Source organism: Ochotona princeps, chromosome 12, assembly GCF_030435755.1.
Source record: "Ochotona princeps isolate mOchPri1 chromosome 12, mOchPri1.hap1, whole genome shotgun sequence".
Lineage (NCBI taxonomy): Eukaryota > Metazoa > Chordata > Mammalia > Lagomorpha > Ochotonidae > Ochotona > Ochotona princeps.
This window is the reverse complement of record NC_080843.1, coordinates 57,018,871-57,163,049: the sequence shown is the minus strand read 5'-3', so window position 1 is coordinate 57,163,049 and position 144,179 is coordinate 57,018,871. Positions and strand designations below refer to the sequence as shown.

The 144,179-nt window shown below is 39.0% G+C and overlaps 1 long non-coding RNA gene across 1 annotated transcript; it reads left to right on the top strand.

Moving 5' to 3' along the window:
* Positions 1–74,318: 74,318 nt before the first annotated feature.
* On the top strand, positions 74,319–113,944 carry LOC131481557 (uncharacterized). The gene is made up of 3 exons (XR_009246384.1): positions 74,319–74,489; positions 108,098–108,294; positions 113,828–113,944. It is a non-coding gene; the product is annotated as an uncharacterized LOC131481557 (long non-coding RNA).
* Positions 113,945–144,179: the final 30,235 nt, after the last annotated feature.

Here is a 144,179-nt window from a genome sequence, read left to right as displayed (position 1 = left end):
GCAGCTGAGACATGAACTGGTGCCTAAATGGGACCCTGACATATGCAAATGATGATTTAGCCACTAGGCTATTGCACCGGTTCCTAAAATGTTTTTATTTATAAATTGATGTATTATATTTGTTCCTATTTCTGGGATAAAGCATTATAATTTCACAATCATAAAAAGTATAGCGATCAAATTAATAGCATAATTAGCATTTTTTAGTAAGACAAAAGATTTACTCGATCTGAAGATAAGCCATAGTTATATTTAGCATTTCTAACTGCTTAAATATTATGCTTTCTAAGTGTTGGGAACTTTCAACTCATTCCCCCCAGCTATTTGGAAATTGTAATACATAGTAAATATACAATAATTACAGTTACAATATGATTATAATACAGGGTTTCCTTGCTAACCAGTAAAACATTTGAGCTACTTCAAAGTCTATACTTGGGCTCTCGTTACCCATTCTCTTTTCATTCCCTCTTGCCACTCCCCCTCGCTTCTAGTGACATCTCTTTTGCTTCTGTGCAATCAACATTTTTTTTCAGCATGAATGGGTCAAGTGGTATTTGTCTCTCTAGCTTATTGTACTTAACATAATGCCCACTAGTTCTTTTTTTCTTTTTGACTTATTTTGTGATACAGTTCCATAGGCACAGGAATTCCCCCTCCCGCCTCAATTTCCCTCTGCCCACTGATTTCCTCTGTATTATTACAATAGTGTAGTCCTTCATAAACAGTTGTAAATCCGTCATTCTGCTAAGTGCTTTATGACATTGTAGCTATAGACAATAGCACAGAGCCTAGCATCCTATTGTCATTATATATTTGACAGTTTCACTGGGAAGCCTCCTTTTGTTTGGAGGTACAAGTGCATATTGCAATGTGTCTTCACTTCTCAATATAATAGTCTCTATTATATAATTCTGGTAGAAGACTATATGTACATGCATGTTTACCTTGAGGTCCATTGATGTTGTGTATGAAGGTTGCCTTATATCAGAGAGAACATATGGTATTTGTAATTTTGGAATTGCTTATTTCACTGAGCATAATGGTCTCTAGTTGGGACTGTTTGATTGCAAATGGTAGAATTTCATTCCTTTTAATGGCTCAGTAGTATTCCAAAGAGTAAATGTACCACAGTTTCTTCATCCATTCCTCTTTTGATGGGAATCTAGGTTGTTTCCATGTAATCATTATTGTGGATTGTGCTGTTGTAAATATAGTATTGCAGGTCCAGTTCTATTCATGTTAACACAAACAGTAGGATTTAATCATTTGTTACAAAGGAATAATACTCCATTTTGCATATATACTTCATTTTGTTTTGTCCATTCATGGATTGATAATTGGAATCAGTTTATCTCATTTCTTGGCTTTTTTATTTTTTAAGTACTTGGGTTTTTTTTTTTAACTAAATTTTTTTAACTGGGAAGACATATTTACAGAGAGATAGAGATACAAAGAGAAAGGTGTTCCATCTGCTGGTTCACTGCCAAAGTTACCTAATGACTGGAGGTGGGCCAATCCAAAACCAGGAGCCAGGAGCTTGCTCCAGCTCTCCCATGTGAATACAGGATCCCAAGGTTTTGGGCCATCCTCCACTGCTTTCCAGGGCACAAGCAGAGAGCTGGATGGGAAGTGGAGTAGCCAGAACTCAAACCCACCTTTATATGGGATCCCAGTGCATGCTAGATGGCAATTTTACCACTGAGTCATCATGTCAGATTTATTTCCTAGCTGTTGTGAATCATACTGCAACAAACAAGGAGTTCAGATGTGCCTTTGATAAACATTTTTGCTTCCTTTTGCTTTACATGTAGTAGTGAGATTACAGAATTTTCATTTTTTAATTTTTATGTTTAATTTTTGAACTTTATGTTACAATTCCATAGGGACTGCAACCCTGCCCGAGTCCCACCCCCTGAACTATTTTCCCCATGTTGTTGCAATAGTATAATCCTTCATAAGGAGTCATGATTCCATCAGTCTGTTATTTAAGTGTGCCTTGACATTACTGGTACAATGTCAGACAGACAGTCCAACATCCCAATCGTCTACACATTTCCAACAGTTTCATTGGGAGTCCTTCTTTGATTTGGAAGCAGGGAGGCATATTGCATTATATCTCCACATCTGGATATGGTAGTGTCATTTAATCCATCACTATACATTCCCTTAAATGAGAAGTCATAAAATAAGGTCAACAACCAGCATGAATTAGAAGAAGAACAACAACAGCAACAAAATTGCAGTTGGACAGCTATCTTGGCCCATGGGATGCCTCTGATCCTAGAATTCTATGTTGGACGTGTTATATATACATACATGCATATATGTATATATATACATGCATATATATTATATATGTGTGTTATATATATGTTATATATACATATATATGTGTGTGTGTGTATATATATATATATATTTAAGAACATACTATTATTTGCCAAAAATGGTTGTGCTTACATTCTCTGTGACAATGTATGAGGGGACATTTTCTCATCATTTTCTCCAGTACTGGTCATTTTTTATCTTTTGGATAATAGACATGCTAACCAGAGAGAAATGACACCGTGGTCTTGATTTGTAGACACTAATAATTAGTAATGTTGAGCATGTTTTCCTGTGGTTGGTCACTTGTCGGTGACTGCTCATACTGATTGTTCTTTTTGAAATGGTTTATCTGTGGAGTTGTTTGCATTTCTTATGTGTTCCAGAATTTATTCCTTGTCAGATGAGCAGTTTTCAAAAAATATTCTCCCATTCTGTGGGCCATCTTTTGTGTGTGTTGATTGTTTGCTTTGAGATGAAGAAGCTTCCTAGTCTGCAATAATCCCATTTGTCTATTTGGGCTTTGTTGCTTGTGTTTTTGGAGACTTATCCAGAATAACTTTGCTTGTGATTGTATCTTAATGTCTTCCCTATGGTTTTTTTTTTTTTTTTTGGAATAATTTCAGCATTCTGGGACTTCACTGTAGGCCATGGATCAACTCATTCACCTGTGCAATTTCATTATTCTTTGGAATATTTCATGGACTGCACTTAATGAATTGGTAGCATATCATATCTAATGGAAATGAATAGTCTTTTGAATCTTTATCTTATTAAATCTATCCTATTACACAGTTGGCATATATAATAAATGCTAAATATTTATTGTAATAAGATGTATTCAATTTTCTGTTCCCAACATTCCTTGTGTATGCCTTAAATAACATCATATCATTATATAATTGTTTACACATGTTTATTCCCTATTGACTAAACAGTTTTTTCAGATAGGGAATTTGTTCTCTGAGGGCAAAGCAAAAGCTTGAAATCTCTAGTGCCAAGTAAGAATGGCCCGTCCTCTCATTCTATTATTATGTAGTAAGTGTCTACCATGTGCCTGTGCTAGGATAATTGTTGGGCATTCAGTAATGGAATGTGGTTGACATGTCTCTTTCCTGATTGGGCAACTATGCTGACGTCTGCATGAAGACACAGCAGTTTGCTAATACACTTGGGGTTGCATGTAAATCAACCAGGTTTCCCTATGGGGACAACATTGTAGTGCAGTAGATTAAAACTGCCTTGTGAGACTGCAGCAGACTCAAATTGTTCAAATTCCAGCTGCTCCAATTTCAGTCTATCTCCCTGTTGTTACACCTGGGAAAACTGCAGAAAATGACTCGATATCAGGGCCTTCAGTAGACTCTTGACTTCTGACTCTGGCCAGTGCCACCCTCTTGGGAGTACAACAGATCTGTTTCTCTTTCTCTCTCTCTCTCTTTCTCTCTCTCTCTGCCACTCTTTCAAAATAAGCAAATAAATCTTAAAACAAGAAAAGAGAGAAAGAGGAAAAAAACCAGTGGCTTTGAAGCAGAAAACTGAAGGTGTGTAACTTAGAAAATAGTTGTAGAGAAATATTCCAAACAGAGGAAAAAATAAAAATCAAAGGTGGCTGCAGTTAGAAACAGTTCTTTGAATTGTTAGGCCTGCAATTGCCTGGGGAACATCACAGGCACTTTATGAAACACACACTGGTGGCAAAGATAGTTGTTTTTATATTGGGCAATTGCGTTATTAAATATATTGCAAGCTCAGCCATTTAGATGCATGCTCCACGGCTTAGGCTTCACCTCATAGAAGCCCTGGCTTTCCGTGCAGCCTTTCAAGATGCCTTTGAAGGACACACCCCCTCCCAGCACATCCCAAAGCAGAGCCTTTGGGAACACAACAAAGACATCCTCTGGGGTCTCTTTAGGATTTCACTTTGCTTATCTGTTACTCCAGACATCAAACACGTTTTGCTTTCTCAGAAGCTGCTTATTCAAATGCTGTTTAGGCAAGGATTTGAACTAATAATCCAATTTTAAAATTATGATATAATAGGATGCCCAGAATTAAGGAAATTGTAGAACACAGCATGTTTTTGGAGTCTAGTCAAAGGAATCTGGGTTTTCCTCCTGGCCCTGCCCTTCACATCTGGGTAACCTCAGCGGGAGCTGTCTTTGTTAGGCAGGGATAGCAACACTGACCCAGAGGCCTGTTGTCAGGATTAAGTGAGATTACCTGGTTCATGTTACCTAGCGCACCTGAGCCTGGCTGGCTTCATCAGCAAGCGATGGTTAGCAGTCAGGGATGTCCTTGGAAGCCTCAGGGATACTCTGTTTTCTGTTGTACTTTGTTTCTTTAAAAAAAAAAAAAACAGCTTTGGAGCATAATTCTTCGCAGTACAAATTTCACTCATTTTAAGCTTTAATTCACTGGATTTAAAAATTATATTCGGTGTTATATGACTTATCCAGGACACCCACATGGGTGGAAGTGTCCCAGGCACTTGGGTCATCCTCTGCTGTTTCTCCCTGGGTCATTGGCAGAGAGCTGGTTCTAAAGTAGAACAGCCAATATTTGTGATGCCAACATCACAGGTGTTGGTATTACCTATTATGCCACAATGTTGGCTCCCAGAACGTTAATTCTTTATATATGTTACAACTCTTCTTAATTTTCCCTGTTACATTTTATTGATACAGTAAAATTACCTCTCTGTTTACTGACATGCCTGTGGTTTGGAGTTATTTAGTGATAAGTATTACCAGAAATGCCCGGTGGGTTCTTTCCTCAGCTTAGTATAGAAATAAAAAGCCGGGAATCTGTTGCAAACAGATAAGTTTATTTGTGAAGGGACCAGGTGAGCAGGGAAGAGAGAGGAAGGGGAAAGCCCCTCCGAAGAGCCGGGAGGTGGGGTGCCTCTCGAAAGAGGAGGGAGAGAGAGACACCAAAGGTTTGAGGAAGGGTCTTGGGATTTTATGCCTTCCCTGACCCCTCCTTGTTGGGCGGGGTACCTGCAGGTAAGATGTTTCCCATTGGTGGTCTCTTAGTTAATTAGAAAATGGGTGGGCAATGCTGGTGCCGCCCATCTGAAGATGTGGCCAAGACCTCAGAAGACCTGGATGGTCTCAGTCCCTCCTCTTGAAATCCCACATCCTACTTCTGTAGGGGTAAGGGGCAACGATGTCCTCTGGCTACTTCCTGCTGAATCGGGTCGTTGTTTGGGTAAGGGGCCCCAAGAGGTGTGGGATTCACAGAGAGATGGTCTGGGTCATCCAAGCTGCTGTGGCTGAGGTTGGTCGTCATAGAAGTTTGCATGTTCCAGGCCACTTGGAGTCTGAAGACTCCTAACGGGAGAACAAACACAAGACAAGTTAGTAAACAAGTTGCCGCATTGAGAGCCTTGGGTGGCGAGATGGGTGGAGCACATGGGAAGCACTTATCTGTTAGGTGCCTTTTTGGAAAGCAGCTTTAGATCCTCCAGTGCATCCCAGGTTGGTTCTGCAAAATCTGGTTGACAGGGGATGCTGACCTTAGACCATAGTCAATATCTACCCCAGGAGGGAAAACAACCTGGTACATCAGGGGCTGAGAGTAAGCCTACAAGGACCTTCATCAATATATCTCATCCCCAATAAAGGGGTCAGTTTCTCTGGAATAACAAGGATGGAGTGCTAGAAGTGGAGATATCCCCAAGTACAAGCCTATGGCCAGAGACGTCTCAGTCACTTTAAATGGATCTCGGCCCAGGAGAGAAGGGCAAGGCAGAAAATCGAGCACCTGTGTCCAGCAAGAAATTGGCCTTTTGAGAGCTCACCATCAGGGAGACCCGAAGCTCCTCAGTATGAACCCAGGTGGTGGAAGCCTAGATAGAAGTCCCTGGGACCCGTCACAGGGGGTCCTGGTCAGCAGACCCCTGCTCCCTCCGGAGCTGGGGACAGCCCATTTTCCAGTGATCCCCTTTGCAGATGGGACATGGTCCCGGAGGAGACTCCTGGCCTGTGGTTCGAGGGCACTCCCTCTGAAAATGGCCTGGCTTCCCATAGTTGTAGCGACACCTTGAGGTCCTTTTCTCTGAGTTGGATGCACTGATAGCGGCCAGCATTTCACTGTGGCGCCTGTCTTTCTGCCTTTCCTTCTCTAAGTCTTGGTTATAATAAACAGCATTGGCTGCCTGGATCAACTGGTCCAAGGAGGACTTATCAGGGTCTGCCATAAGCTTTTGAAGCTTTCTCCTGATATCTGGGGCAGATTGCACAAGGAACTTGTCCTTGAGGATCGCTCCACCCTCCGCTGTATCTGGGTCTAAGTTGGTGAACTTCACAACTGCCTCCTTGAGGCGTTCTAGAAAGGTCATTGGTGGCTCATTCTCTCCCTGATGAACAGTGGTGAGCTGGCTATAGTTCAAAGGCTTAATCTTTGCCCTTCTTAATCCCTCCAGAATACAATAAATGAAGTGATTTCGTTCCCACTAGTGTCTTTCATCCTGTGTGTCCCAATTGGGATTCTTTGTAGGAATTGCCTCTGCTCCAATGGGGATGTTTGCCTTGTCTCTGATACTTTTCCCCTGAGCTGCATAATAGCCATTTGCAGCCTCAAGAGCCTTTTCCAGCACCCTCTCTTTCTCTAAGGCAGTCAGAGTGTTGTCTAACATTAACATTACATCCTTCCAAGCTAAGTCATATACTGACTGGAGTCGTTCAAAGGTTTGTACATATTGATCAGGGTTGTCGGTGTAACTGCCCAAATCACTTTTTATTTCCTTGAGTTCTCCAAGCAAGAAAGGCTTATAACCAATCTGTATCCCAAATTCTCCTACCCCCACAGCTTGAAGAGGAAGCATGGCTTCTCCCTTCTCTCTAGGATAAAGCCTAGGAGCCTTTTCCTTTGATGCCTGCGGATAAGGGGGACGGGGCTCCTCTGGATCAGATAAGCAGAGACTAGGTCCCTGTGGAGGAGGGGCTGAGGGAATCACTTCAGGTGATTCCTTCAATAAGGGAGGAGACTCTTTATTCACTTGCAAATTATCTTCTTCCTTTGAATCTGAAATGGCCAACTCCCCAGTTGTCTGACTTAGGTTTTTTCTTATTCTGCCATCCTTAAGGTGATCCCGGAGGTGGAGAAACATTCAAATATAGGCGATTTCTACCCACCTTCCCCAATGTCTACAATAATTGTCCAATTCTGAAATAGTATGGTAATTAAGACTCCCTGTGGGAGGCCAAGTTTCACCATTAGCAAGGGAATATTTGGGCCAAGCCTTCATGCAGAAAAAGATCAAATCCTTCTTGCTCACAATCCGCGAGCCAAATATGTCCCAATTTTTAAGGACACAACCAAGAGGTGTCCGGGGGTCCACTCACGAATTTTGAGATCCCATCTGAACAACAAAGAGACAATGAACAGACTAGAGAGGGAGGCTTGCCCCCCTTCTCCCTTGTCTAGCCTATGCCCAAAGTGTATGTCAGAGCTGGAGGCAAGTCCAGTCTGACCCTGTGCGCAGTCATTACAGGAGTGGTCCTGCTGTCTGCTGGGACAGGATCCACGAGCTTGGGGACTACCACTATTACCCCTGCCTCGCCCCACCTGTCCGTGCCCATTGCCATTGTCTCATACCCTGTGCGCAGTCATTACAGGAGTGGCCCTGCTGTCCGCCGGGACAGGATCCACGAGCTTGGGGACTACCACTATTACCCCTGCCTCGCCCCACCTGCCCGTGACTATCTCATCTTCCTTGGAGGCTCCGTAACCTTTGGTAACCATTTCTCCACCGTGATCCTTTTCCTGAAAATCTAAAGTGGCCCCTGGAGTTGAGGGACATGACTACTAATGTATATTGCTTGATCTTTCTTCTCAGCCTGATCAAAATAAAAGCCCACAGAAATGTGCGTGATCTCAATATGGCTGAAAGTTGGCAAGACATGGAGCCTGCCTTAAAATGGGCTTACCCCAAAACAAACTGGGAAGCGGCAAGTTTCTCAAATTACCTTGAACTAGCTCTAGCTGATTTCGGAAATTTTCCCAATCTCAAAAGGAGGCAGATAAGAATCACAATAGAAATGCAAACAGAACTTTGGTCCTAAATTCCTCAACAGCATTCTCCAAGCCTGCCCCTCCCTTTTCTATGGCTGGTTGTGGCTTCAAAGGTGATAAGATTACTACCTGGCTCAGGTTCCCTGGATTCCTCAAAGACTCCTGTGGCTATTGGAGCTTCTAAGGGAAGAATCTCCTAGCAGCGCAGCTCCAAATGCGCTCTCCTATTCTAAGGCTGTTTGGGTTTCAGAAGCTGCTTGGGTGATAGAATGGAGACGGGGGACAGAGCAAAGGGACTGGCCTTTTCTCAACTCATCTGGGGGAGTATAGAGGGGTCGTCCAAAGCTCCGCACGAGTCACTTTAAGGGATCAACCCAAGTCGCACACTCGTGGGGGGTGGCCAGGAGTCTCACCCCTCCTCCACCAAGGAGAGACCAGCCCGAAATGTGGCTGGGAGCATGGCACTAGGGTACCACTAGGGTACCCATTCCAGCGGTCGGCATTCAGAATCCACCTGGGGAGTTTCTAGTCACGCAGAAGTGTCGCCTCTGCCAGAGACTGTCAGTCCTCCTCCAGGTTTCCTCCAAACACACGCACCCACGGCCTTGTTCCCGAAAGGAAATGGAAGGTGATAGGAAAGGGCAAAGAGGTGGTTAGGGTTTAGAGCCTCTGAAGGCCTAAACAGCCGCCCTTCCTTACACCACCCCCCTAATAATACAATCTCTCTGAAGGTTCGACCATAGCTAGGCGTGGCCAGGGATCCTTCATGTTCTGCAGAGCCATGGGGTGCCAAGGGTCACTTCCATGGGTGCAGTCCCACTTGAGGGAACGCATACAGACCTTATGAAGTCTTCTCTCGGTTGAGTTGGGCCATGTGGCTCCCGTTTAAGTCTCTTTTTTTCATGCCCCACGTTGGGCGCCAGGGAAAATATGTTACCAGAAATGCCCGGTGGGTTCTTTCCTCAGCTTAGTATAGAAATAAAAAGCCGGGAATCTGTTGCAAACAGATAAGTTTATTTGTGAAGGGACCAGGTGAGCAGGGAAGAGAGAGGAAGGGGAAAGCCCCTCCGAAGAGCCGGGAGGTGGGGTGCCTCTCGAAAGAGGAGGGAGAGAGAGACACCAAAGGTTTGAGGAAGGGTCTTGGGATTTTATGCCTTCCCTGACCCCTCCTTGTTGGGCGGGGTACCTGCAGGTAAGATGTTCCCCATTGGTGGTCTCTTAGTTAATTAGAAAATGGGTGGGCAATGCTGGTGCCGCCCATCTGAAGGTGTGGCCAAGACCTCAGAAGACCTGGATGGTCTCAATAAGTGCTTTTAAAGAGCAAGTCTTCTGAAGGTTTTCTTCACATTTCTTCTCAGGTACAATAAGGAGGTCACTCATAATATTTTAAAATACTATTAAGAAATATTAAAATAGCTCTCATTATTCTGTGCAACTGCCGTTCTGTAATTAATGGTGGTAGTTGTTCAAATAAACAAATCATAGAAAATAAAAACAATAGAAAATTTGGCAATGAGCATGTGTAAGAAACTATGATTTTGTTGTAGGGTTTTTCAACCCTGAATACTGCAGCAATCTCAATTCTTGTCTCGCAGGAAAGAAGAATTTTCATGCGGACACAGTTTAGTTTTAAAGTAAGATTTATTAGAAAAGCTGAGAAAGGAGACTCCCGTCCTTGTGACAGGAGGGGGTTCTGAGAAAGAAAAACCCTTACCACCTGCCATAGTGGCCGGAGGAAAAGTAAAAAGACAAACCCTAGTCCCCTGCCATAGTGGCAGTAGGAAAAGCTAAAAGAGAAGACCCGTATTAATGGTGAGGAAAGCATCTTTCAAAGGTTCCCCTCAAAGATGTTTCTCCATAAACATAGAAAATTCCTGGTTTCCATGGTACCTGGCCTTGGGACAAAAGGCCAGAAAGGTGTCACTGGCCAACTTCCTTGGTCCCTTTCTAATGATAAAGAGGCCAGTCTGAAGCCCTCCCCCTTGGGAATGGCTGGAGACAGAATTGGGCAGAGGCTTCAGGTGGGGAATAGATATGTTAATGTCAACTTTGTCTCCTGGAGAAGCATTCCTGATAAGTTAAGATATGTACTTGTCTTGGCAGAGTGCTCTGGTGAATCCAAGACATAGTGGGGAAAATACCCCTTTATATTTGAGAAAAAATGACTTGGGGACCCAGAAAACCCCAACTGCCTACTACCCAGTCTAACTCCTCTCACATTTTCTTATTTAAGTATTTGTAGAGAGACAGTCACTGTGATAATCTTGAATATGTTCCTAGAAACTATTTGGAAAAATAAAATGACAGACAATAATAGACTTTGGAATTAAGCATGAGAACTCCATTTAACCAGATCCTGGTTCAAATCCAGAAGCAGTTACTAGTTGTGGGATGTGAAAGTAATGCTTCAATTGCTTGGGCCATAACATCCTCCTCCGTAAAATAAAGGCTCCCCTCTCCCAGGGCAGAAAATTAACGTATGATATAAATGTACCCATTAGTACAGTGCTTTGTGTATAGTGAGAGTTCAGTAAATGACTACTTAAAGTATAGTGAGCTATACACTCCCCGGGAATTGGTCAAGAAAGTATTGTATTAAGTTTAAGCATACATTTGTTACTTCCTATTAAAAAAGTATAAATGGGAAGGAAGATATTCCTTTCATCTTTAAGAAGTAAACAAAAAATATCTCTTCTGACTTTAGCATGGCTGTCATTACAGTACTAAATAAAAATAAACACTGGTGCATATTTGCTGTAGTATGGACTTAAAAATGTGGCACTGTAATATGATTTTGATCCTCATATATTAGGAGAAAAACTGAGGAAAAGTGAAGAAATAGCAGGCCTTGCTAGAAGAAAAACTCCTATATATATCCCAAAGGCTTCTGTATACTTAGGGTTATTAACACAGCTGGTAACTGAGGTTGAAAAATCCCAGGACAACCAAGAGAAGCTAGAAATCTTTACTGGGAGCTGACTGTCATCTTTCTTCGTGGATCTCAGTGTAGCTGATGCATTATTGGGGACAAGGATATTAACAAGAAAACCAGTGGATCCAGAGGAAATAAGGTGGATCCTTAAACCACTTGGTCATTTGTAGGGTTGACCTAAGATGGTTGGAGGTAATTGCTAAAACAAACCAACCAATTTAGGGATGGCATTGTAAATACATGGAGAATGAAAAATGAGATAGACCTATGATTAGAGACCTTAAAACTGGCTGCTGTACGCCTCCTGATTGATCTTTATAGCACAGTAAAATCTGCACATACTTCAGTCTTACCTGCCACCTCCCTCTCCAAGGTGCACCTTTGAAGCCACAAACATTTCCAAGCAAATAGAGAAAGTTCCATTCCATTGTATCAATGGTATTTGAGATTCCTTATTTTCCTACTGCTTAGAGTAGGTCTGTCCCTGAAGGCTAGTGAAGTCTGATTTCCCAACGACCTGAAGCACCCTATGTGGACACTGGTGCAATTCTCACTGCTCTATTACTTAGCCCAACCCTGAAAGTGGCTTTGAAACAAAGGGCAAGAAACTAAACAATACTTAGACACAAACAAACAAACAAAAAACATATATAAAGCTGAGGAGGGACTGTGCTTGCCGATCTGAGCTCCAAAGGGTTCAACTGAAACTCTAGAAAGACAAATGTATGTTTATCACACACATATCCATTTATTTCTTTTATAAGCATCATGCCTGACTATGAATGATCTGGTGTTAGATTCTCTGTGCAATAGTTTATGAAGACTTAGATATAACCTGCATTCCCAGTGATTTTCTGGTCAAGGTCAGGGGTTGGCATACTATGCATACAGTTGTAATCTTACCTGCTGTGTTTGTCAATAAAGCTAAAAAGGAAGACAGACTTGCCCATTTATGTATTTATCATTTGTGGCTAATATCTTGCTACAGTGACAAGGTGGCATAGTTGTCACAGCTTTGGCATGACCCCCAAAACCTAAAATGTCTACCCTTTGGTCCTTTACCTAAAAAAATATTGCTTCGGATGTAGAAAGCAAGTTGAATGGTTAAAGAAATCGTGATGATCGAGCATGTAGTCTGGTGGTTAAGATGCCGGTTACACCCACATCCCACATCAGAGTGACTGGTTTATAACCATGATCATTTTCTTATTCTAGCATACTATTCATGCCTCCCTAGGAGGCAGCAATGATGGATCAAGTGATTGTGTTCCTGCCATCTGTGCAGGATATTTGACTTGCATTTCTGGTTCCTGCCTTCGGGCAGGTCTTATGCTGTATTTGAAGTTATTTGGGGAATAACCTATATATGGAAATTCTGTCTGTTTCTTTCTTTGTCTATTGAACTCTTGTGTGATTAAAACAACAGCAATTAAAAAATATGATACACAATGTAATGTTATTCAGGCTTAAAAAGTGGAATATTCTTCCATTTACATAACATGCATAAGCATTGAGGGCATTAAGCAAGTGAAATAGAGAAATACTACATAAATTCATTTATGTGTAGACCCTCAGAAATTCAAATTTGTACACAGAGTGTGGAATGGTAGTTACTAGGGCATGAGGGAGTTAGGGAAACAAGATTTTTATTAAAAAAAAAAAGTCATTTGTAAGACTTATAAGTCCTGGGGCTGTAGTATATAGCATGGTGGTTATTGGTAATATCACAATGCAAATTGAAATTTTATAAGAAAGTAGATTTTGAATGTTCTCACCAAAGAAACAACCAGAATTAAAAAAAAATGGTAACTACGTGAGATGATAAATGTTTTGAGCTGCTGAATTTAGCAATGGTTTCACAGTTTATAGTCCCATGTTGTTTAATGATGGGAATTTGTTCTGTGGAATGTGTTGCTAGGTGATTTTGTCACTGTTTGAGCATCATAGGGTGTACTTAAAAAAATAAAGTGTCTGTGATGATACTAAGCAAGATAATTTTATGGTACATCTGTAATATATGTGATCTATTAATATCTACACCACTGTTGTGGATCACATGAATATACTCACAAACACACATGTAATATAATCTCCATGCTGTTTATCGAACGGTTACAATTTTGTCAATTATCTTTGCACAAAACCATAGAAAAAAAGTTCTTGACTTGCTGATTTCTGTTCCTAAGCAAGCCATATAAGGAAAATTCCACTCCTCATATCCCTTCACTCAATGACAAGGCATAGCTTCAAGTGAGAGTGGAATGACAAATGGCGATATGACAATTGAGGCACAGATTCTATGACACGAATGCAAGATGAACGGCACCTCACCAAACATCCCCTAAAGTCCAAGTGCTGTGAGGTCTCAGAGTGCCTTTTATACCCTGCAGCTCTTTAGAGATTCAGAAGGAGCTGTGGGGCAGATGTTTCCTGCAGATGTTAAGTTGATGCTTAGGTAACCTGTATCGCATATTGGAATGTTGAGGTTCAAGTCCTCTCCAATCCAATTCTGCATCAGTTTCCTGTTAATGCACACCTGGGTGATGGCTGCAATAATTGAGTATTAACCACCTCCTTCAGAGAGCCAGCATTCAGAGCTTCTGGCTTTGACCTGACCCAGTGATAAGTCTAAAAACTTGTCCCTCTCTTTCTGTATTTGTAAAATAAAATGAAAAGAGATCCTTTTTTTAAGGAATTATGAAGCTGCTTGTTGGGGGGATGACTTTCATGGTCCTTCTTGGAACAAACATAGTGGGACCGATTTGCATTGATGGTGGCTGGCTTCTTAAATCCAAGGAAGGGTATTAGATTGGATGGGCCGGTGTAGAAGTACAACATAATAGCAGGTGATATTCTCTTGGCATGCCAAACATGGCAAACATATGCTCACTCAGTTAATCTTCTGAACACCATGAAGTGGGAGAGTATAATTATCACTCTCATATCACAGAGTAACTGTGAAGCACAGAGAAGTTAAATAACATGTTCAAATTTCACAGCAGTGAAGTGACAAGGCTGATCTTTAATGCAGTAGGGTAAGGATCATCAGGTTACTTAATATTCCAGTCCACCCTCTCAAAATAAAGCAGGGAGAAGAGGAGACAGCAGCAGCCATCTCCCTGCTTGTGGCTCAGGAAAACACTGGAAGGTGGCCCAAAGCCTTGGAACCCTGCACCTGCATGGGAGACCTGGAGGATGCCCCTGGCTTTGGATCGGCTCAGCTCTGGCTGTTGTGGCCACTTGGGGAGTAAACCAGTGGATAGAAGATGTTTCTCTCTGTATCTCCTTCTCTGTATATCTGTATTTCCAGTAAAAATATAATGAATGCATCTTAAAAAAAAATAAATAAATAAATAAAGGGATTGAGGCAGGAATCAGAAGTTGCCCAGCAAAGACGAAGTCTAGGAAGAGATGCCTTCACCAGTGAGTTCTACCAATCATGAACCCCAGTCTTACCTCTTCCAAAAAATACAAGAAAAGGGAATACTTCCTGGCTCCCTGCATACCAGCATTACTTAGATACTAGAGCTATTAAAAATATATTACCTGTCATGTGGAAAAATGGAAGCCTGCTTAAAGGTACAGAAGGTGGTTTGGTGGTTCCTCAAAATGTTATAAAAATAAAAATTATCCTGTAACCCAGCAGTTCCTCTCCTAGATTATATGAGAGGGTTTCAAAAGTTCATGGAAATATGGAATTGAAAGATACTGTTAGGTTTCCATGAAATGTTTAAAGCCCACTCATTTACCCCGAAGCTTAGCTGGTAACAGTGCCATCCAGGCAATTAGGAGCCTGCTGTGTGCTGGGCACTATTCCTCATCTTCCCCTGATGTCCTGGGTAGGTAGAGGAAGGCAGGACTGAGTGACTGTCTCATGATCACCCATCTAAGACAGACTGACTTCTGAGTGATCTGGCATGCAAAACATTGCTCCACTAACTGTAAGGACCAACAGCAGGCCATGGTGACCGCCAGATGGAAGGTGAAGAGGAAGGAATTACAAAGGGGTGCCAGGACTCTGTCATCTGCATGAAAATGCTTCTTTTCATGATGGTGGTGATGTTTTGTGGGCATATATGTACATCAAAGCTTAACAGACTGTAAACCAAACACATGTAGCTTATCATTGCAGAGTTTTACTTCAGTAAAGTTGTTTTAAAAATGAACAAAAGATTTGACACTTCAACAGAAAAGACATACCGATGGAAAACAGACGTATGAAGACAGCCAACACCTTGTCATCAGCAAACTGCAAATAAAACTAGCATTGAGCTCGACTGCATGCCTGTAAAATGTGTCTCAAACACAAAACCTCACAAACCAACTGCTGAAGAGAAAGAGGAAGAATCCTCTCCTGGTGCTGGTGGGATGGCAGGCAGGATGGAGGATGGCTTGATGGCTATTTAAAGAGCTAAACAGGGTTTCACCAAAGGGTCTGGAAATAATGACCTCATAGACATGTTTAGTGTAGAGTGCCTTGAAGTTGTTAAAAAAGATACTAATACATAGGTCTGAGAAAAATGATGAACAAAATGTGGTAAGAAGTACTCTACTGAGAGCACCCTCCAGCCAGCTTCCCATTGTGCTGGAATGGGTTGTGAATATCAGAAATATCGGGAGTTATTTCCTGGTGAAAATAAAAGTTTTTTTTTTAGACAGTACTATCCATGTCCCTAAAGTTTCAACTTTTCAAAAGAGGCCAATGTTGTGGGAGTCAATTCTCCTACTATGATAACTCTCACATACGTTGCTGGCCAGTCCATGCTGCAGTAGTGATGGCAGTTCATCAGTCATAAACACTTCCATAGTGCTTCTGGTATGTCTGGCATTTGCTAAATGCTCCCCACATGTTTGCATGCACTCTTCGCACAGTGCTGTCAGGAGAGCAGTTCTGGTACCATCGTCTTACTGATGATGCTGTAATAAACATAGCAGAGCTGACAGCACCCACCCAGCCAGCCTGCAGTGGGACAAAGGATAGTGACTGCATGGCTAAAATACTCATGACTTGGTACTTCTGTAAATAAACCATGAGATGGGCCTGTTGGGATTATTCACCTACAAGATTCTTACACCCACTTACCGAGAACCTATATCGACAGACTTGGAAAGCAATTTTTTTAAAAAGATTTTTTTTTTTTAATTGGAAAGCCAGATTTACAGAGAGAAGGAGAAACAGAGAGGAAGATCTTTTATTTGCTGGTTCACCCTCCACATGGCCACAACGGCTGGAGCTGAGCTGGTCCAAAGCCAAGAGCTAGATCTCAAGGTGATTTTCCCAGGCTGCAAGCAGGGAGCTGGAAGGGAAGTGGAGGTCCCAGCAGATATCGTGTGCATTTGTGGTCCAGGCACATGCAAGGCAAGGACCTTAGCCACTAGGCTACCAGGCCAGGCCCATTAGCAAGCAATTTTCAGACAAGCACCAGTGGTTTCAGGTATAATGGATCCAAAGACTAATAAGACAGCCTCTCTGGTGTGGAAGTCAGTATTAGCTGCCTATTCTGTTGGGTTGATTTCTCTAGAAAAGCAGGAGGGGGCAATATATGCTCTCCGAGAGCCTATGACAAGAGCACTGCTCCAGCTGACGGAGAGATTTCCATGGATGAATGGGTGATGTTTGCTTGCCACTTGAATGATGACTGCTAGTCAGCCATATGCAGTATTTGGGTTAAAATGAAGATTCTGGAGGTGGGAAAGGGAGATGTGATGCCCAGATGGGGCAATGAAGGCCCTGCTGCTGTCATACAGTCCAGTTTTTCTCCCTAGGAATACTTATTTGGTCAAAGGTCTCCATAAAGACTAACAAACATTCCAGTCACATCGCCTTAAAAATGCCTTTTATCCTCAAGTGGGTACTTGGTTCTTGGCAAACACCATCCTCCTTTCCCTGCACATTTCCATGTTCCCTGTGGGCCCTAAGCCCAAGCTCACTGACCTGCGACCTGCTCATCACCCGTTTGGCTGGGGTCCACTTAGTGATGGTTCTCACCAGAGAGCTCCTATTGACTATGGAGCACATGGTGTTTGCAGTGACACCACGTATACAGTGGCCATCTGTCAGAATGCATGCAACAGGATAGTTGGGACAGCAGAAGCCTGTGGGATCCTGTTGACAAGAGGCTCCAGGAACGAGCAGGTGGAAGGCCTCTTACCCAGTGCGCACTCTTGCCCCCAGTAAGTCCTTGGATATGCTTTCATGCTTCCCTGATACATGGCGAACATCTGTGCTCTTGTTAGTCAGTTATCCAAGATCGAACTAGTGTTTTTCAATATCTCACATCAGTAGTGCTTTGATCCAGATTCATTGTTAGCTCTTCTGGAATTCCCTGACACGGGTTGCACATCAAACCTGATCATTGTAACCAATGTCTGAGCTGAACTATGTTTGAAGTGTTGCTTTGCTGAATGTATATAAAGGGGAGCCCTGAAAATAAACTTTGTCAGTTGCCCAAGAAAAAAAATAAATAAAGCAGGGAAAAGAGGAGACAGTGTTTTATCCAAGAAAGGTAAGACTCAGTAGTGAGAATGATAAATTGAAATGTAAATAATAATCAAAAGCAGAGAAGTAAAGTGATTAATTTTACATTTGTAATTCATAGCTATAACGACTAACACTTCCAACAAATGGTCATCTTCAACATTCTATTCCAGTTCTATGGAGATATCAAAATTGCTCATTGCCATGAGCCAGAATTCAGGGGCTTTGAGTGAGTTCCATGTAGGAAAGGCCTAGTTTCTGTGCTATGTACCTACAGGTACACATAATTTGGGCTTATTGTTTGCACTAATTATGTCTTTTACTAAATTGAATGTGTTCACTGTGTATTATATTATTGATCGGTTTGCTTGTATATCATACCAGACCTTAAATAGCTGGTATAAAAGGTGAACCCTCAATTACTGAATACCTCTTCCCTGTTCTCTTGCTTTGCATCTCTATTCACATTCTTAATGCCAAGTTCACAAGCTACCTGCCCCTGGTCAGACTACTGCAGGACAGATCAATTGCATATCATTCCAAGAACAACACAGGCTGCATATCAACAAATACCACATTAAAATGGTGAGCCCGTAATGTGTGGGAGTGAACTGAAGCCTATTTGAAATGGCTTAGCTAGCTTAAAAATGCGATGGTGGCTCTTGATAGAGGTTCATGTCTCCTACCTTTGTTTTGATTTTATGGTTATTTCTAAAATTTTACTTTGTACACTGTTTTTAAAGACAAAATGTAAAATCTTTTGCCTTTACTCGTTCTAAAAATAGTAAGATTTCTTTTTATTATTTACTTTTAGGATCTCAAACATCAAACAAAACAGATTTAAAGAAGGGCTATTGTTAACAATACATACACTGCCTTTATTCTGATGAAATAAGAAAAAGTACTATGACAGTCAGCAAAACTTTTGACATATCTATTTTCCTAACCACAGCAGGAAATGTATTTTTTTAAAAAATTAGTTATCTATAATGTGAAAGTTCTGACATGAAAATACATTTCTGATTTCATATTACATGTAGACTAAAAATGAATTTTTTAGCAGATGGTCGATGAATTCTCACTTTAATGGAATAATTGTGCATTAACACGAAAAGGGAATGTGTTTTACACTTTGTAGAAATGAGTACATCACTTTAGGTATTTCCCAAATATTTCAAGCACAATTTTCATGTAATGACCTTTAAAAATATTTTTTCTATTGTATATCATTTTTACTCATTAGAGAAAATTTTAAAGCTGCAGCAAAATAAAATTGCCCATAATATATCAACATAAATGGATGCCATTAACATTTTAGCAGGTGAATATGCTTATTATATTTTATACATTGAAACTCATTATACCTGTTCAATTCAACATTTTCTGACCCTTTCCTCGTGTTATAGTCATTGGATAATTGAATTGCAATTCATGAGTAGCACTGGAAGTAACAATGTAAGTCATTTTCATGCAAGTCTGTTTCCCTTCTCCTGTTAATTTCCTTAGAATTGAGTACTGGAAAGAATTCCTGAGTCAGAAAGATTATATATGTGAAGGTACTTCATATGGCTTGATAAATACCCTTCTGGCATATTTGTGATCATTTAATGTTTCTATTTCATGTTTTTCAATCTGAGATCATTTAATAAATATAGTTTTGTTTTCCATCTTCCATTACTGAAACTGATGAATACTGTCACAGTTGTATATTTTTGTTTTTTTAGTTTGCAGTTAAGTGAGTTGTCAATTTATGATCTTAAGTAAATAATTTTCTTCTTGGAGCTCCATGTGCTTTCTTAGTAGTCATGTGCATATCTGTGGAAGGTATTGATAACAACAAAATGATTCTCTTTTGGGCACAAAGTAGGCATGAGTATTCAAATCTGTCTCCTTAATGTGATATCTGCCTTACTTTATTCCTTTAGTTTTTTTTTTTTTTTTCAGGGTGGGGGAATGGTCACTATCATTTGGCATCATCTACCATGTCTTTATTATTAGCAATGTTACACATGTCGTTTAGCATTCCATTTACTCATAGACTGTTCTTCACTGGTAGTATGTGATTTTGGCCAAAGTAGAGTTGAGCTCCTTCAGTTTATCTTGGCTTGAGCCGTAGGACTGAGGTTCTATCCATGGCTTCCCCAGTCATGGTTTAAGGACATGTTGGATTTCAGTAAGTCCACAGGACAGCAGCATTGTGAGTAGATCTGTGGAGAGTATATTTTAAGAGTTGAGTGGCTGAAGGGCCGAAAACAGAGGAACATAAGCACTGGTTGACTTCTGTTGGTGGAAGTAGAGTTGAAATCAGATGAGGCAGTAGATTCTGTTGCCATGTGGATGATGATTGGTATCATTTGAGCTGGTGGTTCTCAGCCACTATTGTGTGTCAGCATCATGCCAAGGTGTTGTCAGATACAGGTGCTGCTCCCACCGTAGAGTCTGATTCTGATTCTGATGTGGAACACATGATGGCAATGCTTCTGGTCTGATAATCACATTTTGGGGTGTACTGATCTAAGCGTAAAGGTGAGTTTCATGATGTCATAACCTCATATCACGAGATACAAAAATTCTGAATCATGATAACTGGTATACTTCAGGAGACCAAACTTACGCAGAGTGTGGGAGCTCAGCAGAAATCTTGTGCTGGTTCTAATGGTAACATCTCCATGTGAACAGCTGCTTTCAAAGTTGGGTTGAACAACAGGTGTGTGACTCTATGCACAAGATCCCTGAATTCTGGTATTGGAAATAAGTGTTTCTTTGTGTTTGATATTCTTCCTGAACATAGAAAGTCTTTTATTCCCCTGAGAAGATGTCATCCCTAATTCAAAGATCAATTTTGTCATAAGTGGCTTCTCTCTTTTTTAAAGAAATTATTTTTTATTACACTTTAATTATAAATGAAGACAACTTCTGTACATGTAATCTGCGAGATGATGACTAAAACGATATATTGCCTTTTTTAAATGACAATTTTCTCAACACTTTCTTAATAAAACATTTGTTTTTCTTTGATTTGTGATGCTTTTTCTTGCATTGCATAAATATGTGGATTGATATTCTGATACTATTTTAATGCCTTTATATGCTATCTATTTCATTCTACAAATTCTTACTATGTTCCAAGCACTAAGAGATATCAGAATTAGTAAAGCAGTCTTGGGTAAAATAAACAGGAGTATTGCCTGCATGTAATTTACTGCAAATGGAGGATTTCTTATGACAAATATCTGGGAACAGAAGTGTTTCAGATTTTTGACTTTTTTGGATTTCAGAATATATATATTTACATTATTAAATATAGCTTCGGAACGAATCACTAGTCTAAATAAAACATTTACTTATGTTTCATATATAACGTGTGTGCATGTATACATCATTAGATAAAGGTTGGGAAATCCCTAGTCTAAATAAAACATGTATTTGTATTTCATCTACAACACACATATGTGTGTTTCATATGCAATACACATATGTATACACATATGTATTTGCATATATATCTTTAAGGCAGTTTTACAATATTGTAAACAATTTCTGCATGAAAAAGAAGATTTTTTAAAAAAATGATGAGTATGCTTATTTGAAAGGCTGAGTTACACAGATAGAGGGAGGAACAGAGATCTTCCATCCTCTGGTTCACTCCCCAAAAGGCTATAATGGCTGGGGCTGCGCCAGGTAGACGGCAACAGCCAAGAGCCAGGAGCTTTCAGTTCTGTCACGTGGGTGTAGGGCCCAAACACCTGAGTCAGCTTCTGCTGCTTTCCCAGGCTGTCAGCAATGAACTGGGTGGCAAGTGGAGCTGCTGAGTTTCTACCTGTTATCCATAAGGGATAGCAGCATCACAGGGAGTCGCATTACTCATTTTGCTGCCTTACATGCCCCCAAACAAGTTTTTTTGTATGGAATTTTTTGCTTTACACTTTATGTTGGCATTCCAAAAGTTTCAGATTTTGGAGCATTTTGGGTTTTTGGATTAGGGAAACTCAACCTGTATCTGAATAATATATGCTGTTGTTGATCCTTCCATTTTTGCTGCATATCATCCTGGTAAATAAAGAGCATATGCAAAAAATTCATTTGTGCTGAAGAAGTGTCCTTCTCATTGTCATGCAGGCTGTTTTTGTAGTCACTGCCCATTTAACTTTCTAAACCTATGTTGGGATAATTATGTTAAGGATTCATGACAGGGAAAAAAGCCTTTTGGACTTTTATAGACATTGCCACTTGGCACATTTTAGCTTGAAAGAACTTGTGTCATCTTCTGACAAAAAAGTTCATTTATTTGAAAGGCATGTTGGAAAACACAGGAAGAGCCATATCTTCCATTTATTGTTTCATTTCACAAGTGTCTACACCAGCTAGGGATAGGCCAAAGCCAGGAGTCTGGAACAAACCTACTTATACCTACATAGGTGTCAGAAAATCAACCACATAAAGCATCACCTGTTGCCTCCTGGACTTACCTTCGCAGGAAGCTGAATTTGAAGTGGAAGAGTATTCAATCCCAGGCAGTCCGCTATGTGATGGCTTAACCCCCCAGTGACATAATACCTACCCCAGGAATGGTTAACTTCTATAATATTCTTTCCCCAAAAAACATTGTTATTGTTATCTTCCCCTGTTTGTTAGGATTGTGTTTCATATTTCCTTGTGTTATAAAATTCTTGCAAATAACATTTTGTTTTAATTTGGCTAATTAAAAAAAGTATTTTAGATGATCAGGGTGGGGAGGATCGAGTGTCAGGGAAAAGTGGGTGTCTTCATTGCTTCCAAACTCTCCATTTCTTCTTCCTGCCTCTGGGGGGAGATGGAACAAAGAGGGAGAAGCCACAACAAGCCTCTAAACTGCCCCAGTACCCAGGGATGGAGAACAGCCACTCAGTATTGACCTGGGGTCCTGGAGATGTGGTACATGCTCCGAGGATTCTGCCTAGGTGACTTTGATAGTTCTGAAATGTTGATCTTGCAGATCCAAGGATGAGGGAACACTTTCAATGTCTATTGGCGGACACAGTTGACCTTAGAGTCTCCATTTGCTCAGATATTTGCTGTCGTCATTGGGCTAGAGTAGTTGTCCTCTTTGCTCTGTTCTCCTTATTCTGCTATGCTATCAGATGTCCTCTCTGCAGATCCCAATGTGCTACCATATTCTCTGTGTGGATCTGGCCCAGCTGTCCAGTACTCCATCTTTTCCACTGAGGAAGACCAATTCTCATAGTTGGACCCAAGGATCTAGGAAAGGCAAATTTAACTGCCCCCCCTCCCCCAGATCCTCTACCCTTTGGGCTCAAGGACCTAGCACCCACTGCATAGAGGGAGCAAAGGACCAAGACCATGTAACCTGGGCTCGGCCAGAACCCCTGCCTAGTGGGTGATTCAGCCTGATTCGGTACGACCTGCACCCAGTTCCAGTTTCAACTGCAGTGTGAACTGGCTGGTGTTACAGTCTGATCTGGCCTGTCCTGCATTCTGTCCTGATTCTCAGAGCTGCTGGTGGATATGACCTGGTCCAGCCTGGCCCACCCCCCAGACCTGACCCTTATGTATGCTGGCTGGTACTGTAGCCCAACATGGTTTGGACTGCTCCTTGCCTTGGTTCTTCTGCTCATATAGGGACTGCATCCTAACAAAGGAGTTCCCCAAGCTCCTCTATTAGGCCTCCTCCCAGGGATAGATCTTGCATACACAAGTGGGTCCTTGGCCCAGGTTGACTTTGTCTACCTGTTGTTCTGGCAAGAACTTTGTCCTTGCCTAACCGGCACATACACAATCTAGTTCTTACTGTTGGTTATTGCAGCCCAGCTACACCTGGTCCACACCCAGACACAGCCCTCCTGTGGTTCAGCGGAAGCTGAGACCCAGCCCCACCCATTCTACACCCTCCCTGGCTCTCATGAATATCAGTGAGGGCTGGAGTCTAGCCCAGTATGGTGCTGCCCAGACCCAGTAGCCACCAGGTGAGGGAGACCTTAGCCATGTCCAGCCCAGCCTCTGCCCCCATTCTGTCTCTCGCGCTCACCAAGGTTAATCCCAAACCAGCTGGGTGTCCCCTTAGCTTTCCAACAAGGCCTGTTCTCAGCTACAGATCTTGTGCATGCCAACAGAGATTGCTGTTCCATGTGGGTAAGCTCACATACTCCCCACAGATTCTCTCCCCAGATTTGATTCATTCACAGGTGGTTAGTGTGATGGACCGGCCTCACATTACCATTCCTTGTTCTGATTCTCACTGGTGGATTTGGTGATCTAGTCCTGCAAGTACTGTATGGAAGACCCTCAGAAGTCATTCCTTACCTGGACATGAACATCCCTCTGATCCCTGTTCATACCCACCTGTGCCATCACCCAAACCAAATATAATCCACATCCCCAAATCCTCAGAGTATGCCACTGGGCCACCCTAGGGCTTTGCCCAGTGCAATTGGGGTCCTGCCCACCCGGCTTGGTTTTAAGCTAAACAGCTGGCCACAGACATGCCTGTACCTGGAGGAAGAATTTGGCTAATTTTATAAAATGTACTTTATCAATGACTCAAAAGATTCTAAGAAGCCTCAGAACTGAAGCTACAGAGAAAGTGTAAGCATAGAGGCAGTCAAATGCACAATCAAGTGAATAGAAAAATAATTTCACTACCACAAAAAGTTAGGAAATTATTGTATAATTTAGATAATCATGTCAGTTAACAAGCTCTGAGGGCCCAGCATGGTAGCCTAGTGGCTGGTGTTCTCACCTTGCATGTACTGGTATCCCATATGGGCACTGGTCCATTTTCCAGATTTTCAACTTCCCATCCAACTTCCTGATTGTGGCCTGGGAAAGTAGTAGAGGATGGCCCAAGGCCTTGGCACCCTGCACCTGTGCAGGGACCCGAAAGAAGGTCCTGGCTTCTGGCTTTGGTTCAGCTCAGCTCTGGCCATCGCAGCCATGTGGGGAATGGCCCAGTGGATGGAAGACCTTTGCTTCTGTATCTTGTTCTCTTTGTAACTCTGCCTTTCCAATTTAAATAAATAAATCTAGTTTAAAGAAATATCTGTTTCTTCCCCCAAAATTTGCATTGTCATATCATTTTCAGATGGTGAGGGCACCACTTCCCCAGCAATGATTGGCTGTTTCTACATATGTTTACAAACATTTGTGTTGACATATAGAATGACGGTTTAATTAAACAATATGCCTATAGACTGTATGCCTAATGGCACATGTAGATGATGTCTGATAGGCCTCTTTTGTCAAAATGTTTCAACAAATAATAAACATGATTTTGTTCTCTTCACCCTTTGAAAAATCCAAGATACTGCTGTTCTCCTTTGAGTTACAGATGGTGACATCACAGAAGCTACAAGCCAGCTCATCAGCCTCTGTGATGCCTATGGCAGACAGTGCATTCTTCGACAAATAGGTGGTTGTTTTGAGCTTGGTAATACCAAGATGATAATAGAGGCTATAGACTTCAAGAGCAATTTCAGTGTTAGAGATCAGAAAGCGCTGGGTGATCTGGTGAACAAAGACTGTGCAATCAACACATTTTATTTGTGCTTCAGTGGCTGGGAATGAGCTCTTATTGTGTTGAACAACTGTGGTTGTTGCATAGAAAACATTGTATCCCAAGACCTTAACTATTGATATAGTGATTTTTTTTATTATCAGGGCTTTTATAGCCATAGTCATTTTTGGATAAGATGCTCATCTTCTTTAACTGTGATGTTCAAAGCAACCTGGTCTAGGTGAATGGAATTCTGACCATTTATAATTGGGTCAAATGCTCACCTTTTCCCCTCTGGTATAATAAAAAGATAGTGAATCAATGAAATCATAGAATATAATAACGTAGAAAGAATTTTGTTGATGGGGATACTTTTTCAAATGATGACATAAAATTTGAAAGCAAGGGAGGGGTGTGTGTGTGTGTTTTCTAATAAGAATCACAGATTTGCTTGGACAAAAAACAATTCCTCAGGGGTCAGATGCATGGGAAGGGAGAATAAAATGTTTACTTAATCTTTTCATGAAGAGTAGAGGAAAGGTGAATTATTTTAAGTATCTCCATTATTAGAATTTAGTGTTTTACATTTTCCTTTAGATAGCTACACTAAAGTACAAGAACAATGCCATTTAGTCTGTAAACTAACAAGACATTTTAAGCATGGGGAAGAGTGACCGTGAAAGAGGTGAGCTGATTAAAGGGACACTAAAAAGTGAAGGGAAAACAAGAAAGGAAATAAAAGGAATGATGCCAAGAGATAAAATATTTAAGCAAAAATCATACCAACAGAGGAGAGACCATGAAATAAACAGAATAATGAGGGCAGAGGAGGGCCAGGAGACAGCAGGAAGTAAACCTGGGAAATGGAGAGTGCTTGCTGAACTCTGAGATGACCATATGTCCTGGCTTGGGTTCCTCTGCTGTTTGCTTGGCCGTCAGACACAAGTGTCACCAGATCCTCTGACAACCCAACTGCTCTCACTTCTCTGTACAGCTGGTGCTGCTTGGGCCTCACTGCTAAGCTGGATAAGCAATGTTGGTCCTGCACTGACAAGAGAGCCATTACTCTGCCCCTTTGCCCAGCTCTGCCTTTGGGTTCTGTTTGTCATAACCCACTCTGTCTTTTCCCTATGCTAGGGCACTTGCTGTTTTTGTTACTTTTTTGTTTGGTTGTAAATTTAAGATGTTGCCTTTTTTTCTGCAAGCAAGCTTTCTGGCTCATGGCCATCCTTGCTTTACCCAATAATCTCCTGCTGTCTCATCTGCCTACCAGCCAGGGAGACTGAATTCCACCCTCCCTGATAGCCTGTCCACGTGGCAACATGGCTGCTAAAGTTGTCCTCAAAGACTAGTTGAGTCCTTGCATTTTGGATATTTTGGTTATCCTCCTTGGTAGGATGATGTGTTATGTAGCTTTCATTGATTGCAAGAAAATTCCTGAAGCAGGCTACTTTATAAAGGACTCTTCCTTATTTGAAAGGAAGAGTTGTAGAGAAGGAGAGTCAGAGAGAGAAGATTGATTTGTCTCTAATCTGCCGGGTCATTCTCCCAAACAGGGACAGCAACCAAAGTTCAGGTACTTTTTTTGGGTTTCCTACATGTGTGCTGGATCCCAGACACTTGGGCTATCTTCTGTTGATTTCTCAAGTGCAAGAAGCTAGATTGTAAGTGGAGCAGCCAGGACATGAACCAGTGTCCATATGTAATATCAATGTTGTAGGTTGCACTAGAAGGCTAGCCTAACTTTAAAAATATTTTTAAGCATTGACTGTTGTTCAAAGTATTGTTTCTTTTTTTTTTTTGTAAAGATTTATTCATTTTTTTATTACAGTCAGATATACAGAGAGGAGGAAAGACAGAGAGGAAGATCTTCCGTCCGATGATTCACTCCCCAAGTGAGCCGCAATGGCCGGTGCGCGCCGATCCTAAGCTGGGAACCAGGAACCCCCTCAGGGTCTCCCACGCGGGTGCAGTGTCCCAATGCATTGGACCGTCTTCAACTGCTTTCCCAGGCCACAAGCAGGGAGCTGGATGGGAAGTGGAGCTGCTGGGATTAGAACCGGCGCCCAAATGGGATCCCGGGGCTTTCAAGGCGAGGACTTTAGCCGCTAGGCCAAGCCGCCGGGCCCAAAGTATTGTTTCTTTTCATTTTATTTGAGAGAGAGAGAGAGAGAGAGAGAGAGAGAATGGTGTCTAATGTCCACAATAACCAGAACCGTTTCAGACTAGGATGAGGCCAGAAGTCTGAAACTCCAGTTAGGTCTCCCACATGTGTGGTAGGACCCAAGTTTTTGAGCCATGATCTGTTGCTTCCTAGGGTGCGTATAATTAGGAAGCAGAGTTGGACATAGAGAAACCAGGACTTGCAGAACTCTGATATGGATTATAGACATCCAAAGTGTGGGCATGGAGATTCCCCCTTCCATACCCCATTCCCTCCTCCACTGTTTTCCCCTGTACTACTATATAATTACAATAATATAGTCCTTCAGCAGTAGTCAGAAGTCCAACATTCTGCTGCCTAAGTGTTTCATGGCATTGTAGGTATAGACAATGGTAGAAAATCTAATACCATATTGTCAATATATATTTAACAGTTTCATTAATAATCCTCCTTTTATTCAGAAGTAGAGATGCACATATTCACTTTATGTTAGTCTCCATTATACAGTTCATCTATGAGAATATATGTATATACATGTTTACCTGTGAACCTATTTGTTTTGTATTTTTCATGAAGGTTACTTTATATCATAAAGAACATATAATATCTGTTCTTGGGGATTGGCTTGTATCACTGAGCCTAATGGTCGTGAGTTAGGACCATTTTGTGGCAAAAGATAGAATTTCATTCTTTTTAAGAGTATGGAGACATCCAATTTGATTAGGCATCTTTTAGCCTTTGTATTTAAATTTGCAAATAAATTAGAATGGTTTTTATTTCTTTTTTTTAATTTATTTTATTGTATTGTTGTTGACAATCTTTACATAGTTAATTACGGTTAAAAAAAAAGGTTCAGGGGGTATAGGGAAGTGGGTAATACTATTATGTCCATATTGTTTCCATCATGTATCTGAGGTAAGGGGGGATATTGAGGGAGAAGCCCCACCCGGTTTCCCGCCCACCCCAAGTCCCGGATGTGGGGCATGTTCTGAGATATTTGCTCAAGTGGTTTTAATAGTTCTCCAGTTATGAATTGCTGCCAGTTTTACTCGATGAGGTCGTCCACTGATTGATATGGTCCATCATAAAGTCTCCGTTTGCCCCATATTTCGCTGCCAACATATAGCTGAGATGAATGATTGACCTGTTCAGTCTTCTGTCTTTTCTTGGTTAGGGTTCTGAGTCTGGTGTTTCGATTGGGGAAATCCCGAGAGAAACTTTGAGGTATTCCCAGACCAGATTCTTGTATGTTCTAGGAAGCACAGGGCCCGGCACAGTCCATCACCCCGATCAGCTGGTGGTTTCAATTGCTGTGTTGGTTCTGTTTTCAGTCCCGAGTTGCACTGGAACCAATGGGTGTTGCAGTCCAGTCTGGTTCTGCCCAGCACATACTCGGCCCTTACATCAACCAGTGGGAGCTGCAGCCTAGTCGGGGCGACCCACAATAACCCCCATCAGGCCCGCCCCCTACCCTGATTTGCCAGTATGTGTAGCAGTAGACCAGTCTGTCCCCCATCCCATTTGGCTCTTGTACTTGTCAATGGGTATTAAAGCTTAGTTCCATCTAACCAACTCAACCATCCAGCCCTCACAGATGTTGTTGAGTGCCTCTCTGTCTAGCCACCCCAGCCCCCGTCTAAGTTTTCATGCCCTCCCGCGGGAGTAGTGACCCGGGAAGGGGAAACCCACTTTTTCCCTCCCAGGTCTCTCTCAGTCCCAGTTTATGCACTCTTTCGGTGGTTCTGTAGTTTGACTTGACAGAATTAGTCCCCAGTGCCAGCTTCTGCCAGCTGATGCTACGGCTAAGCCCAAACATCCCTCACCCACTCTAATTTATGCTTGCACCTGCAGGAATAATCAGCCTAGCCTGGCTTTTCCCTGATCTAGTCCACATGCAGCGCACAGGTGTTGCAGCCTTGCTTAGTCTGGTCTGTCCCCATCCCAGCCCACGCTCTCCAGCGGGAGTAGGTGTCTGGCGAGGGGACCAGCCCCTTAATCCCCCTGCCAGCTCTGCCCCTCCCTTCCTGGATCTCACATGTGCTGGTTGGGTGCTGCAGTCAAATCTGGCATTCTATAATGTGTACTGCTTTTGTCACAACCAAACCTGGCTCATCCCACACTCTGTTCTGGTGTTCGGATTTGCCAGTGGATGACATGAACTGATTCAGCCTGGTCTGCCCCTGACCCATGCCGAATGTGTGCCAGTGGGAAACTTTCCATGGCCTATTCTGGGCTGTTAACCTTCATGCTTCTTGCTCTTACCTGCAGGGACTGTGTCCTGCCAGAGGAGTTGCCCAGGCTCCTCCATCAGAACCCTTCCCAATGCCAGATTTTGCGCATACCAGGGGGTCCTTGAGCCATCCCTACTCAGTTCACCTCCTGTCCTAGCAGGAACAGTGGCTTTTCCTGGCTGGCTTTCACCCCATTCTCGTTCTTGTTGTTGGATGTTTCAGCCCAGCCATGGCTCATCCATACCCACATACAGCGCACACATGGCTCAGTAGGGGATTGAGACCCAGCCTAGTCAGTCCCACATCTACCCTGGTTCTCCATGACGCCAGATGGTGTTGGGATCTGAACTGGCCTGGTGCATCCAATCCCAGCCCACACTAGTGCCTCGGGAGACTACAACTGTTTCCTAGATAGAATGCAGCCCCCATTCCAGCACATGCGCCACTTGGTGGGAACCTCAACCCAGTTCGGGTGTCCCCTTATCTCTCCAATTGGGCCTGTTCCTAGCTGTGAATCACGCACCTGCCCGTGGTTGCTCTGAGGACCAGTAGGTGCAAGAGCCTAGCTCGGTATGACCTGTGTTCCATGCTGGTTTCTAGTTTTGCTTGTAGGCTAAGGTTTGCTCAGTCCTGCCCAGTACATTCCGTTCCATTACCAATTTACACATTTTGGAGCTACTATGCCCTGCTTGTCCGACCCCCAGATCTGGACCACGTGTTCACCAGCGAGAGCTATGACTCGCCAAGGGAGTTTCCCAAGTTCTTCCTCTTGATCCACTCCTAGACCCAGTTCACATACATGCCATTGGGTTTTAGGCCAGTGCCCGGCGTACTCTGGCCTTCCATTTGTCCTTGTATGAGCTGGTGAATGTTGCAGCCCGTCCCACGCCAGACCCTATTCAGAATGCACTTTCGGGTGCTGCTGCCTTGCCCAGTCCAGACTGTTGCGGGTCCCTTTACCTGTGATTGATGGCAGGCTCCTTGGTCACACCTAGCTTAGTCCATAACCACCCAAACTTTTAGGTTTACCAGTGGGGCTAAACTTTCTACAGGGTGTGGCACACACATCCTGCACAGAATCTATCCTAGGATAAGGTTCTAGAGTGCTAGTTAATATTATGGCCCTGCCTAATGTGACCAGTCTCCTAAACCATCATCATGTCAGGCAAAACAATATCCTGCCAGACAAGCCCTGAGCCTTATCTTTTGCATGATAGGTGTTCACAGCTCAGCATTGTTAAGTGATTAGAAGTTCTTCAAAGGAAAAGTTACTGGCATTGGGAATCTTTAGGATTGACTCAGATCCCGGAAACAGTGGGATCAGCCTGGAGCTGCCTAAGCAGCGATTCGGACAATCAATACCCCAGAGCTCCCCGGCCGGGTGGCCAGCAGGCACAGCCTGGCGCCCAATGGCGCCTGGGCCCAGCTCATCATGAGCACATGATGGCTGGGATCGGGATCCGAGCAAGACACTCCTTCCTGCAGCCCCCAGCAGCCTCCCGACTGCCGAAGTTTAAACCCACAGGCCCAAGGTCGCGCCACACCCCAATCCCGTCCACCGCCCAATGAGGGCGGTGGGTGGGCCCCGGACCCACCCAGACCCGGAGACTCCCCACCTCGGTGTACTCACCCCAAAAGGAAGTAGTCCCTGAATCCAGGTAGGCCCAGGCCCAGCTCATCATGAGCACATGGTGGCTGGGGTCAGGATCCGAGCAAGACGCTCCTTTCTGCAGCCCCCAGCAGCCTCCTGCTAGAATGGTTTTTAATTATAAAATTTCATAGGGGCCAATATTGTCTTTCATTTGGTTTTATTTTAAAAATTTTGTGAGTTACAATGTGATACTTTAGTACATGTTTACAGTTTTAAATAATCAAATCAGGTTGGTGATTATTCCATATGGATAATCATTTAACTTCTCACCTTTACTGAGAAAGCATTTGTTCCCACTGTACTTCAGTAGCAATTTTGTCACAAATAAAGGGGTTGTATGTGTGGTGTCTACTCCTGGCTTTCCTAATCTGTTCTGATGGTTCATTCATGTATCCATGAACCAACGCTAAAATTTCTGGATAAAGATAAGTTTATAATAGATCATAGTATCTGGTAGTTTATGTTGGTTAGCAATGTTTCTACTTCTAGATATTCTTTATTTTAATACATAATCTGATCAATAGATTTTGTGTAAAGTATAGAACACAATTACAGTTTTTTAAGAAAATAACTTTATGATGCTTTGATGGGAAATGTTTAATTTATATTTATTGAGGACAAATTAACATATTTGTAAAATAAATGTTGCATTTTATAAACTTGAATGTAGCCCATTTTCAAACCCCAACGTTTCTTATCCCAAAAATATCTTATTCTTTTTCATGTATATGTTTAATTGCACATCTTTTGTTAAACTAATTCTGAGGTAATATAAGTATTATGATGCTCTAATAAGTGATGGTATTGTTTTCCATTTAAATTGGTTATTTTTTAGCTGTTAGTTATTTTTCAAAGGCTTGTTTGTACTTTGCTTTTGTAAATTGACCTTGTATCTAATTAGCAGTGCTAAATTCATATATTAAGTAGGTTGACTACTAAATCCTTTATTTTTCATTTGCATAATCATACCATCTGAAAATAATGAGGGTTTAATTTTTTCTGCATAATTTACATATGTGTTGTTTCCTTCTTGTTATTACACTGTATAGGATGTCCTGTGCAACACTGAATAAAAGTAGTGGCTGTGGATACCCTTACTTAACTCCAAGTCTCATGGGATAAGCAATCCCTGTTTTTCTATTTTGAAAATGAGACAGATATTTTTTAGCACATGAGTTCTAGAAATTAACAAACTAAAAGTGCCTGGAATTAGCTATTTTTAAATGCAATGTAATGTATCTTGTTTAAGTTCAAGGATCAGGACTTTTTAATTACAAACCTGTTAAAATAGCACTTTAGAATGGAATTGATCCTACTATTGTCCAACTCGTTTTCACATTCTTGTACATGTAAAACATACACGCATACATGCACTCTCTCTCTCTCCCTTAAGTTCATGCATTCTTTTTTTAATGTAAGATGTTGAGCAGAAATTTCCCTGGGTACTGAAGAGACAGTGTGGGAAGATGCCTTAAGTTTGACAGTTCATGATGAGTGCTGGCTATCCCCAGCTTAACCATGTGGGTGTCAGCTCTGCATTTCCAAAAGACCAAACCCTACCTGTTAGCCATAGACTCTCTTAAGGAAAACAAGTTGCCTTACTTTTTGGGATGAGTCTCATCCAATCAGTTGAAGACCTGAGCAGAATAAAAGGGCTGACACTGCCCTAGTAAGAGAGAATTTGTTCTGCCTGATAGTCATCAAAACAGGACAATAGCTTTTCTTTGTCTTCGGACTCAAAACAAAGCCTGGGCTTTGTGTGGGTCTCCAGCTTGCTCAGTGTATATTTTATGACTTTCCCACCTTCCTATCCATGTTTGTGATCATGTTCCTTTCAATAAAGTGCACACACACACGTACACACACATCATACTGTCTCTCTCTATTGGTGTATTTTTCTGGGGAAACAATATAGTGAACTTCCCATTCCATTATAGAGAATGTTAAAAATTCATTAAGAGTTGAAATTTTATAAAATTAATAATTTTAATGCTTCATCAGAGACATCTTAGGTAAAGATGACTTTTAAAACTTTGCACTGCGACTGTGCAGCAATGTAGGATGAAATATGTACTAAGACAATTTGACGCATCTGACTGAGGCACCAGAAACTTGATACTGCAAGTATAAATATCAATAAGATAAAAAGCAAAATTACATGTTAGCATGATTATATAAATGTTTTCAACTTTATGAATCTCTGAGAGAATCATGGAGAACGTTTATGCCTCTTTAAACCATATTTAGAAAACCAGTGTTATTTTTTTTAATGTTTTTTCTACCAAGATTTCTAAGCTTGGAATTTGATAATTCAGAATTTTCCCTGGTCATGTATCCTCACAGTATGAGAGAAGCCAACTGCAGTTATCAGAGAAAGGTGGCCAACACAGCAGCCAGCTGAGCTGAAAGAAGAGAGGTCTGACCCCATCCTTTTCATTCCTGGATCTAAACTTGCATGAAGAGAAATCTGTATTTCCTGCTTAATAGAACTAATACCTGCCTCTCTTTCTCTCCCATTTTGTCTTTATTTAAACCATAGTTGACTTTTCTTTCCTCTGCACATATCCTTGTTTTCCCCTCTCAGGATGAGCTCTTCCAGGGATCCCACCCACAAGCCTATTCCTCCTTTCACCTCTTACTCAGAGGTCTTCACCAGGAGCACTCTCATTCAGCTCATCCAAAGTCTACACATGGCTTCCAAAGCTCTTGAAGGCTTCCCAGATTTCTCTAATTCACTCTTGTTATTCACTTTTTCTGAAATCTGTCAAGATTATGGGTAGCAATTATTATGATTATTTTACAAATATGCGCATTTATCTTTGTACTTCACTGGATAAACTACAATTTTTTGCTGCAAGAATTTTTACTTTTGCACTCTGGGGACAAATGTCTTTCTTCAACTAAACAGAGTAAGCTATCTACAGGCAGGCATTCTGAAATGAAGAAAAGGTTTAGGTCAAAAGATCTACTAGTAGAACTACTGGCAATGTTGCTATGGTTTCAAACAGATAAAGGTGTTTGTTATAATCAGGAGCTAACAAATTGAGGCATTAAGTATAATAAAAAGCCAGAAAAATTGAGGTTAGCAACAGATACTGTTTAAAAAGTGACTTATATGTGATAGACAATGGCTTAAATCCTTCACATAATTTATCTTTAATCTCCATAGTAACTGTAAAGGGTAGACATTATTACTAATATCTTACAGATAAAAAATTTGATTCAAACAGGTTAAATGACTGCTCCAAGTTAGTCTAATTTATATGTAGTCAGCCAAGCTTCACAAAGTCATAGGGTTTAAACCATGCAATTGTTCCATTGGCACCTGCTGTAAACATCCATAAGAATAACATTAGATTTGATTGAAGGTTCATTTGTTGAATTTCTACTAGTATGAAGCACTATCGTTGGTGCCACAGGAGATTACGAAATTAGAAAGGAGCTCACAGTGTAACCCAGTGGTGTTCCTTGTTTATGTCTGGAGAACAGTTTTCTCAGCAAGCTGTCAGCCGTCTTGAACACATATAATGCACAATCCTCATTAAAATACAGACACCATCTTCCCTGGAACAGAAGGGAATGGGATGTGCCCTGAGGATTTATCTTTATTGAAAACTCATCTGCAAGCAGTTCTCTTTAAATCCTTTCCCAAAGTGGCTTAAAGATTACTGATAATAGAAGCATTCACAGAGAAATAATAAGGAAGCTCCCATTATGTGTGGTGAGAATAGAAAGTTTGAAATCTAAACTAGGAATTTTTATGCATAGATTTTTAAAAAAACATGTATTTATTTAAAAGGCAGTGACAATGAGAAACACACACATGCACGCACACACATCATCCATCTGCTCTCTTAGCCCATAAATGACCTCAGCATACAAGGGTAGACTGGCTTGAAGCCAACAGCCTGGAACTCCATCTAGATTTCCCAAAAAGGTAGCAAAAACTTGAGTAATTGAGCCACCATTGCCTGCTTTCCATCAATCAGCAGAGATCCAAATAGGAAGGAGCACAGCCAGGACCTGAATAGGAACTCCAACATGGGATATGGTACTCTAAGCAGCAGTTCAATTCAGTGCACTAGAGCATCTGGAATTTCAAATATGGTCTGATTAATTCTGTTCTAAGCTATATCTGAATCTGAAGTTTTCACATAAGTACTATAGAATACCTGTCTCACAGGACTGTTGAATTCATTAGATAAAGGGGAATAAAAGACATTGTGTACACATAGAGATGATGCAAAGTAGATACTCCACTACCTTCCCTGTGATTTACAAATCACCTTTTCAATAGCATAGAAATAAGTGTCCATGACTTTCTCATAGTTGAAATGGAGATTATGGGTCTTTGTTCCAGACTACAATAAAAATTCAAGAACAGCTTATGATATGCCTTTGGTTGAGAACTGCAGGGGTTTTCAGCCATAGACAACCCACCCAATAATGTGGTGTGGTGACACCATACTCAATAGAGAAGTACTGGAGGCAGTTATGGTGAACTTGTCCATGTATTAGCAATCAAGCACAAGCTTATATAGGGCGGGTCCAGGGAAACAAGCCTCAGGGTAGCAACAATATTTCTATTGGGTATGAGCATATATTACATATTGTGAGGCTAGCCAATCACATACTTTGCTAGGTGGCACTGTGTATCCCACCACAACTTATGTAGCCCACCCGCATCCTGGAGTTGTTTATTATGAGACTATCACATTGCCACAAGATGGGTATGGGCAGGAATAGACGGGGAGGAGGTGACCAAATTACTGGAAAGTACCCAAATTACCAGAAGAGGTTGAGGGGGAAGGAAATATGCAGAGGGCTCCGGCCTCCTGCCAACTGCATGGGTCCGCAGGGGTCTCAAGGCATCATCGAGACAGGAGAAGGCTCTCAACTAAGGGAGATTTGTTGTCTCTAGACATGCACCAAAACCATGTTCCCACTGCCCCTCACATAGGCCAAGTAACCTGGCACTGGCTCACCTGCATCAACCCACTTAAAAAAAATCACTCGAGGCAAGATTCTATCCTTTCCTGAAGTAACTTGTTGTTCAAATTATTTGTTTTCCTTTTTTCCCCACTATCATTGTATCTTAATAATTACCAGCCTTTTAAAAAATATTTATTTTTACTGGAAAGTCAGATTTACAGAGAGGTGAGACAGAAAGATCTTCCATCTGTTGGTTCACTCCCCGAGTGCCCACAATGACCATAGCTGAGCTGATCAGAAGCCAGGAGCCTCTTTCAGGTCTCCCACGCAGGTACAGGGTCCCAAAGCCTCAGGCCATCATCGGCTACCCCTTCCCAGGCAACAAGTAGGGAGCTGGATGGAAACTGGAGCAACTGAGCCACGAACCAGTGCTTATACACTGGATCCCGGCACACGAAAAGGGGAGGACTTTAGTTACCACACCAGGCCCTAACTTCCAGCCTTTGAGTCCATATTGGTCCTCAGAAGCTCTGTAAACTTTAAATTTCTGTCTGAAGAGGAGACATATACTTGAATCTCTGAATTCTCTCTTGTGAGAAAAAAAAAAGGTCATGAAATTTTGATTCTATAGAGCTGGACACTCTATATATGATTATATAGAGTATTGGAAGTTATCAGTTTACTCTGAAAACAAGGCAAACATTAAAAAGAACTGCAGCGAGGTTCAGACATTTCATGCAACAGTGAAGATGATGTTTGATATGCCTACGTCCCACGGATTCAGCTTACTGCTATTGGATACCCTGGGCAGCTGGAGATAATGGATTAAGTACTTGTGTCACAGTCCCTCATATAGATGATCTAGATTGAGCCCTGGGTGCCTAGGTTTGCATGGCCCAGGTTTGGTTGTTGCAGATGTTTAGAAAATGAAACAGCAGATGGGAGAACTTTTATATATTTGTCCATCTCTTTTGAGGTAGTAAAACAAAAGATTTGGTGATACTTTTATTTAAAATTTTTACAATTGGAGCTCAAGGTTTATAATCCTTATATAATTTTTAGAAAATAATCATTTAAGAATAAATAGATGTTCCTTTTTGAGCTATATGAGGGAACATTTTAGTGTGAATTACTAGAATCCCTAGTATTTATATGTTGAGGCTAGATTTTTGACAAAATAAAAGTTTTACTTGTTTAATTATGTATTGGTTCATTTATTTATATTAGAAATTAGATCTCCTTGAAAGAAAGCTTGATAAATGAAGAAGAATCCACTCATTTCCCCTGAAAGCATTTTGATAGTGACAATTTTGTGATTGAAACTGTGACTGCTGGGTGAAGGATGTGGTAGATAGGTTAAGCCATTGCCATGACGTCAGTATCCCAAAGGGCAGAAGTTCATTCACCCTGTGCTCCATTTCTGATGCAGTTTCCTGCCAATGCAACAGGGATAAAGCAGGGGTTACCAAGTACTTATGCTTCAGTGACCATGGGAGATCCAGATGGAGTTCCTGACTCGTGGCTTTGACCTGACCTAGCCCTGGCCTTAGTGGCCATTTTGGTCAGGAACTAGCAGACAGAGAACCTTGCTCTCTTGGTTTCTCTCTCTCTCTCCCTAAAAAAAAAAAAAAATTAACTTCATTGCTGTTGTTGATTTTGTTTTACGGTTTCTCATTTAAGGGAATGTATACTAACTGTGCAATAGAGACTTTCATATCCAGATGTGAAGATAGAATGCAGTATGCATTTCTACTTCCAAATCAAAGATGGACTCCCAATTAAACTGTTGGATGTATCTTGACAATAGGATACTGTACTTTCTGCCATTATCCATACTTACAATGCCATAATACACTTTAACAGCAGAGTGATGGGCTTATGACTGCTTATGAAGGATTATACTAATCCAGTAATATGGGGGAAATCAGTTGTGGGGAGGGAATTCTGGGGAGGTGGTAAGGCAATTCCCAGACGTATTTTAGTAAACAGTCTTGTTAGTAAAAATAGAGGATATATGTATTATATAAAGTTATTTGAGGTCAAAATTATTAGTTTCATAAATGTAACTAGGGAAGAGAGTCACAGTTCACAAACGTATAGTTTCTTCATTTCAGGAATGTGAAAAAATGACAAGTGATGGTCATTGAGTTTATGCTGCAGGCCCCAGAAGAAAGTATACTTCTTAGCTTGTGTTTATTACTTTGATTTGAGCTTAATCAAGTTACTATTTGCAAAATTTGAGAACAGGGCTAATTTACCTCTACTTTTAGTTCCTTTCTGCCAATTCTAGCACAACACCACAGCTTAGGTAGCTTAAAAACTAAGCATTTATGCCTGGGGGCTATTGAACTGGAAATTCATAAACCAGGTGCCAGCAGACAATGTATCTGCTGATGGCTGGCTTGCTGACCTACAGACACCAATCCTCTGGTTGTATCCTCACATAACAGGAAGCAGGCAAAGCTCTGGTCTCCTAATCTCCCTAATCGGGAACTAAAACCATTCATGAGAGCTCCATTCTTGGAAACTGAACATCATCAAACAATTTAAAGTCCTTGTAACTCACAGGGTTATGGAGAGAGGTTATGTGAGGAATAGCCAAGACCCATGGTTGGCATCCATTCTCTTGGATGGGATGAGACACCCAGAGGAAGTGTAATGCTTGTATTTAAAAGCAGATGACAGCAAGCAATGGCTTTTGCTATGAACTTGAATGCTTTCATCACCCTGAAATTTGTGTGTTGAAGTCTGAATCACTTTAAATTGTTTGATGATGTTCAGTTTCTCCTCAAATGTCTAGTAATGATCTTGGAAGAAATCACTGAGCTACTAAGACAAATAAAGCATGGAGTTAATGAAATAGAGTGAGAAAAGTAAAATGAAAGCTTCTTTTTCAGAAGCAAGGTAAAGAAAGATTGATGTGCGGAAATCCTACAAATGAATCAAGTTTAAGGAGAGTTGCAGGAGATAAAAATGATGAAGATTTTTTACAAAGGTTTAATAACTCTGCTCAATAAAATCATATCCTTGGATAATTATAAAAATGTTACTAGTAGGGATTTGAAGAGAAATAGTAGAATTGCTAAACAAATGGCAGCTATCCGCCAGGGTATAGAAGAATAGACTTGCATTGTACCTAACGGAAAATAATGAGAGGAAAGTACACCTTTTACTGCTTGACTGTAAACATAATCCTAGTTTTCCTATCTTCTAACCAGTCCTTAACCTGTCTCATAGAAACACTGGTTTTGCTCAACGTAATGATAATCCGGTAAGCTTTTTGAATGTTAAAATTAGCTGGCTAGTTGAAATGCAAGAGAATAAACTGACCTGAAACATGAATGCACTTTCAATAATAGTTTAAAATATACTATTTGATTAGCATGGGTTTTCTTCAGAAAATGGGCTGAGTAGTCAAATAATTTCATGGCAAATAGCTCAAACAAAGGTAATCTTGCACTTCCAGCCACTCAACGCATTTCAGAGGCGCAGTGAGTTCCCATGCACTGCTTCTCCTGTACCCAGCATCCCCTAAATGCATTTCTGGTATCATCTCATTTCAATTTGATAAGGGCTATAATCTACAAATGCTGGTTTATCATGAGTCTCCAAGAAACAAACTTCGACATTTCTGAAACAGAAAAAAAAAAAAACGTAAAGCTTAACAATTGCATCATTCATTGATTATCTACTGTTTCTCCTCTTCTTGCTTTATCTGTTGCCTTGCAATTCTTTAGACGAATACAAACTTTTCTGCTACTGGGTCAAAAAACACCCTATACTGAATGTCTTTTTGAAAATTCACACAGATGAAACAGGAATCAGAAAGGACTGAAGTAGATTTCCATTTCTTGCACTGGGGTTAATTAAAAATATATTAGAAATGTTAAAGCATAAAAATGAGAACATCAGATTTGAAATTAGTGGCCTGATTTCTCAGAAGAGAAGGTTAAAGGCCCCAGTTTTACTTTAATCTCAGAAATCAAACACAGCAGTGATCTCTGGGCCCAACTGTTAGTGTAAGACACCGCGTGAGGGCAGCTTGAAAATATAGATGATCAAAACAAACTTCATTTTCTCAGGAATAATGAAATCCCACATAACAAATTTCCCTAAATTTGCCTGAAGTGAAAACACGCTGTAGCATACATAAAGACATTCCATCACACCGAAATGTATTTCAGATACCCAGACTTTATTTGGCTGAATTACTTCATGTAGTTCAAAAATTTTGTGTCTTACAGGGTCTTCTGCATCAAAACCACACATAAAAGGGAGTGTGGAAGTTATTTAAAGTGAGTTGACGTCTCAGCAGCTTTACTCTTCATAGTAGCATGACCCTGGGCCAAACAATAACGTCCATTGGGTCAATTTCTTTATTTCTGTATTGAAAACATAAGCTTTGACTTAATTTTCCACTGGTAAGTTCTGACAACAAAATGAAAACATTTGGAATGTAGGATTAAATTGTAAAGCTCTATTCATATGTAAATTTATATTAGGATATCAGCTTGAGCAACTCCTGTTTCCCTAGACTGTGACTGTGTGCAGATCTGTGTAGATAATTTGTCAATCTAACATCTCTCTTAAGATTCATTTATCTATTAAAGAGACCTTTTTTTTTCCTAGATTGTTTTCTGTTTTCTTGTCAAAGATTAGGTATTTGTTCATGTTTGGGTTCTTTTCTGGATTTCCTATTCTACTCCATTGATCTACTTCTCTGTTTTTGCACCAGTACCAGGATGTTTCGATAACTACCACCCTATAAGGTGGGTTCTTATTCTTCAATATAGTTCTGGCTATTCATGGATTTTTCTGTTTCCAGATTAACCTTTGTATCATTGTTTTCCAGTTCTGTGAAGAATGTTTTTGGTATTTTGATTGGAATCTCATTTAATATATAGTGCTTTTGGTAATATGAACATTTTGATGATGTTGACTCTAGCCCACGCAGGAGCATGGTATGTTTCTCCATTTTTGAAATCTTTTTCTATTTCTTGTCTTAACACTTTGTAGTTTTCCTCATATAGATCTTCCACATTCTTTGTTAGGTTTATTCCCAGGTATTCCATTTTCTGCTCTGTTTTTTGAAGTGTACTGTGCTAGTTAATTCTTCTTCAGCCTTGGGGTTGTTTGCGTACACTATGGCTGTTGTTTTAATTTATCTTTTACCCTGTGACTTTGCCAAATTCTCATGTAAGTTGTAACAGTGTCTTTATTGAGTCTCTTGGTTCTCCTATGTATAGAATCATGTCATCTGCAAACTAGATAATTTGACTTCCCTTTTTCCCATCTGCATTCCTTTGATTTCTTTTTCTTGTCCAACAGCATTTGTGAGTACTTCCAGTACTATGTTAAATAGCAGCTGTGATAGTAGACATCCTTGTGTGGTACCAGATCTTAGTGGGAAGGCTTCTAATCTTTCCCTGTTCAATATGATGTTGGCTTTGGGTTTTCCATATATTGCTTTGATTATGTTGTGGATTGTTCCTTCTATGCCTACCTTATTTATTGTTTTTAGCATGAAGTGGTTTGGATTTTGTCAAAAGCTTTTCTGCATCTGTTGAAATTATCATATGATTCTTGTTCTTTAGTTTTTTTGATGTGATGTATCACATTCATAGATTCATGAATGTTGAACCATCCCTTGCATGCCTGGGATGAATCTCACTTGGTCAGGATGAATGATCTGTCTGTTGTGTTTTTGTATTCTGTTAGATAATAGATGGTGTTGGGACAGTTGGTTAATAGCCTGTAGAAATAAGAAGCAAACCTCACACTTGTCACCACATGCAAAGATCAAATCTAAATGGCTAAAAGATCTAAACCTACACCCAGAAACCATCAAGCTTTTGGAAGTAAAAGTTGGACATACTCTGCAAGATATAGGTGTAGGCACTGACTTCCTAGAAAAATCATCAAAAGCAAAAGAAGTCAAGACTAAAATGAACAAATGGGACTACATTAGGCTAAGAAGCTTCTGCATAGCAAAGGGAACAACAAAGTAAAAACACAGCAAACAGAATGGGAAAAGATCTTTTCACATTACATAGGAGACAAAGAACCAATTTTCAGAATATACAAAGAACTCCAGAATAACAAAACCATCAACACAAACAAGCCAGTCAAGAAATGGACACAGAAAATGGGCAGACATTTTACAAAGGAACAAATTCAAATGGCAAACAGACACATGAAAAAATGTTTAAGCTCTCTTGTAATAAGGGAAATTCAAATAAAAGCAACACTGAGGTTCCACTTAATGCCAGAAAACTACCAACAATACCTGCTGGAGAGGTTGCATGGGCAAAGGAACCCTACTCCACTTCTATTGGGGATGCAGGGTGGTGCAACCACAATGGAAGTCAGTATGGAGAACACTTAGGCAATTGAAAATCCACATACCATATGACCCAGCAATACCACTCCTAGGAATATATCCAAAAGACTTGTTACATGAGAAAGCAACATGAACCCCAATATTCATTGCAACACAATCAACAATCAACAATTGTAAGAACATGGAAACAGCTTAAATCTCCATTAACCCATAACTGGATAAAAAAAATCTGTGGTTTGTCTACACTACGAATTACTCCTTGGCTATTAAAAAAAAATGAAGTACAATATTTTGTGGCCAAATGGGCCAAACTAGAGAACATTATGCTAAGGGAAATGAGCCAGTTCCAAAAAGTCAGATATCATATGTTTGACTTCATATTATCAAGTCAAATCTAGGGATATTACATATGAATTTTACTTTATGTCACTTCATACTTACCTCTTCTTTCTGTAACAAGATCTTGTGATGTAATTGATTAACCAACCATCCATAAGAGGGTGATTGTTTATAGTATCCTACATGGTTGAGAGACACTCCAGCGGCAGTGTGATGGACTTGAGAAAATTCACGAAAGACGTTCATGGTGCGACTGCAGTGGAGAACAGAAGGCAGGGGAGGGAACTTGGGGGAGACCCCAGTGCCACCTAAACTATATCAAAAAACAATAGAAAAAGATTCATCTATTTTATTTATCATTATCATCATCATCTACCTAATCTGTTTTCATCATCATTATCTCTAATGCAATCTTTCAGTTATTTATATCTGCCAATCAACTTATCTATCTAAAGTTGTGCTATTTGAGGATTGCTTTATGTATCATAGCTGCTTAGTAGGTTTAGGAATATGTGAAAATTTGCACATAATCACATTCTTCTTAATATTCCAATGTTTCCATAAGACTATGTTAAAAATTATGGTGGAAAGCCAAAGTGAATAATTTATTTCCATCAATTTTTCCCAGAACCCCTTTGGATTATTAAAAATACATTTCTGTTCTTTATTATATAAAGTACAAGTCATGCCAGAAAGGAAAAACGATAATTGGATTATTTAGGGCTTGTGTTTTATAATGTCACCTAATTTAATAGTAAAACAGGTACTGTCATGGCATTGGAAAATATAACATTAAATGGATTCATTTAGAGTGTGGAACATGTGATCGGTGTGCATTTTCCTCTGCTTGTACCTATTGATTATTCCACTGATGTATACTGCAAAGGGCAGCATTGGGTTTGAAGAAACGTGGGAGAACAAGGCTTGAGTCTGCTGTCCTAAAGGATCTGGCTCAAGGATTTTGGCCTTTAAAAACCAAATGTATGAACGTGAGAAATGAAAACTCTGAGCTCACTTGGACACACATGTCATGCTGTGATTGCTTGGCCTTAGCACAATCAACACAAACCCACTGTGTTAATGGGAGCAAATATCTCTTAGGTCAAGTGTAAAGGTGCCTTACACACAGTAGATGGTGGAGAGTAAGTCATTCTGTAAAAGAAAAGGCCACCCCTTGAGACCTGGACTTCCTCTGTTACACAGCCTGGCTGTGTGGAGGCTGTTCTGCCTGCCTCCTTCCTTGTGCAGGTAGGTCTTCAGTGTGTATTACAGTATTACGCTTGGTTGTAAGTATAAGGGATGCAATGAAGAACTAAGCAGATGTTGTCCTTGTTTTCGCAAATCTTATATTCTAGTAGAGATGAGAGTTAAAAAGAACCCACACTAAAAATTATATTCCAAATTATTATATATGTCAAGGGGACTAATTGGCTTAGAGAACAAACAGCACATTGGATAGAGTGATCAAAGTGAATTTTCTGATGAAGTGAGACTGTAGGTAAGATACAGAAGTAGGTTTTAGAGTACATATGAATAAGAAGAGATTTTGTCTGAACGAGTGTGGTGTTACACAATGCTGGCAATGAGATGGAAAAAGGGCACATCTTGTGTAAGGTTACAGAAAGGATCTTTAAAGTATAGATACAAATTTACACTTGATTTAGACTCTACATCCATGCACTAGAAAACGCAAAGAGGAAACTTATGGAAGTATTCTCACCTTACACCTTATCTTGTAGTTCAGTGGAGCTCTGCAAACTGACGTGGATGTGTTTCAGCCTTTTCACAATTGGCATGGTTATAATACAGCAAACCAGATGAATATTAGCACTGAGAATTTATATTTTACCAGACATAGTTTGAGCACTTTGTAAAACAATGTACAGACAGAAAGTAAGGAAGTTTTTCAGATTGAGGAAGAGCAGGGAATGATAAGAACTTTGAAAAAGTCCTGATAGATTAGAACATGTGTCTTCTATGCATTATAATGTTAATCCTAACTTTCTTTAGAGGGTCCATGAACTCCTTCTGCCCCCTTCTCCTCCTCACACTCAAATCTCACCTTCTGTCCATGATGTTTCACAAGGCTGATATTGCAGAAGGCCACCAGGACCTTGCTGGCATCATTCTGATTAGATACCATTTATTCGTTATTGCTTACTAAATAGTTTGTCACCTCTGTTAATTTTAAAGAGCTATTATAAAGATTATTTTCTGTGTTAAAATGGCAGTAAGTAGAAAGCCTTAAGACTCGATGTCTCTGGATGTGCTTAAACGTCTTCTTGCCCTGGAGGAAGAAGTCAGGGGCTCAGACTGCCAAGAAAACTTTAGTAAACACTTCTGATCTGCTTCACTGTCATTATTTGTCTGCTTTCCCTGAACTCTCCCATTTCAGTCCTCTCCTACCCTGCTGCCTTAGCTCTGCTAAAATGCAGTCATATACAAGTAGTCTTTTGTTCACACACTGGATATATTCTCATGCCTGCAGAATAGAGGAGAATCTCTGCATGGGGGCATTCCAGACTCTGCTCAAACTGTTACTACCCTCCTGCTAATCCTTTCCATGAGGTCTGTATGGCTCGACTTTTTTTTAATCTAGCAAAGATTTAATGTTCTTGCCTCTTCTTCATTCCTTTGCCATTGGTCCCTGGCTGTCTTCAGACTAACACACATTTCATTCTTCCTATAAAAACCATCTCAGTGGCCTTGCTCCTTCTTTTCAGGTGTCATGACAACTTCTTTACATCTAGAGCATTTATCCCAGGTGCAGGTGTATCATTTTTTAGCCACATTGATTTCAATGCCCTCCACCACTCAGTAGACTATAGAATTATACCTTACTCATTTCCTAACAGCCTGTCGCACCTCTTTTTTCTTGCCCTCCCAGATCATGGATGTGTATTTATATATGTATTACCTGTACACAGATAGTTTTCTTTCTTTTTTCACTTTCTTTTCTATTCTTTTTTCAAAAAGTAAATTTATCAGACTTTCCTGTCGATAATTATCTTTGCAGCTTTCACTAATTCTGAAATTAGAATGTGAACTAGCCTGTGCAGTGTATAAAAGGATAATAAAGGTGGTCATTTGGTCAAGAGATTAAGTACTGCCTAGCACACTCAAGTGCCAAATTGGAGTTTTCGAATTCAAATGCCAGATCTGCTCCCAATTCTAGCTTTACAACATTTACCCACAGTTTCTGTTGTTTTTCAACTGAGGCTACCTGCAAACAAACAGGCAGTCATTGAGAGAGAGAACTTGATCAGAGTATGCGCTCTTCAGGACTGCTGCTGCGCTGAGTGGTTGCCTGACCTTGGGCACAATGCATAGGATCAAGTGCTCTGTGTCTTCAAGGGATGAGTGAGGAGTTCAGTCAAGGTCCAGCTTCTCTTCAATTTAACTTGAACCATCTGATCTTGTCCATGTAAGAAGTTCAGTGTAATTTTTAAAAATATGCTTTATTAGGTCAGTGAATTCTTCTCCTACAGAGAGTAGGCACACTCAGCGTAAGACTTTTGACCACTTTGGGTCAATATCAAAGCTGTTCTAAGAATCCGCTTCTATAAATTAACCCTGGAAAAATTTGTAGAGAGCAAGTGACACCTTAGTAGTTCTGCGACATTCCCCTTCTCTCACTGTCTTGGTTTAGGTATCTACTCTTCCTTCGGGCACCTAATCAGACTGATCACCTGCAACATGCCACTTGATGAAAGCCTCCATTCCTGGATGTCCAGGTGACCTTGAGCATGCAAATACGGTCATGGTTGCTTGTCTTAAATGTCAGTGATCATTCGTGCTTTCAGAACCGTGAATAAGTAGCTACTCATGATTTGATCCCTTGCCCCTATCTCCCAGCCACTTTTATATTCTCTTCTTAATGCAAGCCCTAAATCATTAATAATTCCACTTCAACTTAGGGTAGTCAGATAAAATCCAGAGCACCCAATTAAACTTGAATTTCAGATAAATTACCCACCGAGAGTGCTTTAGTATAAGTATGTTCCAAATTGAACGGAATATTCTTACAGAAAAGCACTCTTGGAGGTTATCTGAAATTAAAATTTAACTTGACATTGTAATTTTAATTTGCTGTTCTGGCAATGGTAGTTATCACAGTGTGGTCTCAGTGACCCCTACCATTTCCCATAACTGTCATCCCTTACATGAATCTGTTTTCTTACCTCCCCTCTTCCTCCTACTTCAGGTGTATGCATCATTTAGGACTTCTCCCATCTCCTCTGATAAGACTCCTTCATGTCCCAATTTAATTGAGATGCTTCTGTGTGACCTCAATTTACATCTAATCATTATTAAAATCCACTGTAATGATTTCTTTATGTATGATTAACTAAACATTTATTGAAGATAGATCCCTGGACTGTTTTTTTTAATCTATTTCTAAGGCTAATATGCATAGCAAGTAAATAAAAGCTCTCCAGTAATGTCTGTTTGATGAGCCAAATGATGTCATTTTACCGATTTTCTAAAGCACACATAGGAAAGCATGTGTATAGAGCCATTAGGTTTTCAGGGTACAAAATAGCATACTAGACATTGAGACTGCTAAGTGTTTTACAGATGCTATTCAAAGGGCATATCTGGGAGCTACTGTTAGGATGTACATGGAAGACATCCCAAGAATTACAGTCAGATGACTGTGGTCAACAGAGATTGAGAATATAGAGATGTTACACCAGGGACAAGAATCGTTTAGAAGCTTGCCTTCTCTGTGTCACCACCAAAGAATATTATTTGACACTAAATAAAATATTGATTACCTAGCAGTTAAATAAAGAGTATACCATGATTTTTTTTTTCTTTTAGGAATTTAAACAGAAAAAAGGGAATGGGTCAGCTGACCACAACTGTCCTTACATAACACTGTCCTTTGATCCAATGAGTCATGACCATGGCTTTGGAATGCCCTGGGAAACTTCTGCTGGGCGTATGTGGGAATGGTGTATACAGTATGGGCAGTAAGAGCATTCAAAATCAGGGAACAACTCTTCTGTTTTTGTTTTAGGATCTTCTTCCCAAACATTCTTTTTCAATGTATGTGTTTATTTGTCTGAAATTCTGAGAGATAGGCAGAGAGAACAACAGATAAGACAGAGCTCCTATTCACTGGTTGAATTCTTTTTGAAATTTTTAAAAATTATTTTATGATTCAGTTCCATAGGCTCAACTTCCTATTGTCAAGATATATTGAATAGCTTCACTGGGAGTCCATCTTCACTGGCTGACTTCTTAGCTACCCACAATAGCTGGGAAGGTAGGAGGAGGAAACCAAGAGCTGGAAACTCCACTCATGTCTCTTCCATGGGTGACAGGGCCCAAAATTTGAGTCATCCATTGAACATTAGCAAGAAAATGGAATCAAGAGCAGAGGCAGGATTCAAATACAAGTTCTCGGACATAGGATAGCTATGATATGAGATCCTGGGATCTCAGTTCATGGTGTAATTTTCCTCCCAGTTTTCTGTTCTATTCTCTCACTTTTCACTCTATCCCTGTGTCATGCTTTTCAGGTGAGTGATATTTGTCTTTGTAAATATTTAGTAATATGTAAGTCAGTTAAGAGACTGAAAAATATTCACAGAACCATGATACTCTTCTAGGAATTATCCTAACGGAATAAAAAGAGACCAGAGATTTATGTCCAATGGTACTCATTACACAATTGTTATAATAATACTGAAGTATTTATACAGTACACTCATTAGAATGTTTTGTAGACAAAGTTAATAATGTAGAAAAATTCTTGTATTTGTAGTATGAAGATAATAATAAAAGTGAAGCTGCTGTCTTACCCACTATTATAATGGATAATGTTGGAATCCAGTGTAGGTGCTTCTCCACTTCTGATCTAGCTCCCTGCTAATGACCTGAGAGAAGCAACAGAGATGGTCCAAGGTCCAATAGTTTGGACTCGTGCCATCCATGTAGGAGACTCAAACAAAGCTCCTGGGCACTGACTTCAACCTGGCTAAGCTCTGGCTGTGTGGTCACATGGGAAGTGAACCAGTGGTTAGAAGAGCTCTTTCTCTCTGCCTGTCCCTGTAAGTCTAACTTTCAAACAAATAATAAGGGAATAAATAATCTTTCTAAAAAAGAAACATAATAATAAAGTCATCTAAATTCCATATATACACATATGTATTTGTATGCACATATATGGAAATCTATATGTGTATGTGGAATACAATCTAACATTAGGAGAGTTAGGCTAGGAGAGTTAGGATTGCTGTTAGAGTTAAGTTATTCATTGTTAGATGATATCGTCTGAAAAATCTTCTGAACTTCAGGTTGTCATAAAATAACTGTATTTGTTTTATACCAGTTTGGGGGAGGTTGTATGATGGATCATATATTAAATGTTTATTACATCCCACTATGCAGTAGGAATTTAGTAGTACTAACATATGAATAAGCAAAAAACTAAAACATTATTTCAGTAATATATGTATAAAATATTAGCACAAGCTATTATTAGGGAGTTACATTGTAAAATTTTCAATGCATTAAGATTTATTTGTTTTTTATTTATATGAAAGAAATAAAATTGAGATATTTCATCCTCTTTTGATGGGCATCTAGGTTGTTTCCATTGTCTTTGCTATTGTGGATTGTGCTGCTGTGAATATAGGACTGCAGATCCCTATCTCATGCAGATTTCATTTCCTTTGGTTATATTTGCAGGAGTGGGCTAGCTGGGTCATAATGGCAGTTAAATTTTCAGCTCTCTTAGCATGTTCCATACTGACTTCCATACTGGTTGTACTAGCCTAGACTTCCACTAACAGTGAAGGAGTATCACTTTCTCCCCACATCCACACCAGCGTGTGGTATTAGTAGAGTTCTGAATGTAGGTCAATCTCAGTGGAGTTAGGTGGAATCTCAATGTGGCTTTTATTTGTATTTCCCTGATAGGGAATCTGAGTATTTTTTCATATGTCTATTAGCATATGAGTGCCTGTTCATTTTCTTTGCCCATTTCTTCACAGGTTGTTTGTTTTTGCTGTCATTGAGTTTCTGAAGCTCTTTGTAAATCCTGGATGTTAGTCTCCTATTGGGTTTTGTTGTGTTCAAAGATTTTCTTCCATTTTATTTGTTGCTTCTTCATGTTGATGATTATCTCCGTTGCTGTACAGAAGCATATCAGCTTTATGTAGTGTCATTTGTTTATTCTAGATTTGACTACTGTATCATGAAGAGTGCTCCCTAAGTTTTTCTCTAATAGTTTGATGGTTTCTGGGTGCAGATTTAGGTGCTTGATCATTTAGAGTTGAGTTTTGTAGAAGGTGAAAGGTAGGCATCTTGCTTCTGACCTCTACCCACTGCTATCCAATCATCCCAACAGCATTTGCTGAAGAGATCAGTCTTTTCCCATGGATTGTTTTCAGTTGTCTTGTCAAAGGTTAGTTGGCTGTGCATGTGTGGGTTCCCTTCTGGGTTTTCTAATCTGTTCCATTTATCTTCTCTGTTTCTGTAGCAGTACCAGATTGTTTTGATGACCACTGCTCTCTAGTATGTCTTGACATCTGGAATTGTGATTCCTCCAGCTTCATTTTTATTTTTCAGGATAGCTTTGGCTACTTGTAGTCTCTGTGTTTTCAGATGAACTTTTGTATCGCCTTTTCAATTTCTGAGAAAAAAATATTGTTGGGATTTTAATGGGATCATATTGAATCTGTGTATTATTTTTGGTATTACTGATATTTTGATGGTGTTGATCCTGCTGACCCAGGAACATGGTGATTTTATCTTTTAATGTATTCTTCTATTTCTTTTTTTGATTTTTTATAATTTTGATCATAGAGGTCTTCCATAGCTTTGTTAGATTAATCCCAAGGTATTTGAGATTCTTCTCTGCTTTAAAAGAGATTGTATTTACAATTTCTTTTTCAGCTATGGAGTTATTTGTGTATACTAGTGGCATTGATTTATGTTCATTAATTTTGTATCCTACTACTCTGCCAAAATCTCTTATGAATTACAAGTCTCTTGATTGAATTATTTTGTTCTCCCATGTAGAGAATCATGTCATTTATGAACAGGTATGATTTCTCAGTTCCAATCTGAATTTGTTTACCTTGCTTTTCTTGCCTATTAACTCTGCAAGTACTTACAATAATATATTGAGTATCAGTGATGAAAGTGGATATTCTTGTCTAGTTTCAGTTCTTAGTGGGGAAAAGCTTACAGTCATTTTCCACTAAATATGATGCTGGCATTGGGTTTTTCGTATATTACTTTGATTATATTATGAAATGTTCTTTCTATGCCTGTCTTGCTTAAGCTTTTTAGCATGAAGTGGTTTGGATTTTATCAAATGCTTGCTCTGCATCTACTAAGATGATTATACGGCTTTTATTTTTCAGTCTTTTGATGTGGTGAATCACATTTATTGATTTGCAAATGTTAAAACATCTCTGAATGCCAGAGATAAATCCAACCTGGTGTGGCTCAATGATTTGCTTCATGTACGTTTGGATCGTATTGGCTAGTATTTTGTTGAAGATCTTTGCATCTGTGTTCATCAGGAAAACTGGTCTGTAGTTCCCTTTTTCTGTTGCATCCTTATCTGGCTTTGGTGGTAAGGTTACATTGGCTTCATAGGAATTGTTTGGAAGAGTTGCCATCCTTTCAATTGTTTGCAATAGCTTGTGGAGGTTGGGGTAAGTTTTTCTTGACACATTTGGTAAAATTCTGCAGTAAAGCCCATCTGGTGCAGGGCTTTCCTTTGTAGGGAGTGATTTTAATTACTGATTCAATTTTAGTCCTTGCTATATGTCTGTTAGAGTATTAATTGCTTCATAATTTAATTTTGGTACACATAAGTGTCCAAAAATCTATCCATTTCTTCCAGGTCTTCTGATTTGTTGTCTTATAGTTGTGATGATTCCTAGTAGTTCTATATAAGTCCAAAGTATCTGTTGTTATATTTCCTTTTTCATCTCTGATCTTATGGTTTTGTAACTTCTCTCTTCTTCTTCTTCTTTTTTTAATAGTTGGGCTGGTGGGGCATTTATTTTGTTGATTTTTCTCAAAGAACCAAATCTTTGACTTATTGATGTTATGTATTGCTACTTTGGTCTCTATTTAGTTTATTACCTCCCTTCTTTTGGTTATTTCTTTTGTTCCTGCTAATCTTGGGATTGTTTTGCTGCTGTTTTTCTACCTCCTACAAATGCATGATTAGCTCATTTACATAGTGGTTTTCTAATTTTTTAACATAAGCATTGATTTAGATTATCTTTCCTCTTAACACTGCCTTGATCATGTCCCATCAATTTTGACATGTTGTGTTGATGCTTTCATTTGTTTCAATTTTTAAAATTTCTCTTTTGATTTCCTCTCTAACCCATTGCTCATGAAGTAGCATATTATATTATTGAGTGTCAAGGTTTTTGCATGTTTTCTGAGGTATTCTGGCCTATTGTTCTCCAGTTTCACTCCATAATAACCTGAGAAGATGTATGGTATAATTTTGATTTTTAAAAAATTTTCTGAAGCTTTTTTTATGATTAATAAAATGATCAGTTCTGATCAAAGTTTGATGTACTGATGAGAAAAAATGTATTCTCTGTAGGATGAAAGCTTCAGTAGATATCAATCAAGACCTTTGGCTCTAGTGTCTACCTGAGCTCTGTTGTTTACTTGATGAGTTTCTGTCTGGTTAATCTATCCATTTATGTTAATGAGGTATTAAGGTCACCTACTATTATTGTTTAGGAGTCTGTTTCTCAATTTAAATCCATGAATACATGTTCACATAGCCAGGTGTTCTGGCAGTTGGTGTACATCCATTTATTATGGTGATTTCTTCTTGTTGAATGGATTCTTTGATATTCTTGTTGCATAGATTCTTTGTTATGTGGTGTCTTTCTTCATATAATTTTTTCACAGCAAAGTGATATTTTTTCATATTTTTTACATCATTTTTCACATCACATTTTTTTTCACACCGAAGATTATATAATCTGATACAAGAATTGCTTTACTTGCTAATTTTTCCTTTCCGTTATCCTGGAAAATATGTTTCAGTCCTTTCAGTTTTAGTTACTGCTTATCTTTGTTAGTGAGATGTGTTTTCTCTAAGCAGCAGAGAGATGAGTTTTGATTTTTGAACTAGTTTGCTAATCTATAACATTTGATTGATGCGTTTAAGCCATTTGCATTTAGGGTGAATATCAATAGGTGGTAATTTGATCCTGTCATTTTAGCAATGGGTTGTTCATTTATTGATTTAGTCTTCTGTTGTCTTTTAACTGGGATGCTTTCCATATTTGCCCTTAGTTTTGGTGGGTGGTTTTCCTTTTCTCTGTCCAGAGAACAAGTTTAAGCATCATTTGTAGGGAAGCTCTATAAGAGAATTCTTTGAATTCTTTGAGCTTTTTTTTTTTTTTTTTTTTTTTACTGTGGAAGAATTTTTTTTTTTTTTCAAAGACAAAGGAAAGCTTTGCTGGGTACTTTATTCTCGGCTGAGTTTTTTTTTTTTTTTTTTTTTTTTTAGGGTCTGGAGCGTGTCACTTTATTCTCTTCCGGCCTATAGAGTTTTTCTCTGAGAGTTAATTGATTTTTTTTTCACATGCATGTTTATGTATATTTTCCTTATGTTCGACTGAAGAGCGATTGATTATCATGAGTTCTGTTGAAGATCACTTTTGGTCAAGCCTGTACCCTTCCTGTATGTTGTTTCTCAATACTTTCTTCCTATTGGGGAAGTTTTCATTTATTATTTCATTGAATGCATATTCAAATCCAGCTCCTCTTTCTGAACCTTCAGGAACTCCCATAACTCTTCTATTTGGCCTTTTAATAGTGTCTCTTGATTCTGCTTGGGGTCTGCCGCTGATCTCCTGGTGAACGCCCCTACCCACTTGGTTGCTAGTAAAGCACTGATAACTTGTTGCCAACAGCTGAGTGCCACTGCTATATCTGGTCTCTGCAACATGGCTGCATTGTCTCTGCTGCTTCCCAGTGCTTGCAGGTCTCCAGGTCCCCCTCTGTTCTTGTCCTGTCCTCTCCCATTTCCTGAAATCCTTCCTCTCTGTTTCACCCTGGTTAATGACTTGTCCATCAGTTTAAATCTGTCCTCACCCGATACCGTTCTCTTGCTTTCAGCTTAAACTGATTTTTTAAATCACTAAAGAATACTGTATTTTATCAAATACAGTATTTTTTTGTATTTTTTAAAAATCATCATATGGTTTTTACGCTTTAATTTGTTAGTGTGATGTATCATGTTTATTGATTTGCATATGTTGAAACATCCTTGTATTTCTGTGATAAATCCGAGTGAATAATCTTCTTTATATGCTGTCAGAATTGATTAGCAAGTATTTTCTTGATGATTTTTGCATATTTGTTCGAAAAGGATATTGGTCTACATCTCTATTTGTTGTTGTTATTGTATCATTTTCTGGTTTAGAATTCCGCTGATGATGTCCTGGTGGAGTTTGGGAGAATTCCCTTCCATTGAGGGGTTTTTTTAAATGGCTTAAAACAAATTGGGATTAGTTCTTTGAAAGTTTTGTAGAAAAAAAAAAGTTTGATAGAACTCAGCAAGCTATCAGGCTCTGGGATTTATTTTGTTGAAAGAGTCTTTATTGAAGATTTGATAAATATCTTGCTTATTAGTCTTTCTGTCTCAATTTTGGTAAATTGCTTGTGTCTGGAAATGTATTCCTTTCTTACAGATTCTCTGATTTGTTGACATATCTGTTTATCTGTGCTGCCCAGTATAGCATCTTCTTTTGCATCTTTGATTTTATTCATTGAACATATATATGTGTGTATGTATGTATGTATATACGTATGTGTGTATGTATGTATTTGGTTAGTTGAACCAATGCTTTATTAATTTTGTTAATTCTTTTTTTTTTCAAAATCAGATCTTCATTTCACTTTTTTTTTTTTTTTTTTTTTTTTACTTTTAAAGTAGGTAGGATTAGGAGTGCCTCCTAGCCTGTAGTTAGAATGCTTGTATACTATTTCAGACAGCCTGGGCTTAATTTCTACTATCAGTTCCTCATTTCAGCTCCCCACTAATGCAAACGCTGGGAGGCTCTAGGTGAGGGCTCAAATAATTGGGTTTCTGCCACTCAAGTGAGAGACTCATATGGGGTTCTATCTTCAGATTTCAGCGGCATAGCTCAGGTCATTGTAGGTATTTGGGGAGTTAACTAGTAACTGATAGCTTTCCACCTGATTTTTCTCTCCCTTTTTCCTGTCAAATAAATAAATAAATACACATGAATATTTATATATATTTAAATATTTATACTTATAAATGTGCAAACATATACTTAAATTTTATATAATGATTATATATTAATTTTAAAATTAAAATTAAAATACATTTTAAATATTGACACAAGATTTGCAGTAGCGCAGTCATTCCTTTCGAAGTGAGGAATGTTTTATTGTATTCTTTGTTTTCTTTGCCTATTGCACACACACAATAAAATGATCTTAGGGTATTTTCAAAAAATAAGCCAAGGTCAAGTAGGGAACTCTCTGTAATCCAACACTTCCGGGCAGAAATACAGGCTCGAGATGGCTTTTATTTTGTAAGCATTACTGTATCTCAGAAAACCTGTCTGTAAGACACTATAGTTGTATTACCCTGGTATAGAATCATCAACACTACTTTTATTGTGATTTTTGAAAATCATGTTTTGCAGCAAGGACATCAAATTCATTTCCTTCGATGAAGAACTCTGTTAGTGGCTGCGATTTTTAGTAAAAGGACAGGATGAGTCTTCCACTAGTCATGTGCCTATTTTAAAAACCTGAAAATTCTTATTGGGAAATTATGTGTGTTTGGATCTATGTTTAGACTGCATGCTATCATGCCTCTGTTTTTTTGATGAACATTTAGGCTTATCTGACTTCTGACTGTCCCACTTTCGCTTCTGTGCAGAATGGTAATTTCTTATGAGAACATGAATGTCTTAGCGTGAAGAACCTGGAAACCACAGGAGAGAGAATACAGAAGCCACACTGACTTCAACCTTAGCAAAAAGGAAAACAGTCCCCCAATCAAAGATAATTTAATTTGCCAAATATGACAAAGATTGTTACTCCTTCATTCATAATGAAATATATGTCAAACGGTGATGATAAGGGCCCTTGTGTCCTCTGCTCACTTTAATCACACTGAGCTTGGCCATCATCTTAATCCATTCAATGTTGAAATTCCTCTGTAACTTCAAAGTTGGAAACACTGTTGCTGGCCTCTCCTATCTTGTGTCAGTTCTTCCATTGAGACTCAGTCATGTTATGCCAAATTACGTTAGAGACGACTTACAATTTAGATAATGTGATAAACGAGAAAGTACTAACCAGTGGGATATGTATGTAGGAAGGAGGCAATATCATCATTGTTTCAGAGGAGATGTGTGCCTGTTATAAGAAATTGAGAATTTGTAAAATAAGCATTCTGAAGCTAGACTTTTCAAAGCACTGATTATAATCGTAAGTTGCAATGAGAGTACATGATGAGCAGCTGTGATTCTTCTCAGAAACAGATGGGCCTGGGTTCGGAGGTGAAGTTTTAGATTCTCCACACCTGTACCTCATTGTGAACTCCAGGCTCTTTAGTTTTCTTTTTGTCAAAAGAATAATTTGAGTGACTTTTAAAAGTTTCCCATCAGCTTCTGGCAACAGTAATTGTTAGGAGTTTTCACCATAGTATCTTTTATGTCATCCTCATCTCTTCCTGAGACAAATCAGATTTCCTCAACATACTACAATGTTGTTTGCCTCTAAGAGGAACAGTCTTATTCATTTTCACCTCCTAGCTCTTTGAGCTGTCTCAACTTTATCACCATAGCAATGGCATCATATTTTGACTAACAATGTTATAGTAACTTGAATGTTGACCACTCCAAAAGACATATCTATTATGTTGTATACTTCAGAAACTTAAGTTTTATTATTTGGCAAAAAGGCAATTACAAATGTAATTCAGTTAAAGATTTTTGAGATACCCTAGATCACATAGATGGTCTCTGTGTCCAGTGGCAAGTGTCCTTGTAGGAGATACACAGAGGACAGATCCACAGAGAGGATAGCACAGTGAAAATTTGGAATCAGAGATTACAGTGCTGTAACCACAAGGCAAGCCATGCCACCAGATATGAAGGAGCAATCTCCCCTTCAACAGACCTTTTTAGGGAGAAGGCCTTGCTGACACTTTGATTTTTTGCTGCTAAAATTGTGAGAGTGGATTTCTGTTGCTTTCTGTTTGTAGGGATTTGTCTCAGCAGTATCAGCAAGTCAGATTCTCCAATCAACAAATGGTGGATCTAATCCTAGATCTGATATGAATGCAGGTAAGAGAACCCTCTTTCCACTTCTCATCTTTAAAATGGGAATGATCATGGTAGCACATTGCTCATAGAGCTGTCATGGAGTCTAAGGAGTTCCCACATCATTGTTATTGCATCCACATAACCAAGAGGCCAACAAAAGAGGCTTACCTGAATCATCTGTAATGATCAATTTGTGTCCCAGCTTTCTCTTAAAAGAATGAAATTCATGAAGAGCTGCGAGTTCACAAATATTCACCTCCATCTCCCCATCCAGCTTATCTTTTCACACTTGTTATGTCTAGCAAATACTTGCAATTGCCTATGTCGCCATATAATAAAAATAATGCTGCACCTAAGCTCATCAATACAGAGGAGTACCACACACTGATTAAGATTTGGAAATCCTTTATTGCTAGTAGTAAGAGGTGACTCATGCCCTAAAGACCTCTTGATGCTGAAGGATAGAAGAGCAGGGCTTATAAAGGCAAAAGCCGCAAACAGGGAGGACCTGAGGGAAATCCAGGCAAATGAGCTAATGCAGAACTACCTTAGGCATGGAACAATGACTAAGTTTGAAGCCTTTGTTGCTGTCTCAGGTGAAACTCATTTTTCTCCTAGTCAAGTTGAACATCCTGGCCAGGGATTTGAGCATTCTTGCCAAGTGGGATGTGGTTTTCTTGGCCAGGTTGTAGTCTCATGGGTGATGGTGCTACCTCACCTGCAATGGAGCCCAGCTCAACATGGAGTCCCTCTTGTGAAGCCTGTTTGCAGTATCACTTTCTCTTGATTAGCTTTGGTCTTCTATTTTCTCACTTTTTTTTTTCTTCGAAGTACATGATTTTCTGACAGGGAGTAAACTAGCTGATGTGGATGAATTTATCATACTTTTATGAAAGACAAAATGATTTAGACTTAAAGAATCAATGAAAAATGCTTCTTTCAGTGGTAATCTTTTTCAATAATTGTCACTCTGAAGAGTTCACTTGTAGTAGCAAGACCACAAACCTTCTGTTTCCTTAACAAACCAATGCACAAGTAAATAATTATTTTCCAGGAACATTTTGTAGTGAACAAAGAAGACATTAGTAAAGAACTAAAGTTATCAATTGTATTGGCATGACAATGAAGCCCTATTAGGAAAAGCAGATTACATTTAATTCCCATCAAGCCCACTGATAGTATTTCCAACATTTACTCTGCTGAGTCTCAGTCCCGGGAGACAAGCCATGAAAAGGAACTTCATGAGAAAATTTTGTCTAAGAAACACTGTTATCTATAATCTCCTTTGTAGAGTATAATATGTATTAGTATGTTAAATACATGGCAGTATCCTATTGGTAAGAGAGTTTCAACTTGGTTTAACCTAGTGATTCCTCATATTATTTGTAAAAGCAGTTTTCAAGGTTGTTTGATCGTTATTCTTTTAAAACAACCAACCTAACAAAAACAAAGTAAAACAATTTAAAAAAATAACTCACATCTAGGGACATCCTGTGAATATAAAACTATTTGATCACTGAGAAATTCTTTACTAGGGTAATGATAACTGACATAAAACATTGACATTGTACAAGGTCAAATGTATAAAACTGTAACTACCTTTTAAGTGTAATCCTATTTTGATCATGCCTTTTAACCATGGTGTGGGATCAATCCTTTACTTCTGTAGAGCCAGCCTGAATGTCTGAAGCATTTAATTTTCAAATATGTTCAGGGTTATGGGAACTAAATGGTAATTTAGGTAAATAACCACAGAGTAAATTCACAGAATGAAAGTCAACCATAAATTTCCCAAAAATCTATTTATTTTGTTTTTAACCATAATAAAAAGTTTTCCCAAGTGCTTTCCACTGATAAGATACTTAATAACTAGTAGAAATAGTAATGTCTAATGAAATTCAAATCGATGCAATTGTTATGAAAACGGTAATAATTTTGAAACCAGTAAAATTAAGAGGGCACTTTGTAAACCATAATGTGCTTGACTAAGCATGTTACTGCTATATTCAGGACAATCACTTCAGCAAGGCGATTGTCTTTAGCATCCTTGAAATTGCCTCTTTCATTGTCTTGGAAGTTCTGGTTATTAGTGAGGTGACATAGAACAGGACTCTGAAGTTTTATCTTGACACATTGATGAAATGGCAGAATGGAGGCCCTGAAGTCTTCTGCGAATACTAATGTCAGTATTCTGTTGACTTGACCAAGTCAAGCTCTATCACCCAGGCTCACCATTCCCTACTGTTCACATTTTGTTCATTACTGCCATGCTCTCACATCCTAAACATCTACCTTGCAAGAAATTACACACACTTGAACACTGTCAACAAATGAGATCTGACAAGTAAACATTGTACAGTAATGGGTTTTGAAATTTGGACTTTGATTGCCTTCAACTCCTGAAGACATTGTATCAAAAGTTCTTCATGCGATGGATTAAAATTGTCCTTTTTTTGAAATGCCACGGAGAATCAATAAAGACTGAGATTTTTTTTTTAACAAACTGCAGCACCTCTAAGCTAATGCGATTACATCAGGAAGCTTTGACATAGTAACTTTCTGAAGGTAAACCTGGAAAACTGAGAGACAGTTTATTCTAAGAAAGATGGGCTGAACTACTGTTTACCCACAGAAACAGGGTGATGCCTTGTTAATATCCCCCAAAGGATAGTGCAGATAAGCACCTTTAGCAATTGACACTCAGGAAATCCCCAGATCCTCCTTTGGAGTCTTGGGGAAAAACAAAACAAAACAAAACTACTCTTAGGATGGATGAGTGACTCTTTCCAAGTAGTTACAATAAAATCAAAGTAGTACTGGTTGGTGCAGAATCAAGTTACCTTAACAGAATTTCCATTGTGCAGTAGAAATGGAAGCCAATGGAAAACTTTCTTAGTTTAGTTCAGTACAATGGAAAAATTCCACTTGACTATCTTAAATTACACTTAAGATATATATCTTAAGCGTGTATTGTGTATTTATTACTAATTAAAGGGCTTTTGCTAGTGGTAGAAGAAGGAATTAATTTCTTTTCAGTTTTCTCCTCTGTGAGATAGAAAGTGATATGACTTATTTCACAAAGACACAACAATCATAGCAAATACACGTGAGAATACACTGTAAAATATAAATGGCTGTTTTAGTTTGAATTCTCCTATAAGATTCCTAGACAAGACTTTGAATGTGATCGTTTTATTTGGATAGATTTTTAGAAGCAAGTTCCAGGAAACAGCAGTAGAGGGAAGAGAAAGGAGTAATGCACATGATAAGTAAATGTTCTCAGTGTGTAACTGATCTGTTACAACTGGAAACTCTGAGGACAGAGTGCTAAAAAACACTTCAGAGCTCTCTCCAAGCAAGAAACCCAGCTGCAGTCAAGGTCTAATAACTTTGTATTTTTTGATTGCAGAAATCATCCTGGTAGGAAAGCCAGCTTCAAACTCTATTTAGGAGACACCAAAATGTAAATGCCTAGAAATGAATGAGCACAGGATAGGCCATCTTCCTTTACTTTCTTTACATAATGTAAGACACTCTAGCTTAGAAAGAGTCTGTTCCCTGCTCATTCTCCACCCCGAATTTGGTGCTGTCTGGACACTGTGCCCAGCACTAACTGGTAGCTCACTCCTTGTGTGTAGTCATGTTTGTGTATTTGGTACCAAGGCTGTTGTACTCCCACTGCTGAGCAACTCACTTCTCTTTTGTGATCTTGACTTTCTAACATGAATTGATGGACCTGAACTAATAATTTGTCAGGAATAAAGCGTGTATAACTTCACTAGCTAATTTTGTAAAATAATAAAAAAAAAGAATGACTACCATGATTAGACCTGAGAACAGTTCTCTAAGTTTTAAGAAAAAAACAAATACTTAGTGTCATTAGTGGAAAATTAATTAAAACACTTTAATTATGAGGAATGATTTTAAAAATCAAAGAACAGAGAACAGTGAAAAAAATGGTCAGAGATCTGGATACTGCACCATAGAAGATACACAGATGCCAATAAACAGGAAAAACATTTGATTTCATTTTCAATTAGGATATTACAATGAGATATCATCACACATCTGTTAGAACAGCTTTAAAAGAAACCTGTAAAGGGATTTACAATGAGCTTCAGAAACTCAATAACAGCTAAACAACCAACCCTGTGAAAGTATGAGTGAAAGAAATGAGAAGGCATTTTTCAAAAGAACAATTTCAAATGGCTAATATACAAATGAAAAAAATTTCAGGCTCCCTAGTTATTAGGGAAATGTAAATAAAAGCCACATTGAAGTTCCACCTAACTCCACTGAGAATTGCTTACATTCAGAAATGCACTGAAAACACCTGCTGGCATGGATGTGGGGGGAAAGGTTCCCTACTCCACTGCTGATGAGAGTATAGGTTAGTGTAGCTCCTATGGAAGTCAGTATGAAGAATGCTCAGATAACTGAAAATTGATCTACAATATGACTCAGCAATTCTGTGTGTATGTATATATATATATACATACACGCAGTGACTATATATATATATATACACTAAGTGACTATTTAGTGACTATTTAGTGAACTAAGCCAATCCTAAAAAGACAAATATCATATGTTCTGTCTGATATAAGGAAACCCTTATGCAAAATGTAAGATCAATGTATGTGTAGACATATATTTATCCAGAGGAGCTGTATAATGGAGGCTAGTATACCATGAAGATACATTGCAGTATGAATGTGTACTTCCAAATAAAAGGAAGATACCAATGAAATTGTAAATATATCTTGTCAATAGGATGCTGGACTTTCTGCTGTTATTCATACCTACAAAGCTACGATACACTTAAAGGACAGAATGTTGGAGTTGTGACTTTATCTGACTATTAGAATAATATGGGGAAATGTGTGTGTGTGTGTGTGTGTGTGTGTGTGTGTGTGTTATTAGGAGGGATGAAGGGGTGGTGGTGGTGAGGAATCCCAAAACCTACAAAACCGTATCATGGAAAATGATAGTAACAATAAAAAGTACAAAAGGAGAAACTTGGACAATAATTGCCAGCAATGATGTGGATGCAAAATGGTATAGCCATTTTCAAATAATCTGTTCACTTCTTACAAAGCTAAATATAATCTTACTGTATAACCAAACAATTAATCTTCTAAGTATTTACTCAGGTGGTTTGAAATATTATATATAAGTGTTTATAGAAAATTTGTTCATGATCATACAAATTAGAAGGATCCAAAATGTTCTTCAAAAGTGTACAAATAAACTACTATGTCATACCATGAAACTATTCAACAATACCAAGATTCAGCTACCAATCCATGCAAAGGCAGGACAACCTTCAGTGAGTATTGCTCGGCAAAAAAGCACGCTGGAGAGACTACCTGCTGCATGATTCTAATCCTATGACCATGTAGAAGAGTTTACATTATAGAGATGGTAAACAGATCCATGCTGGCCAGAATTTCATAAGAGGAAGGCACGAGTGCATAATATGTAAAACACAGAGAATTTTTGGGTGGTGGGGGTGGAACTATTTTATGTCACCTTGTCCTGGCAGGTTATTGATGCAGTATATTTTTAAAACCAATAGAACTTTATAAAATTGACATTTTAAATAGATCTAATAATTGCAGATTGGAAAATGAAATATGGAAAAATTTTGAACCAGAATATTGCTTATTTGCATTTCTTTTCATCTTATAGACTCCATTTATTGTCAAACCTGTTTAGTCATCATCATTCCCCAATATTCCTTGGTGTTTTATGATTTTTAGTACAAATAAGCATCACTTGTGGTTCATTAATTGTGGGTAAGGATACCAAACCAATTTAAGATATAAACAGCAGAGAAAATAGAATGTGAAGTATATGGGAACTTTGTATTATGATTTCAATTTGAATGTAAATCTAACACTTACCCAAATAGAAAACATTTACATAATCCAACAATTACCCAAATAGAGAAACTTTACATAAAATCACAAGGTGTTAAGAGTATTTCTGCTTTGAAAATGTATACTCTACTTGAAGTTTATTAGACCTGGTAGTATCAAATTATTTTAAGCATACTATTATATACTTCAATGATGTGACAGAAATTTACTACAAAATATTATTTTAAATATATTTTAAGTCTTTTAAATAAAAAATGAACCCAGTATGCATCTTAAAACTTAGGGTGATAACATTTCACTATTTGAATCACTCAAATTTTTATGGTGCATAAAAATTCACATAATTCATTTGACATAGGCCTTCCTCATTCATTTTTATTTAACAGCTAGTGGGTGTGGTGATAATGCAAGTTGTTTCAAAAAGTGAATTACCAATTATGACTACTTACCATGTATGAATATGGGCTCTCTTTAAACATTATAAGCGAAAAACCTTTTATTTTTTTATTTTTAAAGATTTATTTCCTTATTTATTTTTAGTGGAAGATCAGATTTACAGAGAGAAGGAGGGACAGAAAGATCTTCCATCACTGATTCACTCCTCAGGTGGTTGCAGTGGCCAGAGCTGAGCTGATCTGAAGCTAGGAGCCAGGAACTAGGATCCAGGAGCCTCCTCCGGATCTCCCATGTGCGTGCAGGATCCCAAGACTTTGGGCCAACCTCTGCTGCTTTCCCAGGACACAAGCAGGGAGCTGCAAGGAAGTGGAGCAGCTGGGACATAAACTATGCGAAGCAAGGATTTAGCCAGTATGCCATTATGATGGACCTATTATTTCATATTTTAATGTATTTTTAAAAAGCTATTTATTTTATTTAAAGGGCAGATTTATAGAGCAAAGGAAAGAAAGATGGAAATCTGCTGCTTCACTTCTCAGATGACCACATTGCCCAGAGTACACCCAAAGCAAAGGAGGCAGGAGTTTCTTTCTGGTCTCCCACACAAGTGCAGAATCACAAGACTTTGGATCATCCTGTACTGCTGTCCTAGACTGTAAGTAAGGAACTGGATGGTATCCGTCACATGAACTGGTGCCCAAGTGGGATGCTTGTGCTTGCAGGTAGAGGATTAGCAAATTGAGCCAGCATTGCAGCCCAATTTTTAAATACATTTTATTAAGGTAAAGTGAATGGATTTTATGCATCCCACTGGAACAGCTCCACAGAGTCAAGCCATGCCTCTCCTTGTCTTGTTCTCTACAATGCCCCTGCCTTCCTCCCCTCTCTTCACTAGTTTTATAAACAGAGTTTTCATTACTGGTTACACTCTCATTCTCAGAACTCACTGACTGATCACAGTGCTGAATGCCCTGTTTGCAGAAACACCTGAGTAACAAAATGCAATGAAGAAAAATGTTCTGGAAGTCCAACATCTATACATGGCAGATGCCTTGCTAGATAACCAGTCTTTACATTTCCTTCTCTATTCTTTTGTAAGCTCTGATAAGAACTCTTCTTCCTCGCTCTGTGACATAGCCACTTCTAGATTTCTCTGTATTTGTTATGTCCCACTTTCAATCTCAGCTGAGGCTCTCTTTTCTCTGGCTGGTCCTCCAACAATACACTCCCTGGAGTTCACCTGGTGTTATATGTTCCTTACTTTTCTTTTACTTTTCTGGCACCATGAACCTGTGAAGCTCTCTTTATCCACGAGGAGGTCGCTGCTTCTCAATCATAAGCGGCACATATTGTGGTAGAATGACCACAGGTGTCCTTTTCAACAAATAAGGACCATTAAAATTAAGGGCTTCTGATTCTCTTTTAAACAGTCACGTAGACCTTTTCCCATCTTCTGTTATTCCTAGATAGCTCCTGCTTATTGACAGCCTCTGAGCCTGGGCTTTTTATGTTAGTATAGCTTTCATGTACAGGGGAAGATTGACCTTATTCCATTATAAAATGTCTGAATCCAAGTTCGTGTCCCTGAATTGAAGATGAGACCCAGGTATAGGTCAGTGGGGAAGAGATTTAGTTACATGTAAAGTGAAAGGACATTGTCAAAAAGATTGCAGGCATACTCAGTAGAGGGCTGTACTCAACAAGGTTCAAGTCCATTCTCTTATGTGACGTAGAGGCAAAGAGGTAAATAGGATGCTGTCTCTGCCAAGGGTTAATTCAGTTCCTAAGAGGCAGATGTCTTTTAAAAGATGTAGTTATATATTTGACAGAGTCACAGAGAGAGAGAGAGATCTTCCATTTTATGGTCCACCCCCAAAATGGCCCAAACAGCCACTGTTGGGCCAGGTTGAAGCTGGGAGCCAGGAGCTCCATGTTGGTCTTTCACACGGATGGGAGAGATCCGGTTAGTGCTTGGGCCATATCCTTTTTCCCTGGTGTACTAGTGGGAAGCTGGGTCAGAAGTGAAGTATCGGAACTGAAACAGCACTCAGATCTGAGAGACCAGTGAGGCAGGCAGTGGCTTGACCTGCTATATCACAATGCCAGCCCCAGGGGCAGAGTTTTGGTTGGGGTTTAAGTACCACTCATTTCCATGTTCCATGCCTGATGGCAGTACCAGTGTCAGCCCTGCTAATTTTACCGTAAGGACACTACAATGAAGTAAAGCTTGTGATTCAGGGATGCAAATGGTTGCCATGCTGCTCATTTTTACCAACACCAGATCTCAGCAGACTTTTATGGAAGCAGTAGGGATGGGAGTGGGGATGGAGGATGGGAAGGTGGGAGTTTAGGCAGGGCTTCAGCACAGGTGGGGCTGGAGGGATGAGCTGGAGGCCTCAATTCCTACTTAAAACTACCTCCTTATCAATATTTATTTGCCTCTAGTCCTACACTTGTGCAATTTCTTTTTTAAGTCTGGAAATTGAATAGGAGTATATACATATATACAGATACATATATACATATACATTCATATATTTGCAGATATATAGGCCTCATTTCTTTGGAGAATATTTCGCAGTGCAGAAATAGCTTGATGTAATTTCATTTGTCTATTTTTGTCTTCATTGCCTGTGCTTCTGTGGTCTTTTCCAAGCTGTCTTTGCCTCTGCCAGTGCCTTAAAGAGGTTCCCTGTGGTTTTCCTCCAGTAATTTGATGGTATCAGTTCAAAATTTTGGTACTTGATCCAATTTGAGTTGATGTTTATGTAAGGTGTAGAGTAAATATCTTATTTCAAACTTCTGCCTGTGGAGATGTAGTTTTTCCAGCACCATTCATTGAAGAGATTATCTTTTCTTCAGGGTTAATCTTAACTTGTTCGTCAAGGATTAGCTGGCTGTGGATTGATTTCTGGGCTACTGTTCTGTTATATTGGTCTGAATCTCCAAATTTGTGCCAGACCCAGAATTTATGGATGATAAATGCCTTCCATTAGCTATTGATATCTGATTATTGTCATTCTTTGGGTTTGTTTTTGTTTTTTGTTTCTTTAGAAATTTAAGTCCTCTTATGTGTCGTCTGGTAAGCATGACATTGGCATTTTTTGGTGAAGATTGCATTGAGTCTGTGAATTGTTTTGGGAAGCATGGATATTTTGAATATATTAAGTCTTCCAATCCAATAACATGGAAAATTCTTCCATTTCTACATCTTCTTTTATTTCCTTCTTTCATTCAAGTTTTTTAACTTTCTTTAGAGAAATCCCCCGCATCCTTGACTAAATTTAATCTCTTTGTATTTAATGGTCAGTTCCTCGTGGCATTCCCTTTTTATGCACTCCCCCACTTGGTCTACCGCTTACCTTCTTCTCCTTCTCATGTATCCATCAGGTATCCTGCTGGGCTTGTGCTTCCTTAGAACTCCTTTCTACATTTAAACCATCTGATCTGCCATCCCGAAATACTGAATATCCCATTCTCTTACAATGTACCAATTGAGGATTATGTAAGAAGATATGAGGGGGCAGGTATAGGAAGTATTGAAATAAATACATACTATTTTATGATATTTGTCATAAATAATAGTATAATGCTGCATATTATATATGTGCTATTGTAAAACTCAGATTATATGACTTTATAGATCATAAAATTTGACACTCAGAGTTAATGTGACTATTGCTAAAAAGCACTGAAAGATCTTGAAGAACAATTTGAAGGTTAACAGTTGAGTCCAGAAAGATTGAATCCACAAGATGAAAATGTCACCATGTGCAGATATCAGTTGAGCTTTTAAATTTTAAAAAATGTACTCACTTATTTGAAAGGCAAAGTTAAAGAGAGAGAGAGAGAGAAAGAGGGGGAGAGCATTTCATTTGCTCATTCATGCCTCAGATGGTTGCAACAGCCATCACTGGACCAGGAGCTAGAAGCGACATCTGGGTCTCCCTGTTGGTTCAGGTGCCCAAGCACTTGGGCCTTCCTTGGCTGCTTTTCGATGTACATTAGCAGGGAACTGGTATAGTACTGGCACCTAAACTGGATTTTCATGAATTCTTCACGTAAAAAGTAAGAAAGGGGACCTGGCATGGTAGTGTAGCAGCTAAAGTCCTCGCTTTGAACGGGCTGAGATTTCTTATGGGCACCTGTTCTAATCTTGGCAGTCCTGCTTCCCATCCAGCTCCCTGCTTGTAGTTTGAGAAAGCAGTTGAGGATGGCCCAAAGGCTTGGAATCCTGCAACTGTGTGGGAGACCTGGAAGATCTACTGGCTCCTGGCTTCAGATCAGCGCAACTCTGGCCATTGTGGTCACTTGGGGAATGGACCATCAGATGAAAGATCTTCCTCTGTGTCTCTTCCACTCTCTATATATCTGACTTTGCAATAATAGTTTTTAAAAAGCTGTTATAAAAAAAGTGAGAAAGGAAATTTAAAATCATCATGCATAAGTAATATTAAGACTGGACTCAGCACGATGGTACAATGGTTAAATCCTTACCTTACAAGCTCTGGGATCCTGTACAGCTGCCAATTTGTGTCCTGGCTGCTCTACTGCCTCATCCTGTTCCCTACTTGTGGCTTGAGAAAGTGTGGAGGATGGCTCAAAGCCTTGGGACCCTGCAACCCCATGGGAGATCTGGAAGAGACTCCTGGCACCTGGCTTCAGATAGGCTAAGCTCTGGCTGTTGCAGTCATTTGGGGAGTGAACCTGTATATGGGGAATCTTTCTGTTTCTTCTTCTCCCTGTGAATCTGTTTTTCCAATAAAAAATAAATTAATTAAAAAAATTAAAACCATGTGGGAAAATGCCAATATACATAGCAACTACATGATTTCTTCCCCCCAACTGCAAAATATTATTCAGAGAATTAGAAGAACTCTAAAATGCATAAACACACTTGTGGTTTGGAGGACTCAATTTTGTTAACATATTGGTCTTCAAATTTGTCTATTGATTAATTTGTTATCCTAATCAAAACATTAACAGTGTTTTTGAAGTTATTAGAACTCTGGCTCCAATATTTATGCAGCCATTTTGAAATAATTGAAACTCTGGAACTAAAATTTACACAGAACTGCAAGTTATCTAAAAAGTCAAAGCATTCTTGAAAAAGTCATAAAATTGGATGTGTTAGTGCTGTCAGATTTAAAGACTTACTGTTAGGCGGCTGTTATCCTGACAGTATGACTACAGCCTGCAGAAACAGATTGACACATGCAAGCAATTGATTTTTGAGATGAAAACGCAACAGTGAAGGGATTATCTTTTAGCAACTTAATCTACACTTAGTAAAAAATGCTAGTCCAGACACAAATGGGATTGGATAAATTAGTCCTCCAGTTTATCCAGAAGACTAGAGCAGCAAAATAACCAAGAAAAGTCATTCCCATATGAGAGGATTTCAAAATTTGCTGGAAAATTGAATTAAATGGTAAGTGTAGTTTGTTGCAAAAGAATTTTGGAATCCATGTATAGATTTTTCATAACATTCAGTTTCCATAAACATCATTAATATACTTTCAGAGACAAGTAGTAATGATTTGTCCTATCAAATAGCAGAAACAATTAAAGGCATTTATAAATTGATATGGTTTGATTTGTGTAGATAGATAGAATGACTAGGTTGCAAGGAATTTTTCTGACACAAAGCAGGCTAGCCAGAGAATCAGAAGGAAAAGAGAAAGTGTGAGACTACATGATTTTTATGAACCCATTTGTTCCAAAAATTTTGTGATTTTATTATTGAGTTTCCTGTTTTTATTGCTATTTCAGGTCATTTAAACATCAGAAACAATTTAAAACAAGGGCCTGAGTGTAGGTCACAATTAAAAAGTTGTCAAATGAATACAGGGGAAAAAAAATGAAATGAGAGAGAAAATACTAAAAGCTGTTGATTAGTGAGTTATTGCTTTGGTCAACTGAGGCTCAATCCTACTGGTAAATCACAAGACTTGAAGAGAAAAATCCTCACACTTATCTACTGTGGAACAGATCGGAGGGAGTGTTTGTTCACCTTCTCCTCTCTGTCATTCTGCAGTGCTTCTGGGAGAATTAAATGTACAGTGTCAGCGACTGTATTTGTCTTGGGCTGAGCAGCCTCCATGGAACTGGAAAGGCCACCAACAGAAAAGGAGCAGAATGTTTGTAGTAGAACTAGGTGACTGTCAGGATGTTAGCTACTGTCCAACCAGGCAGGAAACCAAAAGTGGAGTAGAGAGTGGCACATCCAATCCGTAGCATCTTCTATACCACCCTGAAATAGAGTGAATTAGTCATGCTGTGGTAGTATGTAAGACTATGTATAGATACAGGAAATCTTCTGAGACAGTTTAGTTGTATGTGACCTAAAGGGGTTCTTGCTTGCAGTTAAAAGTAAGAAAACTAAACAAAAAACCAATGTTTGAGATATAGGCTTTCCACGTGTAAAATATTAAATCATAGGAACTGTCATCTCTGGAAACTAAAAAGTGAAATAAGCCATATTTTTGAGTCCAGTTAGGACCTATAAACATATTAATTCCTTATTGCCAAGTGATTAAGTATTTTGGAATACATAAATATTTGTTTATTTGACATATTCACTTCTTCAACAAACATGAAAATGATGAAAAGAAAAGCTGTGATGAGAATTCCAATTTTGTGAATGAGCCCTCCATATCTCCCCACTTAAAATGGTTAGCACAGCACCAAGTATGTGTGTATGTACCTGCTCCTGGCCACCGGAGTGCACATTTCTTGAATAAACCTAGATTTGCTTAACTTCCTTTTCCCTCAATCCAGTCTAAGCTTTTGTCATTTTTTGTTTTTCAGGGAAAAAAGAGGAATATTTTCATAGGATTAATCAAGTAGTTTGCTAGCTTTGGGAAAATTTGTGTAAGGGATCACATTTGGATTTCACAAAGATGTAACGATAACTAAATGTGCAAAAGGGAGAAATCTGATGTGACTAAATTTAGCAAACAAAAATACCTACATAGCTTGAGTTACTGGTCAGGTCTCACCACCCCCTCTGTTGGGTCCAGCAGTGATGCCTCGGCAGGACAAGGGACAACTCTGAGCTTCGAGGACAGTGGCAGCCATACTGGGTACTTGTTCCATTTAATGTAATTTAATTTTATTTAAAAGGCAAAAAGTGTGTGTGTGTGCCCATGCGCAAGAGAGAGGTCTTCCATCTATTGGTTCGCTTCTCAAATGTCAGGGCTTGGTCCAGACCAAAAGCAGGATTTTCTGAATCTCTTCTTGGTGCCAGAGTCCCCAGCACTTGAGCCATCCATCACCTGCTACCTCCTAGGGTGTGTAGTAATGGCAAGTTGAACTCAAGAATAGAGCCAGGACTCAGATGTACAAAGCAGGTGTTCTGAGTGCAGTCTTAACCTCTGCCCAAAATGTTTGCCCCTCTTTCATATAATTTGAATGGAAGGATCCTTTTTTGTTAGATAAAAGGAGGAGTAAAGCATTTGGGACGGAAAAGAAAAAAAAATACAAGAAGTGATAATTTCCTTAGTGACTGATGCCAAGAACATTGTGTTTTGAAAAGTTCAATTCTGCTGTCACTATATTAGAATGAAAATAGAGCTTTTGACTGATTTATGCATTTCTCTTCCGAGCTGCTCTTGCTCTCTGGAACTAAGATACTTCCAGTTCAACATTATTTCTGCCTTTCAGATTTATACTGACATTAGTGTAAACTAAAGGGAGAAAAATGAAAATATATTCATGAGGCTGTTTCTGCATATCACCTTTAATCTTCCTTGCACTTTAAAAGATGTGCTTCTCAGAGAGGAAGAGAGAAAGAGATCTATTTTTTGCTTTATGTGACTATAAAAGTAATTTGTTGCCATGGTGATATATCTTTTTCATGCTGTATTCTTCAAACACAGCCTCTGCTGCAGGTGTTGGGTAAACAGTTGCTGTTGTCCATTTGCAGTGCCATGCTCCACTGACCGGCTCAGGTCAAGCACAAACACTTTTACAAGCTTCAACATCATATTTGACGGGGATTTTTATACTTTTGGTGCTTGTATCAAAATAAGTCTCTCGACAGAATCAGACAGAGGGCATTTCAAATTTCTGAGACCTTTGATTTGACAAGTGTTATGTGTCCTGATTTTTCTGTCTTTCTTTACAATAGGTCTGCAGCTTACTTTAGCTGTATGATTTCCCCCATGTCAGGATTAATCTAGCATTGCATCACGGTGCTCACCAGCTATCTAATCTGTAAAGAATCATGATCATATATATATTTTTAAAATCTTGTTTATAAAATTGCAAAAGCTAGCAACATTTTTATTGCTTTACAGAAAAGATAACAAATGAAAATCTACTATCTGGATTGTTTGCTGCTTGGGGACATTCTGGTAGAAGAGATTTAGTCAGAAGACTTAGCATGCTCAAACCATACTCCAAGCAAATGTTCTTTTTATTTTTTAAAGATTTATTCATTTTTATTGGAAAGACAGATTTACAAAAAGATTTGCAGGTTTATAGGAGAGACAGAGAGGAAGATCTTCATCCACTAATTCATTCCCCAAGTGGTCGGAGCTGAGCATATCTGAAGCCAGGAGCTTCTTCTGAGTCTCCCATGGGGTGCAGGGTCCCAAGACTTTAAGTCATCCTCCATTGCTTTCCCATGCCAAAAGCAAGGTGCTGGGTGGAAAGTGAAGCATATGGGACACAAATTGGCACCCGTATGAGACCCCAGTGCATGCAAGGCAAGGATTTAGCCATTGAGCCATTGCACCAGGCTCAATTCCAAGTTATTAAGTAAATAAAAACTCAAAGGAAAATAAAATTGAAGACTTTGCAGAATATGGAAGATGAGGAAAATGAAGTGTGTTTTGAGAATTACATTAATTTGTGTTCTGAACAGATACCTGCTAGGGGTGGGAGCTAGGAAACACAGGGCAACTAGAAGGCGTGAGGGATAGAGCTATACAAGAAAGTAAGGTAGCACCAAACATGATATTTTGTGCAATATTCAAGCACTTTTAGACCTGATATTAGTTAAAATGACAGATTAATATAATTGGTTAAAGAGTCATTTACACATTCATCTGCATAGCATATTCTTGGCTGGGACAGAGGGCATGAGGTCATAATAATGCATGAATATATTTTTGGATAATGAAAGAAAAATATAAATTAAGTTCCATGCAAAAATAGCTTGAAGTCCATGAGTATTTTTCGTGATTCCCATTTTTTATGAACTTTCTAAAGGACTCCTGAAAATAACTCCTGTATAAATTAAATGAGTGTTGAAATCATCTGAGCAAAGCATGTTAGCCTTTTTAAAAATAAGATTACTTTATTTCTTGTGAAAAGCAGAGTAGTGGAGAGGAAGTGAGTAGAGGTAGGAGGGGAGAGAATAAGAGTCAGAAAGAGTGAGAGGGAAAGATCCTCTATCCACTCTTTCATTCCCCACAGAGCTGTAACTCCCAGGGCTGAGCTGGGCCAAAGCCAGCAGCCAGGAATTTCATCTTAGTCTACCACATGAGTAGTTTAACCTTCGGCATTCTTCAGGGTATAGGACAGTGGTTCAGCGTGTGGTAGTACATAAAACCATGATAGAAATGGAAATGTAGACACAACAGCAGATGTTTTCCACACATTGTACAGCCGAATCGTCACAGTAACCTGTAATTGGTTCCATGTTGCAAGTAAAGTGAGACTTAGCAGCTAGGATGAGGAAATTTTCCTAAGTGAGACCCCCAATTTAAATCCAAACCTGTCTCTCCAAAGGTTCATGTTTCATATACAATTGGAATTATCCAGAAGAAACTAGGAAACACATAGAAAAAAGGACAGGCTCATCTGCAAAGATCACAGGGAAGCTAAGGAATTCACCTTTGATTTTCAAGCCTCCTGGGAACAACTTGAGTATTTATTTTGAGCAAGGTTTGTAGCATGTTTTAACTGATTCATAGTATATTTCAACCAGAATGTATATAACTCTATGAAAATAAACATTTAGAGATTAGAAGTTGTGAAAAAATCCTAATTTGAAAAGAAGATTGAAGGTGATGAATGGTTTGTCATGGCATGGTTTGGTACCACTTATAAGGCAATTGCAAATACCTTGTTGAAAACAGCAGTCATTGGTTATTGCAGGCTCTGGGTGCTGGGCTTCTCTGTTCTCCCTGGGACACTACGGGCTCAGAGGGATGGTGGTGCTCCAGGTGTTTCTCCTCTCTCTGTATTTCTCTTGAATGAAAGATTCTGCTAACTGGCCCCCCTTTCCTTTCCTTGCTGTCTCCTGAAGTCCCACAGGCACACGAAGATGAGGAATTGAGTATCTTTTACTAAAATGCTCAAAAGTGGAGAGGTAACCCCCCCTTTTTTTGCAGCATTGAAAATAATGTCAGAGTAAATATTAAACAGTCCTGAAGTTAAAAGTCCTTCACCTATGCACAATCACTGGATCTTTCTGCTAGTAAAACTCTGTGTTCTAGTGCTAATGATCCTATAAACTCTCTTATTGATAAGCTGGCTGCCTCTCAGAAACACACAAAACACTCAAGGCCTTGTGGCATAATTCTGTGTAGAACTTATTGGGAACTGAATTCTATGCTGAGTTAAGTACATACAGATCATAGAGTAATCTGCATTGGGATATTTCTGTTGAACTTCACAGTTCAGCAGCATAAAATCTCACAGTGGTAGTGCTTCCTTAATCTGAGCAGGCTCAAATGTTGTCATAGGACAATTATCTCTGAATACGAGTGTTGTCAACGCTAATTTCATCATCATTATCAACATAGTTCATTGCAGGAGTCACTAGAAGACGTTTCTTATGTGTTCTTTTACAGAGACATTTGTTTGCATCTCAGACAGACATGCGTGACAGTATCCTCATTGGATAAAAGAAGTCCTTTATTCCTTACATGGAGGTAAAGATTCTTGCAAGGTGCTGTGGAAGCAGTCCAATGTGTGATAACTGTGCCATGCTGGTGTCAGTGGAAGAATCATCTGGAAAGCTGTATTGGGTCAAGGTATGGAGAATCCTGGATGACCAGCATTTGGGCTTTCTTTTGTGAATAATGGAGACCAGATCATGATTATTAAGTAGACTTTTTTTTTTTTTTATCTTCACAACATTGCTATAGGGAAAACTTTCATGAACAGAGTGGAGATGTCCAGCATAGTCAAAATGGAACATGAACCATACACACATAGAAAAACACACACACACAAAAGAGACTAACTCAGGAATTTTCTTTTATTAATTAAATGTATATAATAGGGCCCAGCATGGTAGGTAGCAGCTAAAGTCCTCTCCTCGCATGCACAGGATCCCATATCAGCACTGGTTCTAATCCCAGCAGCCCTGTTTCCCATTCAGCTCCCTGCTTGTGGCCTGGGAAAGCAGTTGAGGATGACCATAGCTTTGGGACCGTGCACACACGTGGGAGACCTGGAAGAGGCTCCAGGCTCCTGGGTTCAGATTGACTCAGCTTCAGCCATTGTAGCTATTTGGGGAGAGAATCAGCAGACAGGATCTTCTATACTGTCTCTCCTCCTCTCTGTATATCTGACTTTCCAATAAAAATAAAATAAATCTTAAAAGAAAGAACATATTGCTCAAATTCCTTGAACTCCTATATTACATACTTCTCGTTAAGAAGCTTTATAACAAGTGTTTCAAATTCTGTAGCCCCCATTTCTCGATGTATTCCTCAGTTAACTCTGAGATTGGCAAATGCTTTTGCTCTTTTGCAGGGGAGTTTTTAGCAATATTCATCATGCCTCTGTCTCTTCTTTTGCTCTTGGTCATTGTACTTCTGGTTATCAGATTCTTTCCTTGGGGCAGGTCTCTAACCTGTGTCACCCACAGGTCTACAATTCAATTTCACTTATTGTGGTTACACAGGAAATGAATAAAATGAAAGCTGATATATCAGAAATGAAGAATACAGTGAAGCAAATTAAAAGTACAGTAAAGAGTTTCCAAAATAGAATGGAAGAAACAGAAGAAAGAATCTCAGAATTGGCAGATATTTCCTGTCACCAGAGAGAAACAAATAAAAAGCTGGAAGCAAAGCTAAAAAAAGTATTCAAGAATTGAAAGACACTACTAAAGGCCAAATATAAGAGTTATGGGAGTCCCAGAAAGTACAAAAAGAGAAGCTCGGTTTAAAAATACATTTAATGAAGTAATAGAGAATTTTCCTATTCTAAAGAATTGGGAAACAACATTCGGGAGGGGCACAGAACTCTCAACAGAGTTGAGCAAAAGTGATGTTCACCATGAACATCACCATGAATTATCATGTTCACCATAATAATCAAGCTCTCTTCAATCAAACATAAGGACAAGATCCTTAAATGTGCACATGAAAAAAATCAGTTGACTTATTAAGGAATGCCAATTAAATTCACAGAAGATCTCTCACAGGAAACTCTACAGGCAAAAAGAGAAAGGAGCTACATATTCTAGATTCTAAAAGCAAAAAAAGTCAGCCCAGAATAGCGTACCCAGCAAAGCTTTCCTTTGTCTTTGAAAATTCTTCCACAGTCAAGAAAAGTTAAAAGATAATGCCTCTTTCAAACCTGCCCTCCAAATGATACTTAAAGATGTTCTTTTGACAGAGAAGAGGAATAGCGCCCACCAAAGCCAAAGGCAAATGTGAAGATCATACCAGTAAAATAACAACAGAAGACTAAATCAATGAACAATCTGTTGCTAAAATGACAGGATCAAATTATCACCCATTCATATTAACCTTGAATGTAAATGGCTTAAACTCATTGATCAAACATTGCAAATAAGTAGCCTATAGGAGACATATCTCACCAACAAAGATCAGCGGAAACTATCTCATGGATTTTGATTTTTTTTAGTTCCATCTTTTCAAAACATTTTCTCATTAAATTCTTCAATGACTCATAGATCATGCAGTAGCATCCTTTTCTTCAAGATGGTTCTTGATTTTCTTTTTCATTTCTTAAGTGACACATTAGTTGCATGTTATTTAACTTCATGGTGTTTTTAATTTCTTTTTCTTCCTGTTTTTGATTTTGTTTTGTGACTTTTCATTTAAGGGGATATGTAGTAACTGTGTAATGGAAACTTGATATCCAGATGTGAGGATACAATGCAATATGCATCTCTACTTCTAGACCAAATATGGACTCCCAATGAAACTGTTTACTAAATTTTAACAGAAGGATGCTGGACCCTCTGCCATTGGCCATGCCCACAGTGATGGGCATATAACTGCTTATGAAGAACTATACTGTAGTAATAATATAGGGTACTTGGGCAGCAAGTAAGGGAAATGTCAGGGCCTATGGAACTGTATCATAAAATGATAATAATAATAAAAAAGAGGTAAAGTAAAATAACTAAAAAAACAAAAAAGAAGAAAAAATGTATATAATAAAAAAAGGTATGAAGCAGTTTCTTTTAAAGCCTGTTATTTCCTGAGCTACAATAAAGGATGAGGAAGCTTTTCAAGTTATTATTTCAATGAGTTAAGAATAATCAGTGGAAAATAATAATAACTGGTATTCTTCTTGCTAAATTTTGATAAAAGTCTATACACATTTTTTTAAGATTTATTTATTTTATTACAAAGTCAGATATACAGAGAGGAGGAGAGACAGAAAGGAAGATATTCCGTCCGATGATTCACTCCCCAAGTGAGCCGCAATGGCTGGTGCGCGCCCGAAGCCGGGAACCAGGAACCTCTTCCAGGTCTCCCACGCGGGTGCAGTGTCCCAATGCATTGGGCCGTCCTCAACTGCTTTCCCAGGCCACAAGCAGGGAGCTGGATGGGAAGTGGAGCTGCCGGGATTAGAACCGGCGCCCATATGGGATCCCGGGGCGCATTCAAGGTGAGGACTTTAGCCACGAGGCTACGGTGCCGGGCCCGAAAAGTCTATACAAATTTAAGAATTAGAAACATATTGTCCACTTACATATGGTCATAAAAAAATGCTTTGATTTTTCTCCCCACAAATTTAACTTCAGCAGGACCAAGGGATGTATTTGCAAGCATTTGTTTTGTTGGAGCACGTCAAGGCAACCACAGTCAACATAAAAAGTGGAATTTATTTTCCATTAGTACCATCTTCTATTAAGTGTCACCACCCTCAGCATTTTGAATGGTGAAATTGGCTTCTAAGAGAACCGAATTCAAGCAATTCAATGTGTCACCTCCCAGCTTGGCCTGAAGTCATAATGGGAGTCAGAATCTCAGGCCAATTTGAGGTCAGAGACTGAATCCGCTGTCAGAGGGGAAGGAAAAAATCCATTGTTGGTTAGTTGGGATATTAGAAAAAGCTTTAGCTTTCTATCTCACCCTTTTTGGTATTGTATAAATGTTTCATAAGAATAAATTTTTATAATAAACATGCAAGTGAAAAAGCAAAGCAAGTTGTTTCTTGTTGCAGAGTTAACCCTTCTGCTTAATGGTGATCTTGTCGGGGCTCCGAAGATCATTTTAAGAGACTAACGATGCAGGAGCCGATGCCGTCTTTTGATTTGATACTCAACACTTTGAGAAGAGGAGTAGGCCGTAAGTAGGAGCAAGGGTGACTGTCTCTAATGTGACTTCTGCAGCTTCTGTGTTCTGTGACTGAATGCGTCTCTCTTGAGAGTTCACCTTCTACAAGAAATCAACCTTTATAGCCTTAATTTAGGTTAAGGTCTTAATTACAGCTGCCAAATTTTGTTCCAAATTTGTGCAAATTTTGCCTCAAAATCAAAGAGCACTTTGTAATTTGGATCCACGTAATGAACCTCAATATCCAAGAGGAAAGAAAGAAAGGTAAATCAACTAAACATGAAGTAAGGTACATTTACTAGGTATGGCAATTTTTCACAAGCTGTTTGTTACTTATGTTGACAAATACTTTGGTATATATTGGTATACCAAAACAGACAATAGAACTCAAGTCCAGAGAAACTGGGTAATTTAGCCAAAAAAAAAAAAAAAAAAAAAAAATCAGTGATGGCCTATTTCTTAACAATCTTGTTGCCTTTCTCCATACAAGTTACTATTTATGGGTTGGCATACATACAATCCCTTGTGACTTTTCTGATGTAGCCAAGTGTGTCTAGCTCAGAAAAGAGAATATGTGGATACCATACCCAGCAGTTCCTTTTTCTACGAAAGCATTACTTGGCAATTTTGTTCAGAAAGACTGAGCTTCAGGATGATAAAACAGTCATCAATTGGGGATTTTGTTGTTTATTTTTTAATTGATATGATTAATCAAGCTAAGCAGTCAGCAAACATCCTTGCCAGAGACACAGTGAGAGAGAGCTAGTGACAAAGAAGCCACTCCTCCTTTTACAAAGGTTTGGTAGAAATCTGGTTGGCAGCCCAGGGAGTGTGCTATATTCCAGTTCAGCTACGTGAGTGCTGTGTAGTTCTTTGCATTCCTCTCAGTAGTACTCATTGCTCTCTAGGCTTGGAAATAGCTGCTCTGCTGAATTTGAATGAAGAGAAAAACTCCCAGAAATATTCCGTATGAATTAATGTAACTAATCCTGTTCTACTAGCCAAACCAAAGCAAGTGACTGGGCCAAGTTCAATTGGAAGAAAACAAAACAGCGCAGTGGGTGGAGCAGCCCATTGGAACGCATTCAAAGCAAGAACATGCTTCCTTCCCAGCCACCTCTTAGCACTCTTAGCACTCCTCCACATGGCCTCCAGATGTAGCCTTAGTCCACAATGGCCAGGTATCCTCAGTCAGGCAGAGGAGGGCACCCATTATGGTACCTGAAGAATCGAGATGAAAGTGCTTTCTTGCTAAATTACTTAGGAAATTGCCTCCATTTCCTTTTTGCCTTTCTTTTTGCTAGACTAAGCCTGGCAGTTACCTAGGAGGGTATAGCCCAATGAGGCCATTATCGAGTGACTCCTGCAGGGTTATTACAAGAATGCGATTGTGGAGTCACTGCAGCACATTTCAGCTGCCAGAATTTTATTGCTTTGAACTTTGATAGATTCTTCCCTTTGCAAAGTCCAACTAAACCTGTCAAATTTCAAAGATTCTGTATATGCAAAAATGGAAAATGGAAAGAAATGGAGGTATTAGATGTCTTAAATTTCTAAGCATGGCTACGCTTAGTTCATATATATATGTGTGTATATATATTCTTTTTAAGATTTATTTTATTTTTGCTGGAAAGTCAGGTATATAGAGGAGGAGAGACAGAGAAGATCTTCTGTCTGTTGATTCACTCCCCAAGCAGCCACAACAGCTGTACCTGAGCCAATCTGAAGGCAGGAGCCTCTTCCAGGTCTCCCACATGGGTACAGGGTCCCAAGGCTTTGGACCATCCTTGACTATTTTCCCAGGCCACAAGCAGGGAGCTTGATGGGAAGCGGGACTGCCGGGATTAGAACCAATGCCAATATTTGATCCTGGGGCTGCTCATGGCAGACCCGAAATATATTTTTAATGTTATATTTTCTATATAGGTGTTCTCTTGTTCACTTAAGTAAGAGGGTCCTTGATAATCATTTGAGTGGGATTTTACTGAAACTTCCAAAGTCTAAATGCAGTCTAAAATTTCGACATAGTGCCTTTAATGTATGTATAGTGTCTGTGACTTACTTATTTTACTTCACTGAATTCTCAAAGTAATTCTATGCTCAAACATTTCCCCTACCTTTGTGTGAATGCTTGGCTCCAGAACGCAGTTTTGTTGGGACTTGGAGAGTGTCCAGTTTATTCACTGCTATATTCACAAGAGCAAACACAGGCTTTACTTATAATAGTTACTTCATGAATATTTGTTGATTTAACTCAAGCCTTCAATGAATGTTTGAACTGAAAAAAAAAACTCGGAAAAAAAACTTGAAAAAAGAATCTGAAGATTAGAAAAATTAAGTGACCTGCTCAGGTCACAAGATCATCAAGAGATGAGTCAGAATTCAAGTCAGTTCTGGTTCCCACTAATTGAAACAAGAACTGTAAAGAGCATGCTGTCCCAGGTAACTTCCATTGTTGTTTGCTAAGCACCTGTGTGAGTAGGCTCCACAAGGGATGGATTTCCCAGCCTGTGTGCATTTCCCACTGGACACATTGCTGCCAACAAACTGACTTGGCTCTTCCCAGCATAGAAGCAGGAGCGTTTCCCCGATGTCAGGCACACATGGCAACTCAAGGATAGTTACAGGGGAAGCAACTGCTTAATTTTTGGCAGGACAGAGGCCAGGAGTGGCACATTAATCCTCTGGGACTGAAAGGTGGGTGGTGCTCTTGTTCTGGTTGCTTTTGTCAGACACAAAGGTGTGACAGTCCAGAATACTTACTGAGTGGCTCTGTAGGGAGTAAGACATTTTCTGTGATTAGCTGAAATTCTTTTCCCTTGTAGAAAACAAAATGTTAAAGCCAAGTGAACCAGACCTGAACTGTGCCTTGTTTGCAAATTTGGTAAAGTGATTAGACTAACCCTGGGGAGGAAGGAAGGAAACCAGTATGTGAAGGCTGCTGAGACTTTGGCTCTTCTTAAAATTTGGTGTGGGAACGAAATGCTTCAAACAACACATGCCAGAGAAAATGAATCATCTAGAAGGAGGGGAAATGTGGTAGATCAGGTAGTGGCTACAAATGTAGATGTTAGTCAATGGAGTTTGCTGATGGAACTAAAAACTTTTCATAAGATTTAAATTATCCAACTCAGTATACATTCATATAGCACTGTTAATATGTAATGTTTTGTGGGAAGGTCAGTGTGATGGTGCAGCTGGTTATGCTACTTCTTAAGACATCCACAACCTATATTGTAGTGATGCTTCAAGTCTTGGCTACTTTGGTTCTGAGCTGTTTCCTGCTAATGCATATGGAAGCAGTGGACAATTACTCAATTCCTGGAGTCCCTGTCATTTTTATGATAGCTCTTGGTTCTTGATTTTTGCCTGCCCCAACTTCATTTTGGTTATTGCAAGCATTTGGGGGGTATAAGCGGGTAGATGGAAGAGGTTTTCTCTTCCCCACTCATTCTGTCTCCCTTTCCGTCCTCTGTCACTTGTTACTGCGTAATTGAAGAAAATCGTAGGCATAATGTGTGCTTCGTTTCACCTACATTTGGTCTCTGGTTTTTGGACTAGAAGTGAAAAGACTCAGATTTTAGCATTGAATATTACCATCCCTGCCAATTAAGACACCTTGAAATTTCTTTTGGGCTGCAAGCTTCAACTTTTGCCTATGAAGCAGTAGCATAATGCACAGAGGAATGCCTTCCTGGGCCTAGGGTTTTTGCTTTCCTCTAAGCACTCCCTGCCTATATGACTGGCTTCACTTCCCTGTCCCTGGTAGGAAAATATAGTGAATCCTGCACTCTGTGTCCGTAAGGATGTTGAGACCCTCCTAGCACATAAAACAAGTTGAGCCATCTGTGTTGTGTGCACCTGTCCCCTTGCACAATGAATGTATCCAACAGTCACAATGACGGGAGCTTGCCTTGCTTTATTCCACAGTTGTTGCAAGCTTCTTTTGAAGAATGCACTTTGAAAACTTTAAGTGTGTGTGTGCTGTGCTAGACGAGATGGATTCTTGAGGCATGATGTGTTAGTTCGCTGTGTGCTGATTTTCCTCAAGATGCTTGATGAATGTCCTCTTGCCCCTTAAGAAAGGTGGGGGGGTTAATGGCAGAATTTTCCATGTGTTCTTTAGTCCCACTCAGTGGTATTCATGGCATTTTGCTGTTTTTAAAGCTGCCTCAAAGACATCTCAATCATTTTGCCTGGCAATCTTGAATGGCGCATGTTGCTATGATTCTGCCTGCACTGATGAGGGGCCTGGGACTCTAGGAATTGATTTATTTCACAATATTGGTGGGTAGGGAGGAATACGTGGAGGCAATTCCGTGTTATGAACTTAGATATTCTTCCTGCCTTACCAGGTTGCCTTTTGTAAGTGACCCATTACTAAAAGGCCAATGAATCAATAAGAAACTGACCTGCTCAGAGCAAGACAGGAGTTTGGGGATGCCATCTGGCTAACAAAAGGAACTTGATTTATCCCCTATTTCCTTCTGTGTTCCCTTTTAGCTCAATGGAAATTCAGAGTGCTCACCACTGCTGCGCCTTGCGCATGGTCCCATAGGATGGCACCATCCGTGCGCATGAATCAAAGCACCTATTTTTAAAAAATCTCAACTTGCTAAATTATAAAAGTTGTGCCACCAACTCTGCTGTATGTGTTTACCTTCAGAGACAAGATCAGCAGCAAATTAGTGCTCTGTGCTCTGGGAGGGTTCCCAGACACAGCCCAGCAGCTGAAGAGGAAGCTCTGCAGCCAAGGGTGGGCCTCTTTCTGCTTCTGACTTTGTATTCCTAGCCAGGCGGGCTCAGTGCTGCTGAGGCCAAAGGTCTCAGTCCTCCATAGTCTCTCGAATCACTCCACAGTAATAGTCTTTGTAGATCCTATTATTGTCACTGGAAAACAATTTTGAGGTCTGTATGTGATTAGGGCAGATGGCCAGCTGGAGGCATTTGAACAAAATATCTTTTTACATTTCCTTTTATTGAGTTTGGAGAATCTGCAGCTTAACACAGAGTTTTGTACTGCTTTTTAATTCAGCCAAACTTGGAAGGCAGTCTCTATTAAAGTTACAGATATATCTGGATAATGCTGTGATTAAAAAGTTGTTAGTGGACCATGTTTCCCATACTCATTGCAGGCCCTTCTCAAAGCAAAGAAATTCTCATCTTTGATTTCACTATTTTATAATGGAAGATACAAGAGGAAATGAAGCACCATTTAGCAAGTTCTTCACTCAGCCAAAGTCCAAAGCGAGAAAGCTACAGGATAATAAACAGAGAAAGAAAACGATCCCCTATCATATATTCTAGGCGTGTGATTTCTTTATATCTAAAAACACTGGTTGTAAAACTAATAAAATCATTTTCTCATTAAAATGTAGTCAATGCTCAAAGATTTCTCCTCTTTACCTCCCAGTCACACATACTTTGCAGATGGCAATCAGTGCATGGGGGACTCTCCAGGGGCAGTAAGCTGTACCCCTCCTTTGTTTTAAGATTTGTTCAGTTGGAAGTCAGATTTATACACAGTATATGGGGGGAGAGAGAGAGGATTTTCATCCACTGATTCATTTCCCAGGTGGCTGCAACGGCCAGGTTAAAGCCAGGCTGAATCCAGGATCCAGGAGTAAGAGCTTCATTGATGTATATTCTGTGGGTAGCACAGTCCAAACACTTGGATTATCTTCTGCTGCTGCTTTTCCTAGGTCATTAGGGCATTGATTGGAAAGTAGAATAATAGGGATAGATAAAGGGCAAATATTACAAAGTGCCATATTGTCTCACTTCTCCCACATCCATGATTATAATAAGTTTTTCTTGTTCTATAACCTCAAACATTTATGAAGGGCAGAAATCCTGAGTGAAGTTTGTGCAGTGGTATCTGAAAATGATTATGAGAAATGGAATGAGCAAGTTTGAAGATAGTGGAATAGGGTGAGCACATCTGTTTAAACAGAGAAAGATTAGCCAAGGTGGAGCAGAGAGGGCATTATCCTGGGAAATAGGAGAGGCCACGCTAACCTCAGAGGGACACCTGGAGACTCATGGCCATGGGGAACCAGCAGAGACAAAAGAGCAGTGCTACAGGTAATAGATACCTCAGTAGAAATAAGGGATCCACAAGCAGCCAGGTGGGAAGGGGATTTCACCAGGAACTCAGCAGGTGTACCTAGCCATAAAACTAGGGGTCCTGTAGATTTGTTTGATTTGATCACCACCAGAAGCAGAGTGGCAAAGACCAAGCCATCAGGTTTGGGAACAGGGTGAATTTAATAGCCCAGACCATCACCAGTACTACAGCTGGCACCATTTTGTGAATAGTGGCAAAGGCTCAGAGTGGCAGAGTGCCTGGGGAAGGAAAACAGTGAGCTTTGCATGTGCTAAGCCAGGGAAGAGCACACTCTTGGCTCAAAACATTGCACTGGTCCCACCAGGAAAACAATACTGATTTGACATTCCATGGATTCCATGCAAGTAAGTTCAGGCTACCCCCAGAACTAATTGTAATCAGTAACCAGCAAGAAGGTCTCCACTGGCAGCCAGGTGGGATGCAGAGATTACAGGGAACTCAGGAGGTAAACCCAACCATAGAATGGTTAGTCCTGCTTAATTTAGTCTGATCACGAGCAGAAGCAGAGTAACAGAGACCAAGCAGCAGCTATGGAAACAGGTGGATTTCACAGCCCAGACCCCACCAGTGCCACAATGGGTGCCACAGTCTTTGAACTGTGGCAAAGACTCTGCTGCACATGTGCTAAGCCAGGGGAGACTCCTAACTGAACGCATTGCACTGGTCCCATCAGGAAAGCAGCACTGGTCCCATCAGGAAAGAAATACTGATTTGGCATCCCATGGGTTCCATCCAAAATAGGTCTGGGTTGCATCCTGACCTAATCCCAGTTCCTGCTAGAAGCGAGAGCGGGAGAAAGGCTGTTCAGGCAACGGTGCGGCAGTAGCACAGGATCACAGAGGTGGAGAGTGATCTGGGAGAGGTGCTGCAGTGACTGTGGCAGAGGCATGGTGGAAATGGGAGCCTGGAAGTGAAACGTGATGGAGCAAGTGGCCCAGACGACACCAAAAACTGGACAGTGAGCAGGATCAGTGAAGTTGATCTGTAGACCTGTGGACAGCACAGTTTAAACACTGGTGTCAAGTCTAAGACATTGCTAATCAAAGCTGCAATGACCACGAACAGAATAAGAGACATAGGTACTATGAATAAGGTTACTGATGCTGCAAAGAGGAAAAAGTATACATCAATCTCAGAATTAACTGAGGAAGACATCAAGGAACTGCTGAACAAGAAACTTCTTAAAAAATAACTATAAATTTTATTAAAAATGACAAAACGTATATATAGAAGCTCAAGGAATTTAATATGTTACACAAGAAACAACAATGTTGAAACAAAATTAAGCTGAATTATTAGAAATGAAGAACACAATACAGCAAATTAAAAGTTCAGTGGCTGGGCCCAGCACAGTGGCCTAGCAGTTAAAGTCCTTACCTTGAGTATACCGGGATCCCATATGGGTGCCAGTTATAAACCCAGCAGCCCCACTTCCCAACCCGCTCCCATTTTGTGGCCTGAGAAAGCAGTCAAGGATGGCCTAAAGCCTTGGGACCCTTCACTGCACGCACGTTGGAGACCCAGAAGAGACTCCAGGTTCCTGGCTTCGGATTGGCTCAGCTCCGGCTGTTGCAGCTTCTTGGGGAGTGAATCAACAGACAGAAGATCATCCTCTCTGTCTCTTCTTCTCTCTGTATATCTGACCTTGCAATTAAAAAAAAAAAAATCCAGTGGCAAGCCTTAATAATAGAGTGAGGCAGAAAAAAAAAAATCTTAGAACTGAAACCTCCTGCAATAATGCTTAAACAGTCAAAAAGCTGGAGGAAGAACTGAATCAAGCTAAGAAAGGCATTCACAAATTAATGAACACCATCGAAAGAACAGACATAGGAATTATGGGAGCTTAAGAAGGTTCAGAAAGAGAAGCTGGGTAGAAAGATGTAATCAGTCAAATCATTGAGACCTTACCTAATACAAAGACAAAATTGGGAAATAAAATACAGAAGGGGCACAGGACTCTTACTGGTAACAATGCTCACCATGACCCATCATAGTCAAGCTCTCTGGTTGAACATAAGAAAAAGACACTTAAATATGCACCTGAAAAATCAGTTAAGTTATAGAGGAATATCATTCAGACTTACAGCTAATCTGTCAGACAAAACTACAGGCCAGAAGAAGAGAATGGAATAACATATCCTATATCCTAAAAGGAAAAATAAATGTCAGCCCTGAATAACTTATCCAGCAAAGCTCTACTTTGTTTTTAAAAATTAAAGAAAATATTTTCACAGCAACTGAAGTTGAAAGACATTGCCTCCACTAGACATGCCCTACAAATGCTACTTAAAGATGTCCTACTGACAGAGAAAAGGATTATTGCGTACCAAAATCAAAAGCAAGCAAGGAGAAGTTCCCAATCAAATGACAAATGGAGACTAAACTGGCCAATGAACATTCCATTGCTAAAATGATAGGATAAAATCACTACTTATTGATGATATTGACACTGAATGTAAATGACTTTAACTCATCAATCAAACATCATAGATTGGCGGACTGGGTTAAAAACAAACCCATCTATCTGTGACCTACAGGAGACATATCTCACCAACAAAGATATGTGGAATTTGAAAGTAAAGATTGGAAAAAGATATTTCAGGTTAATAGAAACAAAAATGATCTGCTATGGCAATTCTTATATTAGATAATATAGACTTTGATGTGAAAAGCATTAAAAGAGAGCCCGGTGCCATGACTTGGCAGCTAAAATCCTTGCCTTGAATGGACCAGGATCCCGTATGGGCACTTGTTCTAATCCTGGGAGTCCCACTTCCCATCAAGCTCCCTGTTTGTGATCTGGGAAAGCAGTCGAGGATGGCCCAAACCCTTGGGACCCTGTACCTGCATGGGAGACCTGGAAGAGTTCCTGGTTCCTGGCTTTGGATTAGCTCAGCTCCAGCTGTCATGGTCTCTTGGGGAGTGAATCATCGGATGGAAGATATTTCTCTCTGTCTCTTCTTCTCTCTCTATATATATATGTGTGTGACTTTGCAATAAAAATAAATAAAATTTTACAGAAAAGGCATTAAGAGATAGGGCAGCAGATAATGATCAAGGGATCCATCCAGCAAGAAGAGATCACCATAATGGATGTATACACACCAAATGCCAAGGCCCATAGCTACACGAAACAAACATTAATGATTTAAAGAAAGAAATGGATTCCAATTTAACAGATCAATGAGACAGAAACTCAGCAAGGAAACAACAGAGGTCACCCAAACTATGGAACAAATAGACTTAATTACTGCCTGCAGAAACTTTCATCCTATGGATGCAAAATTCGCATTTTTATCTGTACACAGAATCTTCTGAAGCTTTGATCATATTATAGACCATAAAAAGCCTCAAGAAATGCAGTAAAACTGGACACCACCAAGTCATAATCCCCAGAAGATATGAAAATACTTGGAGACTAAACAATATGCTGCTAAATTAACAATGGGTTATAGAGTAAATAAAAAAGGAAGTAAAATTTGCTTCAAACCAATGAAGGCATCAACACAACATATGAAAACTTGTAGGACACAATCAAGGAATTGTTAAGAGTGAAGTTCATTTCAATCAATGCCTATGTCAATAAATTAGCACCAAATAAATGGGCTAATCATACATCAAAAGGAGCTTGAAAACAATGGCAAAATCATATCGAGATTAGCAGGAAAAAAGAACTAATCAAGATAAGAGAGGAAATAGGAATCAAATAGCAAAAGAACTATCCATAAGATCAACAAATTAAGAGCTGGTTATTTGAGAAAATCAACAAAATAAAGTACCCATTAGTCCAAACAATCAAAAAATGAGAGAGAAGATACCAATCAATAGAATCAAAGACAAAATTAAATATAATAACATACATAGAATAATCAGGAACTATTACAAGCAACTGTATGCCAACTTTTTAGAAGACCTCAAAGACGTGGATATATTTTTGAACACATACAATCTACCAAAATTGAACCATGAGGCAATTAATAATCTAAATAGATCTATAATTAGGATGGAGATTAAAACAGTAATTAAACCTCTCTCAACAAAGAAAAACCCTGGAATGGACAGCTTCATTGCTGAATTCTGCCAAACATTTCAAGAACTGACTGCTGTTGGAGCAACTGGATAGCAGCCTGCAGAAGTAAGAAACAAGATCCCAACCACTCACCTCATACAAAAATCAGGTCTAAATGGATCAAGGGCTTTAATTTGCATCAAGAAACCATCACACTCTTAGGAAGTATTCTACACTTTATAGACATTGGTAGAGACTTCTCAGAAAAGTCACCAAAAGCATATTCAGTCAAGCAAAAATAAGGAAATGAAACTACATCAAACTAGGAAGATTCCATATAGAAAAAGAAACAATCAACAAACTGCAGAAGTATCCAACAGAATGAGAGAAGATCTTTGCAGAGGAACTATTTAATTGAAGCTAGCATACTGAGAAATGAACATACACTGTAATATGCACCTCTACTCCTGAATTAAAGATGAACTCCCAATAAAACAGGTAAATTTATCTTGACAATAGGATGGCTAGACTTTATACCGTTGTAGAATGCACCTACAATGTCAGGATACACTTGAACGGCAGAATGGTGGACTTGTGACTGCTTTTGAAGGACGATACTATTATAATAATATTGAGGAAAACTGTTGGAAGGAATGGGCAGGGGGGAAGGGAAAATCTCTGAATCCAAGGAACTCTAGCATGAAAAGTAAAAATTAAGAAGACAAATTGCATAAAATGTATTTATTTTGCTGCAAGGTTGGAATCTAAGCATACAAGAAATTTTCAAAAAGTTCACAGAGGGAGTGTATTATGGAAATCTGTAAATGGATTTCAAGTGTTTTTTGCAGCAGAAACCTCTCTTTTAGTTTATTTTCTATATTGGTTCAATGCATCTGCTTTTATTATAGCAGGTGTATATCTGACATGTGTGAGGCAGATTAAGGCAAAAGTTTTATAAGGGCTTGAATGCTCTAATACACAAAATATATGACTCATATTCAAACATCTGCTAGGTCCTTTAACCTATGGAATGAGAAATTTTAAACAAAGTAGAATTTTTAACCTAAACTTTCATCCTGAATGTTTCAGTTACTATCTCATAAATATTTCTCTGTATCTTTACATATTCTTTATTGTTATTACTTTCCATGATGCAGTTTTGTAGGTATAGGGATTCCTCCCCCCTTTCCTCAGTTTCTCCTCCTACAGTTTTCCCCCATACTATCACAGTAGTATAACCCTGTAGTAACAGTTACAAATTTAACATTTTGCTATTTAGATGTATGTCATTGTAGTTATGGGCAAAGGTAGAAAATCTAATAATAATACTATATACACTACTTCAAAGCAGGAAATTAAAAAAATTGTAGAGAAATAATTTTTTTCTTCGAGTATCCAGACACATTTGTTCTAGATATTTCTCTCCATCTGTTATTTGCTAGTTATTTGCCAGAATCTGATTTTTTCTCTTTTTTGGCACTTGGCTAGAATGCATTTTCCAGTTGCTTTTGGAGATTGGTTTGAACAAATGTCTGAAATGGAATGTGGCTGGAAGAGATGTTTGATGTTTATCATAGCTAAATTTGGTAGAAGTCTCATACACATGCTCTTTTTCCAGTTCTTGTTGACTTTGGAAGTCTTATATCAGGGATACCAGAGTCATTACCATCTTGTGACCTGAGTAGAGCGAATAGTCTTCACTGAGCAGAATCACCTGGAAGCACCAAGATTTATCATGATGAGATTTATACAGATGAGAAGTTTGCATTCTGTTGCATCATTACCTGTCGCTGTCCCGCAGCGATGGACTTGGTGCACGGAGCCGATAATAACACACATGGACCCTGACTGATGGTCAAAAGCCATAGTTTATTAGTAGCATCAGACTTTATACACTGAGGTTCATACAGGATTAGGGTAGAGATACTTAGTTCATCAACAAAACCATCAACTGTTTCTATGCCTTTGTTTGGAAGTCCTTTTCTCTTGTATATTACTTTCCACTCAACTATTCTTATACAAATGATATCTCATCAGGTATACAAAAGGTAGCCATTTGGTTATTCTCCTCCAAATATCCAACCAACTGTAATCCTGTGCTCACTGACCTTCTATGGTCACAATGTCCTCCTACAATTACAGGTAAGGGCATGTGTGTTTCTGCAGCTGACATCCTTGAATACATCATACAACTGAAGAAGATTGTTAAATTAGGCCTGACAGCAACGTTGACAGGTGCAGTATCCTGAGAGATGCAATAGACGGTGCTGAGGTGAATTTAAACATTCCAGTTTTGCCATGGAATTTTGCAAACCCCTAGTCCTTGAATCTCCAGAAGAAAATCTGAGAAGCTCATTGAATTTTTCAAAGACTAGGATTCAAATTAATGATGCTGAATGGGAAAAAAACAACAACAACTGTGGACTTCACTAGGAAAAGCAGTATGGTTCCCAAATGACTCTATGAACTATCAGATTTCCCTAGGGGATTTGGGAAGCTCAGTGAAGCAGTGTTGTCAGTGTAATAATATGTCATTGTGGCTCCTTGAAGCCCGAGTCTTCTACCTTTACCTATTATTTCCATTGCTTTCATTCTAGCTCTCTTTAAAGGTTTAGCTCCAGGCAGCTACGTTGAAAAGAGGCAAGAATTGCATATGACAGGATAAATACAATTTATCTGAAATTCTTTGAACAGTATTTTGGACTTTGAAGTATCTGCATAAACATAGTGAGGTATCTTGAATACAGGAAGAGTATCTAAGTAGTAAGTTTAGTTATGCTTCATTTATTTCTCAGGCACATAAGTTTCAGGTAATTTTGTGTGTCATCTCTTCATGTTGGTTGTAACACACCACGTATGACCAGGTACAGAATGCTTCAATTGTGACGTTATGTATGTTATGACTAAAACGATTGCAGATTTTGGATATGCTAGATTTTTGAGAATTTTAGATTTTTGAATTTTTGAGTCACAATGCTCAATCTGTAATAACTATATTTAGTAAGGCAGAAGGGAAGTTTTATAAAGAATGGGAAGGAATATTTTTGTTTGTGATTTATATAAGGCAAAAGTTATCTAGCTGGTTTGCCTGTTTTCCAGAGATGTCTGAAGTTTTCTGCTTTTAACCTGGAAAACGCGGTAGTTTTCATCAGACAAAAAACAATGATTCACTGTCACATATAGGTGTATTAGTCTAGTTATGAGATCTGGAAGCAATTTAAGGTTTTCACTGTACATAAAACTCTGATTAACAAGTACGTTCAGTGATCTCATTGTCTTTCAGAACCACCTCTACCTTCTTATATTTTAAATAGTGGTATAATTTCAAAAGGATATACCTTTATGTAGGGTTCTTTAAAAACCTCTGCTTCCTCTAATGATAGGAAGTTCACAGGAAAAAGCAGCTTTTGTTTCTTTTGTTCTATCAGGTCAAAGAAATGGGTGACTTATTTCTAACGTGTACAGCTGTGTTATACTTGTGACATACTGTCTAAACCAATACACCCCTAAGACCTACTTCTCTTGTTTACACCAGTTTTTCAAAAGGAATGAAAGATCTGCCAGGACTACGCTCATGTTTCTGGCTGTAATGTTGGTGGAGCCGGAGCGCAGGCTGCTTTTACAGCTTGCTCACGGGTCTCTGCGCAGGTGTCCAGCGCTTGTCTACCGTACACGGGCACTTACGTAGGGGGTTCCAATCATGTTGCTGCTTTCATTGCTCATGTCGAGATTTCAGTTTGCAGCCCAGGTTTACCTGTGAAATTGTGAATCTGTTTCTAAATGCATGTGTAAGTTAGCAAGCTGCTGTATTTAGAAAAGAGCTTTGTTTTGGCTCCTAATGCAGAAGACTTAAGGTCCGAAATCAGGTGAATTTGCTTGGTTCAGACTCAGGTGATAGTCTTCTTGTGGGCAGAAGCCCAGAATACTACAGTGGAAGTGGAAGTGGAAGTGGAAGTGGAAGTGGAAGTGGGAGTGGGAGTGGGAGTGGGAGTGGGAGTGGGAGTGGGAGAGGGAGAGGGAGAGGGAGAGGGAGAGGGAGAGGGAGAGGGAGAGGGAGAGGGAGAGGGAGAGGGAGAGGGAGAGGGAGAGGGAGAGGGAGAGGGAGAGGGAGAGGGAGAGGGAGAGGGAATCTCTGTGTCTTTTTTTGATTTTTTTTTGTAAACCACCAGAATTCAGGCACGGAACTGTTTTCTAGGAAGGTTGTGTTATTTTACTTTCCAATCAAAAATATATGTGGTTTCCTTTTCTCCACATTCTTATAAACCCTTATTATACTTTATCTTTTGAAAGCAGACATCCTTACTGGAGTGAGGTGATACATTATTGTACTTTTGATTTGTATTTCTCTGGCTACTGGCAATGTTAAGGATATTTTACACTTCCCTATGGCCAAATGAATGCCTTGCTTTGAAAACTATCTACTCAGAACAATGACCTAATGCTGGTTGGATTATTTGCCCCTGAGATACTGAGTTGTGTTCCATATATTTTCTGGTTATTAATTCTTTGCCAGTTATTAAATAGTGTCTAAAAGTCGTCCGTTATTTTTTAGATTATTTTTTATTCTGTTGAAAGGCAAAAGTTTTGTAGTTTAATGAAACCCCATATGTCAGGTTTTCATTTCTCACCTTGTTCTGGGAGACATGTCTATAAAATGCTTGTCCTGATGTTTACATTATGCTTTTGTCAATAGTTTTGTATAATATGCTTAGGCTTATAATCCATTTTGAGTTGATTTTTTTATATGGTTGTGACAGATATCTAGTTTCCTTCTACTATGTTGGAATGTCAGTTTTCTCAGCACACTTGTTGAAAAGACTCCTTTTCTGATGCCTATTCTAAGTATTCTTATAAAAAAAATCAGCTTATGAAGGACTATACTGTTGTAATAATATGGGGGAAATCAGGGCAGGGAGGGTATTTGGAGAGGGGGAAAGGGAAATCTCAGAGACTATGGAATTGTGTCGTAAAATAAATAAAATAAATAGAGATAAATAAATAAATAAATAAATAAATAAATAAATAAATAAAATAAATAGAGATTTTTTTAAAAATCAGCTGGCTGTAGATTCATGCGTTCACAGCCAGGCTCTACGCTGAATGTTTTCTACATCTTTGTATTTCTTTCTTTCTTTTTTCTAACTTCCTGGAATTCAGAAAAAAGTCTTCATTTTGATTTAGTATGCTACTGATGACTTCTTTCAAAGTTTAAATTTTCCTTAGTGTACTTTTTAAATCCAGAAAGTTTGATTTTTAAAAATTACTTTCAACAATATATTAAGGTTCTGTTAAAATATTATTTCTCCATATCTTCTTGAAGTTCACTGAGTTTTCTTTAAACTTTTACTTTGAGCATTTTCATGTATCAGTTATTACCTGATTAGTTATTGATACATTATTTTGTTCATCAGTTGAGCCCATGCTTCCCCAAGAGTTCTTTGTGCTTGTTGACACAGAATGTCATCTGCACATTGAAGGATTTAAACCTTTTCAGGGTTATAATGTGACACGTTTTGTGCCTACCTTCCAGAAATATGAATAAAGGTTCCAGCCCCAGTTGGATTGGTTATGTAAGGCTTTCCTGTTTGCTTCCCCAAGTGAACAGTTACCTGCCTGTGTTGTGTTCACAGGTTAAGACTGGGGCAGGCTGGGACAGGCCGGGTCAGGCCAGGCTATAGCATCCAAAGCAAAAGTCATGACAGGTGAGGGACTATGCCAAACTGGGTCAGAGCAACCACTGGCATGTGTGAGATCTGTGGCTGGGCACAGACCTGGTTGAGGAGCAAAGGAGATGCCCTGGCTAGGGTGAGATTCCCACTGGGTAAGTGTGGGAAGTGAAATGGGAGCCGCATTCTAGTCTGGACGTAGCTGTAGTGTTCCTTGGCACAAGTGTGGACTGGGGCTGAGTGCACTGGACTGAGCTAGACTCCAGCACCCACTGGTGCTAGTGAGAACCAGGGTTGGTATAGGACGGGCTAGGCTAGGTCTCTGCCCCTGCTGAGCCACATGTGAGCTGTGTCTGCATGTCGACCAGGCTAGGCTGTGCTATAAACCCCCAAAATAATAAATGGAATGGGTTGAAGGCCGGTCGGTAAAGACCATTGTTCCTGCCAGGATGGGAAATGGACTGAGTAGGGCTGGCCCATGGAGCAACTGATGCACACAAGACCTGGCAGTGGGTCTGAGGGAGGAGCTTGGGAAATTCCTCTGTCAGGACACAGTCCCTGCAGGTGAGCACGAGAACCATGATAGGGAGCAGCGCAGACCAGGCCATGGAACAGTACACGCTGGCATACATTTGGCACAGGTCGGGGGCTAACTGGGCAGGGCCAGTTCACATCACCTGCTGGCGAATTCGAGCACCAGAATGGAGTGTTGGTTAGGCCAGGTTTGGTTGCAACACAAACCAATACACATGAGGGCTGGGACTGGGTGCCAGCTGGGCTGGGCTAGGCTGTAGCCCCCACCAGCATGAGTTAGACTTGAGCATGGGCCGGGTTGTGCCAGGCTACAGTACCCACTGGCAAAAGCCAAGGTGAGGTAGGCAATGCCATACCAGGCTGCAGCACCCAACCAGCACACGTGAGACCCAGGGAGGGGAGGGGGCAAAGCCGTTAGTGGGGCTGCATGGGGCTCCCCTGCTGGATCACCATTCCCAGTGGAGAGCATGAGTTGAAATGGGGAAGACCAGATTGGAAAGAGCTACAACACCTGTTGGCTTCATGTGAGCTGGACCAGGGAAAAGCCAGGGTGGGTTGACTGTTCCTATTGGCGCAAATGTAAGTCAGAGTTGATGTGGTATGGGTTGGGCTCTGTCAGAGCATCAGGTGGCAGATGATGGCATGGGGCACTAATTCTGTCAAGCCAAACTGCACAACTGCCTGGAGAGGCATGATCTGGGAGTAGGAGTGGGCCCAGTAGGGAAACTTTGGGCACTTCTCTCTTGGGTTGCTGCTCTGTCTGGTGTGCATGAGAACCTGGACTGGGGCAGGCGTGGCTAGTCAGAGTGGTACCAATCACAGATGTGTGGGCTGGATAGTAGGGCTGTTTGGGTTGAACCAGGCTTTAATGCCCAATGTATGAGAGCTGAATGGGATGTGGGTCAGACGATACATATTGGCAAGCACGGGAACCAGGGCAGAGGGCAGGCCTGGTGGGGGTTACTGCAAGTAATTCTGACTAGGCTGCAGTTCCCACTGGTTTGCATGAGGGCTGAGTGTGTGGTGGGCAGGAATCGGCTGGGCTCCAACATTTATTGGTTTGCATAGAAGACCGGGCTGAAGGCAGAACTGACCCAGCATTTGCAGCCACCATCATATACATAGACTGATTGTGGCAACAGTCTGTGCCGGACCTTGTTCTGGTATGCACACACAAGAATCTGGTCTGAGATCACCTCAGAAGAAGTTTCTTTGGGTATTTCCCCAATCGAGCTGCTGGACTCAGAACCAGAACCATGGAGGAAATTCCATGGTTCCATGGTCTGACCATGTGTCAAAACTGAGCCTCCTATGTGGACAGCATATTCAGGGGCACATGGAGGATATGGCAGTCCACTGACACCTGTGTATGACACCTTGTACCAAAACAGAGGAAAGAACAGATTGATCATCTACCCCAGCCAAGTGTTGGCAATGAAATTTTAGGCAAGTGGAGGCACTAAGGTGGACTGTGTCAGCCAGTGGATTCTGAAGAGATTTCATTGTGCTTGGAATGGTGAGATTGGCAGCAATTTGGAACAGCTGAAGTATGGAAACCAGTTGAGCAATGCTCGTGGAGCAGGCCCCGCCTGGGGACCTAGGGATGGTGAGAGGGTGTGGCTTCTCCCTTTGTCTCTCCCCTTTCTCCAGATACAGGAACTAAAACAGAGAATGTGGAAACAATGGTCTTACCCATTTTCAGGTAGCCCTTGATCTTTTGGGCCCTAATCAACTATGTAAAGATCATCAAATTTTTTTTAAAAAAGGCAATTTCCATAAAATGCCAGAGAATGAGCCAACTTTTTTGTTTATGTGCTCCTAAAAAAGGGCTTTGTGTTTGATATTTATATTTTTATTATAAAAGCTGAGTGAAAGTAAAAGTAGATATATTAATTATGCTATGCATCAGCTGTATCAGAAATATTTCAATAGCACATTTCTATCCCTAGGGCATTTTATGACAGTGATAAGGCTATAAAAGGACTGATTTGCAATGGTAAGTCTTGATCTAGCCTTCAGAATAGCAGTCTAACTCACACCACATGATTATAATTGCATGTTAGATTTTCTTCCCACAAGCTTTAAAAGATTCAATTAAAAACAAACCGACCTTTTCTTTCTTTAATTGGAGTGCTAAGAAAATTCTCAGCAGAGGTTGAAATTCAGAAAATAGATGACCTGCTAGTATCATAGGTGATTAAAAACAAGCACCACCACCAAATCCCAGGCATAGTGATGTACTAACACAACTGAAAGTGAGCCAAGAAGCAACCCGGCTGAAGCCATCAGTCTGTATTATCTGATTTCTCCTCAGTTGTTTGTCCTGTGGAGTATCCTTCACATCTGTAATTGCTAGCTACTCACTTACTCCATGCTCCAAACCTCTCTTCCAAAACTGCCTGACATTGTCTTAGATGAATAAGTAAGTCTTCGATAAATTATTTTCCAGCAAGAAAATCTTTTGTCATTGGGGCTTTGCAAACTGTGGAAAGAAAAGCAAAAACTATGCCACAAAGGAGCCAATGCTGCATGTGAAACTCTGAAAACACTATTTTCATTTGACAGAATCCTCATCTATTCTTCATCACCAGTGCAGTATTTATTTATTTTTATTTTATTTTATTTTTTGGTTTCTGAAAACTTGTATTTATTTGATAGGAAGAGAGAGAAAGATATTCCAACTACCAGTTCACCCTTTTATTGCCTGCACTGGCAGGTTGAAGCCAGGATCTGGGAACTCTCTGATACTGGTCACAGATATTCGAGCCATCACTTGCTGCCTCCCAGGGTGGGTTTTAGCGGGAAGTTGAAATTGGCAGCAAAGCCATGGCTTGAACTCAGGTACTTGCAAATGGGATGTAGGTGTCCCAAGTTGTATCATATGGAAATTGTTTTATAAAGATTTATTTTGAAAATCAAAGAGGAGGGCCCGGCGGCGTGGCCTAGTGACCAAAGTCCTCTCTTTGAATGCGCCAGGATCCCGTATGGGCGCCGGTTCTAATCCCGGCAGCTCCACTTCCCATCCAGCTCCCTGCTTGTGGCCTGGGAAAGCAGTCGAGGATGACCCAAAGCCTTGGGACCCTGCACCCGCGTGGGAGACCTGGAGGAGGTTCCAGGTTTCCGGCTTCTGATCGGTGCACCACCAGCCATTGCGGCTCACTTGGGGAGTGAATTATCGGACGGAAGATCTTCCTCTCTGTCTCTCCTCCTCTTTGTATATCTGACTTTGCAATAAAATAAATAAATCTTTAAAAAAAAAAAAAGAACAGAAAATCGAAGAGGAGAGGGCCAGGGAGAGGGGTGGCAGAGGCCCAAGGTCTTGGAGCATTGTCCACAGCCTTCTCAGATGCCTTAACAAAGTACTTGATTAAAAGTGGAGCAGCCCAAAGTCCAACTGGTTCACAAGTTGTGGCTTAAAGTACTCTTCCACCACAGGGACCTGGCATGGAAATGATTCAGTTCTTTTCTGCAATATTCTACTTTTCTCTACCTAATAGATATTTTTGTTCTTGATGTAGTATCTAGCTTGCTTCTGGAAAAGTCTTCTAAAAGCTTTGTCTCCTCAAATGTTTTATTATTTGAATGAGTTGCTTCATAAAACATACGCGACGGCCAAACACGGTAGCCTCGCAGCTAACATCCTTACCTTGCTTGCACTGGTTTCCCATATGGACGCTGGTTCTAATCCTGACGGTCCCACTTCCCATCCAGCTACCTGCTTCTAGCGTGGGAAAACAATTAAGAATGTCCCAAAGACTTGGGACCCTGCACCTGTGTGGGAGACCTGGGAGAGGCTCTTGGCTCCTGGCTCAGTTCCTGCCATTGCGGTCACTTGGAGAGTGAATCAATGGACAGAAGATCTTCCTCTCTGTCTCTTCACCTCTGTCTGTATCTGATTTTCCTATGTTAAGAGAGAGAGAGAGAGAGAGAGAGGTTGGTCCTATCTTACTCTCCTACATTAAAAAAATAAGTTAAATCTATGTATTTACATATATGAAATATATCACTCCCAAATAATACTAAAATATTAGCGTAACTAATTCCTTGAAGAGAGGGTGGAATCAAGAACTTAGCAGAGTTTTTAACTGACTGACATCATTCATTGAATTATTATATAAAACTCTAAAGAGTTTTTTTTTTTAACTGAGTCTGGTTTGGAAAGTTATTTATACTACACCTCTTTTATTTCAGCATCCCAACATAACAATGCAAAATTTTCATAGTATTCTTTCTGGTTTTTATGGTTTCTGTTGCATCTGTGATTTTGTCTTCTTTTCAGAAATTCCCAGTAGAAGTTACTCATGACAGCTTTGGTGGACATTCACCATCACTTTTTAATTTTACATTTCTAGAAAGGTGTGTATTGAATCTATAAATCCTTTTCACTGTGCATCTGTTTTCCAGGCAGTGCCAAGTGAAGAGAACAAAGTCTCTTTGAAGGATGTCTTTTCTGGCACTTTGTTTTTTCTTATATTTTATTTTTATTTTTCATTTTTACAATAACACAATCAGCATCGTGGCTTCTGAGCTACTAGTCATGCACTGCCTCCAGCTTTTCTGCTGCGCCTCAAGAAGGAAGCAGATCTGGGTCAGCAGGTTGCTCCTTTGCTTTCAGCCCATTCTTTCATTTCCTTTGTAGACATTCTACATATTCTCTTGCAAGCTCATCAACAACATTTTAAAATGCACTTGTTATAATTTACCCATAGGATATGGTAAAAGGATGGCGTTTAAAAAATATGTACTCTGTGTGTTGATTAGAAGTTGAAGTCCATTTAATTAAAGACTAATAAGCAGATCCCGGTGCAGTAGCCTAGCAGCTAAAAGTCCTCTCCTTGAATGTGCCTGGATCCCGTATGGGCACCAGTTCTAATCCCGGAAGCCCCACTTCCCATCCAGCTCCCTGCCTGTGGCCTGGGAAAGCAGTCAAGGACAGTCCAAAGCCTTGGGTTCCTGCACCTGTGTGGGAAACCCGGAGGAAGTTCCAGGTTCCTGGCTTCGGATCGGTGCACCACCAGCCGTTGTGGCCACTTGGGAAGTAAATCATCGGATGGAAGATCTTCCTCTCTGTCTCTCCTCCTCTCTGTGTATCTGACTTTGCAATAAAAAATAAATAACTCTTAAAAAAATACTAATAAACGAAATTAGAAAGAAATGATTCCACATGGAGGGCTGTTCAAAGGCAGTGGGATGTGAACTGCCTATATAATTTTAACTTTTCTGGTGAATATATTAAAAGGAAAATGAAATATGTGATATTAATTTTATTTATGTATAAATTTGCAAGTACTTGATCTTCATTTCAAAAACATAGTTCAATAGGATTTTTAAAAATAAAACTTTAATTTTAATATGCCCAAAATATCACTGTTGAACATGATATAAAATTGTTGATACACTTTACACTTTTTTTGACTACATACAAGATCCAGCATGTATTTTTAAAGTTTATGATATAATTCAGTTTGGAGCAAATGTGTTTTAAGAATTTAGCATTAGATGAGGCTAGTGGCTTCTATTCTTGTATTAGTGAGATTGTAGTATGCTTACCATGTTTTCATTATATCAATAGATCTTTCCTTTATATCTTAATTTTTTCAGGACTTAAATCATTATGTTTTACTTTTAGAAAATGATGTCATATTTTCTATATATGTAAAAAGAGAAAGTCAAGAAGTTCTTTGGTTTAATGATATTAATTCCATTAGCCATTGATCTTTGTAAAAGGAGGATGCTGCAGTATTAGAGTTTATAACCAAACCATTTTGTGGGTTTACAATGCATATCCATGATTTTAAAACAATCAAGATAATTAGGAATATTTTTATATTGTATGATAGCTGATAAAAGCTGATTTAGTTATTCCCATGCTCGTTGGTATAATGGAGATTTTAAATTTTCATTGTGTTTTATATATTCAAAACCTTTTTACATATTTAGAAAATATGTAATCACGTATGACACTTACTAGTCTGTATTAGCTTGTGTTTTAGAAGTGATGCAGTCTTGCCAGTGTGAAACATCTATAGGTAATTTGCTTGAGATACTGGTTGCGCTGGGTTTTGCAGTGTGCCCTCTCTCTCTCTGCACCTGTTCTAATTACATGTGGATACTCTTAGTTAAAACATGATACAAAATATGCACTATGTAATGTTGCTTATGTAAATTAAGAAATTTAAGAACAAAATTTCCTGGAGAAGACATGCTTTATCTACTTAGTAAATAATGGTCAATCATGAATGTAAACTTCCAGTGAATGACTCCAGAATAAGTTGGACACACAGTGGCTGAGTGGTTAGCTGTTAAGTGCAACCATTGCTTATGACTAAAATTCAAAATACTTACCCAAATACTTCAGTTTTTTTGCTTTAGATTTAGCCATGATCATCAGAAAGCAATATGTAGCACTTCAAAGTCTTCAAAGTCTTCGTTGCTTATTGGAATTTGTCACCTTTTTTATTAATTTTGGAATTTACTAAAGAAAAACTCCAATTTTATTCCTATAGATGAGTGATATTTATTTAGTAATGTATTGTTTGAAAATAATTGACTCAGCATTTATGGGACAAACGTCTTTCCTGGTGTACAGTGTCTTTTCTAAAACTTAAAGAATTTTTAATGTTTATTCATCTACTTATTTGAAAGGCAGAGTGGTAGAAAAATGTTTCTCCCCCTCCAATATGGTCACAAAGGCCACATGCTGCCCATGCTGAAGTTAGCAGGCTGAATTTCATTCTGGTCTCCCAGATAGCTGTAAGGGGACAAGCATTTGGGAATTTTTTTTAAAAATTTATTTATTTTTATTGCAAAGTCAGATATACAGAGAGGAGAAGAGACAGAGGAAGATCTTCCGTCCGATGATTCATTCCCCAAGTGCCTGCAATGGCCAGTGTTGCACCAATCCGAAGCCAGGATCCAGTAACTTCCTCCAGTTCTCTCATGCGGATGCAAGTTCCCAAGGCTTTGGGCCGTCCTTGACTGCTTTCCCAGGCCACAGGCAGGGAGCTGGATGGGAAGTGGGGCTTCCAGGACCAGAACCAGCACCCATTTGGGATCCCAGTGCATGCTAGGTGAGGACTTTAGCTGCTAGGCCACCTCGCTGGACCACCATTTGTAAAATCGTAAACTATTTTCCTAGGCTTATGATCAGGGAACTCAATTGAAAGCAGAGAACTAGGAACTGGAACTGGTGTTAGAATATATGGGATGACGGCATTAGAAGTGGTGATTTAATTTGCTGTGCCACAGTGCTGATTTTAAGAACTTAGTTTTTGTTTTAGCTAATTTATTTCCTTTGATGAGTTGCTATGGAATTATCCCAACACTCCCTTGGAATTTACACATAGTCTTTTCCAATCTTTCTTTCTCACTCTTTCCTATCTTCCTCTCCTTTCTTTTCTCCTCAGTGAGAAAACAACAGAAATTCCTCAGCATGAAGATGACAGATTCTTACTTAAATGAAATGTGTCTCAATAATAATTTCTTGTCTTCAAAAAATCTTGAGTAAAGGCATACCACAGACATTTTTGCCAAGATAGAAAATATATGAGGATAGAGTTTGTTGCTTGTCTTTGACTTTCAATAATTTTTAATAGTCAAGAAAAAGCGTTTTGTATGCAAGTTAAAACCCTTCAGAAATTTGCTACCAATGAATACTTAGCACATTCGGAAAAGATGAATCTGGCTGGGGACACACTAGAAGTAATATTTTTATAAGGGAAAGTTGAAAACTATCCAAAAACACACAGTGTAGAGAATAGTAGGGAAACTGTGACATTAAGACATTTCAAACACCTGAGTAAAGTAGCGTATCTTCATTTCAAAGGCTTGTCAGGCCTTTGATTGCTCTGTAGTGAGGACCAAAGTCTCGGTCATGTGAGCAAGAGTGTCCCTGACAAGGGTCTGTGTGATGTAGCCCTTGGAACAAGAAGAACACAGGAAAATCTTGTCTCCATGTCCTCAATGCTCAAAAGAAGCGAATCTGTACGTTTTGTAGCGGAGTCACAGGCCCAGTACTTGTGGTCTGAATTGGCTCTGAAATTCCCACTCAATACAAGTTTACAATTGAAACTCTAAGACAAATAGTCAAGTAGCATCCAGCATTCCTAACAGTGACTCTTTTAAGAGATGACTGCATGGCCATGCAAGAATCTACTGAAAACAAATGAAACAACTGCCTCTTGGCCCTCTCCCTTGAAGAAGATGTGAGGCTTTCAGATTCGTTTTGGAAACATGGAAGTCATGCTCTGTCCAAAGAAGATTTAGGCAGTTGTGCCTGGAAGGTGCCACCCTCTGTTCCCAAAAACAAGCAGGAAGTGGACAGGATTTAAAAAAAAAAAAAAAAACAACAAAATGAACAAACGAAAAACACAGGCAGCTGTGCTTGCTAGTGGCTTCAGAGTCAAGCCTCCGCTGTGTGACTTCATTCGTTGTATTAGAACATCATCAATTCCCTAAATGTTACACGGCTCACAATTCAAATATCAGCAAAGAAATATAATCCAAAGACAAACACAACTTGCTTGATTATTATAAATACTCACTTCTTGATTCTAGTCCAGAGAAAACATGAAGGACACAGAGAGTGGATGAATCTTGATCCTGATTAATTGTTCATTATTGAGAATTAAATTTCCTTATGTTAAAAGAGGGGGGAGGTGTGAAAATCAGCACTTGCATGAGGAGCTTCTGAGAATGTTTCATCAGATTCAGGTCTGAGACTCTGAGGAACTAACATCACAAGCATGAAAGTGATTCACTGAACCAAGTCTTGGCCAGTCTAACCCTTTTTACTACTTAAAGTAGCTAAACATGGTTTTATTAATCTTTGCGATAGTCCTGCTGTTGCTATAGCTAATCTTTGATAGAATTACTGCAGCTTTCTTATAAATTATATCTGACTTCATTATAACACCCCAATCTGTCATCTAAACCCTCATTTTGCAAAGTATATTCATGGATATCCTAATCTAATGAGACATTTGATGAATTCAAGAAACAAAACACTTTCGCAAGAAATGATTTCAGGAAATGTTGCATGTTTCTTTACTTGAGGCAAAACAAAATGAACAGCTTATGCAAATGGCATTTTAGGGTAGAGGGTAAAGCTGACTTGAGATCCTGGTATCTTAACTGGACATGAGTTTGGAGTCCTGCCTGCTTGACTTCCAATTTAGCTCCTTGCTAATGACCTTGAGAAAGCAATCATTGATGTCACAAATGCCTGGGATTTCTGCACTCACAGAGGAGACTTGGTCAAATTCCTGACCCCTGGCTTTGGTCTGACACAGCCCTGGCCAATTTAGTGAGTGAATCAGCAGACCAAAGATCTCTTCACTCTAAGCTGTATGAACAGTACCGATGTGTTGCATGGGCTGTTTCCCTTAGGGTCAAGTTCAAAATTGCCCATCATCAACCTCTTCATGTTTTCATTCCTGTTGATCTTTCAAAGTTTTGAAATTCTTCTTGACCTATGTCCAAATTTCCAAGCATGACGCTAAAGCTTCCATGCTGCATTCTTTGCTTAAATTCCCCTCCCAACTTTTTCAGAGAGAAAATCCATCTTCTATACCTGAAGTATTTAGAGCAGATGTAAGCATCTTCTCTTGAAAGATTTTCTTTGTTACTACTCCTATCTCACCTGTAATTACAGCTTTCTATGCATATTCTTTACATATCTAGAATATTCTTAATACAAATATCTATTTCAACAAATTATTTATGTTACAGGTTTGTACACACCTTCTGTACTATGTTTCAAATTTCTTGACCTTAAGGTTGTATGGTGTTTTTCTAGTATTTTCTTTTAAAGTAAGTTTTGGTTAAGTTCATTAAAAGAACAAATGAGTATATGAGAAAAATTTTAAGTACATTATTGTAATTGTAGGGTAAACTTAATTGTCTCAAATTTAGTCAAGAAAGTTTAGATTGAAACTAATCAAAGGAGAGGTGGATTGGGTCTCTTCAATTCTTGGGAATGGCAAAGGAGGATGTAGAAAGTACTGATAGACCACCTTAACCCTGTCTGAATGACTATTATCCAAGAGCCGAATGATGGTGAGAATGTGGAGAAAGGGAAACGTTTATACAGTGATGGTGGGAATGTATCAGTATGGAGACTGGTTTTAAAACTAGAGATAGACTTGCTGCATGATCCAGTAATCTCGTTACTGCATATATACCCAAAAGACAGAAATACTTTGTACCAAAGAGATGCAAGCTCCCCCATGTTTACAGCAGCAAAGTTCACAATAACCAAAACAAAAAAAATCAACGAAGATATTCATATCAGATGAATAATAAAATGTGACAGGTATATGTACATGTACATATGCATGTATATTACATATTGGTGTATATTTTTCAACCACTTAAAAGAAATAAAATTCTACAATTTACATAAAAGTGGATGAAAATGGAAGATATTATGTTTAAGCAAAATAAGCTGTACACAGAAAGACAGATACCTTCATGTTTTCTCTAATATGAGGCAACTAAAATTTAAAAAAGAAAAAATCAAAGGAAATAAAGGTAATAGTTATGTATGTATTATTGTTATGAGCAACTTTGTAAGCTTTGTTTTATAACTTTTTCAAAGCAATGGTTAAAAACGTTATACTACTATAGTTTTAATGATCTGTGAATTTTAATGATTTTAGAATTTTCTTAAAAACCTTTTTTCTTTCTATTTCTCTTTCTCCCTCCTTCCCTCTTTTTCTCCCTTCCCTTCCCGTTCCTTTCCTTTCCTTTCTTCCTCCTTTCCTTCTTTCTTCTTTCTTGCTCTCTTTCTTTCCTTTTCTCTTCTGTATTCAATTTACTTCCTGCTTCCAGGCTTTAACTCAGATTCTTCTGATCTGATTCTATCCAGGAAAATTTGTGATGATTCCACCTTGAATGTGGAAAACCTCACGGATCTCACAGTCTACTTATTCAGGCGTGTAAGCAATTACGGAACCTTGGTAAGTTCTGCTGTTGAGTTTGCTTTGGGTATTTGAGGAGCTCAGAATCAGTACACAGTTACTTGTTGTAGAGTGTGAGCTGTATGGTGGTTGGGAAAGTATCCAATTGTCTGTGATATTGATGTTCAACAATAGGTTGGATTTATCTCATCATGCTTAGAGGCAAATGCAAAAGCTGAAGAAACATTTGCATCTTAGAAGAATGCTTGAATGCAATGTGGGAAATAAGATCAGTGTTTCCATTAGTGCAGAATCCTGAAGCAAAGCCAAAGCCAAGGTTAAAACATAACTTTGGTGCAGTGTAATGGATTGGTTTTTGTTCCATATTCTTGTTTATCTTCCTACATTACAGTGATAAATGAATTTGTAGCTGCCTTTGAGATTTCTTGGATCATAAGCAACAATTTTCTTTTTTGAGATAATCTTCAATAAAATAATCAGATATTAAAGAAAAATAAATAAGGAATCCTTAGAATGATTGGGCAAGCAAATGCATCTCTTCACAAGATATTATAAACATGAAGAAAAGCTCACCTTCTATAAGTTTTCCATCCAATATTTTTTCTTTAGTAAACTGGACATGATTAAAAAATGTTGTCTCAAAGAAATATTCCTAGTGCTGACATAGCTTGGTATAATGACTCAAGCCTTTCTGAAAGTAAAATATGCCTTATAGACTCAAATATTACTAAGGCAACACTAATCACTCATGCTCTTTGAGTTACATGGGAAAGTGTTATACCAAGCCATCTTCTCCGTTATTTTGATGAAAAGTGAGGCATTTTTTTCTTCAACAAAAATGTACTGACCTCTACAATGGTATTATCTCATGTATACAATGATAAATGAGCATGGTTCTTGGGATTTTAGAGGGTAGGAAAACAAATAGGACTTGGGAACATAATGAAATGATTTGATCTAGGAAAAGGGGCAAAATGCTATGGAATTAAAGTAGAACACCCAGTTCATTCTTGTTCAGCACTAGAATGGAAAATGTTCACCAAGACAGCAGGCACTAGTGTAACAGCTAGCTTACTAGCTAAATTAAAGAATCATGGAAGCATATGATTTTTATGGAAAAGTTCAGCATTTTGCTACTGTTAAAATGATGACTCTTACTCCCTGGTGATACAGATGAACAATTAGTTACAATAATGGCACTAGAAAAAATTATCTTCTTTGGTACCTAAGGAAATCTACATTTTAGCACCTTTGTATGAGGATTCCAATTGCTTCACATACATCTAAAATCTTTTATTTGAATTAGACTCTAAAAAACAATAGAAATCAAAGACAATTAAATTCTCATTGTAGTAAAAGCAATGCAAGTTGATGGGGAAAGTAATTATAGCTACTGTATTATCTGTTCTCTTGTGCTAGAACACGGAAGCAAGGAAAATGATAAACTGTATTCTGATTTGTATTTTAAAATAGAAGCCCACTGTCTGGATGAAGACATTAGTTTTCTTAGTTTTACTGGATAAACATAATAAAATTATCAATGTAATCACTATTCTAATATCAACAATTCTAAACACATTAGATTTAACTTTATGAAATTGCCATTTTGAGATAAAATATGGTCAAATATTGGTAATGTCAAAGTATTACAAAAAATATTTTTAAATATTTAAAAGTAGAAATAATTAAGAATAGCAGTAGAATGGAGATGTGGAAGTAATCCCTCAGAGGCAGACCAGGTATTTTTTAATCTACAGAGAATTTGAAGATATTTAGGAAAAAAAAAAACTGGGTAAAAAAGGAGCCTCTCTTCTATTACACTATGGACTAGTATTCTAAATAACGTTAGGGGCAAAGCATTCTTTCCCCAAATATATTTTGTTGATCTTAGTTCCAAACATCTTCTGTTTGGAAGTGTACTGCTATACCACATCTATCTGTCTATCTATCCATCTATCTGTCTTCTATCTGTCTTTTTGCTAACTGCATATGTGTGGGTGTCATCACACACATACACACATATGTACCTTTTTTGAGATACATGCATCAGTGGCAAAAGCATTTCACACTATGCAGAGCAGTTCTTTTTACTTCAGTAACTCTTTGGTGCTGTGTAGCAATTAAACGGAAGAATTTCTCTTGCATATCAACCTCCAGCACCACAGGCAAACACCGGAGGGACACCCGTTAAAGCAAAATAGCTCAAGAACTTTCTTTAGCATAACTCATACAATAACTTATATTTGTGCATTTAAACAATGAATTATGCATACTATGATAACATGGGGATTATCAAGATGTCAAGAAACAAAACTTACTTCAATTATAATGACTTTTCTAAAGTAACAAATGCCATACTATTATAGAAGCATGCACAATGTGATAAGTCCATACAATGAAACGCCATGGGTGAATTTCCAAATGATTATGCTTAAAAAAAAAACACCATAACACATGCTGTCTGTATGATTCTATTTATAGAAAATTGTAGAAAAAAACAATTTCCAAACTCTAATGGTTTCCTGGGGTCAAAGGCTGGTGGAAGGAAACAGGAGGGATAATTACAAAGAACAAGCAGAAAATTTTAGGAAAATGGATTTTTTCATTTTGAGTATGTTTTTAGATGCATACATTTTTGTATATTTGTACACATATATATCAAGCTTATCAAATTGTATACTTTAGATATGTGGATTATTTATATTTTGATTATATCTAAAATACGAAAAGCGTAGCATGGTATAAATGCCACTGATAAACAAATAGCACTGATAATTAATTTTGTGAAATGTCTGTTCACTAATCAAGGAGTACACTCATTGTTTTTCTTGTCCCAGTCTTGTCTTGTGTGTCTAAAGGCATTAAGGGCTGTGTTGGATTGGATTTTGGAACTCATCTGTCAAAGGGGAACATGCTGCTCATTGGAGCTTCTGCTGGAGGACAGGGATGGCTTTGCGTGGGAGCGCAGTTTATAGAGGCTAAACTGAATCTGACTCCTTGAAGGACTCTCAGAACTGGATGCCAACACAAAATGGTATGAATCCTTGTTTTCAGATGAGATCAATTTGCAGTAAACTCTCAGGGTAAAACTGCCAGGGTTTAACATATACATGGTTTCGCTTAATCTACCCAGAAACTTACTGGCAGGTTTTCATTCAGCAGGGTCTAGTTTTGCTTTGCTGATCCTTTGTAAACATTATTGTAGTTCTTGGGATATCGATGAATGAACTAAGTTCGTGTGGAGTGAAAAGATGCATTGGAATACAAACAAGTATCTCCTTATGTTGTTTTCAATGTTAAGTGATAAGATGACTTGAAGATCTTTTTTTTTTTTTAAGGAAGTCACCAGAAACTACTGTGACCTTCTGTTGTTATTACCACAATCTTTCCACAGGGCCGCAAGTGCTTTAGCTCTACAAAGCAAGAGTTTTTGATGCAATTAGGGGACCTCTGTGTATAACTAGACAAAATATTGCATATCTCTGAGGCAGCACCGTATGGTGGGCACCCATCATTCTGTTAGAGGTCACATTTTGTCTGATCTGCTGGATTTAGAATTAACTCATTTTCTCTGCTTACTCCACCTGGAACTCATATCACTGTGGATATAATTGCCTATTCTCTGATCCAAGCTCCCTACTGCACTTGGTATGCAGAGGGAACAAGTCTACCTTAAATAATGTTGTCTACTTAGCACAGTGTTAGATAGATAGTAAGTATAAATGAATGGATGCATGAATGAATGAATGAGTGAATGAAAACTTTCTTTTATTTATGTTGCACATGTGGAGATTTTCTTTATCATCATTGCACCAATTAGCATTCATAACAATAAAAAATAATGTAAAGAACAAAACAACTTATTTAGTGAAAGTGTTGTCCACATTCCACTGAGCTTTGTAAATGTCTCAACTTAGTGGTACAGGTAGTTAATGACAGGAAGAGGCTAACACTATTGAAAGAAGACTTTTAATGCAAACAATTGCTATGGAAATAGAGGAACAGCGTGCCAAAAAGGGAAGGGCATCAAGGTGTTCAGGAGATAGAAGAGAGGAGTGATGGGAAAGTTTAGGCCAATACCATTTGAAGGGTTTCTGTGGGAAGGGCAAGCTTGAGTAGGTTACTGAGTAGAGGAACATGATTCTGATGAGCATTGAGCCATATGTTGTATTTAGTCATCTGGCACCTGGATGTAGGCTGCTTAAGACAGAGGAATGCTGCTTCCTGGGGTAACTTCACCAGAGAGAGGAGGTATTGTTCTGGATTGGTTAATCTATCACGCATGCTCCTCAATAGGCCCTTTGTAATTGTTCAGGATTAGCTGGTTTGAAGAACCCTGATCTTCACTCAGAGTTTTTTTAAGGATGTCAAAATATAAGATATATAAAATTAAAATTTTTTATAATATGATCTAAATCAGATAGCAGTAGCTATAAAGATTCAAAAGCCTGGGAACCAGCACTTGTTCCATACCTTCAAAGTACTGTTTGAGAAGAGATTCCACTTCTCTATATTTTAACATTGCAAAGATTCATAAACAGCTTCTTAAAGTAATTTTACTTGGGGAAATTCAATATCATTTAAATATGGTGTGGTTTAAATTATGGAATTAGTTCTCAATTACAAATGAACCTCTTTGAAGTCTAGGGATAACTGGAATTGTTTTGTAGGTATGTCTCTTTATAGTAGAGACTTAAGTTACTGGTTTATTTATCAACATTAACAAAGACTGAAGAATCAATTTTAAAGTTGTTCCGTAACAAAGTATTTCTTGGGAAATCAGTGCAGCTTCTTAGAAGATATTGCTATGTCACCGATATCCTCTAAGTTTTGGATATTTCCCAAGTGAGGTCGTCTTGTCTACATCTAGATTTCTAGAATGGCCCTCAGCTCCTTCCAACCCCATTCCCTTGCTATGTTCCTCTCCATGGAATAAACATTCATTTCTTGTAAATCAGCCCAAGAACTCTCTGTAAGAAATGTTTCCTGACTGTGACACTGCTCAACTCACCCTTACACTTTTAACTTTCTTCTTGTGCCTCCACCTTTTCTTGCCAGATGCTAAGAACAGCTTTCACATGCAGAATAGGTGTCTCTGCCCAGCCATAAACCAGCTATTCAATGATAGGGACACAGTATTGTTTGTTATGGTATTACCACATTTCTAACAAGGCTCAGTATGATGTAGCTATTTAATAAGTGCATTTGGAATGATTATGAATCATGTAACCCTCCACAAATTCCTAATGTAACTCTTAATGATTTAAAATATTTTCTTACTTAAAAAAACCTTTCACTTAGGAAATATTTTAGGCTTTCAGAAATTTACAAAATGGAAATTAGTAAATTTCTGTATGCCAATCATGCAGCTTCTCTTGAAGTTGACATTACAACAGAACATTGTAACGTAACCATGACAGAATGATCAATACTAACATATTAACATTGATGCAATAATATTAACCAAACAATGAACTCTTACCAGCTTTCTATGGAACACCTTTGTCCTTTCTCCTGAAAAATTTAGATCTAGAATACCAGTTGCTTTTAATTTTTTTCTTCAAACCAAGATAATTGCTGTCTTTGCTGACATTGAAATTTTTGAGGTATGCTTGCCAGTTATTCTGCTGAATACTTAGCAGTTTGGATTTTCTATTTCCCACCTACTATTGGAATGTAGTTATCAGCTTGGGGGGAAAGTCACTAAGTTTTAGATAATCTCCTTTTATCATATTAAGGAGTACATATCATCAATATGACTCACTCATGGAGGTGTTAATATTGTTAATCTTGACTACTTAGTTAAGGTGGTGACTGTAGAGTTTCTCCATGGAAAAGCTAACTTAGCTTTTCTTTATAACATGCACTTAATAGTTAACATTTAATTGTTTTATTCAATAACTATCACTGACTTCTATAAAGGGCCAGATAGATTTATTGTAGGTACTAAAATCCAGTTATCCAGAAAAGATAACTACAAATATTTTTATCAACTAATTTACATCATAAAAGAAGTCATATGACCAAAATATAAATAAGCAAAATATGGGTTATGTAGATAGTTACAGTATTAAAGAGGAACAATTAGTAAGGAAGGAAGTAAAGAGAATTGGCATTTTAGATGAGCTTGTTAGAGAAGACCTCCCTGCTGAGTGAGAGGCTGTATATAGAAATGACAGCGATCAGAGCACAGCTAAAAATAGAACTCTGACTCACAGCCTGTATCCACCTACCAGGGAAATCATTCCAGTATCTATACAAAAGAACTGAGCAAACCAGCCTGTTATAAAGCAGATCTGTTTTTAGTGATAATGTCAAACAATAACTCCTGGATCAATCAACCAGTAATGGACAGGGATTAATTAATAACTAACAATCCTTCTAATGTTTGCCTTTACTTTTAATGTAGTGCCAATCAAGGAAAGGCAATAACCAATCCCATGGGCTGTCCTAGTTAACTCACCTGCAACTTCCCCGTCTCTGACAGGCATAGCTGAAATCTCTCATTTTCACTGTTAAGATGTCCTCTTCTTGGGCCTGGCACAGCAGCTCAGTTGGCTTATCCTCCCCTTGTAATCATGAGGATCCTATATGGGCACTGGTTTGTGTCAGGGCTATTCAACTGTTGCTCATGCAGCTCCCTGATTATGAACCAGGAGATCAGCAGAAGATGGCTCAAAATCTCAGGACTCTGTACTCATGTGGGAGACCCAGAAGAAGCTCTAGGTTCCTGGCTTTGGACTGGCTCAGCTCCAGCGGGTGCAGCCACTTGGGGAGTGAGCTAATAGATGGAAGATCTTTCTCTCTATAATTTTATTTTTGCCAGTAAAAAAAATCTTTTAAAAATGTGACCCTTCTTCTTTGGTATGTACCACAACACATGGAATAGTGGCTGACTCCTGTGCTGGAGTTAGCTCTCAATTGCAGTCATTACTTTTCTCCTTTTATTCACCTTTAGTTATTTCCATGAGAGATGATGCTTGAGCAAAGGCTTGAAGACATGCTGAAATCTGGAGAAAAGCACTACTGGCAGAGGGAACAAGTTCAGACACTCTGAGGTGTGAGTAGTGAGGTGAGTAGGCCAGTGGACTAGAACTCAGAGAGAAAGAAAGGAGAACAGCAAAGTAAACCAGAAGAGCATGGGTCATGCAGAACCTCGTGATTCATACAAAACACGTTGGATTGTACTCTGCTCGAGGTCAGGTGCCATTAGGGAATTCTGAGCATGGCAGTGCTGCCATTTATGTTTATTTTTTATGATATTTCCTTGCTGCTGCATTTTGGACATACTAAGGGCCAAGATAAAATCAGGGAAGTAAATTAGACAGCTCTATGGCCAGGCCTGTGAGAAATGGTGGAGGCTTGACCTACGTGATAACAGAAGAGCTGGTGAAAACATTCATATTCTCGGTGTACTTTAAACAGAGTTGGAAAAATTTGGTGGCAGCTTTACAACCTGTCGGGTGAAGAAAGGTAGCATCATCTTGACTGCTGTTGACCTGAGTATCTAGAAGAATGTAGATGGACTGCAACAAAGAGACTCACAGGCTTGGTTACTTCCAGGCAGTTAACTGTGCATAGATGAGGATCTGGGTGTTAATTAGATTTCCACTTGATGTGGTGTGAGAAGTGGGCATACAAGGATACTCCTGAAATGTCGTGGAAAGATGGATGTAGAAAATAAACTCATTTTGGTGCAAAAAAGTTGAAATTCACACTTTTTTTCAGGATATTTTTCTATCAAATGTTTGAAGATAGCTTTAGTAGGTACGTGTAATTTAACATTATATATCATTAACATAAACAATTTTTTGTTCCATTCTCCCATGAGCTTTTTGAAGTGCTATTATATAAGATGTTCAGGGAAAAGTTTCATATTAAAGATGAAAACTTAGGAAGAATCACCATATAAGTGGTCTTCAGAAGCCTGGGAATGGATCAACTAACAGTGTCCAAATCTAGATAGAGAAGACATTAAGGCCAAGGACTGGGCTGCTGGGGTACTCCTGGTTCAGAAGTTAGGAAAACGGAGCTTCACCAGCAAAAGGGACCAAGAAGGAATGGCCAGACTAGTTGGAGATGCATCCACAGGTGGACCTAGCGATAGTTCAGAAAAGTCACCTTTGTGTGCATACGGAAGAAAGCAATAGCTCATTTCTTAAAACACAGACTTCGCACTCAACCATCAGAAGGAGTGAGTTCTGTCTGTGAGCTAGTGAGCCAGCTGTCAATGAGGGCATCAAGAATATCATTCATCATTGGAGCACTGACAGAATCATGATTTATAAAGAATAAGAAAGATACTTATTTTTAAAACTGTGCCTGCTAATCTATCCTACTGCAGTTTAACTATGTGCCTTCCAGATTTCATACAGGAAATTTACCCATTTTAGTGATAATTTGTTGTGGTACTTTGGAGGAGGTGATTAAATCCTGTGACATTGGCCCTTGCAGATGGATAAATGCTCTTCTACAGGAGGCATGGAGATTGGATCTGGTCTTTCATTGTTCTGCTGCTTCTCTTTGTGTGAGGTTGCAGCACTCACCCCTTTTTGTCTTCTTCCCAGGGAGGATCATCAATGGAACCAGCATCTTGGGAGAAGAGACTGGCCATACATCAGTCATTGAAATGGCTTCATCTTGGATTTCTCAGCCTTGTAAACTATGGAAGGTAAACCTCAGTTCTTTGTACATTTTCTAGTCTCTGGTATTTTGTTATAATACCACCAATGGGCTAAGAAAAATAAGGAAGGGAGATGAAAGAGTTGTGTGTTTCCACTCTGAGTGGTTTAACTTGCAGATCTGCCTGGAGGACATGCCCTCGAGATACAGCACAACTCAGGTATCCCAGGGCTGCTTCTAGGAGTGATTTTGCATCAGATCTCCAACTTCCCTGCTGGAACCTCTCAGGAAGTGTGACATCACCAGCACCTCCCACTCCCTACCTGTGCTAAACACTGATACAGAGTTATATCAAAGGGAAAAGAAGTTCACCTCTTATCTAAATCAAGAGAGAAAGGAAAACTGGATGACATTGAAATTATAGCTATTGAAGAAGGAAAAGTGTCTATTAAAACACACACACGTAATGAATTCACAGAGCTTCAGTTAAAGACAGAATGTATCTCTGTACAATAGGTACAATAGGAATTATACTCCACAGCTGTTTGGTCTCTGGCAGTGGTAAATCCTACACCTGCTGGAAGCAACAGGGAATCCAAGTTCAGGAGTATAATGTCTTTCTTGGAGCGTAGGGGAGAGCTGTAGAAGAATGCAAAGTATCTGCCTATCATTTGCATCAGCATGCTTTCAAAACTGTGATACCAGCAAATAGAAATGTTCCAGCATCTGAAAGAATCAAGGGTGTCGTTTGTAGGGAAATCATGTTGTTCGCATGAATATGCAAACTCCATAGTAAATACTTTTTTCAAACTCCTGTGAAAAGTCCTGAACAAATAGGGAAAAATTACATAATGAAATGCATCAATTGCATCCTTTCTTTAAAGAATACATAATTCCTCAGGCTGTGGGGAAAATTTCAGAAGGTTCTTCAAGACACATCACAATATCCCCTGAGGTCAATTTACTGAAATCAGAAGCAAGGTGAATTCACTGATCTTGGCCCATGCAATGGCTAGGGGCATTGTTCCCACATCATATGTGTATGATATATGGATATCAATATATGTCAATATTATATATATGATATATATGATTATATATATGTATATATAACACTTTCAGATATTGAACCAGGAGAGCACAAGGCTGTGATCCTGTGGGGAGGAAAGTGACGGAGGTGAGCCCTGTAATTACTCCAGCGAGGAAGCTGGTTTTGCTGCCTGGCTCAAGGAAGGGAACTGGAGCAAAGACCAGGAAAGACCAGGGGTCTTTCTGGTTTGAGGAGACAGACATTAGAATTCAAGCAGTTCGAATCTGCAGTGCAGAATACCAGGTTGGAGCAAACTGCCTACAAAACAAATGTGAAAATCTTCAAGGGGGTCCTTTGGAATCCTGGCTAAATATCAATCCATACACATAGAGGGGCAAATTCCATAAGGTTGGGAGAGAGAGTGGTGAACAGAACAATTCCCCAAATCATACTGGATTTGTAATATGCAGAACAGTTGATAGAATATCTAGGGAAATATTGCCTGAGTAATTAGGTAAATTAACCCATAACGAAAACCTGTTCTAGACCTACCTTAATAAGATCTTATGTTAAATATTATAAGAATAATGTGTGATCTCAAATAAACAACATGCCAAAGCACTATTATATAAAATTCGTAATAGACATCATTCAGTAAAAATTACCAAGGAAGGTAAGAAGCAAGAAAATGACCCAGAACCAGAAGCAAACTCAATCAAAAGAAACAGACCCAACAATGACATCAATCATGTAAGTATTAAACAAGGGATACTTGGAAATCTACTACAAATATGCCTATCATATAGAGAAGAATTTAACATGTTGAGAGGATAGATGGGAAATATGCATCTAAAAAATCTATATGGAATATGTGCACATGAAAATATATCAGACATGAAAAAAATCACATGGTGTATTTAGGAGTGTATTTGGCACTGCAAAAGAAAGAATCAGTGAATTTAGATACCTGGCAATAGAAACTATCTAAACTTAAACACTCAAAGATTAGGATACTGAAAAAAAGAATGACCCTTCCATCAATGATGTTTTGGATCTCAGTTAAGCAAATTTGCATGTGAGAATTGAGTCCCAGACGCTAGGTGGTAAGGAGGATGTATTTTTTGAAGATTAAAATATAGAGGTAATTTGTTGCTCAGTAAAACTAAAGGGTGGATCTGTATTTTATAACTCAGTTGATTTGGGGAATATATTGTAGCTTTCTCTCACTTCTGCTTTCTTCTAAAAATTACTTTCATTTTATGGGAAGCACAAGACTCAAATTGAATCATGTGCCCGCTTGAATCAGTTCTCCTTGTTGGAACGATAAAGAATCCCAATGCATCATGGATCAGGTGCCACATCGGTACAGAACCCCAAGGGCTGGAAATAGGAAATATCTATGAATGAGCTAAGGACACTAGGTTGATAAAAAGAACACGTGTCCAAAACACCTTCAGATTCAAGTCATCTGAGAACGTTAGGCAAATCAACCATGAATCTTCTAATTCTTTTTTGATTTTTTGTGCCATCACATGTGCTGTTGTGTTGAATCTCTTCTTTAGCTCCTGTTCTGGCCCATGAATATTCCCTGCTAGGGAGACATTAAGGTCCTTGAAGACAGTGATTATGCTTCCCATATATGCTTAATCTCTCCCAGTAGGTGGCAGAACATCTCTCAATGACAGTGGCATACATTATTTGTTTTGATGAATCTCTAACAGAAACCAATCTAATCCTCTATTAATTAAGAAGAAAACTAGATTGGGTAAAAACCCTCAGCCTGTGTTATTATGAAAAGAGAATAACTTAGCCATTTAAATCTCGTTGGTAAGCAATTATGAATTTAACACCAGTTTTTTTTCTTATTATTTATTTATTATTTTTTTCTCTTGCTGAGTTCCAAAGTTGCAATGGGAATGCCAGTATACCATAGTTTGCTTTCAGAGCTAGCTTTGCTTTTTCTAAAGACCTTCCAAAGAAAGTGTAAAAATAAGTTTTTTGGGGTGATGTGGAGGAGGGCATGAGGTTTTTGCTGAGTTCAGGGGGCAATCTGGGTGGCTGGGAAAACATACACGCTAGACATCTGAAAGGGGCATGCGTTTGAGAGAGACATAAAAAGGTAAGTGGGAAAAGTGCTCCATTCATCTACTCCTGTGCAGACAAAGACTTTCTTCTTTTTAGTAAAGTTACAGTGAAAGTAAAACTAAAGCAAAACACAAAAGTGCAGGGATGAATGTGGGCTTGGTCTGTTTATTCTGTTGTGGAACTCTGAGGCCCCACCTTTTTGGCCTTCAGTTGGATTAGATCTTGAGCCCAGGCGCTCTCCTCCCACTCACTCCTGTCAAAGATCATCCCTTGTAGCTTTAGAGCCTGGAACCAAAGTGTCATTTCTGTTGGCCTAGCTATCACATTTGCTCAGTTCTTCCCATTTAGAGAAAGAAAAATGGTAGGGTATACTACTGTGCAGATTGTTATATTTTAGTTGGAAATAGTAATTGTAAGGTGTGACTCAAATTCAGAGTTTTAAGCTGGAGAAAACAAGCTCACCTTAGAGTTAAAAAAATATTAAATAGTAAGCAACAGCAGAAGGATATAAGCAGGTGGGTCTAATGGACAATAAATAAATCTTCTGGATCTCAGAGCTTTCATACAATCCCAGAGGTGCCTCCCAGCATCCCACATGTAACAACCACTTTGCTGGCAGAAGGTAAATTTGGCTGATAGCATATTTCTGGAATCCACAGATCCATATTTCCATGGCCCAGCACAGAACCTCTACTTTCAGGTTCAACCCTGCCTTGACCCTCCCCGGGAGAGAGGCAGGCAGATCTTCTCCTTCGCCATGCCCTTGGCTTCCTGTGCTTAAGGAGTATTTTAGTTTTTGGAGATTGCTCATGTTATAAAAGCTTGGTGGGTTCTTTACTCTGCTTGATATAGAAATAAAAAAGTCAGGAATTGTTTGCAGAGAAGTTTCGTTTGTGAAATGATCAGGTGAATGGGGAAGGAACAGGGATGGAGAAGGCATCTTCAGGAGAGAACCGGGAGGTGCGGTGCCTGTTGAAAGGAGAGAGGGAGAGACACCAAAGGGTTGAGGAAGGGTCTTGGGATCTTAAGCATTCTCTGACTCCTCTTTGTTGGATGGGAACCTATAGGTGAAAGGTTTCTCATTGGTGGTCTCCTAACCAGTTAGGAAATGGCTGGGCAATTCCTATGCCACCTACTTGAAGGTGTGACCAATATTTCAGCTGGCTTGGACAGTCTAAGTTCACTCTCGGCCTCTGAATATTTAGTTGATGTTACTAAGCAATTCCATGCTGAATTAACCAATTAGCTGGGGACACTGCATATTAGATTTCTTATGATTTGTATAGTGCCTTTCATTCTCATTTGTAAATAGCTTTCTGAAACATGAAATGAAATTTCATTTTCTCTTTATTTCCCTCCATCAGTCTGAGGCAATTTCACTTAGAAACAACTATACCTTCTGTTTCTTTTAGGAAACCATTATTTTCATGGAGCAGAAAACTGGACACTTTGTAGGATCTGTGGAAAGGAAGGGAGCGGAGGAGCGTAGGAAGATGAGAGTCTATCATTCCCACCGCTCTGAAATGAGTTCATTTCTCCCATTCATTTAGTTGTAAAAATGTGTACCAGCTCAGTTGCCTTGGATTAAAATGCTTGAGTGCAATTTTCTTGCACACATTCTGAAGCTAGTTAGCAGTGGGCTTATCCAAGGTCCCATTCCTTTCCCTGCTCTGTAATAGCTTCAGTCTCTAAGCTGTTTGCCCCCTGTATGACTCTGCTGCTGGCATTAGCCTTGTGCAATTGCAGCCCAGCAGAGAGGGAAGGAAATCACCAAGGTAACATTGGCTACTCACACTGTACATTTTGTTTTTCTCAGAAATAAGCAAATCGGCTGTTCTCTCTAAACATCTGTAATAGGCTAAAAGTTCTCAAGCTTCTGATTTTTTTTCCTAAGCTAATAAAGTTAATTTGTGCCTCTTCGTGTGTAGAGGCTTCCTTTGGGTGTGAATGACTTTGGAAAACAGCCTGCTAAGCAGCTTTCCACAACAGGGCTGAACAAAGTCAACAAAAGTGTTCTCCTTTCTGTGGAGGTGGGGCCTACACATCTCTGAATTCAGGAGCTGGTCACAATTTTCAGAGGCACAGTAGGAATTTTGAGAAGTTATGTGTCAAACGTTTGGACCCCAAAACTCTATGATAGACGCAGAGCCGATCAGAGATATAAACAGAAGCACTGCTCTGAGTTCCCATAGTGGCATTGTGGCTCTTTGGCTCTGACTCATTGACCAGTTCCTTGTTCTTAGGATCTTCTTTCTGTGTCCCTGTGTGCCTTAGGTCTGGGTTTCCCAAGCCTATGTCATTCCCCTCCCCTGTTCATTCAGGTGATTTGTATCTTAATCTTTTTAGGTCTTTATTCTCTCTTGTTAGAAGATTTGTATTTGTAAAATTTTAATCTTACTTGGGAGAAAGGGAGGAAGAAGGAGGGTGAGGAGGAGGAGGAGAAAGAAGAAGAAGAAAAGAGAGAGAGAGACAGAACTTGAGCCACCACCTGCTACTTACCAGGAAGCATGTGAAGCAGGAAACTGAAACGGGAAGTGGAGCTAGGGTTGAAACCCAAGTATTCAGATATGGGGTGCAGGTCTCCCACATGGAGTCTGAATTGCGCTGGACTCCTATCCTACTCACCTGTTTAAAGTAGCCAAAGGTTTCACAGGGACGTTTCTGAAGATGATGCCAGCATTGAGTTTAAGAAATCTATTGAGGATTTGTAGATTGGCCTGTGGAGAGCAGGTAGAACTCACATTAAGGAGACCTCGTACAGAATCCCAATATTGCTAACTCACTGCAGAAGTCTAAACATGTGAACTAACCTAGCTGACGCTCAGCTTATTAGTCTTCATAATGGGGTGATTCATGTGTATTTCAACAGAAATTTATAAAAACAATATTAGACATTTTTATAAATTACCTAGTTTTAGGTCCTTGAACAAAAGTAACTACTGTAATGCTAGAGATATGTTTATATCCTTTCTGAATCTGTAACCAACCAAGTCTGCCTACACAATTATTGTGAATGTCAGGATAAGCTTGATGATGCCTCTGAACTGATAAAATATGAGAAAACTACAAAACATCACAAGAAATGTTGGATAAATGATAGTGACTGCATTAGTAATGATTAATAATAATGACAAATACAATTCATGTTGGAATCTTGTCTATCTTCTTTCCTCGCCTTCTACAAATCTCCCTGGTTCTAATCCAAAACATATCCCCACTTGGTGGGCTTCCAGTACAATGGTTAAGATACCACTTAGAGTATATATACTGGAGGATTTGAAACTCATTTTCTAATTCATCTACCTGCTACTGCATACCCTGAGAGACAATAGTGATGGCGTAAATAGGCGGCTCCCTGTCGTTCATTTAGGAGACTTGTGTTGAGTTCCTGGCTCCTGGCTTTAGTTTTGCCAAAACCTAGCTACTGGGGGAACCTGGGAAATGAAACAGTAGATGGAATATCTCTGACTGGCTTTATGCTTCTCTCTGCTTTTCAAATAAATTGTTTAAATAAAAATGTAAAAAATGTAAGCCCTCACCCACTGATGTTTTCCCTTTTCACTGCTGTCACCCCGTTCTAATCCATCCCACAATCCCTGGAAGTCTGAGGAAAGCCTCAAGTTAAGGCTACTGTGGGAGGAGGTTTCTTATGCTTCCAAGCAGATGCGTTTTTCATTGAACCATGTCTCTAGAAATTTAGATGGTCATCCTGAAGGCTTACCACCATACTGTTAGGTGTGCTAAGCACATACTGTGGTTCAGTAAGACTCTGTGAATGAATTGGATTAATTCATGTTCCCCAACAACAACCCCAGTCACTTGGAGGCAGGTTTATCAATGCAGCTTACAAATAAGGACACTGTGTGTCTTTATTTAAGTGACTTTACTTAATGTTCCACGGAAGATTATGGATCCAGCATATTTTGGAGTTGTTTCTGAAAGTTGAATTGCATTTAAAAATTTTGATGAATAAAGCAAACTATGTTTTTTCCTGTCCTCTAGGACAACTGTGCTATTCCCTAAGTTTTTTCTTTTACATTTTATTGCAAATGTTTATTGGATTGTCTCCCAAATATTGGTTTTAACCTTACTTTTCTCTACTGAATTTTTGTGAATGGTAACGAAAGTTCCTATTTTTTTGTAGATACACTGAATAATTTGCTACCTTGTTTATTTGGAGGTTCTAAAAACAACGTATATTATTTTCCACCCCACTTGCCTGTATTCTGTGGATAAATCTAAATAGGTTCTGTCCTTATGCAATTTTAAATGAAGAGATTTACTTTATTAAACTCTTGACTATGGATGGCATCTTATTATATTAGCAATTTTTATTTCCATCATTAGTGTTCTCCTAGCGGCAGCTATTTTCATTTGCACTTACTTTGTATTAACATTGTAGACACAACATTTATTTATTTAGTATTAAAAATATATTTAAAACCTAAACAGCATCAAAGCAGGTATTACTGCAGGATGATGATAAGGTAGCTATTTAAAAATCTTGTAAAACCAAATACTTGTGCCTGGGCTTTCTAACTATTATTTTCTTTCTTATCTGGATGATCTGCATTAATGACTATTAGGGCACATGAATCAAAATCAATACGACATTGACTCAGCCATGAGGAGTAGAATCACATTAAGTTGCTGATGTGATACACTAATGGCAAGTGTGTGAGAAGTCATCCAGACACAATGAGGTCATTCCCAAGCATACTTGCATCCCACAGATGCTTAAAATTATAGCCTGATATTTTCATCATCTTATGTGGAAGAGGAACTGATGACACTAAAATCTATCAACCCTGATTTGTTGAGTAAATGTGAAATTCAGTTAAGGCTCATTGGGTCAGATTCCAAATAGTAAAATAATCACCAATGCCCTTGAAAGAGACATCACAGTGGGATGGAGTGAACCGAGTTTCCTAGTAGACAACCTTTACATGGCTTTGAAGATGTGCTGATGTGTGAAATGGTGATTATATTTGATTATAAACCCCACTTCCCCCCACATACTGTAAGAAGATAGTGGTATCTCTTCACTAGTGTTCATAGTGCAGTTTTCTGGACTGATGAGAGATAAAGATTTGTCTTTCCTAAAGGTTATCACTATGAGATAACTAGCTTTTTTATATTTAAGTTTTTGCTATGAACAAGAATTATATTTGTTATTGAAAAACTATATATTCAATTAAAATTTAAATATCATTTATGTTTCTTATCTATTCTTTATATCAACAAATAATTATTTCTATCAAAAATTTAAGAAGCATATTGAAACAGCAACAGCCATGTGAATTCTCAAGTCTTATAAAGTTAATTATGCTTTATGAGCAAAGCAATCATATCTTTTCACAATATTAAAATTAAAGTACAATTTAATTACAATGCAATATTATGATGTTAAGAACACAATAGTATCCTCTGGAAAATAGACCACCCAAATAAGCTTCATAACTACGTAGACAGAGACAGCTTCCAATTTATCACCAATTTTTTTAAAGGTTTATTTATTTTATTACAAAGTCAGATATACAGAGAGGAGGAGAGACAGAGAGGAAGATCTTCCGTCCGATGATTCACTCCCCAAGTGAGCTGCAACGGCCGGTACTGCACCCATCCGAAGCCAGGAGCCAGGAACCTCTTCCAGGTCTCCCACATGGGTGCAGGGTCCCAAAGCTTTGGGCCGTCCTCGACTGCTTTCCCAGGCCACAAGCAGGGAGCTGGATGGGAAGTGGAGCTGCTGGGATTAGAACTGGGATCCCGGGGCACGTTCAAGGCGAGGACTTTAGCTGCTGGGCCACGGTGCTGGGCCCTATCATCACTTTTTATTTTAACTTACCACATAATCCAACTCTCCACCAAGAAACAACTGGCTGGATTTCAACCTCTAAAAATTATTTTGCCAACCTTGGAACTTCATTCTGTTGGACTCACACATGGAAATGAGCACTGTTTTGATTTTTACTTTTCTCATCTGATATAATGCTTTTAAAATGTGAGCAAAAGAGACAGGTGATACATCTTAATGGAAATAGTGAGAATTATGTAAACTAGCCATAAGGGGATTTTCTCTGTGACTGCAGATGGGACCACCCACAAGCCTCTGGGCATGTCTAGCCAGGGCTGGAAAATCCCTTTCCAGGATGGTTTCACTCCCCTGTCTGACTCCATGGGCTAGAATATCTGATGGTGGGATCAGTTAGGACTCTGGGACACTGTTAAGCAGTTACTGTGGTCTTTTTATATAGCTTGGCAGTCTAGAAGTATGGTGTGTTAGATTCAGTAGCGAATTTCTCTCACGGCTGCAACATGCAAGTGAACACTCCAACGTGATAAGGGAGAGTGTGGTGCAGCCTTTCATGTCTGGGCTTTGACAGAGCCTTTTAAGTCACGTAGAACACTTCCATGACTCCCTCAGCCAAAGCAATCACACAGTCACTGATTCAAGGGAGTAGGACACAGATTCCATCTCTCAATGGGAGGAGCATCAAATATCATGCATTAATTTTCTTTACATTTTTTGAATGATGAACATGTAAATAATGCATTAGAAGGCAATCCACTACTTGTTTTTGGCGCCATTAAAAGGAGAAATGTTGAAATATAAGGTTTTTTTCATGACTGAATGGAATAGTCTAAAGGGGTGTAACAAAAAAATCACTCTATGGGGCATTAATCAAAGCAGAGATTGGAGGTGGTAAGAAGAGAGTTATTTGTCAATTTTCTGTTCATATAGCAGAACACCTGAGAATACTGCATGGTTTTCAAATAACAGGAGTTCATTTTGGCTTGTTTTTCCAGACACTGGGAAGTTCAAGATCTTCTCAGCTTCTGACAGGGCCTCTTACTGTTTAAATTCACAAATAAATTATTTGGAAGTACATGGGGAGAGAAGAAGCCAGAGAAAGTGATGGGAGTCAAACTTATTTTTTTATTGTAACAACTGCTGGTAAAGGATCTAGTTTAATGCATGAAGGACAATTTACCGATTTGATAAAGGCATTAAGCCATTTATGAGGACTCTTCCCAAGGGATCAGACATCTCCATCACTGTCATCTTGAGAAATTAAGGATCCCACATGTGAACCTTTGGGGAATAAAAAAACACGCAAATGGTACCAATAGTCACAATGACCTGAGGATGGAAAACAGTACTGAGTGGTCAGTAGAAGGCCACTGAGGAACCAGTGTTACACATTAAAGTACAACGTGATTTGTCAAGTGAGGTTAGATGATGTGGTTAAATTTCTCATTGAGAACTATATTAGAGAAAATAATGGCAGAAGGACTGTCATTAACATGTTGGACAAATGTAAGGTTTCTTGAAGTAACTAATTGCTGATATGTTCATCAGATTTGCAATAGACAGAATAATGTTCTCCTCCACCAAATCCTCCAAGGATGCGTATATTCTAATCCTGATATGGAACCTATATATATGTTAGGTTGCAAGACAAATGGAAATGAAAGTTGTTTGCAGGTGAAATTAATGCTATTATCTTAACTGCTAGGCCAAAATGCTATTCTTATGCCAACATCAAATAAAGAAAATTGTGGTATACAGATATTATACCATGGAACATTAGTCAGAAAAAATACAATCCACCACCTACAACAAAATCAATGCAATGATGAAGGACATAATGTTGAGTAAAATAAGCTAAATACAAAAGACAAGTACAGGTCCTGGGGCAATGGTTCAATGGCTAAATCCTCACCTTGCACACACAGGGATTCCATATGTTCACTGGTTCCTGTCCAAGCTGTTCCACTTTCTATTCAGCTCCCTGCTTGTGCCCTGAGCAAACAGGAGAGGATAGTCCAAAGCCTTGGGACCCTGCACCCATGTAAGAGACCTGGAAGAAGGTTCTGGCTCCTAACTTCAGATCAGTACAGCTTGGGCCATCAAGACAACATGGGGAGTGGATCAGCGGACAGAGGATGTTTCTCTCTCTCCCCTTCTATCTGTAAACCTGCCCAATAAAAATAATCTAAAAAAAAAGTACCACACATTGTCTCTTATCCGTGGGAGCTAAAATTAAATAATAATAGTAATAAAAAAACAGCAAAGAACCAAAACAAATTTAAACCTGTATATACGAGTGTTGTTACAAATGCAGTTTCATCAGACTTCATTGTATATCTCCGTCAATCAGTGGTTAAGAATCATGTACTACTACACTATTATTGATCTGTGATTGCTTTAAAATACACTATAAAGAAGTGAAATGCTAAAAAAAGAAATTAATGCTATTATCCTGGACTGAAAAATATTTCCCTTGAATTTTTGTATAGTAGAAACCTATGCATAAAACAGTTCTTTGTAGGTGGGACCATGCTCAAATAAAGCTATACTGGATTAGAATAGGCCCTAAATCCATATTGCTGATATTCTTACATGAAAAGGGAAATTTGGGCACAGGGGAACATGTCAGTAGAGATGCCATGTGAATATTGAGGCAGAGATTGGACCTCCACAAGTAAAGATTGCTAAGAAATAGTGTCAGCCCCATTCTCTCTCTCTCTTTCTCTCTCTCTCTCTCTCTCTCTCTCTCTCCTCCACTATGCCCATAAAATAAAATACAATAGAGTCATAGAAATGGGAGATGGCAGCACCAAATAAGTACTGAGCCTATCATTGTTGCTTGGAAGGTTTGGAAATGAGCCATGAGCCAACAAAGTGACCTTTGGAAATTGGGAAAAGAACGGAAATGGAATCTCCTAGGAACCTCCAGACAGAACATCATCTAGGATTCGATTCGATTTTCATCCAATGAGACACATTTTAAAATTCTGACTTTTAGAAATGTAAGGCAATAGACAGGTTTGCATAAGCTATTAAGTTTTTAGTCACATGCTACAGCAGGAAGAGGTAACTAATAAAGTCTATTGATCTCTAAGTAGATGAATTATATAGCAGGCTTGTTTTGGTGGAAGGAGAGTTGGTCACGTTAATGTCTGGGAGGTGGCCTCAGGACAGGGTGAGGATGGACAAGCTGGATGCCGCTTGTAGGTCATAATGTAATGAAGCAAAAACAGAGGGAGAATTGATCTCTATTAGGGACTGAACAACATATTCACCAAGTCCATGTTGAAAACCTACCCCTCTCCTGCCCACCATTGTGCATGGACACAATGTAGTGTGACTTCTGTTCTTGGCAGAAGCGTTGATTAGGTAGCAGACACATGGATGTAATCTGAAGACAAGAGGAAACGATGAGAGTCCTCCAGAGAGAGCAGCATGCCAACACCTTGATCTCAGACTTCCAGCCTCCAGAACTCTGAGAGCATAACTCGCTGTTGCTTAAACTGCTTGCCCAATTACGAGTATTTGTTAGGAAAGCCTTGGTAAACTAACACAGGCCCCAAATCCTTCCCTTCCCTCAAGGTGTACATTAGGACTCTGAGACGCAAAGAGGGAAAAATGAATGATTCAAGATATGTAGTTAATGCATGCTGCCAGGGCTGGGATCTTCATTACTTGGTAGCAAATAATACTGACAGGGAAGTCACATATGCTGTGGGGCTCGACATATGCTTTTCAGTAAGATTTTGTGATGTGGCTGTCCGTGTTCTAATTCCTTTACATTTGAGCATTCAGAATTCATGGTATTGACATTTTCAGACATTCCTTCAAGTTACATAAAAGCAAATTCATTAAATATTGGCCAAGTGGTCACCAAATTGAAACTGGGGAAAATATTCACTAGACTCTAGTGAGATGTGATTTCCTTCAAGAATGCATTTTATAATAGATTCTACTAACTATATGCTACCTATCTGTTTTTAAGAATTCCTTTTCCTTAGGATAGCCAGATACAGGAAATAATGTGTGTGTGTGTACACATAATGTACTGTGTAGTAGGAGGACTCAGTGTAACTCAGCATGGTTGCTTTGTGTAGTCCATGAAATGGTTAATGCCACTGTTCACAGCAAGTTGTAAAGCAAACTTGATTAGAAACCATTGCTGTACCTCCCCTGTCATCTTGAAAGGCATGCGCTTGTTTACACATTGAATCCAGTTGCCACTACAAATTAATAATAGATATCACTAAATAAATAACCCCATTGCAAATTAATGTGAGTTGGATTTTTTCTGCTTAATTTATTTAAATCAAATACCCTCTGCCTCAGGTTGCTGTTTATCCTGGATATAAGAGTCATGCATGCAGATTTTAAATTATTTAAATTGATCATTCTGCTGTTATACATTCTAAGTAGCTCTTTAAATCATTGATGAGGGCATCGGATCCTGCAACTGGGTAGCAAGTTAAGAAAAAGTAATCTATGTGGGCTTTAATTACTTTTAAAAGAATCTACTCAGCTATGATCTTACGAAAATAAGATCACAGATACTTAATAACCTGGAATGAGGAAAGAGATTGAGTTTTGCACTACTTCTATGCGAAGCTTTAGCTAATAACAAGTAAGGGTGTGCATTGTCTATACCCTGCTTTAGCTCTCATAATATATTATTTGTTTGTACTAGTAACAGCATCTGCGTGAGCTAGGTGTGGTCATTCTCAGCTTAAGAGGAGGAAATTCAGTCAGAGATTTAATCAGCTTGTCAGTCTGTCTCTGCTCTAATTTACTGTGTAGTCGATGCTAAAAACCATGCACTTTTTAAAAACTGTATCATGCTGAACCTTGCATCAGGGTTTGCCAAGTATTTTTAAACTGTTACCTATAAAAGCCCTTTGAAATAACTCTATTTTATGGTTGAGAAATTGGAACTTTCTAGCAACCAATCTCAAAGTGCTGAAAGTGCCCTTCTGGTGCTTTCTGTTCAGCCACAAGCCATGTACACATGCACACACATGCACTCACAGGCAGCTACCCACACCTAGCCCTGCCCAACCCTCAGGCATAGAAGTAAACTGATGTGAACTCCATGATGAAGAAAGGAAAGATAGCATTGTACTTCAACTCTAAGAACTACCTATCAGCCAAATGTTGTATTAGCCACGTGGGATGGAGATTCCTTTTAGCTTGTTACTTCATAAAGAAAGAATACATTAGTTAAATCAACTTAAATATCAGAGGGTTTTGTTTTGCATTTCACTGTCCCTGATTCAGGTTGAGCTGCTGGAAACCAAATGTAGGTTATCTAGTTAAGTTTAATTTTAAATAAATGGTAGATAATTATTGAGAGTAGAAAAGTGGAGTACAAATGTGAGGATCATAACTATAGAGGTTATTTCTCTTAGATTCAAATGCAATTAGGTGGCCTTAATTTTTATTAGCTAAATATTGGGTCTAAGAAGTCTCTAAGCCACTGATCAAGCGTCCAGAAACATTCTGACAAGGGTGGTTCCCATTGGTACTTGCCATTATTATATTCCAAATCATGACTTCCCCGTCTTGGATTCAGCTTTAATTGTTATAAAAGCAGCAGTCACACACACACACACACACACACACACACACACACACACACACACAGATGCATAGCTTACCTGAGTATACGGAGGTTAAAGTTTTAGTTAAATATCAAACAGAAAAAAATTGTTGGGATTCATTTCTAGAGTTTCTGTCTCCGTGTGTGTATGTATTTTTAATTTAAATGAGTTCTCAGGTAATACTGGTGTTGGCAGGGCACACTTTGAGAATCAGTGATTAGCAACACTAAAGCAATCACACTACTAAATCCAGCTGCATCCACTGTACTCAAATTATTCATGCACTCAAGTGATTGATGAGGTCACCACAAACTAATTGAATCTGACATGTGGTGTTAATGTAAGAGTTCTTAACACCTGAACTAAATATCCTTGAAGCACATTTCTTGCTGGTAAGTTTCATTGTAACAAGTAAGAATAGGAAATTCAATTGTGTACCACTCTCCTACATATAGTCTTCAGTTCTGAGCAAGGTGTAATGCTGTGTGCCTTTTGCTTGTACTCACTCATTATACCTAGGACCATGTCCACTATACCATAAAACTATGACCTAAATATGCAGCCATGATACTCTATCCATAACATCAGTGTCCTGTAGTCCCTAAACCTTTAAATATAGTGTTAGGAAACATAAAAATGTTTATGTGAGTTCTATTTCTACAAGAATTCCTGCCTGTTTTCACAATGTTTTCCTGTTTAAATGGTTCACCCTGAAGTTAGCATTTTTGTGGTGAGATTAAGGCTCTTGGCATCAATCTTACAGTTTTCTTCCTTCTTGCTCTTCCTCTTTTTGTGTGTGTCTTCAATATTTTAAACTTTTATCTAGAAAACTGGCGCCAAGAACCACATCACAGATGTGTTTGCATTGTAGTTCAAATTCATAGGGACATGTTACATAGTGTGCTAGCCCCAAATATACCAGCTCAGATTAGAGTTTTTTGAAGAAACTTTTAACGTATTTATGTATTTATTGGGAAAGCAATGTTACAGAGAAACACACACACACACACACACACACAGAGAGAGAGAGAGAGAGAGAGAGAGAGAGAGAGAGAGAGATTCATTCCCCAAATGGATACGATGACACCTGAGGCTGGGCCAGAGCGGTTGCCCGGAGCTTCATCTGGGTGTTCCGCATGGATGCAGGGGTCCAAGCACTTGGACTGTTTTCTGCTGTTTTCTAAGGCACATTAACATGGAGATGGATCAGAAATGCAGCATCTGGGACTTGAACTGCTACCTGTTTTGGATGTTGGCATTACAGATGGTGGCCTTGCCTGCTATACCATACGGCTGTTCTCTTTTGAAATAATTTTTAAAATTAATTAATGTGTTTGACATGTATATATGCATGCATACATACACACTGATAGAGACAGAGAGAGAGGGAGAAAGAGGAGTGAGAGAAAATGAGTTTTGTTCCTTAACTACCTACAATCACCATGGCTTTGACTGGCCCGGGCTGAAACAGGAGCCTGGAACTCCATCCTGGGCCCTCACGTGGGTGACAGTGACGCAGCTAATAGCTGTGTTCAAAGATCCACATTAATAGGAAACTGAGCTTAGGAACCAGAGTTAGAATTTAAAATCAGATACTCTGATATACAGCATGAATATTTTAACTATTAGCATAAATATCCATCCAAGAAAATGTATTTTTAAAGCAGAAGGCAATTAAGAATAAACAGATACAGGAATAAAGATGTTGGAATAGGTTAAGGATGCGTTTAAACAGATGGAAAAATATTAGCCAGTGTGAAGCAAAGAGGGCACATTCCAGGAAATAGAACACAGAACAACAGCAGAGGGGTACCTGGAGACTGACAGAAAAAGGAAAGCAGTGAAAACAACAGTGTGGTGTTGCAGTGACTGATGCCCAGGCAGCATTCAGAGAATAGCAACTTGAATTGCAGCAGCAGCCAGAACTCCACCAGCAACAAGGTGGGAAGGGACGTTTGCCGGGAGCTCCAGAGGTGAACTGGGACAAAGAATTGCCCGTCCTGCTGGTCTGTTTGATTTGACCAGGAGCAGAGACAGAGTGGCAGGTCCCAGAAAGGCAGTGCGGGAACAGGTGGATTTCACAACCCAGTCTTCCTCCTAGAAGCTGTATCAGGCGCCATTTTGTGTAAGGAGGCAAGGGCAATGGGGAAAGACAGGCATTGACTGAGCTGGGCATGAACTAGCTTCTGACTCAGTGAAATGCAACAACGTGACATCCTACAGCTTCCACCCAAGGCAGGTCCAGGTAGCCCTCAGAGCTGATGGCCAAAAGATCAAGAAATCTAGTAGTGGCATATCAGGCAACATTTGTTACAGTGTGTCAAAGAATTTAAGACTGCATGGAACAACAGTGAGCTGCACATATTCTGACCTTGGTGAGAATTTACTGAACGAAGTGCATTGCGCTGGTCCTACAAAAAAATAATACCGACTAGAGTCAAAATTGGTTCATGTGACCTCAGACCTAGCAGTCAACAGGTTCCAGCAAGATCAGCACCACCAACAACCTAGCTATATAGGACACCTGATGTCTCCCTAATCCTGGAACCTACTCCAACTGGAAGTGAAAGAAAGGTTGTACAAACAATGGTGCAGCCTCAGCACGGTATCACAGGAGGTGGAGGGTGGTAAGCCAGGAACTGGGGCTACACAGACCATGGTGGAAATCTAACATAAGAACCCAGACCTAGGACTTGCTGGAGGGAGTGGCACAAGTGACTGCAAAGAGCCATGTGCCAACTGCAATAAGTAAAATCTATCTCTTCTGTTAATCTGTCTTTTCAAAAATAAACAATTAAATACATAAACATTTTCTTAAAAAAAAAAAAAAGAAAGAAAAGTTGTCCTTTCAGGAAAAGAAGGACATTTTTTTTTAAAAGCAAGCAAGGGGTCCATCATAGTAGCCTAGTGGCTAAAGTCCTTGCCTTGCACACACCAGGATCCCATAAAGGTGCCAGTTCTGGTCCTGGCTGGCCTGCTTCTCATCCAGCTTCCTGCTTGTGGTCTAGGAAAGCCTTGGGAGCCTGCACCCACCGGGGGAGACCCGGAAGAGGCTCCTGGCTCCTGGCTTTGGATCAGCTCTGCTCTGGACATTGTGGCCACTTGAGGAGTAAATCATCAGACAGAAGATCTTCCTCTCCTTCTCTCCTCCTCTCTTTGTGTATGTTACTTTGCAATAAAAAAAATAAAAAGCAAGTAATACTTATTTTGTTTAAGTTATTTTATCTTATTTCTGTAAAATTAATACAGTACAAATTTAGGAGCATGGCTATGCTTCTCACCCTACCTTCCCTGCTGTGAGCATTCCCCTTCCACTGTCCTCCATCATTTTTTTTCAAGTTTAACAATGAGAAACTTGCAGTTCACATTCACAGCATTAATATTCATTCAGATAAAGAATTCAACGAATAGCAAGTAGAGTAACAGAAAAAAAAACACTGCTCCTCACAAGTATAGACTAAGGTTATAAACAGTAATCAAAATGGAAAATGCCAAATTTGATTATATAGATCACATTTTTTGTACTTTGTCTATTTGAAAAGCAGCATGGTAGACACAGAGGAAAAGATGGATATCTTCCATCTGGGGATTCACTCTACAAACGTACACGTGTTGATGGCTGGCCCTGCCGGGAGCCTGGAGTTCTATGTGATTTCCAACAGGGGTGATCAAAGCCCGGATACTTGCATCATTCCATGCTATGAGGTCGACTAGAAGTGCAGCAGTCAGATCTGAACCCTGGGATGCTGGCATTGCAGATGGCACTTTAACCTACCGGACCACAGCCCTGGAAAGAACATGCTTCTCACCAGATGCTGTGCTGATGCTTTAGTAGATCTGTACCAATAAACCTACTGAAACCAGGCTTTTCTACTAGTAGTTATGCCCATACATTTCCTAATCATCTACCGTCCCATATGTTACTGCCCCTAGAAGGCAACATCCCCTTTCCCTTCAAGCTTTGTTATGAGGGATGTGGATGTAAGTTTCGAATACAATGTGTGTATGTTGTTTTTCTTTCAATCTGCTTTATCTGTGCTTAACTTTTTGGCCCAGGCAAAACTTACTATAGCAGGATGGAGAAAAATATTTTACCCCTTCAGAGCAGGTGTTGGTTTCTTTCCATCTGTCACTGGGCTGTCTTCCTGGTTGAGCTGGTCTTTCCCACAGCAGGGCCGGCAGTCTGCTAACACAGGAGCTCAGGCTCCAGGCATTTCCCAGAGGTCAAAGTAGAAAGCACATGAAGTCCCCCAAACTAACCTCATGAAACAAGGCATTTCTTGTCTACCACACTCTGTTTATGGTGAGTCACAAGGTCAGCCGTGAATATCAGGACCATGGTTCCTAATGCAGTTGTCTTTGGAGACTATAAAAGGGGCTCAGGTTAAATGTGTTTGTGGAATGCATATGGAACAGATGCGAAAAACTGGAAAATACTCCATTTTTATTTCATTGCATTATATAGTCTACATCTATTTTCTATATATGTTACATAGCATTTATTTACGACTATATAATAAATTCAGAAATATCTACTGCTTAAATAGATGGAAGAATTTTATATGCATAAGTATGTATGTAAACATAATGCACATGTATACAACAAATGTAGTGTCTATTTGTATATATATAAACATGCATACATCTCCTAAGTTATTGAGTAAATTTAATCAATTGACCTTGTATACACTTAGACTATTATTGCTCATGTCCCCTGCTTGGGAGAGCTAAGAAAATATTCAGGCAGATAATTTTCTTTGAGGCTTAATTTCAACAGGTTGAAGTCATTTTTCAAAAATTAATCTATGTCTTATACTATCATGAGTCTGCCTGAGTACTCACGCTTCTTTTCCACCTCAGGAATTGCCTTTACTCCAAGTAATTAGACCATCCTTGCTCTCTCTCTCTCTCTCTCTCTCTCTCTCTCCAGGTTGTAAATAAAAAAGGGAAATATACTGAGGACACTTGGTCTCAAATCAGGTGCACATTGGTATGCTGGATCTTGCACAGCCCCTCTAATCATTAGACTCTCTCGTTAAGTGGTCCAAGGGCTATGGCTTGATTGCCTATTAGCATTCTCCATGGAACCATCTCGTCTTTTTTCAAAATCTCAGCATTCTGCGATTGCTAGCCTGCATCCTGGAAACATGCCAGTCATTTGGAAATTCCTGAGAATTCATTCTCCAACAAATTATGTATTTGAAATATCATATAATTTGTACTTCTTGTATCTGGTGAAGTTTTTTGTGATAACAGATACTTGACTTGACAGGAGTTTTTATTTACTAATGGAATGCTTCAGATTGCTGGAAGATGTCTTAGAAAATACAGTCTTTTGAAACTTTCTGAAGTTAAAATTCCCCATCTCAATGATGAAATGTTTCTGATTCAGTCTAGGAACTATGTTTTACTTTTTTTTGACATAAGCAGCATTTAAAAAATATACTGGTGAGATTTGGTGTGCAATAGATCTGTCTGGAAAAACAGCACAGACAGCCATATAGTGCACAGATGTTGTGGATGGGATTATTATTAGGATTGGCCAAGAAGCCTCATAATCTGCCATATGAAAACCGGAAAGGCAGGCAAGCTGGTAGTGTAATGTATTTTAATCTGTGACCAGAAGAAGACATACTGGGGGGGTGGACTGGGACTGGAGGAGGGCAGGTCTCAACACATTTTAAAATCCTTAGGTGCTTTTCTGGGAGAATATCCATGTCATGAATACTTTGAAAATGCCTGTGCAGTGATTTCAAGCATTTTGCACCAAAATAAGCTTTCCATTTAAACCAGGTTGTGTGTGTGTGTGTGAATGATTTTTACTCAGTCTACCCATGCAATCTCTTCTGGAAATATCCTTGTGGTCATGTCCCAAAATGTTTTAGCGAGTCTCTGTCTATCCCTTAATGAGACAAATTAACACCTAAATTTAATCATCATCAAAGGCTGTGTCTAATGTCTCCTTCTTCAGTGACAATTGCATGAAGATGCTTTCCCATTTTGCTTTAAAATCAGCCACAAATGGTATTCACAATTTTTTCCATAGAATAGATTTAAAGAAAATGTTATTTTTGCATTTTGTCTAAGATCATTTTCTATTATATTTTCTCCTCAAGAGTCATTTTTTGAGTAGAACATTATTGTATTTTCATAACCACAGGGAAATTCTGAATAATTCAACTCATCTGTGGTGGTATTTAGATATAAATATTTTCTCTAAAATAATCCACTGGGTGTTTTTGGTTCCTGTGAGTCCTCTCAAGTGTGAGGATTTGGTCGATGGTTAGAATTCGGAAAAATAGGAAAAGTTTTCCTAATACAGATGACAACCTAAGGTCCAAACTGGGGTGCACATGTGAGTAAGAAGGCTAAGTCACAGCTGAACAATCTAGTTTGAGGAGGCATTATTGAGAATGAAGAATTTGTTGTGAAATTTTCATGGCCAGGAAGAAGTCAGCACTATTCAGGACCAGAAAAAGGCTGTTTCCTTCTGTTTGTGTTGGAGAAAGTTGATTGTTCTGACTAGGAATCCTGTCAGGTTGTGCTAAGCATTGTTTAGGGTTCCCTTGGAGATCACCTGATGGAAGGCTGGCAGCTGGTGATAGAAATGCCATTGACAATTCATCAAGAGACTTCTCTCAGTTTTAGGAGCTTCCTCACGCAATCCCAGATGGTTCACTTAGCAGCAACCTTATTTATTTTCTACTCCACACATTTGCTGACATCCCTAATGACCATGTATATGAACAGGACCACAAACTCTGAGTTTCTCCTTTGTGATCAATTAGCAACCTAAGAGAGCATCATAAGGAATCTGGTACTCATATGTTTATTATTAATTTAGTGGGTTAGGTTTTGACTTAATGAAGCTTATTCTGTCATGAGGCTCATTAGATACAAATAACAAGACGTTCTGCGTCTAAACTGATGAATCATCTGGTGTAGCACACAACTTAAAGCTCAAGGTATGTTCTCTTGGATATTTTTTAAAAAGGTGTATTTATTTGTATTGAAAAGGCAGATTTAGAGAAAGAAAGAGAGGCAGATAGAACAATCTTCTACCTTCTGATTCACTCCCCAAGTGGCTGCAACAGCTGGAGCTTAGCTGATCCCAAGCCAGGAGCCAGGAGCTTCTTCCAAGTCTCCCCTGTGATGGTCCCAAGGCTTTGGGCCATCCTCTACTGCTTTCCTAGGTCACAAGCAGGAGCTTGGTGGGAAGTGGAGCAGCTGGGACACAAACTGGTGTCCATATGGGATTTAGTCCTTTGATTAGCCATTTGAGTCCCTCTTTGGACAATTTTCAAGGAATACATTAAATTTCAAGAAAATTGGGATGTAAAACTAGATTGCAGGTTTTTGGGCGAAGTGAACCATCCTGAGGAGGCTGGGATTCATGGGAAAGTCTGGAGGTGTTGAGGGGAGCAGTCATTGAACAGGAGCTTCGAGAGACAGGTGATATTCAGATCACACATTTATTTCTACTCTACTTACCAGAGACTTTTCATTTTCTCCTGTAGGCAATGGTAAATGTGTGGATGTCTTTCAAGAGGGAAGTGAAGTGAGTAGGTTTGCAGTCTAGGTAAGCTAACACTGATGGTAATAGCAACAAATGATACGTGTTGCTAAGGAGACAAGAAGCTGATGCAGCAGTTAACATGAAAGAGAATGGGTGAGAGATAGGCCCTGGGATGGGTATGGAGATGAGAGGCCATTCCTTCACTTTTTGGTAGTACTTGCTGAGTACCTAGTATAGGCTAGGAACTAAATTGCTTGATTTTCTCCTGAGTTGTTCTATATATTCACTTATTTAAATGCTATCATATGTATTTCAGGCTTATAACACAATATTATAGTATATATAGATAATAAAATGTTTTCTATAGTGAAGCAGATTTAAATAGCTAGCTTTGCACAAGGCTATTTCTTTTTGATAGAAAGCAGAAAAAATCTTATTTAACAAAATTCACTAATGTAATAAAATTGTGTGTTTTCTTCTCCTCTTGCACTTTAGATGTTATCTCCTAATTTCCTCTTCCATATCCGTGCCCCTAGTTATCAATTATTCATTCTCTACTTTTATGTATCTGAAATATTTTTTTAAAAAATGCATATGTAGGTAAGATCATGTTATTTTTTCTTTGTCTCACTTCTATCATTCAACATGATGTCTTTCAGAACCATGAAATGTGACAAATGTTAAGATATTCTCTGTTTAAGAGTGAATGATGTTCTATCACATACACAACTTTAAAAAAATTGTTTGTCAATAATTCTACTTGTCTCTTGTTGGACATTAAGGTTGTTTTCATATCTTAGCTATTGTGAGTATTGCTATAGTGAGTGTGACAGTACAGATAGATTTACGAGGTGCTGGTTTCATCTCTGGCTGTGTACCTGAAAGAATTGCTGGAGACACTCATTAATATTCCAGGAATATGGGAGTGAATAAAACAAACCAGTTACTTCATCTCAAGAAGTTTGTATTCTAGATGGAAAAACAGTGAAAGTAATTTCAGTTTTCAATGTCTGTTATTTCATACTCTTATTTCAGCTAAAGAGGTGCCTTGAGGAATGTAGCACTAAATGTTGTAGGAGAATGATTGAGTTAGAAGGCATATATGAGGAAGAGAGTCGATTCATTAGAATGAGTAAATTATGTAATCTATGGCATAGATTGGGAAGGATGACTTGCCTTGTGATAGACAACAGTTGATTGTATATCCTGCTTGTGACTTCCTAGCCCTTGAGAAAGTCTGTGGAGTAAAATCTTTCTCTTGGCCATCCAAGGATCAGCAATGGAGTTGGGGCTTGGGGAAGATGAGCTGACAATAATCAATCAATGGGCAAGGGTCAGTGACTATTTATGTGGAATGCTCAGGTGACAGATCCCTAGATCTCTGGATACAGATGTCTATATACCATCTTGATGAGGGAAAGGGGAGGAGTATCAGAGAAATGGAATTTGGGGAGAGCCAATGAAAGAGAACATTTTGTAAAAAAAAAAAATAGTGTTTGCATGTTTATTCTTAATCTGGCAAGTGGTTGATCTGTTTAAGGGGACTGAAGCTCTCCCAGAGAGAGGATTTCTCTAAGACTTCAGTGTTAGTCAAATATGAGAATATTCAATAAGCCTATCTCCTTCTCAAAATGGCGTGTCTTCACCATGAAGAAATCTTCAAATCAGCTTGTGAGTTCACTTGAGTTCTACATTCTGTCTTAATGAAGTCCAACAAAGAAACTCAGTCTCTCATTCAGATTGCTAAGGAAGTGGTAAGGACACTCATGAATGCAGAGGCTAGGAGCAGTACGGGCTTTTGGAATGTGGATTATGTAGATAGAATGCCTTGAAATTCTTAGTAGGATTTGGACTCTCTTTGGGCATGGAAATGGATGTGCAAGGCAATATTAATTACATATTAGGTGACCTAGAAAATCTTTCTAATCACTGGGTATAATTCCTCTGCCCTACATAAGTTTGTTGCAAGTAAGCCTTACAAAAGTACTTAGGTGCAACAGCTGTTGCAAGGGCAAAAAAGGACTGTCAGTATTTAGATCAGTTCTGGAGAGGGCTCCTTTTGACTTGTGTCTGCAACTTACTTATATGTAGTCTTAAGCTGTTAATTCACCTCTCCAATGCAAAATGTGAAAGCAAACAATTTAGTACCTATTCTGAGTCCTCATGTATACACTTTACTTGTTCTTTTAACAGCTGGCAGTATTTTGACACCTGAACTAACACGTAATAAACAACAAAGTGTTAAGATGTTAAGATTGCACAGCTAGTAAATGACAAACCCTGAATTAAAATCCAATTTTGTTTGACCTTCAGACTTCGGCTCTCACCACTACATTATACCACCATAAAACTGTAAGGTCAATATAAGGATTAGATAGAATTAAATTAAATTATATGAGGAAATGTAAATCAATGGCCAGCAAGGTTCCTTGCACATAGAAGTCACTCAACAGTAGCAATTGCTTCGTGGTTGTTTAATAATGAGGTGAATAATCTCCACCTAGTTCTTTTTGGTCCAGTGCTCTGTGGCCGTTATCTCTGACTTTCTGGGATTCAATACTGTAATCTAAATTATATGTAAATATGCATTAAGTGTATAGACACAAAGATACATTACATATGTATAAAAGATCAATTGAGTAGTGTTGTGATTGTCAGGAGAGTTCGGAGACTAGAGAATTTAACAAGATAGAAGGTTTAGGAAGAGGTGGAGTTTAATCCAGGAAGAATAATATGGCTCTTCAGTGCTTAATACAATTTCATTAATCACTTCATTGACAATACATACTAGGCATTGGATGAATAGAACTCATTTCAATACTCAAAACCATGAAGTACACAGAATAGCACTGTGGGTAATTTTAATGAAATATCTTCAAGGTCTACATTCTTTTGTTAACTACTTTTGAATTCAAACAAAAGCCCCATTTCATTCCAAATTTAAGTCCAAAAGATTTGATCTTTTCTTTCTGTCATTTTTCAACCATCATAATTTCTCACAAGTGCCTAGAATGAAGATGTGAGTCATATCATGAAGCTGCATGTGAAAGTAAATGGAATAGAAAATCAGAAGGGATGATTTTAAAGTGACAAGTTCAGTTACAACCACCTAGGCTGGTCCTCCTTAATTCCTGAGGCCCTTTAAGTTACAGTAGCTGATGTGAATGCAAGCATTCCAACCTTTGTAACACAGTGACCTCAGAAAGAAAAAAGAATAGACCCATATATAAATATTGATATCAACTTTATTCAGAAAGCCCCAAAATGGAAACAAATGGCTGCCAACTGAAAAACAGAATAAACAAATTTTTGTACATTCACACAAAGAAAACGTGTGTGTGTGTGCGCGCGCCATGCAATGAGTAACACAAAGGAGTGGTTGGAACTTAGGATTCAGGTATCTGCTTGGGTAAAACAAAGGAAAGAGTTGAAAACTCGAGGAGTGAGAAGGAAAAATCTGGTAAAGTGTGGTAAGACATGATAAGCAGATTTAAGTTTGTGATTTCTTCAATGATGAATGAAGAAGTTCAGTGATGGTGAAGAAATTCTTAAACAGTCCTGGTGCTAGAAAGGAGATATCTTTAAAATTAGAAACCCGTGTTCTGTGTTTGGCTTTTCTCTCATATCTGCAGTTTCTCAGAATAGCTAAGTCAAAATACTACTACAGCAAAGAAGCATATTTCAAAATGACTTTTTCTGATCTCCTACAGATTTCACATGCATTTGGGGTATGTTGGAATACAATTCAAGGCATTGTAGAAATATTTCCTGTGTCAACAGTGGTGATAACTACATGCTGCACATTTGTCAAATTTCATAAAAATTTATGCCCAGAAAGGAAAATTATACCCCCACAAATCTTTTAAATTACACAGCAGAAGGTTTCACTTTTTAAAAAAAAAAGTTTGCTGTGGCTCAGGACTGCCCAGCTCATCTGTCTGTTTCAATGGTGTCATTCTTGTGGCACAGGCTGTCTCCTGCCTGTTATTTCTTTAGCTGTCCATAAAGAATGCATAAAGAATGATGCTCCCTAACCTGGAGGACATGGTTCATGTGGTCCCTCCTTCTCCAAATCCAGATGTTTAATTTTTTTCTTTCTTTTTGATTTTGTCATTACCTGGCTATGACATCAGCCAGCAACTGTTTGTTGCTACACACACACCACGGAGGCGCTTCTGGACTTTATGACTTATTGTTGAACATACTTCTCTCCGGAAATCTCCTTTTTCCTCCTTCTATGGCCAAATTACTCAAGTTTAAGTTTTCTCTACCTCTTACTTCAGTCTATTCTGAGTCTGAGTTTATTGCCTTTTTCTGACACTTGCAATACACCAAATAAAGTTCTATGGGTGGGTGTATGTAATACTTTTTGACATTCTTTAGTGAGGGCATCATTTCCTCTGTTCCTAACAGACTAGGCCCATGCTCAGACCATCTGCCTGCTATCTCTGAAGCTAAGCCCATGCTTACTGTGTTAGAGGGTCTTCTCCAACACCACGTCCATGGAAATTGGCTTTGAGGGAATGTCCTGGGAAAAATATTGCCTGATTGAAAAGGGCAGTTTCTGGCGTTCCCTTGCATTTTCCTGCACTCATCATGCTAGTACATTCTAGGATACATACTACACACTTCTTTTGTGTGTGTTCTTCAACTGGCAGCATTGCGGTGAACATGAGGATTACATTTAACAACCTTAGTTTGTAACACTGTAACTTGAATTTTTACCTGTGTAACTTTGATAAAACAGTAAACTCTGTTCTAATAATCTTAATCCTACTTTTTCCAGTTGTTGATGTCACAAAATTCTATTCCTATATGTTGTATGTTTAAAAATGAAAAAAAAAGCATTGGTCTCATATACAAAACAAAATATGGAATTAAAAACCATAGTTACTATGCTATAAGCTTTTATATTAATAACTGCTTATAAAATATATTAATAGGAAAAAAGGAGTTATGAAGTATCAATACTATAACACTAACAGTAACAATTGCCCAAACACATTTACATAATCTTTATTTCTTCATAGGGCTTCAAATTACTGTCTAATATCTTTTTATACAACTTTGCATGACTATAGGCTTAATTTCAATAATTTTTATTTAAATTTAATTTTAATAAGTTTAATTTAAATAATTAAAGATTTTTGTTTATACAGTAGTATCTTTATTTTTGCTCATTGGATTTTCTTTTGGATGAACTTTGTTTTGCTATTTTTTTTGTGTGTACCTTGTGATCTTTTGTTGAAAACTGCACATTTTGACATAATAATATGGCAACAACGAAAATCATCTTCTCCTTCAAAGTTTGCTGATATTTTTTGGTTTGTTTTGTAATGTGACTATGTGTAACAGTACATGTATGTAGCCCTTTCTGGTTGTAGGTTGTCTTTGTGCCAACAAATTCTGTAGTATTATTCTAGAATTTTCTTAGGTATTTTCTGAATCTTCATCTTTTCTTAGCTATGCAAGGTAACCCCCTGATTTCCTCTACATATGTAGCTGATTTTGAATGTCTGAGACTTCCAGGTTCACTCCCTAAAGCTAAGGCAGTGGCGATGAAGACAGAAGGCACCAGCCTCTTGAATTCTCTGGGAGTAAGTTTAGTCAGGGTGGGGAAGAGGCTTGCAGCCAGCATCTAAGGGAGGAAATACAACAATTGGGGATCAACACACAAATCTTCAATATTTGGATGACAATATCTATTTTGCCCTACAAGCTGCTCAGGGAACATGTGTGTTATCAGTTACTTGGCTGGGATAAGAGCTTGATAACTGCTACCATGCTGGGCAGTAAAATTAGCCACAATTAATTTCCAAGCCTTGGCTTGGAAATAAAATTTTCCAGTACATGCCATTGTTCCAAAATGGTCATATAAAACAGATTTTGCCTGTGTAATTATCATCTAGGTGAGAAGCTAAATGGCTCTTTCTACTCCATCATAATCTCAAATTCATAGTATTAATTTTGTAAGTACATATTGATTCATTGATTCTCAGGCACTGTGGTTACAAAAAATATAAGCAGATGATTATCAAAGTGTATTTTAAGATTTATTTATTTGAATGTGGGAGTTAGAGAAGAGAATTTTCTACTCACTGACTCACTCACCAGATGGGCCAGGCCAAAGCCAGGGACTTCTTGCAGGTTCCCCAGGTAGAGATCAGGAGCCCAAGCACATGAGCCATCTTCTACTGCTTTTCACAGGCTATTGGCTGAGAGCGAGATCAGAAGTAGAACCAACAGGACAGGAGTCAGCACCCATATGCGATACTAGCTTAACCACTATGTCAGTCACAACATTGGACCCTCAAATGATGTTTTGAATGTGGTTATTATAAGAACTACAGGTGTATCAGCCAGACCCTGAACTATCTTCTCAGGAGTATAGTATCTTTATAGATATCACTAATCTATACCAGTTCTCATTTACAGAGAAACCTAAAATGACTTTCGAATCATTGCAAGCATCTTACTTTGGCTATCTGCTGCCAAAACCAAATTTTCATTTGAATTTAATTTCTTTTTTTGGTTGATATTTACATTCTAGGGATTTTTTTTGTTTAATTATTTTGTGTTCATTTGAAATACATAGGGATAGAGAGAGACATCTCCAGTTCTCTACTTCGCTTGCCAAATGTTCCCAACAGTTAGGGGACCTAGAACTCAACCGAGGTTTCTCACATGGGTGATAGGTACCCAAGTCCTTTGAAGCATCACATTTACCCCCTATTATCTGAAGCAGCAGGAAGCTAGAATCTTGTGGAGACAGGAGTTGAATCCAGACATGTAGACATAATTTTTGAGCATCCCAAGATCCATCTTACTTGTCGTGACAAACTTCACCCCCATGTTTTAAACTTAAATACTCAGAAAGTTTTTGAGTCCTTTAAAAGCACAGAAACCTTTAAAAGCAAGGAGGATAAGACATGCTATCCTGAGAGAGTAATCCTTACACTTCCTGCCTTTCACTTTTGTGCTCCTCAAGTGGGAGATCCTCACAATTTTTCATAATAATCAGAAGCTTTTGAACTCTTCTTCTGACATGAAAGTCTGCTCATCTCTGGCATTTGCTACATGGAAGCAAGGTTGCTGTTGAACAGCCTTTCATGAAGGAATTGGAAGATCATAGCCTTTGTACAGTATTCATTTAGAATATGTTTAGTCAACTCAAATAATTTCTTGCTAAAATTATTGTTCTCTCTATGCAGAGGAAAATTTTTTTCTATATGTAGCTTAATATCATAATATATGTGGCAATTATTTGCATACTGTACCCTGGTAATACATCTGATAGGAAAATGGGGCAAAATTGCTCTCTGTTCATGAGAAAAATCTTGTTTAAGGAAAGGAAATATTTGGTTATGGCAATGGAAGATAATAAGGTACTCTTTTATGGCTGGGAGCCTCTCTGGAGATTTGAAGATGTCTCTTTCTTAGCTAGATAAGGCATGCTTACAGGTGTAGAGCCCACTGTAATTACTATAGTGAATCAGGGCCAATATTTGACAACTGTATTTCTTTCCGTCCTCTGTCTTCTAATACTATGCTTACTATAATACTTACTATAATCAAAAGTTGTATGAAAATTGAAAGTTAGGGTTGGACTGTAGCGAATCACTTCTCCAGTTTAATTAAAGTGTTTGTGAAATCCTGCTGTTCTAAACTTGTGGTTGTACTCAGCGTCCAATGATTATTCCTGCCAATCCCCAGAAAGCACAGAACCCCCAGATCATTTCCACATCTATTCTCCAGTGTGACTATAGAATACAGTGTCAGCTACTGGGATGCTTTTGCACCCTGTCCACAGTCTCTTCATGGGAGGTGAATCTCCACTGTAATAACATCAAATGTATTTAGAGGTTGAAACATCTACGGACCTGCCCTTCAGTTTTGTTTCTTTTTTTGAGCCAATTTGGGGAGGAAATAGTTAGGACACCAGGTTAGATGCTCTGTTATTCCAAGTATCTCTATCACTTATTCCAGCAGCCACTGCTGTCTCTCTTTCAGAAAAGAGAAAATGAGCCATATGTCTGCATGAAAAGCTGAAGGCAATGGAGATCTGCTGGGATTATCAAGCAAAAGGAAGGAAATCTGTTAAATAGAATATTCTCTAATGAGGATAGTGGAACTTTATTCTGCTTATCTTCCATTCAATATCAGTGCACCCCATACCTCCTTCAGGCTTCATAAGGTCACAAACAGAGACAAACACCATGTGAATCATTGATGTGATTGCTAAATCTTTTCATCAACTAGA